At 36.9% G+C, this 144,179-nt stretch overlaps 1 pseudogene; it reads left to right on the forward strand.

The window, feature by feature from the left end:
• The first annotated feature begins 38,564 nt into the window (after window positions 1-38,564).
• LOC125095650 (glutaredoxin-1-like) lies at window positions 38,565-117,054 on the forward strand (annotated as a pseudogene).
• The last annotated feature ends 27,125 nt before the right edge of the window (window positions 117,055-144,179 follow it).

Raw genomic sequence — 144,179 nt, forward strand, 5'->3', positions numbered from 1 at the left:
CTCCTGTAACAAAAATACCATAGACTAGTGGTTTAAACAACAAACCTTTATTTCTCACAATTTTGGAAGCTAGCAAGTCCAAGATCAAGGTGCCAAAAGATCTCACTTCTGGTGAAAGTGTACTTCCTGGCTTGTACACAGTCAACTTTTCCCTGAACCTTCACATGGCCAAGAAAGGAATCATCTTCCCCATGTCCCTTTTCTACAAGGGCACTAATCCCATTCTTAAGGTTTCTATTCCCATTCTTAAGGTTTCTATTCTCATTATCTAATTATTTCCCAAAGTCTCCACCTTCCAAATACCATCATCACATTGGAAACTAGGCTTCAGCATATGAATTTGGAGGTAGGGGAGGAGACACAAATATTCACTTCAAAGCATCTTCAGACAGAAGGGAGAGAAATGTGACTACTGAAGGGCACATAGGCTGGGTTTTAGCTCAAAAGTAAGGTGTTGATAGAGTTATGCTTAATATATGATATCTACCTAAATAATCACAGCATTCACCTCAATTTTTACCAGAACATCCGCTCAAAATAGATACAAATGAGAAAGGACACAGATTTTTTTTTTAAAGATTTTATTTATTTATTTGACACAGAGAGAGAGATCACAAGTAGGCAGAGAGGCAGGCAGAAACAGAGGGGGAAGCAGGCTCCCCGGGATCATGACCTGAGCTGAAGGCAGAGGCTCAATCCACTGAGCCATCCAGGCGCCCCAAAAGGACACAAAATTTTATAAGACTTAGTAACAAGTTATTTCAAAGATACTTAAAAAAAAAAAACAACTAAGGTATATTAGTTATGGACTGCATTCAACAGCAAGTAACAGAAAATAAGACTAGCAGTGGTTCATCATATATACTAAATCTTGGGTTAGCAGTCAGGGGTGATACAACAGCTCTGTGTCATTAAGAGCCAGCTTCATTTTTCCCTGCTTTGCTGTTCTCTATAAGGCTTTTGTCTTCATGATAGCATAATGCCTGCTATATCTTAATACATCACGTCTAACATGTAAGCAGTGAACTCATGGCAACAAACAACTTGAGTCCTTTCAACTTATACCTGGCATTGCAGCAGCTATCTTGTTACCACAAAGACACAAATCACATGCTGAAGACAGTAGAGGATAAAAATAACAAGACGAGATCTTTGCATTTTTCTTCCTTTAGATGTGTTCAGAAAAAGGTATGAATATGAAAATAAAATATTTTGCTTTTTATGAGTATTAGGACAAATATGAAAATCACTATGCAGATTTAAAGAAATTAGGGCCTATAATTACTTTTCTCTCTGTTTTCACATTTCCAACTTTTTTTTCTTCATGTATCCAGGGAATCTATACTCCCTTATAACCATTGAAAGTGCTGCAAGGAGCTGAAAGGGTAAGTAAAATCAGTTTCAGAAAGATCTCCCTTTCTCCTTCTCTCTTTTTTAAAGCACTTCTATTAATCCTGGTTCCACAAATAATTTTTGTTGGAAGTAGGAGAACTCATCTTCCATGTGGAAATCCAGAGTCTGGGATGCGACACCATTTGGACCTATTCTTGTTCCCAATAAATCATTCTATCTAAGTTCCTATAACGTGATTTTTTTTAAAGACTTTTTTTTTTTAAGATTTTATTTATTTATTTGAGAGAGAGAGAATAAGTGAGAGAGAGCACAAGCAGGGGGTACGGCAGAGGGAGAGAGAGAAGCAGGCTCCCTGCTCAGTGGGGCTCAATCCTAGGACCCTGAGATCATGACCTGAGCCAAAGGCAGATGTTTAACCAACATCTGGGCCACCCAGGTGCCCCACCCTAGAACGTGATTAATATCATGGGAGCACAAATGTTTCATCTACATAGTGGTCTTCTAGACTTCTCCTAAACCTGACTTAAGGATAACTGTGATCTTCAGATGCCTAATTCCTTCTTGAAAGAATAAGAATTTGCATTTCCACACTCCTCACATCTTCTCCAGGATGAAAACAGAAACAAACAAACAAAAGTACACTGAAAATGTATAGAACCCTAGAAATATTGAGGTGAATACTTCAGAATGGTCTGAACTCTTTCTATTTCCATAAAGACTTCAAAACATTGTGATAAGGTAAGACATATGGTAAGACATATGTCTTACCATATGACATATGGTAAGAACAATAATGGCCGTGGAGACAAACCCAGTTTTAAGTTCTAATGCTGTTATTTACCAGTTGTGTAAGTTTCTGAAGCTTCTTATTCCTCATCTGCTATATCAGAAGAATAAACCTATTTCCTAGGGTGATTATGAGTATTATCTGAAAACAACATATCCCTTGCTTCTCAAAATTCCTCAAAGTACTTTGCTTTGAGTAAGGAAAAATCATGGTGCAGCCTCCTAGAACACAAATTTTATTGTAAGATTGAGGAATAAGAGAAGTTAAAGTAATTTGACTCATAATGTAAAATATTGATTAGATATTAAGACAGGCACATATCATAGAATTCAAGATTCACATGAATACATAAGCTAAAACAAAAAAAACTTCAAAGAAATATGACTTTCAGTGTGCTGTCACAAATATACACAAGGCATGCATACATTTCTTCTAAAACTTATCACCAAAGTATACATAGTGGAGAAGCATGAAATTTGTGGCAGCTCATCTTTGTGGATATATTAATAGATTCTCAATAGCAATAAAGAAAATTTCCTTATCTGGGCAAAATTTCTTTATTAATGGAAATTCCTTATGAAGTTAGCATTATACATCACACCAAGTATAATATACCCACAAAGATGAGTGAAGAAATTATAATATATCAGATAAATGATAAAAAGCATAACATGTGTGACAATCAGTAACCCCTTGAACCTGGCAGACCAGGAAAGGAATGGGATTTGGGGGGAATCAAGAATTTGAGGAAGGGTTGCTAGACTGAGGCAAAGCCAGAGGCTCTTTGTCCCATATAATCATTTGCTTCCTAAAATGACTTCTTTTTTTTTTTTTTTAAGATTTTTATTTATTTATTTGACAGAGAGAGATCACAAGCAGGCAGAGAGGCAGGCAGAGAGACAGGAGGAAGCAGGTTCTCCGCTGAGCAGAGAACCCGATGCGGGGCTCGATCCCAGGACCCTGAGATCATGACCTGAGCCGAAGGCAGCGGCTTAACCCTCTGAGCCACCCAGGTGCCCCCTAAAATGACTTCTTTACCAAAATATGTACAGACATTGGTTGGTGACAACAGAGAGATACACTGACTTGCTAATAAATTCTTAAGTTGGCAACTTGATGTCTAAACGAATAGGAGCAATGTGCACCTCTCTCTTTTCATCCTTTGTATCATCTTACAGATATAACGAATAACACTAGATTAGCTTTTACAGTTTTGTAAGTAGGTATAGAAATCAAGATTTTTCAAACGGGACTGCAATTTATTAGACCATACTACAGAATTCAGCTAGTCAACTAAATTTTTTGTTAAATATAACTAAGTATTTTAGTGAATTTGAATAGAATATTTTTTAAAAAGGTAGCAGAGAGCTTTTATGTAGTAAAAGTAAGTACTGTATTTAGAAAATACTGTATTTAGAAAAATAGAAAAATTTAGAAATACTGTATTTAGAAAAGTAAATGTTTCTAGAAACTTTTGCTTCAGTTATCTGTGAACTGGGTTAGTGTGTGTATCCAAGGCTGGCCCCTATGTAAAATGAATTGTGTATTGTGGGTGGTAGGAAAAGCTTGAGAGCCCCTGATGGAAAGTACCCATCAATTTTATAGATAATGAAACTGACGCTCAAGAGTTTAGAGGTTTTGCTCAAGCCAACTGTGAATATTTTGTTAATGTTAGGCTTAAAGTAACACTCAGTTCTCCTGATTCATCCCAAATTTATTTTTTTGTTTTCTGCCAAATTTTTCTATCTTGCCACCTAATCAAAAGCCTTGAAATCTTATTTCTTATTTTTTCTTTAGGAAATACTCCAGTTATATTTAAATAACTACCCAAAATTTTCTTGTTAAAGTACTTTCATTTGGAAAAATATGAGAAACTAGGTTTATCCTCAAAGACTTTGCCTCTTTTCATAAAAAGTTTGTGGTAGGCAATCTCTGAGATGGCCCCCAATGATCCAACTTCTGGTATTCATCCCCTTGTGTAACCCCCTGCCCTTGAGGCTGGGCTAGACCGTCACTCACTTCTAATGAGTAGAATGCAATAAAGTGATGTTACATCCAAGGTTGGATTCAAGGAGATTGAAACTTCCATCTTGCTTACTCTTTCTGTTAACTGCCCAATAGCGTGGCCTCTATGGGAATGAGCTAAGGGAACCTCTAGCAACACCATTAGGAAACTAAGGCCCTCAGTCCAACAAGTGGTAAAGAACTGAATCCTGCTGACAACCACATGAGTGAGCTGGGAGCCTCCTGCTCCAGTAACCAGGAGTGAAGACCACAGCTCCAGCCTATACCTTGATAAGACTCTTATGGCAGACCCTGAGCTAAAGGACCCATCTCAGCTACCTATCAATTCTTGACCACAGAAGTTATAGAAAATAAACTGTCTGTAGTTTCAAGCTGCTAGGTTTGCAATAATTTGTTATGAAGCAATAGAAAAGTAATATACCATTTTCCCCCATTGGCATATGAAAAAAAAATCAATAAAATAGTGATTTTTCCCATCAGAAAAAGAAATGGCTTTTAACACAAATAATATCAGAGGGCTGACAAGATGGAAAATGAGGAAAAGTGAAGCAAAGGCATAGGAGACTATAATGTGAAATATAGGGTTGATAATAAAAATCACATTACCTTTTGTAACTTAAGTTTTTAAAAAATATATAGATAAGTATTGATAAGTATAGAGAAATTAGAAAACCTCATACATTGCTGATAAGGATACAAAATGGTACCATCACTGTGGAAAAGAGTTTGGGGTTTCCTCAAAGAATTACACATAGAATTCCCGTTTAATCTCAACAATTCTACTCCTGGGTACACACCCAAGAAAATTAAAAACACATGTCCATACAAATACTTACATATGAATAATGGTGCTATGAGCATTCCAACAGTCAAAAGGTAGAAACAACCCAAGTACCCATTAACAAATGAAGGGATGAACAAAATGTGGCCTATCTATACTGTGGGTTATTATTCAGGCGTAAAAAAGAATGAGGTACAAATGATACCTGCTTACAACATGGGTGAACCTGGAAAACGCTAAGCTAAGTGAAAGAAGCCAACACTGAAGGCCTCACATTATATGATCCAAAGTATATGAAGTGCCCCAAACAGGCAAATCCACAGAGAGAGAAAGTAGACTACTAGTTGCTAGGGCTGGAGCAGGTAAGGAAGGTGGTGTGACTGCTTAATGAGTATGGGGGAAATTATTCTGGAATTAGTGAATGTTTGCACAACACCAAATATACTAAAGACTACCAGAATTGCATACTTAAAAGTTAAAAATGTGAGTATGATGTCATGTGAATTTTATCTCAATTCCTTTAAAAAAGCAACAGGAGATGTATCAATATGGATGGGACTGGAAGAGATTATACTGAGTGAAATAAGTTAAGCAGAGAGTCAAGTATCATATGGTTTCACTTACTTGTGGAGCATAAGGAATAACACAGAGGATATTGGGAGATGGAGAGAAGTGAGTTGGGGGAAAATGGAGGCAGAGATGAACCATGAGACATTGTGGACTCTGAGAGACAAACTGAGGGTTTGGGGCAGTGGGGGGAATGGGGGGTGAGGTGAGCCTGGTGGTGGGTATTGTTGAGGGCACGTATTGCATGAGCACTGGGTGTGGTGCATAAATAATGAATTTTGGAACACTGAAAAAAATTAAATTAAATTTAATTTAAAAAATAAATATTAAAAACAGAGAACAAAACAAAAATGAAAAAAAAAAGCAATAGGAGATGATGGAACGATATAAGGGGTAAGGGAATGAAGCAAAACTGAGGGAAAGAATTCTATATTATTGATTCTTCTCCTCCCAAAGCACTGGTATTGGCTTGGAGCAGTCACTAATCCACTGAGGACCAGCAATGCCACATAAGCCGATTCCATGGGAATAACCCATCTGCTTCATCACACTACCACTCAGTAATTGCTTCCAGGCAAGCATGCATCCTATCCTATGTTCTCATTAAACAGCAAACCCACTTCTTCCCTAAGCCAGCCAAACTTTTCTCCCCCATCTTTACAGTACATTAAGGCCAGAGCTCATTTCTTCCCATGTAAAATTTTATAGGGGTCAGACATTTTATTCTTTCCAAATTATTCTCTAATGGAATTTTGTAGATAACCTACTAGATAGGAAATTCTTTGAAGTGCTTGAGGAAAAATTAAAAGCCTGTCATTAGGTCATAAAAGGAGAAAGGAACATTCCTTCAAGCAGAAGCAGATAGAAGAAAACCTGATGTGTAAAGGATGAATCATTTTGTTATATTTCAGGAAGGAGTGCTTTGAAGCTGAAACAATTTATTAGGTTTTTACAAACCAAGTATATATAGATTATAAACTCTCCCATGGCTAACTCTGGATTCCTTCTTCCCATCCACACCCCATACCTAAGCTCTGAGTCTAAGGCTGTTTCTCTTTTAATTACAATGGCAGGCTTATTAAATTTTTTTTTAAAGGTTTATTTATTTGAGAGAATGTGCCCAAGGGACACATAAGTGGGGGGAGGGGCAGAGGAAGAGAAGCAGACTCCAGACTGAGTACAGAGCCCAGGATGACATGGGATTCTATATCCTCAATGCATGATGCCAGGCTTGATCCCAGGACCCATGAGATAATGACCTGAGCTGAAATCAAGAGTCAGATGCTTAACCAACTAAGCCACCCAGGTACCCCACAGCAATTCTTCTAATTTCTCAATCTAAGCCCTCACCATTTCTTGGCTAGTTGTTTTTTGTTTGTTTGTTTGTTTGTTTGTTTTTAAATAATTCCTAACTGGCTCTGGACTTTAAATCTGTCTACCAGATTAGGATCTTGCTCTAATCCCTACTCTGAAGTCAAATAATTTTTCTAAAAGATAAGTATGATAGGTCATTTCAAGTATTCTTTTGCACTAGAGGCAGTAAACTCTTGGCGGGTCAAACGACTGAGTGGATCTTGAACCACTTTTCCCCCTAAGGAAGTATAGAAAACACTAGAAGACAGAAAAAGGAAAGGTAATAGGAAAAAGGAAGGAGAAAAATGAAGGACGTACTTTATTAATTGTAAGTCTTGTTTCAGGTGACGTTTTTTGTTTTTTTTTTAATTAATTAATTTATTTTTTAATAAACAAATAACGTATTTTTATCCCCAGGGGTACAGGTCTGTGAATCGCCAGGTTTACACATTTCACAGCACTCATCATAGCACATACCCTCCCCAATGTCCATATCCCCACCACCCTCTCCCGTCCCCCCTCCCCCCAGCAACCCTCAGTCTGTTTTTTGAGATTGAGTCCTTTATGGTTTGTCTCCCTCCCAATCCCATCTTCTTTCATTTCAGGTGACTTGTTTTAATTATAATTTTTAAAAAAATGTTTAATTACAGTTTATTTAGAATTTCCTACTGTCAGGGTCAGAAAAGTTTGAAAGCTACTGATCAAGAAAAATCAAGGTTTAGGCTGATCTACAAAACCGGTTTCATCAGGCTTTTGGTCCCTTCAGGTTCTCCCACCCCTGTGCCTTTGGTATTCAAAGGCAGTCTTCCCCTACCTTAGCTGGCAAATGAGTACTTATCCTTCAAGAAGCAATCCAAATGTCTTCTCCATATAGACAGCAGCTCAACTTCTAGGCAGGAAGCAACACTTCCTGTTCCAAGCTGCCATCAACCCTATTATAAGATCCCTTATCACACTGTAATCATTTGCTGATATACTTGCTTTTCTAAGGCTTGTGAAAGGCAGAATTCTGAGCAAACACATTATCTGGCTTGTACTAAGTGTTCAATAAACGAATATAAAATGTATGAATAAGTAGAGCTTAAATAGTCTTATGTTTTACATACTATTATACTGCCTCTTGATTAAGGTATGCCTTCAGAATCTGTCATTTATGCCACAAGATTAGCAAGGGCTTGAGAACCTTCCCATCCATCACTAATTACACAGGTTGCTGCTGCTTCTCTCCCCACGGTTTACCAAACAGGGTTTAGCACCAGTGTAGGAAACGTTCAGCACGAGTTCTGCATCCAAGTGCCCATGTGTGCAGCCTAGTTCCATAACTTCCTAGCTGCGACTTCAGGGAAATTACACAGCAGCTCTTTGCTTCAGGCTCCTCATCTGATGATAATAGTAAGGCTTAAATTATTTAATACTTATAAAGACCATAGAACCGTCCCCAGCCCATAGGAAGGGGTCAATAAATATTAGCTATAGTTATTGCCCAAGTAAGAAGCAGAAAGTCAATACATATAATTCAGAGCTTCTACGCTAATGACTTTCAATTTGAGAAGCACTATTTAATTTGTCTGAAAACCTATTTGTTCTCTCTGTCCTCAGCTCTTTGATATGTATGGCATACTTTCCTATCATAGTCACATGGGCCTCTTGTTTTTGCTCAGGTTCAGCTACCGTGGATATTAACGACTTATCTCTGAGTTGCCTTCCAGGCTGTATATCATAAAGTCTACATTTAATTTAAATCAGGTCAAACATAGTTTTCAAATATCGAGAGTGAAAAAAAAAACAAAACACCTAGTTGTTTCATGGGATGAAATAATAACAAACTCAATTCTTTTTCCTTTGGTCAAGATTTCATCTTTTTGTTTTAGGACTGATAAGGATGTTGACTGCCAGTTTGTCATAGCTTATTTATTAATTTGCAGGTGCTATTTGTGTTCTATTCCTTACCTGGGTAATGGTCTATGTAAGTGACATTTGTGAGTATTCCGTGCTTTGAGCCCTTATGACTTGTGGATGTTATACTTCAACTAAAATTTATTTAAAAAAAAAAAAAACAAGCTTATTCAACCCTATTCATGCCCTGTGTATGTCTGTCTTATTTGTCAGAGTATTCTTCCTGTTATAGTATTTCCAGTAAGAGAGAGCTCATCTCAAACCTCTCCCAAAAGAAATTTTCCCTTCACTAGTTAACCAGAATACTATCCACTCAATTCTCTACCAAAAACCACAGAGTAAAAACTGATTCCCCATCTCCATTATTACCATAAATACCCAAATAAATCAAGTCTCATTAATTCTACTTCTAAAACATCTGTCAATGCCCATAAAATGCCTTGGCACTCTCAAGGTCAGAACCCTAACCCCGGCTCTCAGCATTTTTCATTTGGATTACTGCAAATGCCTGTTGACTTAACCCCTGACTCATGGTTATGTCCAAGCAATACTCTTCAATACTGCCAATGTCTCCTTTCTATGAATCCTAAGTGATCATGCAAGTTTATACACTTAAATGTAATTAATGTCTTTCTATTACCTGTAACATAAGGTGTAAGCCTTTTAAAAGGATATAATTCAAGACTTCCCCAAATTATCCCATCCTACTTTTCCAAGGTCATCTCTAACTATCACCCAACCCAATAACTATCCACCATAGGTTTATTTCTTTTTTTTTTAAGATTTTATTTATTTATTTGACAGAGGAGAGAGAGAGATCACAAGCAGGCAGAGAGAGAGAAGGGAAACAGGCTCCCTGCTGAGCAGAGAGCCTGACTCGGGGCTCGATCCCAGGACCCTGAGATCATGACCCGAGCAAAGGCAGAGGCTTAACCCATTGAGCCACCCAGGCGCTCCCACCATAGGTTTCTGTTACATGTATATTTCTCATTATTTCCCAAGACTCTAATATAAGTTCATGCCTTTATGCATTTCTCCACTTAGAAAAAATCCTGCTCATTCCTCAAGTTTCAATTCAAACACCACTCCTTCTGAGCCTTTCTCCCTTACCTGCACTTCATTTCCACAGAGAGCATAATTAATCTTTCAAGTATCCTCACTTGCCTAACTCTCCCTTCACATTTTTAGTATAGCATTACCATACAATATTTGTTAGTTGTCTATATATTCATTTGTACATAAAAGGGTTTTGAGCATCATTTACATGCCAGGATCTCTGCTGGTTCCTTGGAATTCAATTATAAGTAGACTAGGTAAAGAGTCTGTTCTATTTTGCCTTCTAGACTGAACTGCTTGACGTTAGAGAACATATGTTATTCATCTTTGTATCTTCAGGTTCATCTAGAGCCTAGCATCTAATTAGTAAATTTTCAATTGAATGCCTGCTCTCTCAGAATAGAGACTTGTACCATGGGTACCTGAAAAAGATCTGGCACTTTTTTTTAGTTAAACGTTAATATTTAATAATTCAACCAATTAATTTTATTTTCTATCCCAGTATCAGTGCCCTAATCCAGATATTGGATAATCGTCTAAAGAATATCAAACAGTGCTTTGCTAAATGAACCTACTTTTCAATAATTTGCTGTGACTGAATTGAATTACTGTTCAAGAAAATTAGAATAAAGCCTTGAAATATTTCTGAATAATATAAACCTTCCAGAATTAAAAAGTCCATTGTTCAGTCACTTATGTTTAGGATGGCAAATAATCCTTGAGACCAGACTTTTCAGTGGGAGTGCCTGCCTTTTTCTTCCCACAAGCATCATTGATGTCCTGTGTCTGTACATTCAGACCTGCTCAGTTTTCAAACCAATGCATATTAGACTGAAGCAATCCATTAGCAGCCTCTCCTAATTGCCCTGGGCCTTCCATGTGTTGGAAAGACATGTAGTTCCCTGTTTGACCACTGGGTCATTCTTTCCATTTTTCTAGGCTATCCTACTATCCGGGTAACCCAGTTATTAGTGGTAACTGAAACCCTGACTTGAGACATTGACCATCAGGCCTAAAACCCAGTTGCTTTCTCATAAGCATAATTTTATAGCTTAGGGAAGAATTCTGCAGCTGAATCATTTATCTCTGCATTGTATCCTGCTTAGTCCTAATATCTATCCTAACTCTACCAGTTTATATTACAAAGATCAGATCAGGATTTATGATAAAAATAAGTAACACACTAAGTTAGTCTAGTATGGCCTAATCATTACCACTACTTCCTTCCAAATGAAATATGATATTGTTCAGAAATTCAATATCTATGTGCTCTATGAGATCCTTCTCAAACCACAGAAGTGAGTGTTAATTATGCCAAGACAATTATAGCAATTCCATTCCTGCTGGCAGCAAGCTCACATGTGACACAACCCTACAATGAAACAGAAGAGACAACCCATTTGAGGGCGTCAAGTTAAGTATCCCTTCAAAGACAGAAAACAGGCACCTATGACATCCTAACTTTAGAGCTGGTCATAGAGGATAAAATGCTTGAGGCTGCAATAAACAACCTGTTAACAAAAACCCAAGAAAACCTCTGAGATTCTAAACTGGAGTCCCAATGATCAGCCAAATCTGTAATCTCTGACCTCTAAAATATAAGCCTTCTTATATTTTCCTCATTGTTTAAGTCTCTTTTAGTTGTGAATTCTTTATGTATAGGTAAAGGCATTCCAACTAGATTTATATTCAAGTTCCAATAGAAGCCTGAGAACCAGGATGGTTACAAAATTTCCTTCAAAAATTACAAACATATAAGAGGTAAATATGAGAATGCCTAGAACACGAGAGAGTAAGTGTACAACTGGAGGGCCAGTAGATACGTAGGAAAATGTGAACTGCCACTTGGACTTCTGCTCTGGAAAAGATGAAGTAGACCCATTTCTCCCTGTTCCCCCCCACCCAGTGCAACAATAAAACCTAGAAATAAGGCAAAAGGCAACCAAAAGAAAGGTCTGCAGTCTCTGAGGAGAACTCAAACTGGTTTAGGTGATCAGGTATGTGATTTCTTCCACCCACAGAAGAAAGCCACCCAAACTCAGTGTTTCTAACCCTCATTCCATCACCAGAAGGTAGCCCAAGAAGGCCCGTTCCTCTCCTGGATCCACCAGGATCCTGGAAAAAACAACAGTCCAACCCACAATAAGGATCCATCAAAGCCGTTCTAATGATTAGTGGTTAAGGCAACAACTGGATGAATCTCCGGAGAGGTATGATGAAAGGAGGAAAAGAAACAATCCCCAAAAGTAACATACTGTATATTTTCACTTACATAACATTTTTGAAGCAACACAGTTTTAGAAGTGATTGAATAGCTAAGAGGTTGTCAGGAGTTTAAAGGGGACGGAGTATTGAGAGACGGGGGTGTAGGGATCCTTGGGGTGGTAGATACATGAACTTATACATGTGATAAAATTATACAGAAATATATACACTCACACACGAGTACAAGCTAAATTGAAGAAATATGAATAAGAGCAATAGGTTGTATCGATTCCATTATCCTGGTTGTGATACTATTCTATATCACCATTGGGGAGAACCTGGTAAAAGATACAAGAGATCTCTCTGCATCATTCTTTACAACTCCTCTTAAGTATACAGTAATCTCAATAAAAGTTTCAATTAAACACACACACAGGACCAAATAGAACACCGTACTATACTTCAGTTTCTGATTCCTACTTATGCGCATCTCTGGATGGTCAGACTAGTTCTAGAAATACCCAAGAAATACAAGACCTCTCTTCAGGTCTTGGTGGCTTCGATAAACCTCTCAACCCAACTCTTCACAAAAATATCTAGAAAGGTCCAATAAACTCTGAGAAACCTGTTCTGTCAAACCTCCCCCTACCTTTTGCCCTTTCTGTATTTGTACTTCCACTTTCAACATACAGACAAATCCTGCCTCCTGAAGACAGCAAGGTTGCATGTGTATCATCTACTAAACCCTAGGTATTTCAGTAAACATAATTTACTCCTTGGGGAAAACAGGGGGATAAAGGAATAATGAAGGAAGTTTACAGTGAACATTATGGAAGTGAATAAAACCGTGAAGTGCTGTGCTAATTAGGTGAAAGAGTTGCCAAGAAGTCCTTACAAGGAGGACGCTATGGCTCCCATACCAGCCATATGCAGCCTGCTCAATGTATACTAACGTATACCTTCATCAGTTTTCATATGCAGACACAGTCATACCTCACGTAAACCAAAACGAACACCGAAAATCATCCATGCGTGGAGTTACACAGTAAGACATTAAGTACCTCACTTTTCTAAATATTTTCCATCCTGAGACTCTTCCGTCTTTCTCTGACATACCTTCTTCATGCCTCATCGAGCAGAAGAGAATGGAGGAGAACACACACCGAGGTGTTCAGTGCCAGCTACTTCTTGTATGAAGTCATTTCTCCCTCATTCCTGGAAGGTCTCATGGGGAGACATTCCTCCCACTGCAGAAGAACTGAGCAGATAGGATTTGGTCCTTCCTGAAGTTCACATATTAAATCGCAGCTTTAAGAAATTTATTTGAGTCTCTGATACTCTGGATCAACTTTATCACTAATGGTTTTCCTTATGAAAAAATATATAAGACCTAATTTGTAATTCTTTAGCCAAAATATCTGATTTCATTTTTTTTCATTATATGATTAATTTTGTTTTTTTAAAGATTTTGTTTATCTCAGAGTGTGTGTGTGTGTGTGTGTGTGTGTGCGCGCGCGCGCGCATATGCACATGTGCATGCAGGAACAGAGGAGAGGGGCAGAGGGAGAGGGAAAAGCAGACTCCCCACTGAGCAGGGAGACCCATGTGGGTCTCAGTCCCAGGACCCCAGGATCATGACCTGACCCAAAGTCAGATGCTTAACTGACTGAGCCACCCAGGTGCTCCTTCATTCATTTATTTTCTTAAAGAAAGTTTGCTTATGCAAGTTGTAATAGGAAATAAAATAAGGCAGGGGCACCTGGGTGATTCAGTTGGTTAAGCATCTGACTCTTGATTTCAGCTCAGGTCATGATCTCAGGATCATGAGATCGAGCCCCACTTTGTGCTCCACATTCAACAGGGAATCTGTTTGATATTCTCTCTCTCTCTCTCAAATAATCTTTAAAAAAATAAGTAAATATAACATAAGACTCTGAGCTAGATAAAGCTAAAACATTAAGCTTTTGTTACCATTCAGCTTAATATTATACTTTTTTTGTTACCACACAGTACATGGGCCTAATGGTGTTTAAAAGATGAGGGAACAATCACTCTGGAAGCAAAGACAACCATTTTACTCTAGGCCGCGGTGTGAACTACTGGACATGATTTTGACAGGAAGGAAAATACAAAAGAAGGAACCATTGAATTCTCCTTAAGATTGTAATTCAGTAAGTCACAATGCCTCCTGAGGCCCCTAAACCCAAGTCCCTACAATCATTCAATTTATGACTCTTTGTCAATCTTTCTCTTAATTTATTTCTAAACCACTATGGACATTAGATCTAAAAATTGGATTCATGAAAAAACCCAAAGGGCATGTTGATACCTGTTTTAGGCTGTTGATGAAAACTACCTTTATGAATATATTAAACCTATGGCAAAACCTCATTTAGAAAGGTTAATATGGAAACAAAAAAAATCTGAAAATGATGTAATCTATTTATGAATTCAGCTAAAATATCCATAAAACTAAACTGCTATACCTAGTAATTTTCTGTCATTGTACTGTTTATTATAACTTTCTGGTTCACTAGTACTGCAATACGCCACAATTACTTAAGCTATATCTTTAATTAAGCATTAATAAAATATGAGTTAGATAATTATTCCAGCAGTTTTATTATATAATTAGTGAGTAAGTTAACATGAGATTGCATAATGAGATTTCATATAAAATTTAGTATGTGCACATGAGCTTAACTTCATGACAAACCATCCTCAAAACAAAAATAAGGATTTTTCTGAGTAAATGTTCTCTGAGTTCTAGAAATAATTCCCAAAGAGAAGGAAACTTTCCAAATAGTTGTCTTATGACATTGTAGAAGCAAAAATAAGTATGTACCATCTGTAGTTTTCAATTTTCATCTTTGTTCCAGGGTTCCCAACCCCCCCTCTATAAAAATTGTCACATATAGCAGGACAGGTCATGGTATAACTTGGTTACAGCATAGGAACCAAATGCAACGCCACAGAGCATTTAAATTGTTTGCCCCATCATCCCATCTTTCAAAGGTGAGGCCAGATCCCAAACCTCGGCTTAGTTCAGTTCTCTCTTTCCCAATTGCCTCAGCCTCTCTGTAGTAGAAAACATTAACAATTTAATGTTGTGATAAAATAAAAAGTATATACATTAAGTTTATTGCTAAGGGAATTTAAATCCGTGTTAGAGCATTAGTTTTAAAAACAGTAACCATGGGGCGCCTGGGTGGCTCAGTGGGTTAAGCCGCTGCCTTCGGCTCAGGTCATGATCTCAGAGTCCTGGGATCGAGCCCCGCATCGGGCTCTCTGCTCGGCAGGGAGCCTGCTTCCTCCTCTCTCTCTCTGCCTGCCTCTCTGCCTACTTGTGATCTCTCTGTCAAATAAATAAATTAAAAAAAAAAATCTTAAAAAAAATATATAAAAAAATAAATAAATAAAAACAGTAACCATGACATATGACAAAGTGGGTAAATGAAAAAAAAAAAAAAAAAACCCTAAGTGAAGCATAATATGAATGAGCACAGAGTAAATCAGGTGGGGTGGAGGGGGTGAGTAATCTTTCCTTCACTGGTTTGACTTTATCATAAATTATATTTGGTTCTATTTCTAGAATACCAAAATCTGGTCTCAGTACATGTTTATCATTTCTGCAGTATAAAAACTTTTAACTTAGCATTATAATTATTTCAGTTGGTACTTCATTATTTTTCTTAAATAAAGGTTCTCTTTATTTAGAACTTAAACTTTTCTTGTTCAGTTTTTTCCTTAGGTGTTTTTGTGGCAATTTTGTTTATATGATGTGTGTGTGTAACTAGCCTATAATTACGTTCTCTTGTTTCTAAGTGATTCAGATGATGCTCTTCAATTATTCAAGCATATTACTCACATATGATGTTTTTAACTTTTTTTTTTTCCCAGTAGGATCCATGTGCAGCATGGAGCCTAAGTGGGCCTTGAACTCATGACCCTGAGAGATCAAGACCTGAGCTGAGATCAAGAGTCAGATGCTTAACTGACTGAGTCACCCAGGCTTCCCAGTGTTTTTAACTTCCTAAGAACTTTCTAACAATTTTTATTTCTATCATCTAGTTGTATAATCCTAGAGAGATAAAGAATTACAGAAGTCATGAAAACATTCTTTGTCATTCTTTCATAGGAACATCACCTATTTGCCACTATAATGGCTTTTGTTTGATCTATGCATACATTCACACACTTATGTGGGTATGCAAATGTGTATTTGTTATATGTATACATTTATGTATAATGGTCACTTTAAAATATACACATTGGGGAGGTATAGAAAACGATTTTACTCGGGTTTTAAGCAGGATAGAAATTGTTCCATCAAATGCTTTTGGGAGACTGCGTTGAAGTGATAGGATTTTTACCCAATTTATATGGTGAATGATATTAGCATAACTTCTAACATTAAACTCTGTTGTACTCCTGGTGTAAATCCCATTTTTGGTGTCACATTATTCTTTTAAAGTATAATGAATTCCATACCTAAGATTATTCTGTAGTACAGCTACTATGGAAGACAGAATGGAGGTTCCTCAAAAAATTAAAATTAGAACTACCATGTAATGCCAGAAGGGATCCTCCTTCTGGGTATTTATGTGAAAGAAATGAAGTCACTATCTCAAAGAGCTATATACACTCCAATGTTCACTGCAGCATTATTTACAATAACCAAGATACAGAAACCACCTAAGTGTCAATCAAATGGCAAAGGGTTAAGGAACATGTTATTATACTGCTTTTTTTTTTCAATATCAAAAATAAAAAAGAAGGAAATCCTGCCATCTGCAACAACATAGAAGGACCTTAAGGGCATTATGCCAAGTAAAGTAAGGGAAAGGCGAATACTGTATGAACTGACTTATTTGTGGAGTTAAAGTACACACACACACACACACACACACACACAGAGAACACATTGGTAGTTACTGGGGAGGGGGATGGGTGAAGGTGGTCTAAAGTTATAAACTTCCAGTTACCAACCAAATAAGTCCTGGGGATGTAATGTACAGTGTGGTGACTGAGGTTAACAATATTGTAATACATATTTAAAACTTGTTAGGAGAATAGATCTTAAATTATCACAAGAAAAATTTATAGTGATGTTTGGTAATGTTAATTTATTATAATCATTTCACAATATAACCATATGTCAAATGATTACACTGTACATATAAAACTAATGCAATGTTATTTGTCAATTTCATCTCAAAAATTATTCTGAAATTAAAAGAATTTTTTTGTGGTAGTAGTGATGGTAGAGAAGTTGCTATCATAACTGCTGTGTGTGTGTGTGTGTGTGTGTGTGTGATTTTCAGATTCAGGTATCAAAGTGATACTGGCCTTGTTAAAAAAGATGATTCTTTTCTTCTCTGTGCCATTAAAAAGTAGAAGAATAATGGAATAACCTGTTCCTGAGAGTTACAAATTTTTACCTGTGAAACCATTTGGGGCCTGATCTTACCAACTTCTTCCATCATTATTTTGTCTCTTTGGGTTTCCTCTCTCTTTCAGCTCTGATTTAGATAAGATATCATAGATAATTCTACATTCCATAGATTGCAAAATTCTATGCAAGCACATTGGAAACAAAGTATACTTTATGAGTCTTCAGTTCATTTTACCTTTGACTATTTCCTAGTATTCTATTTTTACTTTTGCTCACATTTCTCCTAAATTAGTCCACTTAATGATTTATCTACTGTATTAAGGAGGAGTATGTACTTTTTTCTAAAGAGCCAGCTGTTCAGTTGGAAAGCAAAAACACTCATTAGAAAAATGTTGCCATTAAGCAGATAAAATTTGGACCAAATACCTGTATGAATTAAAAAAGTAAAAATTGGGGGCACCTGGGTGGCTCAGTGGGTTGGGCCTCTGCCTTCAGCTCTGGTCACGATTCCAGGTCCTGGGATCGAGCCCCGAATCGGGCTCCCTGCTCAGTGGAGAGCCTGCTTTTCCTTTTCCCTCTGCCTGACAGCTCTGTATACTTGTGCTATCTCTCTGTCAAATAAATAAATGAAATATTTTTTTTTAAAAAGTAAAAATTGAAGGAGCTGCCTCTATAAAATAAAACCACAAATATAATTACAAGCACTTATAAAAGTACTTAACAGTATATAAGTCTATGAATAAATTAACTCATTTAATCCTCACTACCTTCCTATCAAGTAAATGATTATTACCTCGATTTTAAGCTAAAGAATTGAAGGCCCTGAAAAATTCCAAGTTTACATAGACAGTAAGAGGCAGTAGTGCAAATAGGGACATAAAAGCTTGGGAAATCTGTGACACAGGGAGATGCACTAGCTTTCAGAGAAAAATACAACCTTCTCAGTTATGGTAACTGAAAACTGGTACATTGAAAAGAGAGCAGAAAGGAAACTAGACCCTGTGGAAGCACAATAAATATCATGATGTTAAAGGCAGAGAGAAGCAAGTAAAATGAAAGAAATTTAAAAAGGAGTTGCAAATCACATAGGAAAAAATAAAAGGCAGATTAAAACATCCAATATAGGTATTGAGTATCCCAAAGAATAGAACTGAAATATATTATAAAAATATTTACAGATACAATTCAAGAAACCTTGTCAAAAAAAGAGACTTATCTATAGACACAAAAGGAGATTTTCTCATAGACTGACACAGAAGGCTCAATACCATGGCATACCTTAATAAAGTTATTGAAATGAGAAGAGAACCAAAATGAGGCATTTAAACTAAAAGAGCAAGCTACCTTTAAGGTAAAGATTAAAAAACAAAACAAAACAAACAAACAAACAAAAAACAAAAACAGCCTAACCTTGGACTTCATGGCAATATTCAGTGCCAGAAAACAATGTGCAAATACCCACAGAGTTCTCAAGGGGGAAAATAAAATGACCCAATATTTTAATTTCTCTCATTTGAAAGTTTCCATAAGTTCTTAAATAAAGAAATAAAGGACAAATTTCATTTAACCAGGGGGCAAAAAACCTATTGCAAATGAACCAGCCATGGGTGTTGATTATTTTAAACGGTAGACTAAAACTAAATCTCAGGGTTAGAATTACAGTACAGATTATAAATGGGATAAACTCAGCAAATGTTGGAAGCAAAGGTGAGAGAAGTAGAAGTTTGCAGGCTTCCTTTTTATGTAATAGCTGGTACAAACGTAAGTCTTTAGGATTTTATAAGCCAAGTAAAGATCTAAGTATATTTAAAGGTATAAAATTCAAAAGAAATATAATTAACTAAAAATCAAGTGATGGAGAAGGACGGGGAGTTAGGAAAAAATAATTGTGTCACGTCTGAAAACAAAAAGTCAGCTGGTGACTTGAGTAGAAATGGAGAATTAAGTATATTACGTGTTATGGATTGAATGTTTATGTCCCCCGAAAAGTTTCCATGTTGAAATCCTAACCTCTCGATGTGATATTAGGAGTTGCAACCTTTGGGAAGTGCTTAGGTCCCTCCTAAATAGGACTGGTGCCCCTATAGGAAGGGGCAGGGGAGCCTGCTCTGTCTCTGTGCTCTCCACCATATGAGAACATGGAAGTTGGCGGATAGCAAGCAGGAAGAAAGCCCTTATTAGAACTCAACCACACTGGCGCCCTCATCTTCCAGCCTCCATAATTAGGAGAAATCTCTGGTGTTGATAAGCCATCCAGGGTACGGTACTACTCCATAGCAGCCCGAGCAAAGATTTTACATAAACTTTAATTTTATCTTGACTAAGCCTCTGTGGAGGGCATTTAGACAATAACCAACAAAACTAAAATGTGTACCCTTTCACCCTGAGCTTCGGCTTTTAGGAATTTATCACAGATATACCTAAACACGTAATATAAATATTTATGGGATATTTTTTGTATTACTGTTAGATTGTTACAAAGTCTTTTACTAAGTATCCACGTATATAAAATTCACTAAATTCTGGTAACTTCAGATAATGAAATGCTCTGTAGTACAATGTCCAAGATGTGTAAGTGAAAAATGAAGCTTACAACAATGTGTATAGTATGCCATCAGGTAGTTCAAAATACTTAAAAAGGAAACCGTATATATGTGCATGCTTCCATTTGCATAAAATTCCAAACAACAGAATTAGCATGATAGACATGTTTGTCAAGCAGCCCCCCAGTGTGTGCTTATAAATAAACACTTTTTGGTGCTAAGTGGCTCCATAAGAACACAATTGCAATCTCTAAGATTTTTGCTTTAGTTTGAGCAAAGCAGAATTTATGAGGCATACAGGTATTTAAATGAAATCACAGCTCTAATTAATTGAATGCATAAAAGCAAAATGATGCTATGTAAATATACTTAAAGTATAATGACATGTGAATTAACATAAAATAGGAAAGACTACATCATACACGCCTAAACTCTGAAACATGCCCAGAGAAAAGTTAAGATCTCTATACAGATTCTCCAGTACAGGCACAATCTGGCTTGATGTTTCCATTGTTATTCAAAATTGGTTATCAGGAACAGTTGAACCTCCAAATGAAGCTCACAGCAAGTACAAGCTATAAAAAGCATTCGCTTGTCACTAAGAGAATATGAACAGGTTTAGCACATCTACTTTTCCACACTTCAAGTTTTCAAATGAGACTGTAAGGCGATTATCAAGGGATTTTGCAAGAAGATAACTTCCCCTCTAAATCTTTTCATCCAGGCGTGATATACAAATGTGCAATATATCTTTCCCGTAATTAAGTAAACTGTTTCCTTGCTTCATAGTTACTCAGCAACAAATGACACCTACGCAGTCTTTCTGGAGAGGAAAAAATTAAGGCTTATTGCCAAGTAAACTCTTAGGAAATGGACATTTTAATTGATTATTCTGGTAGAAAATAATTGAGAAAATACTTTATCATATTTCTTCTTTATAAACCTCTTTTATCATTCTTTTGAATTCTAGTCATACTGTCAAAAAACTGCATTTTGTTACTTTGTTGTCTTGCCTCAAATAAAAAATGTCTTTCTGGGGAAAACTGTTTAGTCAAAAGGGAACAGGAGGTGTCTAAAGGGAAAAATACATATACATTGAGAAAATATATAGAAAAAGAGACACTCCTTTAGTGATGCTATCACTAATAAACACCAGTTCTGACAAGGTTTTCAAATTTAATAAAAACCCAAATGAGGGTTTAAGACTGTGCAAGATTGTTATATATATGCAATCTTTTGAGTTCCTTTTGGCATCTGTTTGAGAACTTTTCTTTCAGAGTCTGAGTTTAAAAATGGGACACATATTATTTCTGCCTTCAGTGAGATCCTAATGTAAATATTGGTGTATAAATTTAAAATAAAATTAAACTATCAGAAATGCAAAAAATAGTCCAGGTATGTCAAAAGATTAAGAAATGTGTTACAATTGGTAGATAGTAAGTGAAATCAGAATTTTATCTGAGAGGATCTCACGGAGTTCACCAGGATAAAAGAAGAGGAAAGTAAGTCCAGGCAGCAGGAAAGGCATACACATAATCATGACATGTGACACATCATTGTGTTTTCAAGGAACTGTATAAATAATTGAGTATTGCCAGGAGGTAAACTGTTGAAAATGAGGACTGATAAAGAGATCAGGGATAGAGAATTAGACTTAGGCCAAGTTAAGACAAACCTAGATAAGAAAAACTTTAGGAACTGGGGGTTCCATCTTGAGAGAAATACAAAGTTCTAAAGACCTTTTAGCAGAGGAATAACATCAACTTAGCTACCGAAAAAAGGCAAAGCAGTTGCAATTAATAAGGGCCTAATTGTAGGCAAGGAAGCCATAAAAATCACATTATAGCTTTTGAACCAGCCTAACCAACATTTTTCTAATCTTATGTCTGTATTATTTTCACTTTTTGAACAAGGAAAATTATTTTAAATATAAAATAATTATTTTGTAATAATTATTTTATAATAATTGTTCTAAATGTAAAATGGTAAACTATAAAAGGCTCTATGCCAAAATTTTTCAGCCACCCTTGTCCACAAGTGATCCAGACTCGCTCCTTGTAGGTAGCTAATAGGACTAGTTTCTACCCACCTTTCCAGAGATATTTACACACAAATCCTTACATATGCCCCTGCCCTATTTTTTACACAAATAGTTGCATATTAAACATACTGTTTTTCATTTTGCTTCTTCACTAAATGTATTTCAGAGATATTTCTGTATTAGTGCAGCAACATCTTCAGTCTTTAACTACTACCTACCTACCTACATGCATATATACATATATACTGTAACTTAACTGTCACCTATTGAGTATTAAGTAGTTTCAGTGCGGCAATAAGTACACTTACATCGGTTTTATATTGTACATGAACAGTTGTATCTATAGGATTCTCTGCCATAACCTAGTGCTGGACAACAAGATACTGTAAAACCTAGTAGCCTAAACCAGTAATTACTGCTGTATCTCACTATTTTGTGGGTCAGGAATTGGAAACCCTTGGAGCAGAAGAACATCACAGCCGTGATGCATCAAAAGGGGGTCCCTTTTTTCCAGTTAACTCATGGGTGGGTGGGTTGGAATTGGAATGAGATGAAGAGCTTGTACCAGAATATAAACAAACAATACTTCATTGAGGAAATCTGGAAACAGCAACTTGGCTGAATTAAAGGGTGGGATTGTAATGACAGTTTGAGTGCAAGTTCCGTATTTCATTCTAGATTGGGTTTTTCAATAGCACGGACCTAAAACATCTGTGTTTGATACTCATTAGTGGACCATGAAATAAGTTTCTAAAGTTACCTGGGACCCACTATATAGTTGTATACAACACACACACACACAGTTACACAGATACACACACAGTTGTAATCAAGAACTTTCTTCTGTAGGTTCCTGCTAAAAATTTTTGAAAATATTCCTAAATAAATCTTATGTTCTAGAAGACATATAGAAAGATTAAAATTATATAAAGTATCTCCTCCAATCACAACAGAAAGTAATTAGAAATAAAAGATATTTTAGAAATTCACAGATGTGGAACTTAAACCATTATACCCTAATTGCCCAATAGATCAAAAAAGAAATCACAGGGAAGTCTGATAATACTTTGAGATAAATGAAGATACAACATATCAAAACTTACGGAATACTGTGAAAACAGTGCTCAGAAGGAAATTCACAGTTATAAGTGCCCAAATTAAAAAAGAATATAAATATTCAATCAATCATCAAATCATCTCACCTTAAGAAACTAAGGGGAAAAATGTGCAATCTAAATGCAAAACAAGCAGAAGGAAAGAATTAGTAGAGATGAAATAAATATATGGAATATAAAAAGAAAAATGTTGGTTCTTTACAATTATTGAAAAAATTGTTAAGTATTTAGCTAGACTGAATAAGCAAAAAACAAGAAGTCTCAAATTACTAAAACAGGAGGGAAAAAAGGTGACATTACAGACACACTGAACTTATAAAAGATTTTAAGTGAATAGGAAAAGAGAAATGCCAACAAATTAGATATCCTAGATTAACAGACAAATTTTAAGAAAGATACAAGTTTCTGATATTGACAGAAAACTTTTCTGATATAACAGAAAATTGGCATAGACTTATAACAAGAAAAGTGTGAAGGGTGAAAGTGTCAAACCCAGATGAATTCACTGGCAATATCGATCAAACATTTAAATGAGAATTATGACCAAGTGTTTTTGTGTCAAAAATACCAACTGTAGAAGACAAGGGAATACTTTAACACTGAAACCATCATTACCCAGATGCCAGACCAAATCAAAACATCACAAGAAAATAAAACTACATACTAGTATTTCCACTGAATAAAGGCAAAATCCTGAACAAAATACTAGAAACCAAATGCAGCAGCATATAAGAAAGAATATTCACCATGACCAAGTGGGATTTATCCCAGGAATGCTAGATTGGTTTAAAATTAATATAATAAACCACATTAACAAAATAAAGATTTGAAAATATGATTTACAAAGATACAGAAAAAAGACACCTGACAAAATATAACATCCTTTAATGTCAAAAAGACTCAAACTAGTAACAGAGAGGAACTTGTCCCACCTGATAAAGATTAAAAAAAAAAAAAAAAGATACAGAACACAACACTAAAAGACTGAAAGCTGTACTCTTAATATCAGGAATGAAACAATGATGCCTATGCTAGCCACTTCTATTCAATGTTGCACTAGAGGTTCTGGTCAGGGCAATTAGGGAAAAATAAAATAATATATTTTAATAAAAATATATTATAAATAAAAATAAAATAATGTATTTTAAAAAATAAATAAGTAAAAAATAAAGACATCCTCATTGGAAAGGAAGAAAACTATAGAAAATCAGTTGATGTGATTTATAAATAGATAACCCCAAGGAATCTACAAAAACACTAATACATTAGAGCAAACAAATAAGTTCAGTAAAGTTGAGGGGTAAGGATTATTATACAAACATCAATATATCTCTACTTATTAGCAATGGATAATCTAAAAGAAATGTTTAGCATTTATAACAGTATCAAAAAATACTTAAAGATTGACTTAATGAAAGTAGTATAAGACATACATATTGAAAACTATCAAACATTGTTGAAAAGAATTAAAACCATATATACAGAAAGACATCTCATGTTCATGAATGGGAAGATTAATATTGTAGTGATGGCAGCATTCTACAAATTGATCTACAGATTCAGGGTGATCTCTTTCAAAGTTATACTGCCTTTTTATATGAACTGATCCTAAAATTCATGTAAAATTTCAGGGGAATAAGAATAGAGAACAAGAATAGTCATAATAATCTTTAAAAAAGAAGAACAAAGATGAATGATTCATATTCTTTATACTGTAGCTACTATAAAACTATAGCAGTCAAGATAATGTGGGACCTCCATAAAAATAGATTAATAAATCAAAAGATAAGAATTGAGAATCCAGAAATAAATCCATCCAGCTATGATCAGTTGATTTTTTGATGAGAGTCCTAAGACCATTTGTATTTGTTTCCCATTGCTGCTGTAACAAATTACCACAAACTGGGTAATTTCTAAAGTAAAAGATTTATTTTTTTACAGTTTTAGAGGCCAGAAATTCAAAATCAATGTGTCAGCAGGGTCTTACTCCCTCTGGATTCTCTAAAGTAAAATATATTCTTTGAGCCTTCCAGTTTCCAGTGGTTGATACTCTTACTGGCTTGTGGCCATACCACTCCAATCTCTGCCATTATCTTCACATTGCCTCCTTTTCTGTCTGTCTTTCCCTCTGTTTCCTAAGAAGGCATGTGTCAACAGGACCTACCTTGATAATATAGGATAATTTCATATCAAGATTTAATTTAATAGCATACACAAAGATCCTTTTCCCCCAAAATATCACATTCACAGGTTCTGGGGATTAGGACACGGACCTATCTTTTGAGGGGTCACCATCCAACCCACTATGTTATTCAATGGGGGAAAGAATGTCTTTTCAACAACTGGTGCTGGGACAACTTCATGTAAAAGAACTAACTGGGCCCCCCACCCCATACCATATATAAATTACTAAATCAAAATAGATTAAAGCCAGAAGTTTAAGAGATGAAACTATAAAACTCTAGAAGGAAACCCAGGCATATAGCTTTACAATGTTGAACAATTTCTTAGATATGATGTCAAAAGCAACCAAAGGGGGGAAAAAAAAAAAAAAGTAGACTTCTTCAAAGCTAAAAATGTTTGTGTGTCAAAGTACAAACACACACAAGAAAGTGTGTGTTTCATACACTTTGAAAGTGAAAAGACAACACACATAATACAATGATTGTATTTACAAATGATGTATCTGACAAGGGACTAGTATCCATCATACATAATGAGCATTTATAATCCACCACCAAAAAGACAAATACTTTAAAATGGGCCAGTATTTGAGTAGACATTTCTCCAAAGCAGATGCACAGATGGCCAAAAGCACATCAACAGATGGTCACCATCACATGTCATTAGGCAAGTGCAAATCAGAACCACAATGTAACACTACTTCACATGCTCTAAGTTGGCTGTAATTTTTTAAAAATTAAAAGCAAGCATTGGCACAGATTTCAAAAAAATGGAACCTTCATACATTGCTGATGGTATAGAAAATCATGCAGTCATCTTGTAAAATGGTTTCCCCGTTCCTCAAAAAGTTAGAGAACTGTCATATAACCTATCAATTCTATTCCTAGATATATATCTAGGAGATGAAGAGCATATGGTCACACAAAAAACTTACTCAAGAATGTTTACAGAAGCATTGTTCATCATAGCTAAAAACTGTGTGTCAAACTGATGAAGAGCCCAAGAAATGTATTGGTATCCATTGTATGAATAATATTTCACAAAACAGAATACTACCTAGCCATAGGAAATGAAGTACTGATCCATGCTACAACAGGGGTGAATTTTGAAAAAATTTTGTTTGTTTGTTTGTTTGCTTTTAAGATGGCAGCAGAGTAGGGAGACCTTAGGCTCATCTCATCCTATTAATATAACTACATAACCATCAAATCATCCTAAACACCCCAGAAATCGATCTGAAGGCTGGCAAAACAAACTCCACAACCAAAAGTAGAGAAGAGGTCACAAAGAAAGTAGAAAGTGTGGAGACAGGACTTGGAAGAGAAATGGATGGTGGCCACTATAGTAGGGAGGGAGCCATAGTTACAAAGAAGGGTGAGAGACAGATTACCACACAGGGGAGCCCACACGGGAAGATGAATCCCCATAACAATTGGCTTGGAAAGAGAGCCCGTTTTTTGAGTTCTTGCAACCAACAGCTCTTCAAGCCTGGAGTATTAAAGGTCAGAGTGCTTGGCTCTGGGAGAGCTCATAGGACATTGGAGCTGCTTTTGGAGAAAAGACAGGGCAAATAGCCCATGGATATACAGTATGGAAACAGCAATCTGAAGAACAACTAGGGCACACAGTGGAAAGGTTAGTTGCTCATCTCAGAGTGCATACCAGAGAGGCAGCACTAATGGAGAGTCCCCTCTGGGTACAAAGGAACTGGCAGATGCCATTTCCCTCCTCCACCCTTTAGCATAAACACATGGTCACCTGCATGAACCAGCATAGCATGCACACTCCCCACCTAACTTGCTTACATTAAAGCCTCATATCCTCCCCCAACCCTATTCTGGGAAAACTGCCCTTCCTAAGTGATGTTTGCCTCAGTCCTGACACAACAGGCTCCCTCCCCCAGAAGACCAGCCCAAACTCCCCTGACTCAGGAGTTGTCTAGGCTCAGTTCTGGTGGTGGTGGCAACAGGTCTCATTTCACAACTACATTTCACAACTACAACTAGTTGAAACTCACTACATTCAGGCCAGGGACCAAACACTGCCCACAACAGACAAAGAGAGGCTCTGCAGATGACTGGTCTGAAGGATAAAGTAGCCAGAACACAACAGCAGAGCATATGCAGCACACAATAGAGATATTCCCAGAAGTACCAAGCTCTTTGGAATGGGGGACACTACATTGCAGGGCACTACAGGAAATCATCTTTATAAGGTCATTACCTTCAAGAGCAGGAGACACAGCTGACTTTCATAACACAGAGAAACAGGCAAAGAAACTTAGACAAAATGAGAAGACAGAGGAATTTGTCCCAAATGAAAGAAATGGACAAGGCCATGATCTAATCTAAACTGATATAATTAACATGCCTGATGACAAATTTAAAGCAATGGTCATAAGGATCCTCAATGAACTTGAGAAAATAATGGAGGACATCAGTGAGACCATTAACACAGAGATAAAGAGTAACACAGCAGAGATATAGTTCTCATGAGAAACATGTTTGATGGGATGAACAGCTGGTTTGAAAAAGCAAAGGAATAAATTAATGACCTAGAAGAGGGAGTAATGAAAAGTAATCAAGCTGAACAAAAGAAGAGGGGGGAAGAACTAATCAAAACAAGAATAGAGTTAGGGAACTTAATGACTCCTTCAAATGTAATAACATTCACATTATAGGAGTCTCAGAGGAAAAAGAGAGAAGGTGGGGGAGAGAAAGTATTTGAAGAAATAATAGCTGAAAACTTCCCTAATCTGGAGAAGGAAATAGATATTGAGATCCAGGAGGCACAGACAACCCCCAACAGAAATCAACAAAAGCAGATCCACATCAAGACATACTGTAAATTGCAAAATATAAAATGATAAAGAAAAATATTAAAAGAAATAAGGCAAAGGAAGATAGTTACATACAAAGGAAGCCCCATAGGGGTATCAGCAAATTTTTCACCAGACACTTTCCAGGCCAGAAAGGAGTAGCATGATATATTCAAAATGATGAACTGGAAAAACCTGCAGCCAAGAAAACTCTATCCAGCAAGGCTATAATTCAGAATAGAAGGAGAGATAAACCATTCCCAAACAAAACTAAAAGAGTTCATGACCACAAAACCAGCCCTCTAAAAAATATTAAGAGGTATTCTTTGAGTGGAAAGGAAATATTAGAAATGACAGTATGAAGGTAGAAACACAAAAGCTGTAAAAATTAACATTTCTGTGAAACAAAATAAATGAAAATAAATAAAAAATCAATTAAGAAACTTACAAAATAAAAGGACCTAATATATGACACCATATACCTAAAACATGGGAACAAAGTATGAAAGAATGGGTTCAAACTTAAATGATCTTCAACTTAACACAGCTGTTATATGCAGAAGATGTTATATACAAACCTAATGACAAGCACAAATCCAATACCATTAATAAATATGCAAAAAATAAAGAGAAAGAAATCCAAATATATCACTAAAGAAAACCAGCAAACTATGAAAAAGAGAAAGACAAGAAAGGATCAGAGAAAAATCTTCAGAAATAATGATCACAAAACAAATAACAAAATGTCAATAAATCCTATTACATACCAATTATTACTTTAAATGCAAGTGGACTAAATGCTCCAATCAAAAGACATAGGTTGACAGAGTGGATAAAAAAACACCAAAACATGCGGAGAAAGGGGAACCCTCCTACACTGTTGGTGGGAATGCAAGCTGGTGCAACCACTCTGGAAAACAGCATGGACGTTCCTCAAAATGTTGAAAATAGAACTACCCTATGATCCAGCAATTGCACTACTGGGTATTTACCCTAAAGATACAAAGGTAGTGATCCGAAGGGGCACGTGCACCCGAATGTTTATAGCAGCAATGTCTACAATAGCCAAACTATGGAAAGAACCTAGATGTCCATCAACAGATGAATGGATAAAGAAGAAGTGGTATATATACACAATGGAATACTATGCAGCCATCAAAAGAAATGAAATCTTGCCATTTGCGACGATGTGGATGGAACTAGAGGGTATCATGCTTAGCGAAATAAGTCAATCGGAGAAAGACAACTATCATATGATCTCCCTGATATGAGGAAGTGGAGATGCAACATGGGGGGTTAAGGGGGTAGGAGAAGAATAAATGAAACAAGATGGGATTGGGAGGGAGAAAAACCACAAGTGACTCTTAATCTCACAAAACAAACTGAGGATTGCTGGGGGGAGGGGTGTTGGGAGAAGGGGGGTGGGGTTATGGACATTGGGGAGGGTATATGCTACGGTGAGTGCTGTGAAGTGTGTAAACCTGGCGATTCACAGACCTGTACCCCTGGGGATAAAAATATATTATATGTTTATAAAAAATAAAAAAAAATAGGTTAAAAAAAAACCAAAATACTCATCTATATACTGCCTATAAGAGACATATTTTAGACCTAAATACACCTGCAGATTTTAAAGTGAGGGGATGGAGAAACATTAACCATGCAAACAGATAATAAGTATTGCTACTCCAGTTTATAGCAGGACAAAAAAACTTTCTTATAGCAGACAAAACAACTTTAAAAAAAAGACTTTAACAAGACAAAGAAGGACACTCTATAATAATAAAGGGTACAATCCAACAAGAAGATATAACAATTATAAATATTTTTATACCCAAATACATATAATCATCAAGAAAAAAGATTAGTTTCTAAATGATAATCATAATAGTAAGGGACTTTAAAACCCCCTTATATCAATGGATAGATCATCTAAACAGAAAAATCATTAAGAAACAATGGCTTTAAATGATACACTGGACCAGACGGATTTAACATATATTCAGAACATTACATCCTAAGATAGCAGAATACACGGTCTTTTCAAGTGCATGTGGAACATTCTGCAGAATGCTGGGCCACAAAACAAGCCTCAACAAGTTTAAGATCAAAGTCAAACCATGAATGTTTTGTGACACAATGCTATGAATCCATAGATCAGCCACAAGAAATAATTTGGAAAGAGTACAAATACATGGAGATTAAATAACATGCTACTAAACAATGAATGTGTCACCAGGAAATCAAAGAATAAATAAAAAAGTATATGGAAACAAATGAAAATGAAAACAATGGTTCAAAACCTTTGGGACATGGCAACAGAGGTTCTGAGAGGGAAGTACACAGCAATATAGGCCTGGCTGAAGAAGAAGAAAAAAAAAATCTCAAACAACATAATCTTTCACTTAAAAGGAGCTAGAAAAAGAACATACAAAACCTAAAACCAGCTGAGGTAGGAAATAAAGAATGGAACAGAAATAAATGACATAGAAACTAAAATTACACACACCACACACACACACACACACACACACACAAAACAAAGTGATGAAACAAGGAACTGTTTCTTTGAAAAAGAAATCAATAAAATTGATCAACTTCTAGCCATATTTACCAAGGGAGGAAAAAAAAGAAAAAGAAAAAGGACTCAAAATCACAAATGAGGAGAAATAACAACCAATACCACAGAAATACAAACAATTTTAACAGAATATTATGAATAACTATATGCCAATAAATTGGTCAACCTGGAAGAAATGGATAAATTCCTAGAAACATTTAAGCTACCAAGTGATACAGGAAGAAGCAGAAAATGTGAAAAGATCAATAACCAGCAAAAAAATGAATCTGTAATCAAAAGACTCCCAACAAAAAAGTCTAGGACCAGATGACTTCAGAGGTGCATTCTACCAAACAAAAAAATTAATAAGTATTCTTCTCAAACTATTAAAAAAAAATAGAAGGAAAACTTGCAAATTTCTTCTATGAGGCTAGCATTACCCTGATACCAAAACCAGATAAAGATACCACATAAAGAAACAACTATAGGCCAGTATCTCTGAGGAACACAGATGAAAAATCCTCAATAAAACACCGGTAAACCAAGTCAAACAATACATTAAAAATTCATTCACCACAATCTAGTAGGATTTATTCCTGGTTTGCAAGGGTGGTTCAATATTCACAAAATCAATATGATATATCACATTAATAAGAGAAAGGCTAAGAATCATATGATCATTTCAATAGATGCAGAAAAAGCATCTGACAAAGCATAACATTTATTCATGATAAAGAACCCTCAACAAAGTAGGTTTAGAGGGAACATACCTCAACGTAATAAAGACCATATATGAAAAACCAAAAACTAACATCATTATGGGGAAAAACAGAGGTTTTCCCCTAACGTCGGGAACAAGACAAGGATGTCCATTCTCACTACTTTTATTCAACATAGTACTGGAAGTCCTGGCTGAAGCATTCAGACAACAAAAAGAAATAAAATGCATCTATACTGGTAAAGAAGAAGTAAAACACTCACTATTCATAGATGACATAATGCTCTATATAAAAAACCTGAAAGACTCCACCAAAAAAAAAAAAAAAAATACTAGAACTGATAAACTAAGTCACAGGAGAGAAAATTAACACACAGAAATGTGTTGCATTTCTACACATTAATAATGAAGTAACAGAAGGAGAAATTAATAATCCCACTTACAACTATACCTGAAGTAGTAAAATACCCAGGAATAAACCTAGATATAGATGAAAGACTTGTAGTCTGAAAGCCATAAAACACTGTTAAAAGAAACTGAAGATGAGACAAAGAAATGGAAAGACATTCCAATGCTCATGGATTTGAAGAATATTGTTAAAATGTTTATACTACCCAAAGCAATGCATATATTTAATCAATGTCCATCAAAATCCCAACATCATTTTTCACAAAACTAGAACATACAATCCTAAAATTTGTATGGAACCACTAAGGACCCTGAAGAGCCAAAGCCAAAGCATCTTGAAAAAGAAAAGCAAAGCTGGAGGCATCACAATTCCAGAGTTCAAGTTATATTACCAAAGCTAAAGTAATCAAAACAATATGGTACTGGCACAAAAACAGACATATAGATCCATAGAACAGAATAGAAATTCCAGAAATAAACCTATAATTATATGGTCAATTAATCTTTTGACTAAGTGGGAAAGAATATCCAATGGCAAAAGGACAGTCTCCTCAACCAATAGTACTGGGGAAACGGAGCAGCAACATGTAAGAAATGAAACTGTACCACTTTCTTATACCATACATAAGAATAAATTTGAAATGGATAAAAGACCTAAATGTAAGATCTGAAACCATAAAAATCTTAAAAGAGAGCACAGGCAGTCAGTGGCCATAGCAACTTTTTTCTAGGTAGTTCCTCTGAGAAATGGAAACAAAAGTAAAATACTGGGACTACATCAAAATAAAAAGCTTCTGCACAGCAAGGGAAATAACTGAAAAAAACTAAAAGATAAACTATGGAATGGGAGGAGATATTTGCAAATGACATATCTGATAAAGAGTTAGTATCCAAAATATATAAAGAAAATATAAATCTCAACACACAAAAACAGTCCAATTAAAAACAGGCAGAAGTCATGAACAGAGATTTCTTCAAAGACAACATCCAGACGGCCAACAGACACATGAAAAGATCCTTATCATCTGTTATCAGGAAAATGCATATCAAAACTACAATCAGATATCACCTCACATCTGTCAGAATGACTAAAGTCAGTAACACAAGAAACAATAGGTATTGGTGAGGATGTGGAGAAAAAGGAATCCTCTTGCACTGTTGGTGGGAATGCAAATTGGTATAGCTGCTGTGGAACACAGTAAGGAGGTTCCTTAAGAAGTTAAAGAAAATCTTATAAAAAAAAAACATTAAAAAAAACCTTAGGAATCAGCAATCACACTATTAGATATTTACCCAAAGAACACAAGAATGCTAAATCAAAGGAATACATGCACCCCTACCCTATTTTTTTTTAAGATTTATTTATTTATTTGACAGACAGAGATCACAAGTAGGCAGAGAGAGAGGTAGAAGCAGACTCCCCGCTGAGCAGAAAGCGTGATGCAGGGCTCGATCCCAGGACCCTGGGATCGTAACCTGAGCCAAAGGTAGAGGCTTTAACCCACTGAGCCACCCAGGAACCCCCATACTCTATGTTTTTAGCATTGTTTACAATAGCCAAGATACGGAAGCAGTGCAAATGTCCATTAATTGATGAATGGATAAAGAGGTGGTATATACAGACAATGGAATATTATTCAGCCATAAAAATAAAGTAATCTTGCTACTCGCAAGGACATGGATCAAACTAAAGAGTATAACGCTAAGTGAAATAAATCAGCCAGGGAAAGACAAACACCATATGATTTCACTTACATGTGGAATTTGAGAAACAAAACAAGCAAGCAAAGGGAAAAAAGAGAGACACAAATCAAGAAGCAGATTCTCAACTGTAGAGAACAGACTGATGGTTATCAGAGGGGAGGTCGATGGGAGGATGGGTGAAATTGGTGATGCGTATTAAGGAGTGCACTTGTCATGATGAGCACCAGGAGATTATAATAAAAAACAAACAAAAGAGCTTTCCTTCAGTTAAACAAAGAAAAACAAACAAAAAAACAAACAAACAAAACGACATCATGGTTAAGTAAAACAAGCCAGACACAGTTGGAAATGTTTCAAATAGGAAAATCCAAAAATACTGTTGGTTGCCAGGAGCTGCAAGAAGGAAACAATTACTGATTGTTAACAGGCAGGAGTTTCTTTTTGTGGTGATAAAACCATTCTGGAATTAGATAGTGCTGCTGGATGCACAAATTTGGGAATTTACTAATGAGTGAATTATATATTTTTAACAAATGATTTTTATATTATGTGCATTTTAGCTAAAAAACTAAAATAACTTTTAAAAAATAAATGAAGTACAGCTACCTACAATATGGATGAAAATTATAAAATTTTAACTAAATTTTAGTTTTAAGTCCTAGAGAAACCAGATGTAAGAAGTTTCCATTTTTGTACAACTTAAACATGAGAAATTCTAAAAGGGAAATGAATAATAAAAATAAAATACAGGAATTTCTTTAATTGTGGGAGTAACCCAAAAACATATGCAGAACTAATAGGGACACCTGGGTGGAGCAGTCAGTTAAGCAGCCAACTCAGTTTCTGCTCAGGTCGTGATCTCAGGGTACTTGGATAAAGCCCTAGATGCGGCTCTGTGCCCAGCAGGGAGTCTGCTTGAGACTCTCTCCCTCTTGCTCTGCCCTTCCCACCCTGGAAACGCGATCTCTCTCTCTCTCTCTCAAATAAACAAATAAAATCTTAAAAAAAAAAAACCCTACTGGTAATATTTTTATTAAAAATTGTTTATGTTTGAATGTGTTAAGTTTGTTTAAGAATGCTTTTTACTGAATATATAATTTTAGTATCCTTTAAAATATTATATAATGAAAACATTTAAGTGACTTGCAGCTTTAGGTGGCTGAGAAAATGCTAGGGTTGCTAGTAAAAACAGTGGTGTTAAAAGCAGATGACCTGTCATTTCATGACATGGGTCAGCCTTCCTTCTTTTAGTCAATCTGTATCACCAGCCTCCACTACTGATTGCTTCTTAGTCACCAATTTGTTGATGCCCAGCCAGCTGAGTCAGGAGCTGTGCTTTTTATAGATCTGGAGCATCAAAAGTGAGTCATCTATTCCCTTCTGTCACAGTTCATTTCAAAATTCTTCCACTCCCCATCAGCTAAAATTAATCTGCCTTATATCTAAGCATTTATCAGTTATTTAAACATATGCTATGTTTAATATTTTAAATTCTTAATTCCCCTTAAATTATGATGCCCTGTGACTCCCGATTTGTTACATGAAAGTATTTCACTGCTTCATGAGAAGGTTATACACCGGATGAGAGCAAAAACATCCTTGCCAAGAGTATGTCGATTTGGACTTTCTAAGTTCAGGTTATGGAAGTCACCTTGAAAAACAAATTTATTGTAAGAAGGGTTTTTTTTTTTAATTATTATTTTGGTTTTTTAAAGGGTTTTGTTTTTAATTCTAAAAGCTTTATGACTTTATCATAAAGGACAGCTCATGGGGGAAGAGGCTACAGTAACTCTTCAGGTTTTGGGACACGGTTTGGTAAGGGAAGAGGCAAGCTGGTTCAAGAAGAGAGGTTAGAAATGAAGTCTCAATTCCCAGCCTTGGGATCAAGCATCAGGTGGAGAAAATTACACAAAGGAGAGGAGACATAGGCTGTGTGAGTTTGCAGACTCTTCAGCAAAATAATCATTAAACTGATGAAAATTACCAAACTACAAGTATTTAAAAATCTCAGGAAATTGACCTTAGATTACGTAATTAATTGAGAAGCATTTATTTAAGTAAGTTTACAGAGTGTTAGCACAAGTAGTGTTAATCTGTGGCACTTAAGTTAGGAAATGCGCCCATCACCCATACCCCACTTCCTACTCAACTTTCCAAAAGGTTTCTTCTGGTTGCACAGGCCAAGAAGAGACTGGCTCCCTTTTCCCTTCTCCTCTCCCACCCTCTATCCCAATTAGAAGGCAATGGCTTCACTCTGCAAGAGTTCCCTCAAAGCCAAACCTAAGATCTAGGTTTCAGAAGATGCATACCTAGAGGGTACAGCCAAGGAGAGAGGGTCTCCCGCCTACTCTACTTCACTTATGGGCCAAACACTCTATCCTGGTCAGACGATGGCACACCAGGACAAGAAGACTTAAGGCTTCCATTGCCTCTGCCTCACCCCCCAAACCCAGCATCTGTTCATAGGACAGAAGTTCCAAGTCAGGTAGGATAACTTTAAAAAAAAAAAATAGAGACAACCATTCTCCCAAGCTCCCTCTTAGGGCAAAATAAATAAATAAATAAATAAAAATAAAATAAAATAAATCACTCTGGGAGAAGCAGACCCTATTCTATTCCCCTTCTCAGCACTGTAAACAAAATTTCTTCTTGGAGGAAGGAGGGTGGGGAGCAAGATTTGAGGCCTGGCAGTTCCATAGCACTGCCTTAGGGGGCTGACTTGATCTGGAACAGAGAATACAGGAACTCCTTAATACAAGCTTACTCTGTCCAATAGAGTCTTAATAATATACAATTACAGAAGCAATTAGATACTGGTAGCATCAAATAAATAGTAGACCCATCAGAAATTTCACAAGGAAGGGCATAAGGGAAAAAAGACAGCCAAAAAAGACCCTGATAGGATCACACTTATCCCTAGTAGTCTGAAAGGCTGTACATATAAACTAGGGTATATCTACTCTGAAGCAATTGAACTGTTAATCCCTGGCTAAAAGCAGTGCAGATTTGAATGCACTGAAATGGGTGGATTCTTTTTTTTTTTTTCTTTTTGAAATAAAGCTTCGTAGTTTATTAGAATTTTTTCCAAATATAACTTTTAGTTACATTATTTTTAAAGATTTTATTTATGTATTTGACAGACAGAGATCACAAAAATGGGTGGATTCTTACTGGTTCAGAAGGCTTACTCACAATCCTTAATCCATCACTGCCTGAAAACTAACCTACACTGACCCAGGAGCAACTTCTAGTTCTAGCAAACTAGAAGAGATAAAAATTCTAGGCACGGACATAAGAGATTGAACACTTGAGAAATGAACTTCACAAAATTAATCCAAGCAATGTGCTAAACAAATAGAACCAAGCAACAGTAAGTCCCAGAAACTACAAACATTGTATAAAATGTCAGTTATGAAAAAAAAGAGACATGCAAAAAACAGAAGGTGTGATCCATACATAAGACAATCAGGCAATATGTTAATACTTTTGAGGAATCTGTATGTTGGGCTTAACAAAGATTTCAAGTGAACAACTACAAGTATGTGCGAAGAACAAAGGGGAAAGAAAAGGAAAAGAAAAAAGAAAAGGAGGAAAGAGAAGAAGGAAAATAAAAAAATTAGGATATCAAAAGACAACAAGAAGATCTTGAAAGCAGGAGAAAATGGACTCACCATACAGTGGAACTAAAGTTCAAAGAGCAAAGTTGCTAATTTTAGAAAATAAGGCTTCTCAATAGGTGGTCAAAGTAGGGATTGTTAAGACACTTTGCATCTGTAGTGTTTTTGAGAGAAATTGACTCAGTAATTCAATTTTTTTTCCTCAAAGTAAGCATCAAGTCTTGAAGATTTCTACCAAAAATAGTTCTAACCAAACCCAAGGAACATGGTGAGGCAACCCCAAATATAACTCTTCCAGAGAGATGAAAAAGGCCTTTCCCTTATTCACTTTGTGAAACTGGTATAACTTTAATACCTTTTCTACTTGGAAAGGTCCCCTATTTCTCATGAGTTTAAAGAGGTTTTCAGAAGATGTTTCAAGTCACCCAGGATGGGAAATTCCTTGCCATTGGTCATCAATAGTTTATCAACAGACACTAATGCACAGAGATCTAGATCACATCACTAATAGTGTCAAAGTTTGGAATTGAGGTCTAATTATCTGGTTCCAGAATTCGTGGTCACATTTCTCGCTAAATACTTAGCACCCAACCTGACATTGAGCAGATTCTAACTGGTGAGTTAAACTACTGATATGACATTCATATTTGGGTATGATAGAATATCCTATCAATAGCAAAATATCTTGAATACACAGATCTACAAAAACAAAAACCTCTTTTATTTTTCTAGTATTTTATACTAAATTTATATTATATATGAAATTATAATGACTTGGCACATATAGTTTTAAAGAACTCTTAAAAACACTTTTCCTAGTATTATGTATTAGATTTATATTATATACAAAATTATGACTGCACATATATTTTTAAAAGACTGTTTAAAAAGACTTAATAAAAACAGCTATGATAGAATAGAAATGCCTTAAGAATTATAACTGCAGAAGTTTGGGGAGGAGCAAGATGTTGGAGGAGTAGGAGACTGAAATATCATCAGACCCCAGAAGTTCAGCTAGATAATCATCAAACCATTCTGAACACCTACAAACTCGACAGGAGAGAGAAGAGAAGAAGAGCAGCCATTCTAGGATCAGAAAATCGACCACTTTCTGGAAGGTAGAACATGTGGAGAAGTGAATCTGAGGCTGTAGGAAGATAGACCCTAGGGGGAGGGGCTGGCTTCTGGCAAGCATTAGAGCAGAAGAGCACAAAATCAGAACTTTTATAAGTCTGCTCCACTGAGGGACTTTACACCAGAGGCTAAGTAGGGGAAGCGGGGGGAGCCCTCGTGGGGACAGTGTGGTCTCAGCATCCGCAGGGTCACATAAAGACCAGGAATGTCTGAGGGTGGCAGAGCTCCCAGGTGTTGGAGTGGGGAAGCTGGTTGCAGAGATGGAGCTAAGAAGTGAGCTCTCAGCTCGGAATAACCTTAAACCATGATCCAAAACACAGGCAGGCCACTGCTCTTTGAGCAGGGACCCCGCAAGTGGCAGATACGGAGAGACCCGCTCCTTCCTCCTTTGGGAGGAGCAGGGTGGGAGCAGCTGCAGGAATCTGCTGGATTTGGAGACTCCAAAGGGAGCCGTGTACCAGAGATAGAAACACTTGGTCACAGGCCAGGTGAGTTCAGAGCATGGCCAGAAACCAGGGAGACGAGAGTGACTGACTGCTTTTCTCTGAGGGAGCACAGAGGAGTGGGGCCCAGAGCTCTTGGATCCTACAGGCTGGAGATTGGGAGGCCGCCATCTTCATTCCCATCCTCCAAAGCTGTATGGAAAGCATTCAGGAAACAAAAGCTCTGAGAGTGAACCGGAACAGATTACTTAGCCCGGCCTCTGGCAAGGGCAGTGCAATTCCACCTTAGGCAAACATTTGAGAATCACAGCACAGGCCCCTCCCCCAGAAATTAGCAAGAACATCTAGCCAAGAGAAAGTTCACCTATCAATGAGAGCTGTGGAACTCCAGAAGCTACGGGACGCAACACATAGAATTCATGGCTTTTCCCCCATGATTCCTAAGTCAAGTATTTTTTAATTCATTTTTTTCTTATTCTATTTTTTAAAATTTTTTCTCTTTCCTATTTTAATGTTTTTTTAAACTATTTTATCTTATAAAGACCTTTTTGAAACTCTTGTTTAATTTTCAATATTATAGTCATATTTTATTGCTTCATTGTATTTAACCTTATTATGTGTATACATAAAGGTTTTTTTTTTTTCCTTTAAAATTTTGGGATACAATTTCTTCTAATCAAAATATACCCTAAATCTAGCACATGGCTTTGTTCTAGTCTCCAGCCTGATCGCATTATTTTCTTTTTTTTTCCAACCAACTTCTTATCAGTTCCTTTTTTAGAATCTTTTAGAATTTTCATCTTTACAGTCATATTCAATTCCTTCATTGTGTTTACCACTATATTGAATATTTATAAGTTTTTCATTCTTTAAAATTTTGGGAGGTAGTTTCTTCTAACAGACCAAAATACACCCAAAATAAGTGTGTGGCTTTGATCTATTCACCAGAGTGTATGTGTGCATATTTTTTATATATATTCCCCCCGCTTTCTTCTCCCCACAGTTTTGACTCTCTTCTGATTTGGTTAGTGTATATTTTTCTGGGGTCATTGTTCCCCTTTTACTATTTTATTCACTCACTCCTCTGTTATTATCTGGATAAAATGATGAGGCAGAAAACATCACCACAAAAACAAAACAAAACAAAACAAAACAAAACAAAAAAGAGGCAGCACCAATGGCTAGGGACCTAATTAATACTGACATTAGTAATATGTCAGAACTAGAGTTCAGAAAGATGATTATCAAGGTGCTAACTAGGCTCAAAAAAAAAAGCATAGAAGATATTAGAAAATCCCTTTATGGAGAAATAAAATCTCTTTATTCGAGAAAAAAAAAAGAACTAACATACAAACAAGTAGAAATTGAAATGCTATTAATGAGGTGCAATCAAATATAGAGGCTCTTGCTGCTAGGCTAAATGAGGCAAAGAGAATTAATGATATAGAAGACCAAATAAGAGAATTAATGATATAGAAGACCAAATGACAGAGAATAAAGAGGCTGAGCAAAAGAGAGACAAACAACTACTATACCACAAGGGGAGAATTCTAGAGTTAAGTGATACCATAAGATCAAACAATATTAGAATAAGTGGGATCCCAGAAAAAGAAGAAAGAGAAAGAGGAGAAACTATATTGGAGCAAATTACACTAGATAATTTCTTTAATTTGACAAAGGGAAAAACATCAAAATCCAGGAGGCACCCAGAACCCCCTCAAAATCAATAAAAATAGGTCAACACCCTGTCATCTAATAGTAAAACTTACAAGTCTCAGTGACAAAGAGAAAATCCTGAAAGTAGCTCAGGACAAGAGGTCTATAACATACAAGAACAGAAACATTAGATTGGCAGTAGACCTATCCACAGAGACCTGGCAGGCCAGAAAGGACTGACATGACATATTCAGACCACTAAATGAGAAAAATATGCAGCCAAGAATACTATATCCAGCTAGGCTGTTATTAAAAATAGAAGGAGAGATAAAAAGTTTCCAAGACAAACAAAAACTAAAAGAATATGCAAACACCAAACCAGTTCTACAGGAAATATTGAAAGGGATCCTCTAAGCAAAGAGGGAATCTATAAGTAACATAGACCAGAAAGGAATAGAGACAATATACAGTAACAGTCACCTTACAGGCAATACAGTAGCACTAAATTCATATCTTTCAATAGTTACCATGAATGTAAATGAGCTAAATGCCCCCAAACAAAAGACACAGAGTATCAGAATGGATAAAAGAACAAGAACCATCGATATGTTGTCTGCAAGAGATTCATTTTAGACCCAAAGACGACTCCAGGTTTAAAGTGAGAGAGTGGAAAACAATTTGCTGTGGAAAACAATTTGCCATGCAAATGGACACCAAAAGAAAGCTGGGGAGGCAATCCTTATACCAGATAAATTAGATTTTAAGCCAAAGACTATAATAAGAGATGAGGAAGGACACTGTAACATACTTAAAGTGTCTGTCCAACAAAAAGATCTAACAATTTTAAATATCTATACCCCTAACATGGGAGCAGCTAATTATATAAACCAATTAATAGCAAAATCAAAGAAACACATCAACGACAATACAATAATAGCAGAAAACTTTAACACCCACCTCACTGAAATGGACAGATCACCTAAGCAAAAGACCAACAAGGAAATGCAGGCTTTAAATGACACACTGAACCAGATGGACATCACAGATATATTCAGAACATTCCATCCCAAAGCAACAGTATACACATTCTTTTCAAGTGCACTTGGAACAGTCTCCAGAATAGATCACATCCTGGGTCACAGATCAGGTCTCAACTGGTACCAAAAGATTGGTATCACTTCCTGCATATTTTCAGACACAATGCCTTGAAACCAGAACTCAACCACAAGAGGAAAGTTAGAAAGAACTCAAATAGATGGAAGCTAAAGAGCATCCTACTAAAGAATGAATGGGTCAAAAAGGAAATTAAAGAAGAATTTTTAAAAATTATGGAAACAAATGAACATGAAAACACAACACAATCTTAAAGAAAATTTAAGAAAATTATATCAACTTCTAATCAAATTACTGAAAGCCAGCAATAAAGAAAATCTTAAAAGAAACTAGAGGAACAAAGGTAAATAACAGTAGACTACATTTCAGAAACTGAGAAAAGCAGAGACATATCTTAAAGTATATACATGAAAATAACTAGGTGTTAGTAAGGATGTAGAGAAATTGAAACCCCTACACACTGTTGACAGGAATGCAAAATGGTATAGCCACTATGGTTACAGAGGTATAGAAATTCCTCAAAATATTAAAACTAGCACTATAGTTATGGTCTGGCAATTCTACTTCTGGGTATTTAGCCAAAGGAACTGAAATAAGGATTTTGAAAACCTATTAGTATTCCCAGGTTCATTGTAGCATGATGCACAATAGCCAAGATATGGAAACAAACTAAGTGTCCACACACAAGTGAGTGGATTAAAAAACATATATATATATAGTGGAATACTCTTCAGCCTTTAAAAAGACAACTGCAGTAAGTAACTCCACAGATGAACTTGAGGACATTATATAAAGTGGAGTAAGCCAGACATAAATAAATACTGCATGGTTCCACTTGTGATTTACCTAAAACCATCAAATTCATAGAATCAAGAATGGAATAGTGAGTATCTGGGGCTGGAATGAGGGAGAAATGGTGAGGTACTAATCATCGGGCATAAAATTTCTGTTAAGAAAGATGAATAAGCTCTTGAGACCTGCTATACAAAATTGTCCCTATAGTCGACAATAAATATATTACACATTTAAAAATTTGTCAAGAGGGTAGAACTCATGTTCAGTGTTCTTTCTGCAATAAAGATTAAAAAAAAAGAAAAGGGAAATCATCTAGAATTCTGTACTAAGAAAAAACTGGTTCAAAATTAAAGTGAAAGAAACTCACCTCAGACCTAAAGACACATGCAGACTGAAAGTGAAAGGATAAAAAACACATTTACCATGAAAATGGAATCAGAAAGAAAGCTGGCATAGCGATACCTATAACGGACAAAATACACTTTAAATAAAAAACTGTAACAAGAGACAAGGAACCAGGTGGTGGGTACAAAGAGGATACAGATTGCATGGAGCATTGGGTGTGGTGCAAAAACAATGAATACTATTACGCTGAAAAGAAATTAAAAAAAAAAAAAAAGAGACAAGGAGACTACATAATGTTAAAGGGAACAATTCAACAACAGAACATAACAATTGTAAATATCTATGAACCCCATATGGGAGTACTGAAATACATAAAGTGACTACTAACAGAAATAAAGGAAGAAATTGACAGTAAAACAATAATAGTATAGGACTTTAACTCTACACTTACATCAATGGATAGATCAACCAAACCAAAAGAAAGAAGGAAAGGGAGGAAGGGATGGAGGGAAGAGGGAAGGAGGGAAGGAGGGGAAGGAGGAAGGGAAAGAGAAAGAAGGAAAGAAAACTTTGAAATCAGCTAGTGGCTTTGAATGGCACACTGTATCAGATGGACTTAACAGATAAACTTAGAACATTCCATTGAAAAACAGCAGAATGTGCATTCATTTCAAGTGTACACAGAACACCCTCCAGAACAGATAACATATTAGGCCATAAAATCAGTCTCAATGAATTCAAAAAGAATGAAATCACATCATGTATCTTCAATATAGAACTGCAACAATATAGAACTAGAAGTCACAAGAAAAAAAATCTGAAAAAACCACAAATACATCGAGGGTAAATAATATACTAACAACAACAACAACAATGAATGGGTCAACAAGAAGTCAAAGAGGAAAGTCAAAAAATACATGCAGACAAATAATGAAAACACCAGTCTGAAATCCTTGGAATGCAGCAAGACTATTCTAAGAGGGAAGATTATAGAAATACAAATTTACTTCAATAAGTAAGAAAAAACTCAAGTAACCTACCTTACATCTAAAGGAGCTAGAAGAACAACAAATAAAGCCCAAAGCCAGTAGAAGGAGGGAAATAAACATTAAAGCAGAAAAAAAAATTAAATAGAAGGAAAAAACTCCAATGGAACAGATCAATAAAACCAGGAGCTGGTTTTCTTTCTTTCTTTTTCTTTTCTTTTCTTTCTTTTCTCTTCTTTCTCTTCTCTTCTTTCTCTTCTCTTCTTTCCTCTTTCTTTTCTTTCTCTCTTTCTTTTCTTTCTCTCTTTCCTTTCTTTCCTGCCCTTCCTTCCTTCCCTTCCTTCCTTTCTTTTCTTTTCTTTCTCTTTCTTTCTTTCAGATTTATTTTTCTATTTGAGGGGGCAGGGGCAGAGGGAGAAGAGAAATCCTCAAGCAGATTCCCCTAAGAACAGATGGAGCCTGACACAGCGCTCAAACCCAGGAACCCAAGGTCACGACCTGAGGCAAAACTCAAGACTCAGCAGCCTAATCAAGAGCCACCTGGGTGCCTTGGGAGCTGGTTCTTTTAAACATCAACAAAACTGATAAACCTTTAGGCAGACTCATCAAAAGAAGAGTAAAGACAGACGAAATCAGAAAGGAGAAATAACAACTAACAACCCAGAAGTGCAAAGGATTATACGAAAATAATATGAAAAATTATATACCAACCAATTGGACAACCCAAAAGAAATGGATGAATTCCAAGAAACATAACCTTTTAAAGCTGAATCAGGAATAAATAGAAAATATGAACAAATAACCAACAAAAAATTGAGTCATAATCAAAAAACAATCAAAAGTCCTGGACAGATGGCTTCACAGGTGAATTCTACCAAACATTTAAAGAAGAGTTAATATTTATTCTTCTCAAACTATACCAGAAACTAGAAAAGGAAGGAAAGCTTCCAAATTCATTCTATGAAGCTAGCATTACCCTTTACATCAAAACCAGATAAAGACAATTAAAAAATGAATTATAAGCCAATATCTCTGATAAACATAGATGCAAAAATTCTCAGCAAAATATTAGCAAGCCAAATCCAACAATACATTTTAAAAAAAAAATCACTTACCACAATCAAGTGGGATTTATTTCTGTGATATTGAATCAAGGTTGATTCAATATTCACAAGTCAACATGATATATTACATTAACAAAAGAAGGGATTAAAACCATATGATCATCTCAATGGATGCAGAAAAAAACCTTTGACAAAATTCAATATCCATTCATGATAAAAATCCTCAACTAAGTAGATTGGGGGAACATACCTCAACATTATATGTATACATATATGCATACATATATGTATATGTATATGTATATGTATACATATATGCATTTTTTATACACACACACACACACACATATATATATGTGTATATATATATAAAATCTGGCAGCCAACATCCTACTCTATGGTGAAAAACTAAAAGCTAGTCCCCTATGAATAGGAACAAGACAAGGATGTCCACTCTCACCACTTCTACTCAACATATACTAGAAGTCCTTGCCACAGCAATCAGACACATATAAGGTACCCAAATTGGTAAGGAAAAGTAAAACTTTCACTGTTTGCAGACAACATCATGTCATATAGAGAAAACCTGAAAGACTCCACCTAAAAACTACTAGAATAAATGAATTCAGCGAAGTCACAGGATACAAAAGACAATGCACAGAAATCTGTTGCATTCTATACACTAATAATAAAGTAGCAGAAATAGAAATCAAGAAAACAATTCCATTTACAACTGTACCAAAAAGAATAAAATACCTAAGAGTGAACTTAATGAAGGAGGTAAAAGACCTGTACTCTGAAACTATAAAACATTGATGAATGAAATCGAAGATGACACAAATGAAAAGATATTCTATGCTCACGGATTGGGAGAACCAATATTGTTAAAATGTCCATTCACCCAAAGCAATCTGATTTAATACAATCCCAAATTACTGACAACATTTTTCATAGAATTAGAAAAAAAATTCTAAAATTTGTATGGAAATACAAAAAACCCCAAATAGCCTAAGCAATCGTGTAAGAGAAGAACACAACTAAAGGTGTCACAATCCCAGATTTCAAGATATATTATAAAGCTGCAGTAATCAAAACAGTATGGTACTGGCACAAAAACAGATCAACAGAACAGAGAGTCCAGAAATAAATTGATGATAATAAAGTCAATTAATCTTCTGAAAAGGAGACAAGAATATACAACAGGAAAAATGTCAATCTCTTCAACAAATGGTAATAAGAAAACTAGACAGCTATATTCAGAAGAATGAAAGTGGACCACTTTCTTACACCATACATAAAACAAACTCAAAATGGATTAAAGACCTGAATATAAGAGCTGAAGCCATAAAAATCCTTGTAATAATTTCCTTGAAATCAGTTGTAGTAACATTATCTAAATAGGTCTCCCAAGGCAAGGGAAATTAAAGTGAAAATAAACTATTGGGATTACATCAAAATAAAAAGCTTCTGCACAGCAAAGAAAACAATCAACAGAACTGAAAGACAACCTAATGGGAGAAGATATTTACAAATGACATATCTGTATAAAGAACTTACACAACTCAACACCAAAGAAACAAATAATCAAATTTAAAAAAGGACAGAAGACAAACAGATTTTTCTCCAAAAAAGACACACAGATGGCCAACAGACACAGGTAAACATATTCAACATTACTCATTATCAGGGAAACACAAATTTCAATGCTTACCTCACACTGTAACAAATTGATCTGAGTCATAATATAAGAACTAAAAGTATAAAACTTCCACAAAAAAAAAAAAAAGTAGAAAATATTTGCAAGCTAGGGTAGAGAAGGATTTCTTCGATAGGACACAAAAGGAACAAACCACCAAAAGACCAAAAAAAAAAAAAAAAAGTTGAAATTCAAGGTCATTAAAATTGAAAAGCTATTTTCTTTAAAAGACATGATTATAAAAGTGAGGAGCCAAGTCAGAAAGAGAAAACACTTAGAGAAAACATTTACAATACTTAACAGATAATAAAAAAAACTTGTATCTAGAGTATGTGATGAACTCTTACAACTTTTGAAAATCCATTAAACAAAATATTTGAAGAGATACTTCATCAAATATTGTCTATTAATGCAAACAGGCAATTATGGGTTGGGATGTGTGCTGCCTGACCCCCATTCTACATTGAAATCCTAATTTCCAATACCTCATATTGTCACTGTTTAGAGATAAGGTATTTAAAGAGATAATTAAATTAAAATGAGGTTATTAGGGTCATTAGGTATGTCCTCATCAAATTTGACTAGTCTCCTTGTAAAAAGAAGAGATTACGACACAAGCATACATAGAGGGAAGACCATGTGAAGACACAGAAAGGAGATGTCCATCTACAAGCAAAGGAGAGAGGCCTCAGAAGAAACTAACCCTTAAGATATCTTGGTCTTGCATTTCTAGTCTCCAGAATTTTGAGAAATAAATTATGTTGTTTGAGCCAGCCAGTGGTACCTTGTTACGGTAACCTTAGCAAACTAAATACAGACATGAATACGTTCATTATCATTGGTTATATGAAAAATGCAAATTAAAACATAGGAGAAGAGTAAATGAAACAAGGTGGGATTGGGAGGGAGACAAACCATAAGTGACTCTTAATCTCACAAAACAAACTGAGGGTTGATGGGGCAAGGGGGGTTGGGGGGGTGGGGTTATGGACATTGGGGAGGGTATGTGCTATGGTGAGTGCTGTGAAGTGTGTAAACCTGGCGATTCACAGACCTGTACCTCTGGGGATAAAAATATATGTTTATAAAAAATAAAATTTTAAAAAAAATGTTATTAAAAAAAAAATCCTAGAATGGCCAAATTAAAATAGACTGTTAATATCAAATGTTGGGATGAATTTGGGCAACTGGGATTTTCATACATTGTTCCCGAGAATGAAAAATGGTACAGCCACTTTGGAGAATATTTGTTTTAAAGTTTTTTGGGTTTGGGGTTTCTTTTTTCTTCTTTCTTTCTTTTCTTTTTTTTTTTTTTTTTGAAGTTAAATATATGCTCAACATAAACCCCAGCAATTCTATTCTCAGATACTTATGTAAGGGAAATGAAAACATACATTTAACGGAAGAGTCATATTCAACTATTCACAGATTAATTGATAATAATCCCAAAACGAAAATAACCAAAGTGTCCAACTGTTGAATAAACAAATTGTGCTTTATCTATATAATGGATTACTAATCAGCAATTTATTTTTTTTTAAGATTTATTTATTTATTTATTTGACAGATCACAAGCAGGCAGAGAGAGAGAGAGAGAGAGAGAGAGAAGCAGGCTCCCTGCTGAGCAGAGAGCCCGATGTGGGGCTCGATCCCAGGACCCTGAGACCATGACCTGAGCCGAAAGCAGAGGCTTTAACCCACTGAGCCACCCAGGCACCCCTAATCAGCAATTTAAAAGGAAAATAATACTGACTCTCGCAACACCATGGATGAATCCCAAAACTATTATGCAAAGTGAAGGAAGACAGATCAAAGACTACATGTATAGGTTTCCATTTATAGGAAATTCTAGAAAAAGCAAAACTATAATGACAAAAAGATCAGTGGTTGCCAGCCCACCACCTCCCCATTTCTACTATATATGTTTTTTATCTCAAGGCTTTTGTTAACCCTTAGCTTCTAGGTCTTGGTATCTTCAAGTGGTCATCTCTGTGTGCTTCCCATATCTCAAGATCAAGTTCTCCAGAGCAGCAATCAATCCCAGCTAATTATCATATGTGGAGATGCTAAACTGTAACCTAAAATTTAGAGATACTTCTCTCTTTAAGAGATAGATGTTAATTCCTTCCTCTCCCTTTGAATGTGGCAGACAGTGACGATGTAGGTTTTTGAGACCAGGTTTTAAGAGGCATTATGGCTTTCTTCTTGTTGCCCTTGGCTTGGTTCACTTGGTTTCAGGGAAGGAAGCCAGTCACCATGTCATGGTAACCCTCAGGCATCCCTGTGGAGAGGAACTAAAGCTTCCTGCCAGTTGCCAGTAAGGAACAGAATCTTCCTGTCATCAGCCATGTGAGTGACCCATCTCTGAACGGCTGACCCAGGCCAAGTCGAGCCTCAGATTAGACAGCTCTACATACTCTCCTGACTGCAACAGCAAGCTGGCTAAGCTACCTCTGAATTCCCAACCTCCAAAAAATGAAGGTAATAAACATATATTGCTGTCACATAGTAGGTTCGGGGTGCTTTGTCTTATAGCAATCCTGCCCCTATATAAGTCCTAAACTTCCTCGTGGAGGGACAATTTTAGGGCATCCAGGCATAAAAATAACTCAAGAGCATTCTCTCAGCAAGTAGTCTGGATTTGGAAATGAACTTCCAAGTGAAGAGATAGGCAAGAAAGATACTTTTATTGGTATCTCTATTTTATCTAGTAAAAAACAACAAATAACAAAACAACAAATAATAATAAGTAACACTAACTGAATAGAATAATAGGACAATCATCTACCTATCACTTAGGATAATAATCTACCTCCTTAGCATAATAATCTACCTACTACTATCTTTAAAAATCAGAAATAATTTTCTTCCATACAAACAGGACACCAAATTAAGATAAATTAGTGTAATAAGCAGTTTCAGAGAAGCCTAGCATTCCTGAGAGCTGGTTTCTAAGACACATTGCTTTGGGTTTTTAGATTTGCCACTGTTAGCAGTGTAAACCTAAGTCAATTAGCCTTTTAGGGTCTCTTGTGTACAGTAGTTTTTAATCTAATTTTGGTCAAAGACACCTTCCTGAATCTAGAATTTTTCTCCTGATAAAGACATACTGCTATAGTGAGTTTTACACATTCTCAGCTTCTTCTGGAAAGTATTTCTAACCTGGCAACTGTGCCTAGTTAAACTTGAGTTATTCTGACAGAGTCCAAGTAACTCTTGGTTTTCTGGCATTTTATAAATCTGAAGACTTCTAATTATATGGTTTACTACATACGTACTACTTCACTGCATACACTAACTACTGCTTTATAAACAAAGTTGGTGTTTTTTTCACCAAGTGTTTTCTGTTCCCAAGGAAGCAGAGATTCCAAATGCTAATACAAGTGTAGAGAGTTACCCATTCTTATTACAGCTGATTTACATAACCTGCTACAACAAACCTATCTGGTAAAATGTATGCTAAGTGTTAACAGTGGTAACTTATACTGGTATTCACCTAGGGAGACTAGATTTAAAGTAAACCCTCAGGATCAGTTCACTACTATGTATTCAACTTTCTGTTTAATTAACCTTTTTTACTGAAGTCTCCGAAAAGTAACTCAGAATAAAAGGGTACATTGATCAGCATAATTTTCTCAAAAAACCCCATTTTGTCACACACAGGGTAGCATATAGAGATCATAGCACTGTGCACACAATCTCTGATTTTACTGTATTTAACTGATTTGCATTACCCCTCCCAACATTCATAGCAGAGTATAACTACAAATACCCACAAATACTTTTTCTATAGGTTAACCTCTTTATAGACCAAAAGATCAGAACAGAGTGCAGTTGAAATGAATCTATTAGATGCTTAAGATGGATCAATACCTCTTTTATGAAGGAAAGAAAAGAAGGTACTAAAGCATCTCATTTGATTACTGTTTGGGACAAGGCAGCAGGAAATCACCTGAGTGGGCTCATTCCTCCCTTATGGGTCCAGGGCAGAATATTCCTCAGAATCCATAACTTGCTCTCCAAAGAAAGTGCAAACAGTGCTTCCCTACTTACTAAATGTTTATGCTAGCTTAAGAGATACACTCCCATGGAGCTATCCTGATTGGAACCTTCCTCATTGTTTGGTTGCATAGATTTTTCATAATTTCACCTTCAAAATACATAATGATAGGGAGAATGGGGGATATTTAAATAATTCCTGACTGCAGCAAGAGGGGCAAAATAAACCCTTTCATACAATTCCTATTGTTTAAAAGATCCAAGTTTTTAAAATTTCTATTCCAAAGAAAGATACCTTTTTCTCTTTTGCATTAGAACACAGAACAAAAGAGAAACATTACATAGACAATTGGCTAGACTACTGAAGTTTAAGGAGTGTTAAGTCACTGAAGGCCACCTCCAACCCTCTCTGTGACCACAATTCCATGTTCTCCTCTTCGGGTGGAAAAAGAAAGAAAGAAAGAAAAGATGAATCCAGCTAACATAATTCAAGTTAAAAAAATAACAGTCTAAAGCAATTTAGAAGATCTTTAGCAATTTATGATAATGTACAATCATATTCTTTTCTCCTAAAAGACTTTTGCCTACAATTGTCGTTATTTCTTATTAAGGTGAAATATCAATCATCTTGAAACAGATGTGAAATTATCCTTATTAGATACTTTTCCTTGATGTTGGTATTTTAACACTGTGATTACACCAGATGGAAAACAACTTTCTCCCCACCTTTCTTGAAAAAGGGGAGGGAGGAAAATAAAACACACACACACACAAAACCAGGTACTTTCAGATTCTAGTTGCCATAACAACTTGAGTCACCTTCCATCATTAAAGCATCTTTTGATCACCCTTATGGATTTTTTTTGTGTAACAAGTAAAAGATTCATTATTTCACTTATTTTCTATTGAGAAAATTCTCCTCCTCTTTGAAAACAGCTCATTGTCTGTTTTATTAAACAAAAGCAGACAAGTACTATAAACTCCCCCTCAAACCTATAAACCACAAAGGCTCCCCAAAGAAAGCTTTGAACTATTATATTACACTTGCAGACTTCTAATGATATTTTTAAAGGGTATTTTGTTTCCATGAAAATTAAATACTTCTGGTAATTTTGCAATGTGAGAATTATCCATATATTTTTCTCTCTTTCAATAGGCCTATTCAAAAATTGTTTATGGTAAAACCACCAAAACATTTTGCAGTAAAACACCTTCCTTCTGGCCTCTTTCGTCTATTGTTTAATCTCTAGGTCTGAACACATCTGGAAAACAGTGAAGTCAGTGGGAAGTGTGAGAAGCCGGTATCAAATCAAGTTGCTTCCTAGCAACAGCACTCAGGAAAAATAGGCTTCATTTGTCAAGTGGCCCCAAAGCGGGAAATCAGGGGGCCGTAGGGACTGATAATGGCATATCTAAGGTGCAAAACATAAGTTAACATTTACCTTCCCAAGGTGGAATAGTTAATGTCCTCTATAAACAGGACATACAAACTAAACAAAGTCAAAAGATCCCCAGTGGGTCAGTGTGGGAAGCTTCTCACACTTCTGTGATGAAGGACCAGCTTGTATGTGTGACCAATTCATAAGATTGTTACTTTTGTAAAATATCATTTTAAAAGAGTCTTTAGAAAACTGAAATTAAAAGGGGCATTACAAAATACAAACCCAAATTTTAAATAAGAGCCAGCCAAAAAAAAAAAAAAAAAATCTTTCAGATTGATTCCTTAAATGCTTTTAGCCACTTACATTCAATTTCTGTCCAGACCTCCTCACAAACCAGACACAGTGCCTACACAGCAGAAAAGAATGGGTCACCAGACCACCACGCAGTCAATAGCTCTGGTTTAGCTCTGAGCTTCTCAAACTTACTGAGTGTCAAGTTCACCTGGAGAGTTCATTAAATGCAGACCCCTGGGCCTCAACCTCAGGGAGTCAGGTTTAGAAAATCTGGGCTAGGGGTGGATACTCAGCATTTCTAACAAGCTCACAGCTATTGCCAATGTAGGAATAGCAGTCTGGAGAAGATCTGATGTACTTACTATATGGCACCACTGTCTAACGCCATCCCTGTGGACGTCCCATTATACGTATGCATTAAAATCTTGAGAGCTGGGTGATGGTAGGATTACCCAGGAGGAAAGGCAGGAAACTAAGGTTTTAATTCCTCCAGTGGTTCCTCCTTATTTTCAACCAAAAGCTAAATGCCATGGCTGAGATCACAAAATGCCTCAAGATCTGCCTCATTCCCTCCCTTTTTGCCAGTCTGTCTTTATTGTACACTCCTTATCAGTATGGAATGTATGCATCAGTCACAAGGAATTATGGGTAGATGGAATCTGACACTGCCAGAGTTCTGTTCTTGTGCCTTCCCCCTTTCATTCCCTCGCCTCCCCCACCCAACTCCTCTTCTTTCCTCTTATTTATTGTTTCAACAGATGTTTGTGGGCTACCTAACTGATGGGGTTTTATACGAGGTTTAAATGAGAATATATTTAGAGGACTTAGTATGGAATGTAGCACATGTCAAGTACTTGAGAATCATGGCAATGTTGACAAGGATGATGGCAAAGATAATGAGGTTATATGCTGATTAGAGTGTTTAGCACTTTGTTTTGTAACTACTGAGTCTTAAGTCACCTCAGTTAGACTGAGACTCATTGTCAGAATTGTGTTTTCCACATCAACATTTCCATTTCCTACTGAGGTCTCTAGGACACAGTAAGGTCTTAATAAACATTTGCTGATAGAATGGTAAAAACCCGAAGGGGTCACAACACGTAACTATCCTTAATCTTATTCAACTGTGCCATGTTGTATCTTTAAAAATTACCCCTTTTCCAGGCTATCACAGGGTTTAAAAACACAAGGTGGGGGAAACCAAACCTTCCTTTCTGACATTTTTTTTTTTAAATTTATTTGACAGATCACAAGTAGGCAGAGAGGCAGGCAGAGAGACAGGAGGAGGAGGCAGGCTCCCTGCTGAGCAGAGAGCCCGACGCGGGACTCGATCCCAGGACCCTGAGATCATGACCTGAGCCAAAGGCAGAGGCTTTAACCACTGAGCCACCCAGGCGCCCCTTTTCTGACATTTTAAATAATCCTTGGGAAAGGCAAGTAAATGTTTTGTTAGTGAACTTGTTGCATTATTTCAGAGTTCTTAGAAATGGCTTAGTTCAGAGTTCTTAGAAATGGCTAAACATTGCTCATTCATGTAATGGAAGGGGGTTGGGACAGATTTGCAGGTGTGTCCCTCAGATTCCCCCTCCAGAGAGAATTTGCCCTTTGGGATTTCCAGATTGTCTCAGCTTTCGACTCAAGGCCAGGATCCTCTCAGGCACCCCCAGTTCTGTGACTGAGGGTAACAGGAGAGTAGGACTTAGCTATTTTTGCCCAGTTTAGGCTTTACTCTCGAGCTTCCGTTCAGCTGGCTTGGGCTTTCTGGTCTGCATCATGGTATGAGGCTCTTCTTCCCAAGCTGTTTTCTTTCCCCTCTTTTCTTTCACAGGTGTCCAATCAGCGATGCTGTGGGAAGGCTTTCCCTGCCTGTATCCCTCGTGGTTCACCTTTCACAGGTGTTACTTACCCCCTTCCTGTGTAATTCCAGCTTCATCGGAGCATCTCCTTCCAATGGCACAGGAGAATGAAAATGCAAAACCATGCTTTTGACTTTCTCAATGGGAAATCAAGCATTGAATCAAACTGGGGTCTAGCTAAGAAAAACAACTTGAATAAGATATAAGCGAGACCTGCCAAGCACTTCCCCCATTTATCTGCGATTAGGCAGAGAGAAGTGTAATTGTGTCTCCCACCTGCTGCCATATTTCATTTTTTAACCCCTCAATGTGTTCCTGTCACTACTGCCATTTGGACTTCACTACGTCTATCTTTCTTTTTCTCTATTGTGTATGTTCCTGATGCCTTCAGACTGCAGGACCAATATTCAACAAGTCACTCTTCATCTTGTTTGTATTCAAAGGGGCAGCACAGCCTCTGTGGGTGAGTGAAAACAATTTTCGGTTTCAACTATTTAACAACTAAGAGCAAGAGTATGTAGCCAAATTTTCTTTCTTTTTTACAGACAAAAGCTATAGCTATGTCAACATAGGAAAAGATAAATTTATTCAAACACCTAGTAATAAATTATTAAAAAAAAAAGTCTGTACTGAATCAGGGGTTCTTAGTCTCTTTTGGAGTTTCAAATACCTTTGAATATAACACAAAAAGCATACACTCAATCCCTAGATTAAAAAGTACTACTATTATTAGAATGAAGAACTTAGGGTATCTGTTCTACTATCATCCTTTCATTTTATTTATTTTTTTTTTAAGATTTTTTTTTTTTTTTTGTCAGAGAGAGAGGGAGAGAGAGCGAGCACAGGCGGACAGAATGGCAGGCAGAGGCAGAGGGAGAAGCAGGCTCCCCGCCAAGCAAGGAGCCCGATGTGGGACTCAATCCCAGGACGCTGGGATCATGACTTGAGCCGAAGGCAGCTGCTTAACCAACTGAGCCACCCAGGCGTCCCCATCCTTTCATTTTAATCAGTGTTTTACTACTAACAATTGTGAGTACAGATGAGGATAACACTTTGCTATATGAATATTTTCCACTTACCATCATTAGTTTTACTTAATTGCTCTTCTACAAATAAAACGACTTTGAATTCTGCCTCAGGGAGGGGAAATTTCAGTGAAATAAGCATACTAATACATAAAAGATACATATTTTCAGTATTTGGCTTTTCAAAGTCAGCTTCTTGGTCTAAGCAATACATTTGTTGACCCAATTTCTTTTATCCTAGAGCAGATAAAAATTTCTAGTGCACAGGGCCAGGGATGGGGAGCAAAATCAGAGAATTCAGTGGATTTTGCTAACAGTGACACTACTCATTCACAGAAGGGAAAGGGAGAGCAATAGAAGGATAAAAAAAGATAACGTGCATATTTGAATGCAAGGTATAGAAACAAACAAGTTTAGGAAAAATGTCAGAGATTCAGAGGTATTGAAATATCTTTCCAATATAAGAATGTGAATCTCTAAGAAGTATTCCTACTGTTTGCTATATAACAAATGTCTTCCCACCCCAGCACCCCCCAAAATGCAGTAGCTTAAAATAATAACCATCTATATAGCTCATAAAACTGAGGGTCAGAAACTTGGGCTGGAGCAACTAGGTCCAGGGTTTCAGCTCTGCTCTCCAAAGCATGTTCAGTCAGCTGGTGTGGGAAAGCCAGGATAAGTGGGTTTGCTGATCTTGGCTGGGCTACTTCGAATATGTGGGGGATCAGCTAGGACAACAGGGCTGACACAGCTCTGAAGCACATAGTGTGCCACCTCCAGCAAAGTCAGCACTGTGAGCAAATGGAGGTGGGGTCCTGAGAGAGAGAGAGAACAAAAGTGTGGTATACAAGGTCTCTATGGGATTCCAGTTGGAACTGAAAACCTATTATTTCCACTGCATTTATTGGCCAAAGCAAATCACAAATCCAGTATAGATTTAAGGAGATGGTTTAAAAAAAAAAGAAAAAAGATTACCTTTTGACTGGGGACTTTGCAAAGTCATATTATAAAGGTTATGGACTAGAGAGCAGGGAAGGATGATGGCCATTTTTGCAGTCTACACCATTTAATATGATAATCAGATTTAAATTACCTTGAGTAACTCTGAATAAAAACTCAAAACCATCCATCTCCATTTTACAGTGTCCCAGATCACCATATCTATCTTTTATATATAAACAAAAACAAATGCCTTTAGGACCCTAGTGAGCATTATGGTCCTTGGAAGCACTAACTAGTTCATCATGGCATCTAAGTGGCCTATTACAGTCTGTGTCCTATAAAGCTGGGAACCTTGGCAGTTTATGTAAGAGTCTCTCAAGTGCCACCTATTACCCCTCACTTCCCTGATACCTACAAGGCATTTTCCAGATAGAAACCAAAATTCTGTCCCCTCTCTGACATATGCAGGCCTTTGGCTTCATATTCTTCTGTTTGGGTCATAATGACATTCATGGACTCATTCACTCATTCACTCATGAACTAATATGACTTTCTGAGCATAGGTTCAAAGATCAGTGGTGCAATTTTAATATTTTGGTGGATTCACATGCCCCTTTGAGAAGGTGGTGAAAGCTACTGGCCTTCTAAAAAGGTACACCACACATCACACAAAATTTTGTACATAATTTCAGGAGGTCCATGACCTCCTGAAACTTATCCATGGACCTTCTAAGAGACATTTAGAGGATCTTGTTCTAGATTATGGAATCACTGCTCTTACAACTATGGCATTTAGCTAAGAGAATCAAAGACAGCAGAAGAGCACATGGGAGCAGTCAAAACTACCCTGAAGGCACAGCCCCTGAGTTATGACTTCCTGAATGATGAACGTTCAGACATTATTCCAGGAAGAGACAAGCCTCCAATTTTCTTCTCAAATGTTAAAGAACAGAGGCAGACTCACTAAGTATGGATCCCAGTATCAGTTACAGAATCACTACTTGTGATCAGGGCAGCAAAACATTCCCTCAGGCCACACCTTCCCTCAACTGAGAAGGTAGAACTTGATGCACTTTGAGCAATGGCCATTTCAAGGATGACACTGTTTCTATTCCGAGGCTTCCCTATTGTACTTACAGATAAAATAAAGTGATGTCAACGATCTGCTTCAAAATTATCCAGGGTGGAGATGCATAAAGATGAAACAAAAATTGGGCATAGGATATAAAATTCCTGAAGTTGGGTGTTGAGTACATGAGGGACTTTACATTATCCTCTCTACTTTTGCATATGTTTGAATGTTCCTTGTAATAGAAAATTTAAAAGAGAAAGAGGCTTCAATATTTATTTCAAAGAGAAAGGCAATCCAGGCAAAATAGAGAAGCATATATATATATATAGTCTTCTTTCCAACCACTCTGGAGTGAAGGAATTTCTTTTTTTTTTTTTTTTTTTTTTTTTTTTTTTTTTTTTTTTAATTTTAATAAATTTTTTTTATTTTTTTATAAACATATAATGTATTATTAGTCCCAGGGGTACAGGTCTGTGAATTGCCAGGTTTACACACTTCACAGCACTCACCATAGAACATACCCTCCCCAATGTGAGTGAAGGAATTTCTAATTCTTACTTTATTCTTTCCTATACAACCACAATCTCTTTACTACGCCTATTCATTTTAAAAGACTCCCTTTCTGATTTTTTTACTTTTGTCACTACAAAAAATGATTTCAGAATGGTCAAGACATTTGCTAATTCTTAAACCATAACGTATGTCACCATCAATCCACAGACTCTCCCACCCTCCGCTTTAGGGCTACTTGACAAATGAGAATGGACTCCCAAGAAGCATTGCTAGGAAGCAACTTGCTCTCTGCTCTCAGCTTCTCACACTGCCCACTGTCTTTTCTGTCTTCCAAAACCAATCAATGGGGCAATAAAGAACACAAATGACAGTTGACCAACGGTGATCGGCACCTGATTAACTGGAGGCTCCATTTCTATAACTTTAAAATAAGAGAAATTCTACACCGATATACCCAACAGGATTATTTTTTTTCCCCAACAGGATTATTATTATTATTTCCCAACAGCATTATTTTAAACCACAAATTAAATAATTAAATGAGACAGTGAATATGGTGGATATTTGTGAATTCTAAGGTCATTTGTTTCAAATTGTGTTTAACGGAGTGGACCCTGGGGTCTCTGAGAGCATAGTACTCCACGTGTCCCGTCCAGGCCTCCTCCAGAGCAGTGCCCCTTCAATATGCTCATCTATGGGATTCTGGAGGGAATTTCCATGGAGAAGACGGTGCTGTTGCTAATGAAAATGTTAAAAACTATGACTTCCAATTTGTTTATTAAAGATAAGTTTAAAAGTTGGGGACTCCTGCCAAATGGTTATCAGTTATAAGATAGAACATCCCTGGAATCATGAATCTTGACAATGAAAAGTATGATTTGATTTGCAATATATATTTATATCTACATATCTATACATACATATAAACATGTGTGTGAATGTATATATACATATACACTCATATATGTGAGATTGATTTTAGAAAGAATTTTTAGGAATGCATCCATTAAATAAAACAGGATGAGGGGCGCCTGGGTTCTTCAGTTGGTTGAGATTCTAACTCTTGATATGGGCCCAGGTCTCAGTGTCATGAGATCGAACCTCATGTCAGGCTCCATGCTGAGCGTGGAACCTGCTTAAGATTCTCTTTCTCTCCTCTCCCTTTGCCTCTCCCCCCACTCACTTGTTCTATTGCTCTCTCTCACTCTCAAAAAAACAAAAACAAAAAAACAAGGTGAGCTAGAGTTTCTCAGGAAAGGGCAAACTACGAAAACAACTGTGACATTCTGAAACCAGAATAAGAATCAGATGACCTAGGTTCGAGTCCTGATACCAACATCTAACAGTATGACTTCAAACAAACTGTGTTTCTGTTCAGTGTCCTCAACTTGTGAGCTATTTGCAATAATACTTGCCTTGTTATGAGGACTAAATGAAAACTTTAAATGTTTGGTATTCCCATAAGAAACAAACAAACAAAAATCACGCTAGGAAAACTCTGTTTTCCCTGAGAAACTGCTCTACTTCCTTTTTTTAATAACAGGAATTATGTAGCCACTCATGTCTTCCATCTTGTTTCATCTTCCCAAAAATCCACATCCCATTTTGAAGTTCAACTCTTTAACAATTAGGCTGACCCTTCGAGTCTGTGAATGTGTATTTTTCCTTTCCTTGGTACTGAATTTTTACTTTTGTGTAAATTTTCCTCCATCTCAGTTTTCAATTTCATTACCTTTTTAACATGCACTTTCTCATCTCACCTATTCCCAGTCCTGTGTGGAGCTAAGTGGTAGAGGTCAAGAGGAAGAAGTGAAGGAAGAGGTGAAGGAGAAAGGGGGACGCTGGGGAGAATGAATCTAAGTTTTTTTTTTTTTTTCAACAAATGCTCAATAAGCATTTGTGAAAAGGAAAATATAATGTGATGAATCTAGTTGTTGAAAGCTTTTGAAACTATTGAATTGAGGTGTTTAATTGACTGCACTTTCTATCTGTAGAGCACCTTTATTTCCCCACAATGCTGTGCCCATGATGTTAGTGTCACAGGTAATACAATCCCATTCTGGCATCTTTTCTGGCACTGTGAGGATGGGACCAGTGTGAACTCATAAGAATACAACCTTTCTCTTGCTGCTCTCTCTCTTTTTTAAATCACAGTTTGGGTTATTAAATATAATACACTGGAGCCTTGCTATAACAACGAATCTTTGCCACCAGCCACATAATTTATTTATGTACCTAGAAATATTCCTGTAAAACATCTATATACTATAGATGGATAGATAAATGGTAAGTGATAGCTGAAAGAAAAATAGTCTAGACCTCAGAGGAATCTAATAATTCAAACTTACACAGACAGCCTGAAGATAGTTAACATATATAGTATTGATTATATCAAGATTTAGTACTCTAGAGAAAAACCTCATAAAAAACATTTTGCTATCACAGGAGTTTGAGAAAAAGACAATTAAAATGCAAGAAACACCAGTCTTGTTTATATGAAATTTTACAAACATTTCCAGGAATAAAACCATTGTCTCCCAAGAATAGGTGTTTGGTTACAAATCTAGATTCTGAAAAGCCAAAGAATACTTTTTCTTCATTAAAAAAAATAAAATAAAAAATAAAAAAGGCTATGTGTCCCCTGACAGCAATATGCTCCAGGCTTATCCCCCATCGTTTTTATGTTATAGCCCCATCTGGGTTCCCACTGAATAAGGTGTCAGCTATCATTCCATGTGACAACTCTAACCAAAAGGGGGCTTTGGCATTTCTGCAGAAAACTGTTCCTACACAGAAAGCCTAGATACTACTTTGGGAGCATAGTGTTTAAAACTAGACACAACACATTTCCGTCCATCCACACCCCCCACCCCAGTTATTTCTTCTCTGATTCTATTCTTTACAAAGGCAATATCACTTCTCCCCAGTTTCAAGTATTGCTTTTATGATATGGTTTCAAAATTTATGGCTTTATTCCTGATTGTTTTTCTCTTGAACCTCACACATAGGATCTCCAGCTATCCAGAGAGTACTCCACTTGGGTGTCCTGACAAGCATACCCAATTTAATTTGGTAGAAAACAAACAACTCCTCCTCCATTCCCCCTTCCCTAACTGCTTCATTAGCTAATTCATGTTCAGAAATGACTTTTCCATCCCCTGCCTGTTTGTTCCTCAGAAAATCAGTGTGGCTGCCCTGCAGATTTGAATGCTGGGAAGAAGTTGATGGGATGTGTAGGACAGACTCACGCCATGGGTCCATAACCTGTACCTCCCAGATGGACGTTCTTAGTCTTTTCTCTGTCCTCTCAGAGACATCTATTCTTGCCTTTATCACAGAATTTAGCTCACTACTATGTGACTATTTGATTTATGTTTTTTCCCTCTTTGGGGTTTGAGCTCCCATGGTAGAATAAATGTCCCACTTTCTTAATGTAACCAGTTCCCTAGAGTATGTTTCTGAATGAACTTCTCATAATTCATTTGGAAAATTGTATTAAACACCTACTGTGTGCTCAAGTGCCAGAGATATTATGAAGATGATAGACTTTGTCCCCCATCTCAAGCAGCTAAGAACAGAGACCAGGAGGACAAAATGTTGTTATACTCTAAGTTAAGATGCTGTAAAGGTACCTGGAGATAGGTAGAGGTTGATGAAATTGTACAAACTTTTGGTTACAGATGAATAAAATCTGACTAATATATAACATGGTAACTACAGTCCATAACACACATTTATATAATTGAAATTTGCTATGAGTGTAGAACTTAAATGTTCTCATCCCAAAAGCTGGGGGTGAATATGTGAAGTAATGGATATGTTAATTATCTCAAAGGAGGGAATCCTTTCACAATGTATACATATATCTAATCATCCCATTGTATACTTTATTATAATTTTATTTGGCAATTACACCTAAATAGAGCTGGGGGAGGAAAGTACATGGAGAAGGTGCTTAAGCTCCAGGGAAAAAAAGAGTAGAAAACATAACTGAGATGTGGGTGAGGCAAGGTAGGAGGTTGGGGCCGAAAATGTTAGGAGGCACCAGCTATCATGCACCTGTAAAGTTAGGACTTGAGAGGGAGGGTGTCCACACATTTTGTTTCCCAAGGACCTCATTCTAGTCCTGGCCCTGGTGGAAAACTTCTGACCTGATTATATGTCTAAGAGTCATTTGTAAAAGTATCCCCAGGCAGGTTGTTAGAGCCTTAAACATCAGGATCCCCTCTAATAGGAAGTTAAATATTTTATAAAGAGGGGCAGACTCCCTTCTACTAGCGGTGTTCTTGAGAGGTTAAACATAATTGCTCTAGATAGGCTGGCAAGTAGAAACATTACAAATACAGGCATAATAAAAATTACAGCAGGCACAGGAGAACGTGTAAAGATGCTGAATCACTATGGTATACACCTGAAACTAATGTGACATTGTGTGTCAACTATATTGAAATTAAAATTTTTAAATACAATAAAAATTTAAAATCAGAGTGCAAGCATGCATATATATGGTACACGTGATGATACATGTATTCAGTAGTAATTATATAGTACAGTATTCAGGGCAATAGCATCTAATGCTCCATCCTTTAGGAGCTATGAAGCCACAATCACTTATCCTCATAATACCTCAACTTCCTCATCTTGAAGTGGAAATAATAATAACACTCTACCTCATAGGGTTGTTGTGAACATTAAATGAGTTAATACACTAGAATACACTAGAACAGTGCCAGGCACACTGTGAGCAAATCACAGCAATGTCATTTTACATGCCCACCCAAGTCTCCTGTTTCTGTTTTGAGCAGAGCAGTTAGAGTGCTCTGACTAAAATGGAAATCAATCATATTGCTCCATTGCTTACAATATGTTGAAGCAATTCTAAAACAGGTTACATGGGATATGATTCTATTCCTTTATCATCCTCAAAATTACAAGACTGAAGAGAATGAGTGCATGCAAAAACTAGTGAAAACAGAATAAAGACTGTCGTCTACATAACACCATCCTATCAATGTCATTTCCTGGTTTCCATATTGTGCTACAGTGAAATGAGATGCCACCACTGGAGGAAGATGAGTGAAGGGTTCAGGGGTTTTTGCACTGTTCTTGAGACTTCCTATAGTATCTTCAAAATAAAAAATATGCCCAAAAAACATGTTATAGGGTCACAATAGCCCTCAAGAAAAACAAACAAATGACCCAACCACCCTATCATGAGTCATAAGATTCTGAAGGATCCAGCCACAGATTGTATATCTAGCTTTACTGCTTGTCACTCAGGTGATATGGTATCAAGTGAACCAATGAACCCTAATTCATTTTATCCTGTTGTTTCATTAGTTTAAAGTTCTACAAATATTATCTTTATTAATGTATATATGGAAACAGAAATAAATAATATGACATATTCTTGGTTTCTGTATCAGTTAGCTGTCACTGCATAACAAACCACCCCAAACTCAGAATCTTAAAACAAAAAATTCTTATTGTAATGAGTCATTGTGTCAACTGGGATCACCTAGGCATCTGTGGCCAGCCTTGGGTCAGTTTTGGGAGTTCAAGTGGCTATAGGATTGTTTCAGGTGGTCTTAACTACAAGAACTAAGCTCTTCCACATGATATTTCATCCTCCAGCAGGCTATTCTCACAGCTGTGGCAGGGTTTCAAGAGAGGAAGGAGATGCTCAAGGCTTAGACTTAGACTTGGCATGTCACAAGTCCAACCCATATTCAAGAGGTGAGAAAACTGGAGCGTTTCTTAATGGGAAGAGTCACAGTATCGCATTGCAAAAGGTATGCACACAGTGTAAAAAATTGGGGCAACAAAATAATCTGCTAAAATCCCCAAATATAAACCACCCAAATGTGAATAATGCCTTTCCTATTACAGTATAAAATGCTAAAGTTCTGGGTGAAATGGCAAACATATTTCTAACATAAATTCAGTATTTAAAAAGACATCATTAGCTTTCTGCCCGTGGACGCCGCCGAGTAAGCATCGTTAAAGTCTCCCCTCCCACCGCCGTCACGTCTAAGTCAGAGTCTCCCAAAGAGCCTGAACAGCTGCGGAAGCTCTTCATCGGAGGTCTGAGCTTTGAAACTACCGATGAGAGTCTGAGGAGCCATTTTGAGCAATGGGGAACACTTACGGACTGTGTGGTAATGAGAGACCCAAACACCAAGCGCTCCAGAGGCTTTGGGTTTGTCACATATGCCACTGTGGAGGAGGTGGATGCAGCCATGAATGCAAGGCCACACAAGGTGGATGGAAGAGTTGTGGAACCAAAGAGGGCTGTCTCAAGAGAAGATTCTCAAAGACCTGGTGCCCACTTAACTGTGAAAAAGATTTTTGTTGGTGGCATTAAAGAAGACACTGAAGAACATCATCTAAGAGATTATTTCGAACAGTATGGGAAAATCGAAGTGATTGAGATCATGACTGACCGAGGCAGTGGCAAAAAGAGGGGTTTTGCTTTTGTAACATTTGATGACCATGATTCTGTAGACAAGATTGTCATTCAAAAATACCATACTGTGAATGGCCACAACTGTGAAGTAAGGAAAGCGCTCTCTAAGCAAGAGATGGCTAGTGCTTCATCCAGCCAAAGAGGTCGAAGTGGTTCTGGAAACTTTGGTGGTGGTCGTGGAGGTGGTTTTGGTGGGAATGACAACTTTGGTCACGGAGGAAACTTCAGTGGTCGAGGTGGCTTTGGTGGCAGTCGAGGTGGTGGTGGATATGGTGGCAGTGGGGATGGCTATAACGGATTTGGTAATGATGGAAGCAACTTTGGAGGTGGCGGAAGCTATAATGATTTTGGCAATTACAACAATCAATCCTCAAATTTTGGACCCATGAAAGGAGGCAATTTTGGAGGCAGAAGCTCTGGCCCTTATGGTGGTGGAGGCCAATACTTCGCCAAACCACGAAACCAAGGTGGCTATGGTGGTTCCAGCAGCAGCAGCAGCTACGGCAGTGGCAGAAGATTTTAATTACTGCCAGGAAACAAAGCTTAGCAGGAGAGGAGAGCCAGAGAAGTGACAGGGAAGCTACAGGTTACAACAGATTTGTGAACTCAGCCAAGCACAGTGGTGGCAGGGCCTAGCTGCTACAAAGAAGACATGTTTTAGACAATACTCATGTGTATGGGCAAAAAAACTCGAGGACTGTATTTGTGACTAATTGTATAACAGGTTATTTTAGTTTCTGTTCTGTGGAAAGTGTAAAGCATTCCAACAAAGGGTTTTAATGTAGATTTTTTTTTTGCACCCATGCTGTTGATTGCTAAATGTAATAGTCTGATCATGACGCTGAATAAATGTGTCTTTAAAAAAAAAAAAAAAAAAAGACATCATTATATGGAGCAATGGAAAATCAGCATCTTTTGCAGACAAATAATTATTCTCCTTAATTCCTCTTAGGTTATACATTTGACGAGCTTTTAAAAATCTGCTGCTTTCTCCTTTCAGCCCCTTTTCTAGGTTTAATTTCCTTTTTTATTTTTTTTTCAGTTTCAGTCTTAATGAAGTAGCTTGTAATTCAAGCAACAGCAGCAGCTCACTCCCAGGGAGATCTATTGTTTCATATTAATGTTTACCTAAAATGAAGCAATGCCCTGCTGCCTTCACCATATTTATTCCATGAGAAATTCTAATCCTTGGAGAGAGATAAGTAGGGGTGACAGTGCTGCCCTCAGTTTTGTCCTTAGGGTGCAGGAGACCAAAGCAGTGAGCTGCCAGATGGGGGTGGGGAATCTGATCCTGCTGCCCAAGTCAGTTCCAGTTGCGAAACTCTAATCATCCAAGTGGGCAGGAAGTCACCTAGGCAATTCAGCTGGTGGGCGCCAATGTGAAAGGGAGAGATAATCATTAATGTCACTCCCAAGACAGGAAGGTCTTTACGGACAGAAATAGATTCCACCAGCACATTGCATGGAACCTATTGAAGTGCAGACAGTGATTTGTAAAATATTATGAGAGCAGTAGAGCGGGCTTAAATCAAATTCAGCAGTATGTGATTAGTTGATAAAATAACTATTTTGTTGTGCTTTGGACTCTATTAAGTAACATGACTTCAAATTCTGGATGGCGAGTCTTTTCTGCCTATTAAAATGAAAAGCTTTTCCTAAGTGGCATTTACTCCACGAAATTCTTCATATAAATGTTACAGATAAAGAAAGAATAAAGTCTGCCTACCATCTTACCTACCTGACACAATGGCCTGGAAAATAAAATAATGTCCTTTTCCCAAAAAAGTCTCTTTTGAGAATCAACTTCAACTTCAAAGAAAGTAAAAAATGTGTGGATTATATGAAATAAAGTCTAACAGGACCAAAGTTTTTCTTAGTGTCCATTCATTGCTTTCAATAGCAATTCTCTTATTTTCTTTTTTCATTGACTGAAGATGTAACTGTGGTTAATGAGTGCAGTTTTCATTACCTAAAGAGTCCTCAAAGCTCTAAGTATTGCTATGTTTATGCATATGGAAAATTTGCATACCTGGAAAGCAGAAGCCATAACTTACCCTGGTACCCGGATCTCTTGAAGCAGAGAGAGAATGTGTATTTTTTCATAGTTTAATAAGAAGGCAATACTCAAATATTGGTAAAACTTCAACTGCTTCTCTTACACTTCCATCTTTTAGTACATGTTTATGATAAAATATGCCAAGAATTCAGTAAATGGGGATATTGTACAAGTAAAGAGATGAAGGATTATATACTGCTTCTTAGTGTTTGGTAGGCTAAACTCATGACAGACACCAGATTTTTCAGAGGAGGGCAGAGTGTGATTTATAGGTCAGCCTATGTGCTGGCTTATGGACTACTTTTTCTTATTAATGAGTCATATGAAATGACAAAAATATCTTGTAAATATGGATGGTGGTACCAGCTTATAATCACACAAAAATGGCTCTACAAACTATACTAAATACCAGTAGACTACATTATAATTTACAAGGCACTTTCTTCTTTATTTAAACTTAAAATTCTGGGGCACCTTGGTGGCCCAGTTGTTTGAGCATCTGACTCTTGAGCATCTGACTGCATTGGGCTCTGTGCTCGGCATGGGGTCTGCTTAAGACTCTCTCTCTCTCCCTCTCCCTATACCCCTCCTCACCCCCATGAGTGCACACTCTCTCTAAAAAAAAAAAAACCAAAACCAAAAAACATAAAATCCTTATAATAGCCCCATGAGGTAGATGGTGAGTGAATTGCAGATCCCTAAGGTTTAAAAGATCAAGAGGGTCACCCAGACCTGTCAGTTAGTAAATGGCCAAGCCAGGATCCCAAACTTGGGTGTTTTATCTCCCCATTTAGTTTTATTTCTACTGTTATTATTCTAGTCAAAAAGAAAAAAATAATCAGCCCCTCCCTCCCATTCACAAACCTCTGAAAAGTGATTGAAATTTTAAATTGTGTTAAAATTAAATACAATGTCTTAGATGGAATTGTCCAGAATAAAAAGCAAAGCTTCATTGTCTTAAATGTTACTAACATCCTTTGCAGTAGGTGGGATGAGTAGGGTCTCCCACAGGAGAGGTGAGGAAATAGCCCTATTAAAAAAACATTATAATGGTTTGCTGCCCTAACATCACTTTACTCTTCTTGCCGATTCAGGGCAAGGATGGCACCCTATCCTGCCCTTTACTGTAAAGCAAATCCCAGAGGGTGCTAGGATGAATTGCTCTAAAAATTAGATAGCAGAGTTGTGCTGTGTAGGTTGTGACTGAAAGTGACATGTGCTGCATAATAAAACCAGCTTTCAACTTTCCACTACTAAAAATACTTCCCTGGATGCAGAACTTCCTTTAACTGAAGCCCAAGCCTTCCATTCCACAATCAGAGATGAAAATCTGGAGCTGATACCTCTCTGGAGTTAATTTACACAATGAATTTGAGTTCTGACCCTTTCCAGAGCCCTGTGTGTATTGGCAGGCCTCCAAAACCCCTTCACGTATTCTTGGGTGAAAAATAAGTAAAGTAGTATCTAGAATGCCTGGCTTGGTACACCATAATTAGGTGTTCCTTCAGCGTTTTCTCCCTTCTCTTCCCATCCCATTCAAACCTTCCTTGCTATGCCTGTCTAAACTCTGTACTCAAACACCTTACAATTTTTCTTGTGCTGGTCCTGAAATGTCTTTCTCTCTACCCCTGTTTGGAAAATCCACATTCATCACTGACATTCTCACTCAAGGATTTTGTGTACCTTCTTCCAAGAAAAACCCTGCTCCACGGCCCCCAGTATCCCTCCACCAATAACACCCGGAGAGCGACACTGTGTAATACAGTCTGCTGATAACATATATGCTCATAAAGAAATTCAATAAATATTTGCTAGATTAAATTTAGGGGAAGGTATCAAGTAGACTGTGTCACTTGAAGAGAAAAAAGGACAAAAGAAGAAGTGATCGAAAAAAAGATATATTTGACCTACTTACACTACTGTCTTGAGCGATGCCTAGAGGCATAGTTGGCCGTGTTTTCATAAATTTCTCTAAAGTCCTTGTTTTCTTAACAAAGTAGTGGTTGCAGCATAATAAGAAATATGACCTCTAATGAGTTCTTTGCATATACTAGGATCCTTTATGCTCTCTGGTGTTAAATAAATTTTCATATTATTTTGAGAAAATATTTTTAGGATTAGCAATTTGTTTTGTTTCATTTGTTTAGTGTTGGGTTTTGCTGTTTGATTTTTTTTTTTAAACAAAGGGTGACAAACATGAATACTTGGATCACTCTAGATTAAATTATCTCTGCTGTTTTCTGTGAACTGTCCTACTACTGGTGTCAGGGATTGTTTGCTTCCTCTTTTCTTCCAGAACTCCATTCAAGCATCTCCTTATCAGATAGACTTTCTCTGACCCATTATTCTCAAAGCAGAACAACTCAATAACTAGTATTTTTAGCTCCAATACTAAATTCCAAAAGGAAAGAATCTGACCAGCTTACCATAGCTTCATTGTATACCACAGTCCCACCATCAGTTCCATCTTGGATGGGAGTGGCAAGGTCGTCATGAAGTAAAACAATAGAGTTGCTAAGACTCATTCCTACACTGGGTGCCGTTTTCAAGAATAGGGAGCATTAGGACCTGTTAAGTTATCTCAACAAGTCTAGTGGGCTAAGAAGGAGATGATCACAGCTTTGCTAGTAACCACTTGGGTGATTTTAGACAAGTTGAAGTACAGGCCTCAGCTTCCTTCACTATCAAGTACTTGCAGTGAGATTGGTAAAATAGAAAATGAAATTAAAACACAATGGAAACTTTAAAATCCTCAGATGAGATTTTAGATATGCTTTAAAATATTTTAGTTTAAAATAAGAGATGGATAAAGCAAGTAAGAAATCTCAGTCATCCATTCAGGTGGTAGATAGGGGTTCGTTATACCATTTTCTATACTTTTGTGAACAGTAATCTCCCCTTGTCCCCAGGAAATACATTCTAAGAACCCAATGGACACCTGAAACCACAGATAGTACCAATTCTTGTGTGTACTTTTTTCCCATGTATACATACTTATAATAAACTTTAATTTAGAACTTAGAATAGTAAAAAACTAATAATAACTAATAATAAAATAGAACAATTATAATATGCTATAATAAAAGTTACGTGAATGTGGTCTTTTTCCCAAAATATCTTATTGTACCATGCTCACCATTCTTGTGATGATGATGATGTGAGATGGAGAAATACCTGCATGAGATGAAATGAGGGGAATGACATAGGCTCTGTGACATAGCACTAGGCTACTACTGACCTGATGATACATCAGAGGAAGAATCCTCTGCTTCTGGACCATGGTTGACCACAAGTAACTGAAACTGTACAAAGTGAAAACATGGATTGGGGCTTGGGCAACTATGGTAGGCTTGAAAATTTGCATAATAAAAAGTGTGAGCTTCATAAAGGTAGGAAATAAAAGCCACAATTAGAAGTGGAATCCATATACCTATAGTCCCGTGATCTGGCCTTCTATCTGTTATTGTTTTGAGGGATGACATCACAATTGTCTTCTTTTGTATATAAAATAACCCAGATTTAAAAGTTCTAACACTATCGGTGACACCACTAACATGGTAATAATGGTGTTTAGAAATACACAAGGACATTTTTAAAGATTTTAGATGATTAGAAATTTTAACACAATGTTCTAAAAATGTCTTTAGGTGAAATCTACAGTAATAGGGACAAAGCTCAAGGGCACTTCAATAAAGGAGGTTCAGGCACTGCTTAGGCCCGATTTCTGCTGTCTCATTCTTTTTGGTGACCGTCATACTATTCATTCTATCCACGGGAGTAAATGGCTCTGAGTAAAAAGCAAATAACTGCTTTCATCACTGTTCCCAATATTAACACATTCAGACCTTACATTTCAGTGATTTTACTGCTGATCACCATAGCAAATATATAAGATGACAAACATAACCAGAAAAATTACAAACCTAGGGAATCTTAACTAATTCAGAGTCCATTGATTACTGTGCTAAGACAAGTAAGACCTCCATTGGATTTCTGCCCTCAGCTTCCATGCCTGAGAATGAAATTCATAAAATGCATTCTTACTTCTCCTCCCAATTTCCAGGCCAGGGCTTCTGCAGAACCCACACCCCTGGGAGACCTGAAAGAACCCTATGTCCTTACTATCAATGTTTCTTTGCATCTCTTAGGACCTCCCAAACCTAGTTAGAGCAATTTCTCTGGGTTTTTGCCCTTCAGAGCAATGTCCTCAAGGAATTTTTCAAAACAGATATTATAGTTATTGAAATTCTTATAGCACAGCTGGTTATTTAGCACATCTTATGGTCAAAACCCTTGATTCTGTCCAATTTCATTTGCTCAGTTGATTTAAATTTAAAGTGTCTAAACTTAAATTTTAAATACTGGAGTGTCTAAAAGTTACAGTATTTTTAGTTTTCAACCAGTAGGTGCTATCCAAAATCGAGAATTCAGGATCTCATTAAATATAAATATAAAACAAGCTTGCACATGAGTGATAGTCAGCAAACCTAGAGCAGATCTGATGGGGGATGGAGGAGGGATTATGCTGTCAGCTTTCCAGAACTGGCTAACAAATCATCAGAAATAACTGACTGTAAACAATACGCCTGTTCCCTGGTTATTATCAAATACTTGTTGCACTTCAAAAAACTGAAAATATGGAGCTAATTTAGTGAAAATTTCTCAAAGGATAACATCATTTAAAACCATGATGTGTTTCCAATTCGAGTTTTACACATTGTCCACTAAAGTTTTTTCAAACCCACTAACCCATTAAACCTTGGAAGTCAACAAGCCACTTGGAACTAGTTTAGTTACATAGTAACAGATTGTAAAAGCAAGCATTCTAGCACTTTTCCACTTTTTCTAGATGAATTCCTGAGGGGAAGAAAACAAAGACATATAAATAGAAGGGAAGTGAAGGATTTTTTTTTTTTTAAGATTTTATTTACTTATTTGACAGACAAGTAGGCAGAGAGGCAGGCAGAGACAGAGAGAGGAGGAAGCAGGCTCCCCGCAGAGCAGAGAGCCTGATGTGGGGCTCGATCCCAGGACCCTGGGATCATGACCTGCGCCAAAGGCAGGGGCTTTAACCCACTGAGCCACCCAGGCGCCACAGGAAGTGAAGGATTTTTAAAGCCATTTTATAGCCTGAGAGAATACCAACTCTAACGACCCCCAGGAGCATTCAGTTATAGTAGACATTTATTAAAAAGCAAAGGACAGGGGCACCTGAGTGGCTCAGTGGGTTAAGCCTCTGCCTTTGGCTCAGGTCATGATCTCAGGGTCCTGGGATTGAGCTCCATATCAGGCTCTCTGCTCAGCGAAGAGCCTGCTCTCCTCTTCCCCCTCCCCCTCTGCCTGCTGCTCTGACTACTTGTGAGCTCCCTCTGTCAAATAAATGGATAAAATCTTTAAAAAAAAAAAAAAGCAAAGGATAGAATTCTGTATCTCTTCTCACCTGATCAAATCTACCTTTCTAGAAAACAGAGAGTAATTAATTTAGTTCTTCTGATAAGAAGAATGTGGATTTTGCTCAATTCTTTTTCTGCTTTGCATCCACTAAAGTGAGGGTCCTTTGCTTACAATTTCAAGATACTGAGCACTGGGCACCATTGGCAAAAGTAAGTGGCTACAATAGAAATTCTGAGTGTTGACTTTTCAAACAGCATAATAATGACCTTCCACTTGATAATCTGATTTTAAAACTCTCGAATCCAGAAATGGTGTTTTCCGCACTTGCTCAAGTCTGTACTTGGGCATTGGCTGACATCATGATGTCCCGTTATTCAGGAGAGATGATCTGCACTGCCACCTGGCTGTTCCTGGACCAGTCGCTGTCACACCAGACAGGTCACAATTTCACTGTCCTTATAACTAGAAATAAATGTCATTAGCATCCTAACAGAACAAATGTAAGACCTTTAGTGTAAGTGTATGTTTAGCCTATAAATTACCCTTCAAAACTTAAAGAAAAAGATTCGGGAGATATCTAGCTGGTTCCTATTGAACACACTTAAATTGTTTCTCTTAAAAATATGTATATTTGATATTTTTTGAAATCTCCATATTCCCAGTATATTATTTTCCTATAAAATATAATTCATTTCACTCCATAGAAAATATATATTCTGAGCCCCCATCTAAAAAAACAAGAGCAGAAGGTAGTTGTTTCAGGCTTTTTCACTTCATGGAGTTTATAAGAAGAGATGAGGAAGACATAATAGTATATAAGGAATGCCTCAGGGAGGTTCTGCAATTATACTGAGATTTCAGCTGAGGAGTTTAAAAGTCCATAGTCAGCATCAGATACTCAAGATGAGATTAAATAAAGAATATTTTATCACCTTTCATCCGATCAAATGTATTACATATCTAATATGTGCCAGGCACTCTGCTAGGCTCTGTCACTCAAAATGGATTATTTAACGCCCACAATATAATACAATAGCATACACACTGTGGATGGTATTATTAGGTCCATCTTACAAGAGGAACAAAGAGATCCTTTTTAAAAATAAAAGTTATTTATTTATTTGAGAGAGAGTGTGCAGTGGGGTAGGGACGGGCAGAGGGAGAGGGAAAGAATGTCAAGCAGAAGGTCACACCCAGAGCAAAGCCAGAGGCAGGGCTCAACCCCACAACTGTGAGATCATGACAGGAGCTGAAACCAAGGGTCCAATGCCCAACTAACTGAGCCACCCAGGTGCCCCTTGCAAGTTTACAAATATATATATATATATATATATATATATATATATTTATATATATATAAAATATATATTATATTTTATATATATATAAATATATACACACACACACACATAGCTATTTAATTCTATTACATAGAATTGCTATATACATATAGCAATTATGTAATAGAATTAAACAGTATATAAACAGATAATGTGAGTGTGTGTAAAGAAAATAATTGTTTCTACAACTAAGTAGAACAATCTGGAGAGAATTGGTAAAAGTGAGCCTCAGCAAAAATTGCTTTTGAATTAGCTGCAGCAACAGAACTGTAAAATAGGTTTTAAAATCTAAAAATACTCTGTACTTGGGGCGCCTGGGTGGCTCAGTGGGTTTAAGCCTCTGCCTTCGGCTCAGGTCATGGTCTCAGGGTCCTGGGATCGAGACCCACATCGGGCTCTCTGCTCGGCCGGGAGCCTCCTTCCCTCTCTCTCTCTGCCTGCCTCTCTGCCTACTTGTGATCTCTCTCTCTCTGTCAAATAAATAAAAATCTTAAAAAAAAAATACTCTGTACTCAGCCTTGAATGTTTATTTAGGTTCTTACTACTTTTAAAAGGCTGAAATTGAACTTGCAGGTGATGCATAAGTATACAATTAATGCTTAAAAATGGTAGGATTCTGCTAAGCAGAACAGTAATCAAGGAAAAGACATTTTTCCAATATCAAAAGGCAGGAGAAACAATGATACTATTTGTATTAAGTTAAAATAAAAGTTGAAAGTGTATGTTGTAGGTCAGGTTCTCTGGAAACAGACTCAGGCATTTTTATGCATGGAGTTTCTTAGTGACTGCCCCAGGGAGCTATAGCTATAAAGCAGTGAGGGAAGAATGAATCTATACAGTGGGAGAAGTTAAAATCTCAAGGTGGCCCCAAATGAGGGGGAGGGGGAGAAACTTGTAACTCCCCTCCCTTCCACATCCATCAGTGATGAGATGAGGACTGTCCCTTGGGATAGAGGTGTAACCAGCTTCAGCTCCCTTGGGGTAAGGGTGGATGCCCAGGAGGGACTTAACTGTGAGCCAGTAGCGGCCAACACTTCCTGAAGGTATTTGATCCCAAAGTGGGAGTTCATTAATATTGACATATTAACAATTGAAAGACTATCTGAAAATAGCTTAGATAAAATTAAAATGAACTCAATGAGATATACTATGAAAAACTTAAACCTCATATATATATAAATATTCCTGAGGATTCTTTAATTGGGAAGTGACACTGATTAATTTCTTTTAATCCCTTCAAATATAATTATGTATAAATAAGTGGCTTTTAAACAGGGTAATTGTGTTCCTTCCCAAGAAACCTGTGGAAATATCTGGGGACACTTTTGGTTGTGCTACCGGCATCTAGTAGGTAGAAACCAGGATATAGCTAAATGTCGTACAATGCAAATGGAAGCACCCACAACAAAAAAGTTATTTGGCCCAAAATGTCAATAGTGACAAGACTGAGAAACCTTGGTCTAAATCAATGCTTTGGTTAGTAGTTGCAGATAGAAAATATTTAAATCTTATATGTCTTTGGAATTTCAACTTGTTGGTTGCAAAGTCATCTTTTTTCTATTTTATTCTAACCATTTGACACAATTATGCTCAAAAAGATCCTGTGCTAAGGATTAAGAATGTGGCAGAGACTATTCTTTGTTCACCAAAATCTTTCCCTCTTTTTATCTTGGGCAAGGAGCTAGACCACATTTCCCAGTCACAGGTTGGATGGCTGAGTGACTGAGTTCTAATTAGCAGAAGAGAAGCAAAAGTGGAATGTGCCACTTTCACACATGGACCAGACCAACCTCTGGTTCTCGTTTTCCATCCTTCAACTGGAAAACCGTGATCCCAGCGTTCATGAGCTGCAGTTGCTCAACAGTATATTGGACACCCCTAGGAACCGTAGTGAAGTCACAGGGTTTCCTGGCATATTATGAATTTTCAAGGGAAACACAGCAACATCTATCAAATATTGCACAAACTGCTAACTTGAGGTAGCCTACAGTTTCAACATTGGATCCACACTACATTTCTTTCCAGAATTTCTTATCTCTGTGGTTGCTGTCATAAAAAGCAAGTGCTGCATAAAGACCAACACATACCAGGAAATGAGAGTGGGTGGTTTCCAATCTGATCTCAAAATTTAAGTTGTGCAATACCCAATGAGCATACATACTCCAATTGGTACATAACTGTGGTATGTAAGAATAAAAACATTTTCTTCTTTCAACTTATGTGTATGAGTTTTTTTCAAATGGCTCCTAGGTTGTTAGGACATAAATACTTAGTAAGTTGTTGGGGATACCTGCTTAATCAACAGAACTGCTAGGTGTTTCTTTGGCTTAGAAGCACTAAAAAAGTTATGAGGACAGTGAGGATGCTGTGCACTGAGAATTGAAAGCCTCTGCCCTACAGCATGGCATAGGCACAAGGCAGAAAGAACCTGTCTAAGATCTGTATTGTTGCAGGTTTTATCTGCTGTAGCAACTCAGTGCCACCTCATCTAACACAATGAATTAAATTAATTAATACAATACCATACAAAATACCATGAAGTTCTGTTAAAATGCAGTCCTTGGGTTGAAGCCGTGAATCAGTTCTGGATTGGGAAGCAGATCGCCAAGGATGTGACATCAAGTCCCAGGCCCATCTCTCATGAGCTGTGTAATCCGTACACATCACTTGGCACTGCTGGGAACTGTTTAAACATCTGTAGAATTAGGCACTAGTCTATTTCTAGTGTTTTCTCAACTCTACCATCTTAGGCATCCCCCGGCTCCCTGCCTCCCAAGGCTCTCATCTGGTCTCTTCCCACACTGGCCCCCATTTCTTCCTTCTCACTGCTTCAGAAGAGTCAGATCGGTTTTCTTTTCTTACAGCTGGAACACCTACTGTATTACTCAAGTTCTTACCCAGTCAACACAATGGTTAGAGTAGATAGCAATATCTAGGGCTCCTCTTCCATATGATTCAAGAAAGTAAATATGTTATTTCACTAACGACTATAGTAACTGTATTACTCTAGTTAGTAACAACACTGGAATTCAGATCAGGGATAACAGAAGCAATAAACTTTATATCACAGTGTTCTCAGATTATGTGTTAGAAATTTAGAACACTATGTCATTTATTACGCTGCCTTAAATCTCATTCCCTAGGGGTCATTCCTCTATAGCCTCAGGGAGGGGAAAAGTACAAAAGGGCAGATGCCACATCCAGGGAAAAGAAGAGATGATATAGATAAGCATAAGAGGAAAGAAATCAGAGGAAGAAAGGCTAGCCCCTGTGCCCCCCCACCCAGTGCACTGTAGATGGGGGAGAAAAGACAGAAGATAGAGACAAAAGCAAGTATACCTGTGTGTGCTGACCTTCCCTCTCTGCACCAAAGGCTGAGAAGAGAGAAAACGATTAGACAGGATACAGGCCAAAACAGAAGTAGAACAGGCTTTGGCTCTACCTCCCAGAGGGGGCTGTAACAGGAGATTTGCACTATAGACTGGCATCATGCCCAAGGTGGCTGTTGCAGAGGAATAATGGCGAAGTGGCCAGTGTGGGCAAGGGAGGATCCCAGAGCCTCCTTGGGTGCTCATGGATCCTGAAAGGATTCCAAAACCTCCTGTGTGCTCTCTCACACCACACACAAAGGCATTCATAGGGTTAGCTTTCCAGATACTGTGGCAATAAGACCCTGAAATCTCAAGGTGTTGGGAGGAGTCAAAGCCGAACCTCAATGCTGAAGTGGAGCATTGCCAGGGGGGCTGAAGCCCTAGCTCTGATAACTAAAACAACAACAAAGAGTTCCCTATTCAGACCTTAGCATCAAACAAAGGTCAACTCTGCCAACTCTGTGGGGCCAATAAAGCCAAAGACACTACAAGAGGACGGCTCTCTTCCCTCCATTTGGGAGTTTCATAAACCTCCCTTTAGCAGACAGATGTCCTCTTGGAAAGATATGAAGGAACAAAGAGAAAATCCTGAAGATGGGTTCTATTTTCTAAAAATGAAATAGTTAGGGATATCTTTAAATTAACAAACCAGATTGGGTTAATTGGATTTGACCAAATACTTTTTCTCTATTAAGATTAGATCAGTTATGAACAATCTGAGGGTTTTGAAGGGTTGGGGGGTGGGAGGCTCGGGGAGCCAGGTGGTGGGTATTATGGAGGGCACGTATTGCATGGAGCACTGGGTGTGGTGCATAAACAATGAATTCTGTTACACTGAAAAGAAATTTAAAAAATCAATAAATAAAGGGCTTTTCTTTGTATATCTGACAGTGGCACACAAAATTTTGATTTTTCTCTACTATGCCAGATATCATGCTAGGCACTTTGATTAGGGTCCTTGGTTTAATCAATGGAAGTCCAATAGCCTTATAATCTCCTCTTCCTTGCCATCAAACCTCTTCTTTCCCCATCCTCCAAGTCTACACTTTATTACACAGGATCCCTCATCCTTGGAGGCTCCTCTCCTTAGTACAGTGTTTTCCCAATTGCCCTGATGATTAAAAAAAAAAAAAAAAAAAAAAAAAAAACCACACAAAAAAAAACAAAAAAAACCTGTCATGGTGCTTTTCAAAATGAAAACTTCCTAGGCCTGTCACTGAGAGATTCTGTTTCAGTGAGACTAAGATGGGGCCAAATATTTTTAACAAGTACTGCCAAGTGACTCTTATCACCAGAGCAAATTTAGAAAAGTTGTTCTCTTTTAATTCATATATTGCAATCTGCCCCTATAGTCAGCTGCAGTTCAGTAAAACATCACCATTTACCTGATGCATAAGCCGAAGTCTTAGTTCTTAATTCTGTACTTTCTCTCAACTCCCACATACAATTTATTACCCATAATGAATTTGATGCTGTTATCAAATTATATCTCAAATGAGCCCACTTCTCTCCATATTCTCTGCTAATATCACTACCACACCCTACTTGAAACTTCTACAACTCTTAACAATGTTTCTTCTTCCACTCTTTCTCACTTTCACTATATATTCAGTAGCCAGAATCATCTTCTTAAAACATAGTTTGGATTTTTGTCAAGATCATGTCACAGTTCTGAGTAAATATTTTAAAGGATTAAATTTAGGATAAAATTTCAACTTTTTTCTCCTGGCTCACAGATCCTGTGTGTTCTGGCCCTGACTCTCACCAGCTCACTCGAGTCCTTTCTCGTAACCATGCACTGTCTATCCCATTCTGTGTTCCCTGAAATCTGTGAACACGACAGGCTTGCACCTGCCTCATGGCCCTTTTTCTACGTGGGCCACTCTTTATCCACTCTTTGGAGGACCAGGATCTACACATCCTTCATCCTTGCAACTTAAATTTCACTTCCTTGGAGGAAGACTTCCTTCACTGCCTTATAAAATGTAGAATGTCCCCTCTTATCTTAATTGCAGGCATTGTTCTTTTCCTTCCTATCACTTATCATGAGTTATAAATGTTTTGTGTCATTTGGTTTAGTCTTGCATGCATTCTTTTATTTATTTTTAGCTTTCCAACTAAAATGGGAGCTCCATGAGTGTAAGGTATGTATCTTCTCTGTTTAACAGAGCACACAGCACTCAGTAAATACCTGTTGAATGAATAAACGAAAGTTAGATTATTAGACCTTCAAGCAACCCTTAAGTTCATGCAAAAAGAATCCCTCTCAATCTTCCCTCTGGAAAACATAACTTGTTTCCTCAAGATCATGACAGGAAAAAAGTACAAATATACAAGATCTCCAAAGTAATTCTCTAAAATCAGAGTAAAGTTTGGGGCTCCTGGGTGGCTCAGTCAATTAAGCATCTGCCTTCAGCTCAAGTCATGATCCCCAGATCCTGGGATGGAGCCCCACTTCAGGCCCTCTGCTCAGTGGGGAGCCTACTTCTACCTTTCCTTCTGCCTGTTGCTCTACCTGTTTGTGCCCTCTCTCTCTCTCTCTGTCCAACAAATAAAATCTTTGAAAAAATAAACTAAAATAAAATCAGAATAAGGGAGAGGTGGGCAGAAAGAAAAGGAAGCAAGGTAACTTTCTAGAAAGAAATACTCTGGTAAGCTGGTAGCTTACACAAACTTACAAGATAATCCATACTCTGTCCTTACATTCTAATTACCACTGTGTGTGAAAAGTGTGCTCCACAGAATCATGTCTATCAGCCTATTTATAAAAGCAGAGTTGAAAACCACACAAACAACTAATTAATGTATAGACAGTTGAGGGAAGAGCAGAAAATTGGTAGACTATTTCTAACACTGCTATTCTTTTTCTCTGTTCCTTGGAAGAAACACCATAGAAGGGAAAACTTTTATGTTTGTATTAGTCAAGCTTCTCCAGAGAAACTGACCCAATAGAATATATATATATATATATATATATATATATATATATACACACACACACACACACACACACACACAAATATGTGTGTGTATATATATACACACACATATATTTTAATATATATTTTATATATTTATATATAATATATGAATATATTTATATATCTTAAAGTATTTTAAATATGTTTATATTTTTATATACATATATGAGGATATTTACTATCTGAATTAGCTTACACAATTATGGAGGCTGGAAATCCCATGATCTGCTCTATATAAGCTAGAGATCCAGAAAAGCTGGTGGTATAATTCAGTCCAAGTCTGAAGATCTGAGAACTGGAGGGCTGAAGGTATAAATCCCTGTCTGAATCTGAAAGCCTGAAAACCAGGAGCACCAATGTTTGAGGGCAGGAGAAGACAGATGTCCCAGCTCAAGCAGAGAAAGCAAATTCACCCTTCCTCACTTTTTTGTTCTGTTCAGGCCAGAGCAGATTTGATGATGCACATCCACGTTGTGGAGGACGATCCTTACTCAGTCTACCAAATCAAACACTGATCTCTTCTGGAGACAACACAGGAAAAAATGGTTCATGATATCTGGGCATCCCTTAACCTAGTCAAGTTGGCACATAAAATTAACCTTTACAATGTTCATATCCAGGTATCAATAATCTCATAGTAAGCTGCTTCTTCAGGCATTTTGGAAAGTCACCTCTCCTTATGTATACTGGATATCACTCTCAGGGGGTTGTGAACATGATCTCTGTTGTGAGAATTTCTTCATACTATTCCTGATATATATTATGGTTGTCGTTCTCAGTTTCACAAAATTTAGGGGGTAAGGGGAATACTGTTTAAATTCACTATCATAAGACTTTTTATTACATTTTTGTGGCTTTGTCTTTTTTATGCTTTTTAAAATTAAGTTCTTCAGTACCATTTTATATCCAAGTTGACAGCTCAAGTGAATTACTTTCAAGGAGCTCATGGACTTTTTGAAATGTTCGGACTATATAAGGAGCACTCTTTTATTTCACACATTTTAAGAGTCATATCCAAGAGGATGAATTATATCCTTTTGGTGTCAAAAGTAATTGGAAAATCTCTTCATTGCCATTTCTTGATCATGTATTTTCTCTTTCTCTGCTAATGAAGAATTCTGAGATGTTACTAGCACCACAATTGCTGGTTGATGGCTATTTTATTTCCAAATTCCTTCTTTGACACTAATGAATGTTCAGTAGCTCTTCAAAATGATACTGTTTATTTATAGTTTATCCTGAGGTGTTAAATCCTTTCTAACCTGACACCTCTGGGACATACATCAGTGCTCCAGCTGTATTTACTTCTAAAATGAAATCTAGGATGAGTTACTGATCTGTACAATCCAATGAAATGCCTTCATTTCCTGTAATTTCACTCACTCTCACTTATAAAAAAGTTGTACTTTCACTGCCAAAAGAACAGTCTTTAAATGACACTGGGTACTATTGATTACTGACATTCAAAAGAGGCTCATTACAACAACTATTGTTAATCTTTAAATTTGGCAATTTAATTCATTTCATAGTATGTCTTCTTGAGAAAAATAAAACCTTATTAAGGAATAGATGCTAGTCACTTAACCTTACCCACTAGCTAGGTTTTTCTCCATACTTGTCCTCAAAGACCTGCAAGTTACAAAGGTGTGGGGGATTGTCATTTATACATTTACATGTGCCAAAGTAAAATATTTAAATATGTTTGGTGACTTTTTGATAATAGATATAATTTTTAAAAATTTTTATTTTGCACTCAAAATTCCAAAGAAGTCAAAATGGACTCTAAGAAAAAATTTTGCTATAGTAATATTTATTCCCACTTATAACAGTGAAAAAAATCAGTAACATTGAAGGGACTTGGTTAAACAAATTATAATACACCTATGGAATGGAATACTATGCAGTCATTAAAAAGAAATTCTAGAATGTGTAATGAAATGAAAAAATCTTAATAACAAATTATTTATTCAGTAATTGATGACTGAGTGCTTAGCATGTTTCTGACACTGTTGGGTGCTAAGACCTCAACAGTGACTAAGACAGACATAGTTCTTGACCTTTGATAAGAAAAAAAAATGCAAAACAAAAACAACAAGGCATATCTTCGGCAAAATCTACTTTTTTTCTTATTTCAGATATATACAGACATAAAAACACTGGGGAACATATCGCTTATTCTGATGATAGAACTGTAAAAACTTTAATTTTCTTCCTTTTGCTACACTTACTAAAATAATGACACTTTATTTTTACTAGAGGAAAACCAATTTTAAGAACAATTTTTGGCAAAGTGTTACCAATGTGCATATCACAGCTACGAGTACCACATGAGAATACTGAAACTGTAAATGCTAAATAAGTCGACACCAAGATGTCCACAACAGGTATGATGTGATTAAAAACAAGAAAAGTGTTCTCTCCCTTCAGCCAGAAAACTACCTTCATTGAATGCTTATATGCAAAGCATCACAGCAAATACCGCAGTCTACTTTATGGGCTGATTATTTTCCTTTTTATAAAATGCTTTGAAAACAAACCAAAATACTGTGTGATGTTTATTATCATAACCTGAGCTGAAGGGCATATGCAGACAGTAATTTTAATTATGCTCTTCTAATGGTGAATACACTTGCTCTCACCCCATAAAGTATTTGGCCACCAACTGATGTGACTTCAGGATGAGTTGATTTTGCCTTCACCCCACCTGGATTTTAAGATCCATTAAAGTATCTTGTTAACTAAACCTCCTTTATTGTGTTGTTGTTTTTTTTTTTCCTCCAGTAAATCCAAGGTGAATTCAAATGAATAAAATAATGTAATTTAAAGAGCTTGGATGTTTAGTAAAACCTAAGGGAGATTATATTCATTGTGTTGCATAACAGTTAATATAATGAAGACAAGACTTTCTCCCCAGTGCTCACTTTGTGTGTTAAATGCTTTAATCATTTTGAGCATAAGGGCTTTCCTTCATTATTATTGTTATGCTAGGAAGGTCTAAGGTTATGTTTCTTATACAATCAATAATAAGAGAAACTCGTGTTTAGAAAGTGATTTGCACTCAGATGTTTCCAAAGCTCTTGGTACACAATTTTTTATTGCTCTTGTTGTTTGTTTATTATAAGCTTCTTTTATCTGATAAATGAGGTCAAAGCTTTATGAACCCCATTGACTAACTGTATTAGACTCTACAGTATTAGTACTTGATGCGTGTGTTGGGATGTGGCAGGGAGGTTGGGAAAAATGTGGTTAGGGTATAGTTTAATGTTTGAATTTTTATATTTTTATTCTTTTTATGTTCTTGGAAGTATTTACAAAATCTTCCTTTCAGTAAGGATTACTGGTGAAAGCTTTTTTCCAAATTTATTTTTTATTTATTTTTATTTTTTTAATTTTTAAAAAAGATTTTATTTATTTATTTAGTTAGAAAGCTCATGCAGGGGAGGGGCAGAAGGGGAAGGAGAGAGAGAATCTCTCTCTGCTAAGTCTCTCTGCTAAGCACGGGGCCCAACTCAATCCTAGGACCCTGCGATCACTACCTGAGCCAAAATCAAGAGTCAGATGTTTAAACAACTAAGCCATTCAGACACCCCTGTTCTTTTTTTAAAATTTGTTTAAATCCACTCACTTTGGGGGACACAATAGCTTAAAAAATCTTGAAGTCACTGAGTTTGGTTTTAATCCTGGTGATCTTGGGCAAGTTATTTAATCTGGAGCTCCTTTTTTCATAGCTAAAAAAGAAAACTAACATCTATTTCACAGGGTTACTGTTTGAAAAAATGAGATGATGCATGGAAAGTGCCTGATGCTTACTAAATAGTAACTATTAGCACCATCGCCTGTTGCTTAGTGTGGACTCATGCTAGAGATAAGGGCAGTGGCAGACAGTATATATCTGCACTACAGGATTACAATATTATATCACTGAATCTGCTATGGCTGCTCATATGTGAAGCCCAAATATAAACCACACAAAATAATTGCCATGGCTCTAGTTTTACCTAGTACAGAGACAATTAATAGTTTTGTATGATTCAGAGTTTATATCCCCAGTGCATTATTAGTCACTGCTCAGATTTAAAATGTCACTGAAATCCAACAGCTTCTGGGCATAGAGGCACAGCTGTGCCACTCAGTTTTTATGTTTTGTGAGCTTGTTTACATGACATGCTGCACAACCACACCGTAGGTAAAGTCTCAACAGAGCTGTCTATGGGTCACTTCTAAAAAATACCAAAGTTGACATCCATAATGACATCAGGGGTGGCATTCTAGAGATAACCAGAAAACAAGGGTCTGATGCATCCAAGGGATGGAACGCAGCCAGGTAGAGGTTTAGGATCCTAGTGGAGCAGAGGGACATGTGAGAGGAGATCTCTGTAGGCAAGCTGACTAGAGCTGGCAGAGCAGACTGCTGCTCCCTGATCACAGAGCTCCTGCTCAGAGTCAGGTCTGCCATCCCTGGCAATCTTGGAGAAATTGGAAGGCAAAGTGAGATGTTGGCCACAAGCATGGGCAGAATCCCAGCACTAAGTTTGGAGTACAGGATCAGGCCATTTGATCTCAGTCATTTAGACTAATGAACTAAGTGGGGCTCCCTAAATTCTACTTGTACGATTAGTCCAGAAGCTAGTACAAGGCTTGACTTTGATGTGCTTACTTTGGGTTCAGTCATCTTACTTACATCTCTGGCTTCTCAGTCGATTCTCACAGGTTTTCCAGATAGAGTATGGCATCATTTGCAAATGAAGATCCTGCTGTCTCCACATTCCCAATCATTATAGCGCCTAGTCTCATCTTCTTTGCATCAGGTAGGACTCTGAGAACACTCCAGGCCCACATTCCCTCACCCAAAACTCTTGGGCTCAGATAGGTTTTGGAATTCAGACTGTTTCAAATTTTAAAAAGGTAGTAATACGGTTTCCCTTAGCAAGACATAAAGCAGCACTCCTTAACCAAATGAATATTTCTTCAACAAATAACATTAATGTTCTGAGGACAAATAAAGGCTACATAGCACCTCCCATCAGTTCAGGGCAGGTTTAGCCATCATATGACTAGTAGATAAAAAATTTTTTAAAAACTAAATACCTCCTGGTTTCAGAGCTTTTGAATTTCATAATTGCAGGTAAGAGACTGTGAATATGCAGTAAGAAACAGTGTCTATAATGAAAAATCATTTTTGAGAAGGGACACATTGGTTGAAACTTGTTTATTTTGGGACAAAATGGATAAGACTTGCAATCATTTATTTATGGAAGAGGGAAGAAGTAAAATGGACAAGAAAGAAGAGTGCAGCAGTGTTCCCCAAAGAAGTGGAAGCACATGGACCCCAGAGCTCATATATCTCAGACAAGAAGAGAGTCCCATCCTTAGCTGTACCCCTCAGCCTTTAGAGCTTAGAACCAGAGCACCCTGTGATACATCCTTTTTACCAGTTACCACACTTATCTTATTTCCATCCTGCCCATAAGGTCCATGAGGGTCTAGATCATGCCTTCCATGTTTGCATTCCTGAAAACATCTCTCATGCGGCTTGTATTTGCAGCTGTTTAATAAGTAAACTTCTGTGGGATTGATTTCTTTGGATATGCAAAAGATTTTGAGTAGAAAAAAGAGAAAATATTTTCAGAAGGCCTAGTCTTGGCCATGCCATACACTGCATGGATCAACAGTTTCCATGACAGCATTAGCTAAAGAAGATGTCTGAGGAGTCATGGTGAACTCAGAAGAATCTGGAAAAGATGGAGTGTGCTTCAGTTACTCAGCCTAACTGCAGAAAGTGAACAAACACTTGACCTCACTGATTTATGAGGTCATTGCAGAGGAGGAAGTGCTCCTTAAGCAAGCAGACTTTCCCATAAAATAGCTCCAGGTCCTTGAATTCCACCTTTAAACACCATTGTAAAAATTCCTCTGTGGAACCTGTTCAGCAAAAATGCTTTAACAAGTCCCTGCCCATTATTCTCCTCCATGCTTCTCTCTCCAGTTCAATGACAGACTCACAATCGCACCCCTCCTCCTCCCTTCATCTTGCCAATCCTCAATCCCGCTCAACTTCCACTCACCACTACCTTATATTTGCACAGGAACTTCTTTTCTGAGCAACTGCCTACTGGGTAGACACATCTGTCTTATTAATCCTCAAGTATGTACAAAATCAAGCTCATCACATTCCCACAAGACCACTCCTCTTCCTGACTTCCAAGCGTTTATCTACTATATCACCACTAACAAACTTAAGGATGACAGTACCTCCAAAGAAAGTAAGATTCTAAATTCCTCTTCACTTTCATTATGGTCTTCCAGTCTCCCATCCAAACTATTTCAATAGTTTCCATACAGATCACTTTTCCTCCAATTCATCCATCACATCAATAATAATCTTAATCACTCAATCACTGAATTGTATTCAGCTGTGAATAATAGATTTCTGAAAAATAGTGGCTTGAACAAGAGTGGGGTATATCCTTCTCTCTCTGATTTAGGTTCCTTCTAGTTTGGGCTCCACCATGTTTAAGGAGTGCCTCATCTCAGACCTTAAAAGATGGCTTCTGGAATTCAAACCATCTTGCTCATTCCCAGGAAAGAAGAAAGATCTAAGGGAAAAAGGACATGCCATCTGAGTCAGCTTCCTTCTTAAGGAGCTTTCCTAGAAATTTCTGAAATAACTTCTGCTTAGAATGTACTCTCATAATCCCCTCAACTACAAAGGAGACTAGAAAATGTAGCTTTTCTCTCTATTTGTCATCCCCCTTAAAATTGAGATAGAGGTAGTAAGAAGGGTGAGAAGAATGTTAAGTAGGCAAAATCAGACTATTATTTTTAAATACTGTGATAAAAAGAAAAAATTCAGTATAGCCTCATTGACTACCAAGTTAAATCTAAAATAGCAAAATGTTTAAGTCCTTTCATGACCATCCTTGTTCACCCCCAACCAATCTTGCCAGCTCTTTCTTTTACTTCTCAGAGTAGTTCTCATATTTTATTTTTATTTAAGTTTTTTAAAGATTTTATTTATTTATTTGACAGAGAGAGAGAGAGATCACAAGTAGGCAGAGAGGCAGGCAGAGAGAGAGGGGGAAGCAGGCTTCCTGCTGAGCAGAGAGCCCGATGCGGGGCTCGATCCCAGGACCCTGGGATCATGACCTGAGCTGAAGGCAGAGGCTTTAACCCACTGAGCTACCCAGGTGCCCCTGAGGTTCTGCATTTCTAGTAAGTTCCCAGGTGATGCTGATGCTACCCATCCCTGGAGTGGTAAGTTTTAGCACAGTGATTCTCACCTAAAGGTCATATTGCCTCCCAGGAGGCATTTGGGAATGTCTGGGGGAAACTGCCTGACACAACATGGACGGATGGGATGAGGAGGATACTACTGGCATCTAATGAGTAGAGGCCAGAGATGCAGCTAAATATCCTGTAATACACAGGATAGCCCACTGTTTCAAAGAATTATCTGATCTGAACTGCCAATACCACTGAGGTTGGGGAAAAAAACCAAAAAACAAAAAACCCTGTTCAAGAAGTAGCCTATGCTCCCGAAAGATGAGATTATATATTATTCCAATATGTCCCACATTTTCCTATCTTTATCACTATGTTTCCTTCCATTAGTTCTTATCTTTCCTATAGTCAACTCTCTCAATTGATTTCTTCATCATGTGTCAAGCCCTGTTAATGTACCACCTGTTTCATGAATGCATCTTAGCTCCCCTTACCATATGCTCTCTCCCTCCTCTGAATTGCTTTCTATGCATTTGCTATAGACTAAATGGCTGTATCCCTCAAAATTCATATATTAATACCTAATCTCCAATGCAATAGTATTTGGAAGTGGGGCTTTGGGGAGATGATTAAGACACAGGGTAGAGCCATAGTAAATTGGATTAGTGCCCTTATAAAAGAGTTCCCTCAACCCCTTTCCCTTGTGAGACCACATTCAGAAGATGGCTATCTATGAACCAAGAAGCAGTCTCTTACCAGACATCACATTTGCTGGTGCCTTGACCTTAGACTTCCTGGTCTCCAGAACTGCGAGAAATAAACTTTTTTTATTTTAAATAAACCATCCAGTCTATGGTATTTTGTTACAACAGCCCTAAGGATGAAGAGAGTATTTCTTTGTCACATATACCCCACCTCCATTATGTTACTTAATCTTCTCACTAGAAATACATTATAAATGGTTCAACTTGGATACTATACTTTCGCAACCTTGGTAAACCTTCCATGGTAGCTAGCATAGTGCCCTACACACAGTTGAATGGGCTCTCTTTTATTTATACAGCATAAATAGACTTTAAAAATAATTGTTTAAACACACACACACACACACACACATATATATATATATATATAGAGAGAGAGAGAGAGAGATATTACGTTGCACCTTTAAGAAGTTACCCTAATACAGTTAACTCACCATGGCTTTCTCTTTCCTAGTCTCTTCCTTATGCCAACCACCAATGCAAATTGTAACACCTTCTGGTCCTCATAAAATCCAAATGTGATTCCCACAGACAGCTTTAAAAGGCAGAAAAAAGGAAAGCTTAAACCCTTCTTTTAGGACCACTGCATGGTTTTCATTAAGCCTTCCCTGTTTCTTTCAGGCCAGGGTTCATGGACCAGTGCCTGTTTACCTGGTTGGCTGAGATTCAAATGACTAATAGACCCTCTGAGCCATCAGTACCATTCCTAATGCATTTTTCATTAAATCGAACTCCCACCTGGGTCCTCTTTCTGAGGTTCAGACAGAGGTAAGCGAGGTACATGGCACTTGTTTACTAGCATTTAAACAAGATTGCTCTTTTCTCACAAACAATAACAATTTTGTGCTTAAGATGATTTCTGGGAAGGTAGAAACGTTGTGTTTATTTGACCATCTGTTAAGAGGATACTGATTCATTAGAAAAACTTGCAACTGATTCACATTTCAGAACTTTAATAAAATATTTTAAGCAAAGGTCAGATGGATAGCCTGCTTTCTATAAAAAATACTGAAACACATATACATATACATGTATATCCATCACATACATTTCACCAGTGTCACTTACTATTTTATTTCAAGCCATAGTACCTGTGCACATGCTGGAATCAAGACTAATTGGGTCATCTTAACTGAAATCAGAGTTCTGTCTGGTAAGGGACTTTACCCTTACCAGGGCTATGTTCCTGCCAGCACCACCCTCCCCACATACATACATGGCATGAGACCTTCTGCCACTGGAGATAGGACATGTCATGTGCACTGTGCAAACAAAGGCATGAGCCCACACCAGTAGCATCTTGACTGAGCTTTCCAGGCACCTGAAATTCTGCTCCCTCCGTTAGGCCAACTGGAGCCATAAAGGACCTCTTTCTTAGGGTGATTTTGGAAATATTGTTATCTTCTTTGTTCCTGACATATAGCTTATACATTCTGATGCACAAATCAAAATCATGCTATAATAAATGCATATTTATTTGAAGGAACAGAATATTACAAATTGAGTCTTCTTGAAAACCAAGGCTTATCATTATATTTACACCCCACCTCATAGTGCAACCATGAGTAGCAAATTATTTTCAGGCTAGATATTCTGATTATTGCAAAAACTGCTTCACCAGAGGTATGAGGGAAATAGTATACTGTTCATACCAAAATTGGCCATTCTAGGAGATTAATTAAGATACAATTTTGCTCAGGGATTCCTTCTTTTAGAGTACTATAGACAATCTTCTCTGTTTCTAATTCAGCCCTCTAAGTATCCAAACCATCAATCCTAGCCAAACTCATGACAATCACAGTATCATTTGTCCACATTCCTAGAACCACCTACTCTCAAGCAAAACTGCTTACCTCTTTGCCTAAATAACCCTGTGAACAGTTAGTTTGTCCTGGTTTCCAAGTATCTACTTTTGATTGTGTGTGTGTGTAGGTAGGCAGTGAAGTAGGTAAGTAGGAAAACAGATAAATAGTTATTCAAAGGCAGCCTTTAACACTCACCAAAATACCTGAATCCTGCCTCTTACCACCTGTCTTTCTTGAAATCTGGTTCCTTCCTTGATGCCTGTGATTCTAATTTCACCAAGAAGACAATTGCTATAAGCGTGCCTCTTCCCGCCAGATACAAGACAGCATCCTTCTCTAACTTCCCTGACAAGAGAAGAAAGGGCTACTGTGCTTCAGGTGACTTGCGATGGGCCAGGGGTAGTAAAACAGAGGGAAAGTCCTGAGAGGAAGCAGAAGCCCATCACTTGAGTGAGTAAGGAAGGCGAAGAAAGCCCAGCCTGTCTGCATCTCAGAGAAGGGACTCAGGCAATCTTGCAATGAACTGATTTCCTTTGTGCTTTCTGGGTACTGACAAATTAATTAAACAAGGAGGACATTAGCCTGAGGTGGCTCTAATGCCCTGGCAGTCTGTGTAAACAAAGCTAAATCCAAACTTATAAGTGCCTCAAGGTCATGAAATAAAAACACTGAGGACGACCTATCACGAATAACCAACCAGGCTTTAAGCGGTAGCCAATCAATAACTCTCTTTTTCTTCCACCTTTTCTTTATAAAACCCTCTCCCAGAGCTCCTGTCTGTGGATGTTTCTGACAACTTCTGGGTTTGATGCTGCCCCATTCGAATTGATTTTTGTTCAAATAAACTCTTGAAATTTTTAATATGCCTCAATTTATCCTTTAGTAGCATAAAGGGGCCAACCAAGACAAAGGCCATGTTCAAATGCTGTTAAATAACTCTGGCCATGGGGCTTTCGGACAGTTATATCAGTGAATACAACAGAGGATTTATTTCTTGGATTTGTTTTATTAATAAAAGAAAACTAGGGACGCCTGGGTGGCTCAGTGGGTTAAGCCGCTGACTTCGGCTCAGGTCATGATCCCAGGGTCCTGGGATAGAGTCCCGCATTGGGCTCCTTGCTCAGCAGGGAGCCTACCTCTCTCTCTGCCTCTGCCTGCCTCTCTGCCTGCTTGTGTGCTTTCTCTCTCTCTCTTTCTGACAAATAAATAAATAAATAAAATCTAAAAAAAAAAAAGAAAAAGAAAACTAAAAATACATGAGGAATCTGGCCTTGCCCTCAAGCACCTCCCTGGTCTCCCTCCATTACTTTCTCTCATTTGTTCTGGGAAGGACGCTCAAGTGAAGGTGACAACCCTCATCAGGGACAGGGTGACGATCACATGAGCAATATGAATTATCACATTCAGCCAGACCTTGGAGAAAAATCTAACTGCTGTTTCTTACAGTGGGACATCAGACAGGAAATGGCAGTTCCCTGAGATGAGCCACAAATCTCTCGTATCTTAGGATCCCTGTGAATCCTCCTGATGTGTCCCAGAGAGTGGTAGAGTGTCTATAAAACTAAAGGAAGAATAAATGGAGAAGAAAATTGGCAGTGTCCTACATGGGAAGGAGGGTTGGCTATTATCTACATGGGATCACAATAATATCAAAGTGTCACTCATGTCCATACATGAACAATGGAAAAATCGGGGAATTGTCCTGTAGTCACAATCCTTGCATGTGTTTTTATACAGTCCCCCCCCCCCCCGTTCTAAAGTAGAATGAGCTACACCACCTGCACAAAACCTGCCCCTAGAGATAAAATGACACCCAGTTGGTACTGTTGTGATATGGTCTGCTATGTCTTAGGGTTTAAAACTGATTTATCTGCTTTTCATGTTTTCTGCTTCTCCTGTTTTAAAATAGTTACAGTGCTAGCTGCAGGTGTTCGCTCTTATGACACTTTGAAATCTATGGATGTTTCTTGAATTTGAAGGAAAAAAAAAAAAAAACCCCACACAATGTTTATGTGACCTGTAAAATTAGAACTGAAAAAAATTAACTTGAGGAGGATCCCAGTAAAGAGAGACTTCCTTTATTTTTATCCTTCCTTCCTCCTTCCCTTCCTTTCTTCATTCCTTCTCTTCATCCTTCCATCTTTCCCTTATTTCTTCCTTTTTTGTATTATTTGAAGAACAACTATTTGTGACTGGAGTTCTCCCCTGTGTATTGGGAAAGTCAGCAGGATGAATCCTTTAGGAACACAAATGAACAGCAAATTCTCACTCTTTGTATTCAGAGGAAATGGAACGCATCTGCAGTGGACTGGGATATGAGAGTGAATCTCTTTGTCTTTTGCCAGACTGTTACCTAGAAGAAGGAGAAACAGTTTTCCCCAAATGTGGAATAGACTGTGATACTGATGGGAGTGATCTAGTGCTGGATAACTCAAACTACAGCACATGGACCCCTGACCGTTAGCACCGTGTTAGCTGGACCACTGTGATAAGCCTTGTCTATACCTTGAGGAAACTGACAGGAAGCAGCTGTGTTCAGTTTGGACCTTATAGAAGATTTGAACTTAAAAAAAACAAGTTATAAAACAAAACAACAACAAGATGATCTAAAAGGCCCCTCATATTCTCTGGACCAAACAATATGTAGGCATATGAGACAAACGGGAAAACCGGTTACAGAAAATATAAGCATTCCTTGGGGAATCCCAAGAAATTACTTGGTGAGAAAGCATCAGGAATAAATTCACTCTCTGGCACATATTTGCATGTGGGTCACTGTTCAATCATTTTTTTTTTAAGATTTTATTTATTTATTTGGCAGACAGAGATCACAAATAGGCAAGGAGGCAGGCAGAGAGAGAGAGAGAGGAGGAAACAGACTCCCTGCTGAGCAGACAGCCCAATGCGGGGCTTGATCCCAGGACCCTGGGATCATGACCTGAGCCAAAGGCAGAGGCCTTAACCCACTGAGCCACCCAGGCGCCCCACTGTTCAATCATTTTTAACAGTGACCTTAATTTGTACACATAAGCACTGCAGCGAAACATGGTGATTACAGCTTATTTCTACTCATTCTTAACTAAGATTTTTTTTCTTAATTTACAGATTCTGTAGAGAAAAGCACACAAATCTTAAATGTAAAACTTCTCAAATATGTACACATCCATATAATGACCACCCAGGTTAAGATATAGAGTATTTCTGGCCAATACTCCTTCCTCTCCCAAAGGTAACCACTATATCAACTTCCATCACTACTGAGTAGCTCGACCTCGTATTGAATTTCATATAAATCAAATCATACAATATGTATTCTTTTTGTGTCTGGCTCTTTTTGCTCCACAATATGTCTGTGATATTCATTAGGTTATTCTGTTCTTTTTATTGCTTGTGAGGCATTGCATTCATGAATATATCAAAATGTATTCATCTATTCTAACACTGATGGACATTTGAGTTGTTCTTGTTTAGAAGCTATTATAAATAATAGCACTATTCTTGTACATGCAGTTTGGTGGATATTAACACTCAGCTTCTGTTGGGTATATGCTCAGGACTGCTACAAAGGATTAGAAGGAATGGAAATGTTGAGCTTTGAAACTTTCTCAGGACAGTTTTACAAAGTTGTCTAACTATTTGCACTTCTACCACCCCCTGTATGGTTGCCAGTACATCACCAGTTCTTCTCATTTTAGCCATTCTGCTTGGTATGTGGTAGTTCAGACTGTATATATAATTAAATTTGTTCAAATTTATGACGTTGAGAATCTTTTGGTAATACTGCATTCAAATATCCTTTTTTGAGAAGTTGCTGTTTTGGTTTTTTGCTCATTTTTTCTTATTGAGTTGTTAACAGTGATGTAGGATGGGTGGATGGATGGATAGATATTATTAAAAGGCATTTAACTACAGATATATCTAACATTGTGTATTACTAATGTCTTCTCCTAGTGTTTGACTTGCCCTTTCATTCCTGATTGTGTTTTGATTAGCCAACGGGTTTAATTTTAGTGAAGTCCAATTTATCAATATATTCTTTTGTGATTAGGATATTTTGATGTAGATACCTCGATTTAAGTTCCGGAATATACTCTTTATGTATTTTCTAGAAGTTTTATTGCTTTGTGTTTCACATTTAGGTCTATCATCTCACATGAATCTTTCCATATGATGTGAGATAGGGGTCACTGTTAACTTTTTCTCCATATGGTTATCCAGCTGACCTAGCACCATTTATCGAAAAAACTATACTCCCACACTGCCTTCCTCCCACAAACTGCAGTGGTTTCTCTGTCATAAAACAGATGACCATATACATGTGGATCTATTTCTGAACTAATACTGTCTTCATTTCTGTGGCTATATAATAAATAAATCTTATATTTTCTAGTGTAAGTTGTTCACTTTTATTCTTCAAGTTTGCCTTGGCTATCTCAGGTATTTGAATATCCGTATGCATTTTAGAATTAGATTGTCAATATGATACCTATAAAACATTTAAGGAAGAGTTAATACTTATTCTCCTCAAGCTATACAAAAAAATAGAAACAGAAGGAAAATTTCCAAATTCATTCTATGAGGCCAACATTACCCTGATACCAAAACCACATAAAGACATCACATAAAAAAGAGAACTACAGGCCAATATCTCTGATATACATAGATGAAAAAATTCCTCAACAAAACATTAGTAAACCAAGTCCAACGATACATTAAAAATTCATTCACCACAATCAAGTGGGATTTATTTCTGGTTTGCAAGGGTGGCTCACTATTCACAAATCAATCAGTGTGGTACATCACATCAATAAGAGAAAGGATAAAAATCATATGATCATTTCAATAGATGCAGAAAAAGCATTTGACAAAGCACAACATCTGTTCATGATTTAAAAAAAAAAAAAAACCCTCAACAAAGTAGGTTGAGAGGGAACATACCTCAACATAATAAAGGCCATATATGAAAAACCCACAGCTAAATTCATCCTCTATGGAAAAAAAACTGAGAGCTTTCTCCCCCTAAGGTCAGGAACAAGACAAGGATGTCCATTTTCACTATTTTTATTCAACATAGTACTGGAAGCCCTGGCTACAGCAATCAGACAACAAAAAGAATTAAAAGGCATGCAGATTGGTAAGGAAGAAGTAAAACTTTCACTATTTTCAGATGGCATGATACTCTATATAGAAAACCTGAAAGACCCCATCAAAGAAGCTGCTGGAACTAATAAATGAATTCAGTAAAGTTGTAGGATACAAAATCAATGCACAGAAATCTGTTGCATTTCTGCATACCAATAATGAAGAAGCAGAAAGAGAAATTAAGGAAATAATCCCACTTACAATTGCATTCAATATAATAAAATACACAGGAATAAACCTAACCAAAGAGGTGAAAGACCTATACTCCAAAAAACATAAAACACTGATGAAAGAAACTGAAGATGACATAAAGAAATGGAAAGATATTCCATGCTCATGGATTGGAAGAACAAATATTGGTACAATGTCTATACTACCCAAAGCAACATACACATTTAATGCAATCCCTATGAAAATTCCAACAGCAGTTTTCACAGAACTGGAACAAACAATCCTAAAATTTGTAGGAAACTCCAAAAGATTCCAAATAGCCAACGCAATCTTGAAAAAGAAAAGCAAAGCTGGAGGCATCAGAAATCTGGACTTCAAGTTATATTACAAAGCTATAGTAATCAAAACAGTATGGAACTGACACAAAAACAGACATATATACTCATGAAACAGAATAAAAAATCCAGAAATAAACCCACAATTATATGGTCAATTAATCTTTGACAAAAGCAGGAAAGAATATCCAATGGCAAAAAGACAGTCTCTTCAATAAACAGTATTGGGAAAACTGGACAACAACAGGCAAAAGAATGAAACTGGACCACTTTCTTACACCATACACAAAAATAAATTTGAAATGAAAGACTAGACCTAAAACCATAAAAATCCTGGAAGAGAACATAGGCAGAACCTCTCTGACATTAGCCATAGTGACTTCTTTCTAGATATGTTTCCTGAGGCAGGGAAACAAAAGCAAAAATAAACTATCAGGACTATGTCAAAATTAAAAGCTCTGCACAGCAAAGGAAAAAAATCAAGAAAACTAAAAGCAACCCACAGAATAAGAGGAGATATTTGCAAATGACAATCTGATAAAGGTTTAATGTCCAAAAATATATAAAGAAATTATAAAACCCAACACACACAAAAAAACAAATAGTTCAGTCGAAAATGGGCAGAAGACATGAACAGGCATTTCTCTAAAGAAGAAATACAGATGGCCAATAGACACATGAAAAGATGCACATCATCACCTATCGTCAGGGAAATGCAAATCAAAACTACAGTGAGATATCACCTCACACCTGTCAGAATGGCTACAATTAACAACACAAGAAACAACAGGTGCTCATGAGGATCCGGAGAAAAAGGAACCCTTTTACACTGTTGGTGGGAATGCAAACTGGTACAGCCACTATGGAAAACAGTGGTGAGGTTCCTCAAAAAGTTAAAACTATTTTAACTGCCTTATTTTTTTTTAAGACTTTATTTATTTGAGAGAGAGAGCACCAGAGAGCATGAGCAGGAGGGAGGGACAAAGGGAGAGGGAGAAGAAAAGGCTCCCAGCTGAGCAGAGAGCCCCACATTGGGCTGGTGACCTGGGGTGAAGGCAGATGCTTAACCAACTGAGCCACCCAGGCATCCCTATTTTAACTACCTTATGATCCAGTAATCACACTGCTGGATATTTACACAAAGAATACAAGAGCACTAATTCAAAGGAATACATGCACCCCTATATGTATAGCAGCATTGCTTACAATAGCCAAGATATGGAAGCAGTGCAAGTGCCTATCCATTGATGAATGGATAAAGAAAGGGTGTTATATAAATACAAAGGAATAGTATTCGGCCATAAAGAAGGAAACCTTGCTATTTGCAAAGACACAAATGGAACTAGCAAGTGTAATGTTAAGTGAAATAAATCAGAAAAAATAGTACCATATGATTTCATTCATATGTGGAATTTAAGAAACAGAACAAACAAGCAAAGCAGAAAAAAGAGAAATCAAGAAACAGATTCTTAACTATAGAAAACAAACTGATGGTTACCACAGAGCAGGTGCATGGGGAGATAGATTTAATAGGTGATGGGGATTATGGAGTGCACTTGTTGTGATGAGCACAGGGTGATATATAGAATTTGTTGAATCACTGTATTGCACACCTAAAACTAATATAATACCATATGTAAACGAGCTGGAATTAAAATAAAACCTTAAAAAAAAGCAATAATCTCTCTGGTCTGAAGACTCATAGAACAGAATTCCTTAATGGAAAATGAAAAGGAAAATCCTAGAAAGGTGGCTTCAGAAAGAGAGAGTCCCAGATTCTGGCTATACCCAAATATCTGGCTGAACCATAAACAATGCATGTGCAGGGAAGACTCACGGAAGCCCAGCTAGAGAAAAGAACTGAAATGAGACTTGAGCCATTGTCAAAGACACAGTATTTCAGTATGAATCCAGTGAAGGATAATGTCTAATTTTTTAAAAATCTGTACTCTTTAAAAGTATGTGACAGAATTTAAAGTGTCTACTCTGTAACTTTCACAATGTATAGTGTACAACCCTAAGTAACTTAACACACAAAGAACCAATAAAGTAAGACCCATTCTTCAAGAAAAGACATTCAACAGAAATAAACCATACGATGACCAAGAAGCTGTATCTGGCAGATAGCAATATTAAAGCAGCTATTACAAGTATGTATTATGACATAAAGGAAAATATGCACGAGAGGAACCTGCTTAACATTCTCTCTCTCCCACTTCCCTTACTTTCTCTCTAAATAAATAAATAAATGGATAGAAGAAATATATATCATGCAAAGTGTATTAGTTTCTTTACTTTTTAAAATTTCTGCTTTGCATATTACCACAATCTTAGCAGCTTGAAACAACTCACACTTCCTATCTCCTAGTGTCTTTAAGTCAGAAGTCCAGGCAGGCTCAACTGGAATCTTTGTTCAGGGTCTCACAAAATCAAAGTACTGTCCAGGGTAGGCTCTTATTTAGAGGCTCTGAGGAGAATCTGCTATGAAGCTCATGCAGGTGGTTGCCAAATTCAGTTTTTTTGCAGTTGTATGACAGATGTACCATGTTCTTTCTCGTTGTCAACTAGAGATCACTTTCAGCAATGTGAGGCCTCTCTCAGATCTTTCTATATGACTTTCTCTGTCTCAGCAATGGAGAACCTTCCTTTTGTCAAAACCCCTTATACTTACAATCTCTCTGATTTCTGTGATCAGCCAGTTGTCTCTATCAATCAGCTCATACAATTAGAGCAGGCCTACCCCAATAATCTCCTTTTTTCCCATATAATATAGCATAATTATAGGAATTATATATGATCATATTCATAATTCTGGGGACTAGGACAATAAATCTTAGGGACCCTCTTGGGAATCTTCTGCCACAAAGTAAGTATAAGAAGGCTGGGGTGGTTACATTAAGATCAGATACAGTATATTGTACAGACAAAAAGGAAATTTCAACAATAATGAAATGGTTAATTTAAAAAGGGAAATACATATATTTATTTATTTATTTAAATATATAAATGAATATATTCCTAAAACAGAGCTTCAAAACATAAAGAAAAAATTGACAGAATTAAAGGGAGAAATAGGCAAGACCAAAAGCACAACTGGTGATTTTAATGCCTCTCTCTCATAAATCAAGAGAACAATCTGATAAAATTTAATAAGATAAAGAAAACTGAACATTGATCTAATGGACACTTAGCACTACTCCTAATAACTTCAAAATGTACACAATGTTAAAGGGTACATAGTATATTGACCAAGCTAGACCATATGTGAGGCCATAAAATGAGTTTGCACATAAGAGGATTATAATCATATGTACATATGTTCTCGTTACAAGAGAATTAAATTAAAAATCAAGAGGAAGATATATCACATTAACAAGATAAAGGATAAAAACCATATGACCATTTCAATAGATGCAGAAGAAGCACGTGGCAAAGTACAACAGACATCCATTTATAACAAAATTCTCAACAAAGTAGTTTTAGAGGGAACATATTCAACATAGTAACGGCCATACATGAAAATCTACACCTAAAGTCATATGCAATGGTAAAAACCTGAGAGCTTGTCCTCTGAGATCAGAAGCAAGACAAGGATGTCCATTCTTGCTACTTTCATTCAACATAGTACTAGAAGTCCTAGACATAAAAATTAGACAAGGAAAAGGAATAAAAGGCATTCAAAATGGTAAAGAAGAAATAAAATTTTCACTATTTGCAGATAACACGATATTATATAGAGAAAATGCTAAAGATCACCAAAACTACTAGAATGACAAATTAATTCAGTAAAATCACAGGATAGAAGGTTGATATATAGAAATCTGTTGCATCTCTATACACTAATAATGAAGCAGCAGAAAGAGAAATTAAGAAAACAACCCCTTACTAAAAAAATCAACGACCTGTACAGTTATGGTGGGTGCATTTTGTAGTATGTAAATTCTACTTCAATAAAACTTTGTGTACCATAAAAAAAAATCCCACTTACAACTGCACCAAAGAGATAAACTTAACCAAAAAGGTGAAAGACCTGTACTCTGAAAACTATAAAACACTGATGAAAGGAACTGAAGATGACACAAACAAATGGAAGATATTCCATGCTCAGGGATTGAAAGACCAATATTGTTAAAATGTCCTTACTAACTCAAAGCAATCTATAGCAGCAGTGCAATTCCTATCAAAATACCAACAGTAATTTTCATAGAACTAGAACAAATAATCCTAATATTTGTATGGAATTACAAAAGACTCCGAATAGCCAAAGCAAAATTGAAAAAGAACAAAAAAGCTGGAGGTATCACAATCCCAGATTTCAAGGTAAACTACAAAGCTCTAAAAATCGAAACAGTTTGGTACTGGCACAAAAATAGATAACACAGATCATTAGAACAGAACAGAGAGCCCAGAAATGAACCCGTGATTATATGGTCAATTAATTTACAACAAAGGAGGCAAGAATCATATGGTTTCACTTACTTGTGGAGCATGAGGAATAACACAGAGGACATTGGGAGGAGAGGAGAAGTGAGTTGGGAGAAATCAGAGGGAGAGACAAACCATGAGAGACTGTGAACACTGAAAAACAAACTGAGGGTTTCAAGAGGGGAGGGGAGTGGGGGGTTGGAGGAGCCTGGTGGTGGGTATTAAGGAGGGCTGTATTGCACGGAGCACTGGGTGTGGTGCATAAACAAAGAATCTTGCAACACTGAAAAAAAATAAAAAAAAAAAAAAAAGAAATCATAGAGGTGGGGAAAAAAAAAGAATATATAATGGGGAAAGGCAGTATCTCCAACAAATGGTACCAGGAAAACTAGATAGCTACATGCGAAAGACTGAAATTGGACCATATACAAAAATAAACTCAAATGGATTAACGACCTAAAATGTGAGACCTGAAATCATAAAATTCCTTAAAAAAAACATAGGCAGTAATCTCTTTGACATCAGCCATAGAATCATTTTTCTAGTTATGTCTCTTCAGGCAAAGGAATCAAAAGCAAAATTAAACTACTGGGATTATATAAAAATAAAAAGCTTTTACAGAGTGAAGGAAAACATCAACAAAACAAAAAGGCAACCTACCAAATGGAACAAGATATTTGTGAATGATATATCTCATATGGGGTTAATGTCCGAAATATGTAAAGAACTTACATAACTCAACACCAAAACAAAATAAAGAACCCACAATCTGATTAAAAGTAGGAGAACCTGGGGGTGCCTGGGTGGCTCAGTGGGTTAAGCCTCTGCCTTCTGCTCAGCTCATGATCCAGGGTCCTGGGATCGAGCCCCACATCGGGCTCTCTGCTCAGCAGGGAGCCTGTTTCCTCCTCTCTCTCTGCCTCCCTTTCCACCTACTTGTGATCTCCGTCTGTCACATAAATAAATAAAAATTTTTTAAAAAGAAAAAAAAATAGGAGAACCTGAATAGACATTTTTTCCAAAGAAGACATACACATGACCAACAGACACATGAGAAGATGTTTCACATCACTAATCATCAGGAAAATGCAAAGTAAAATCACAATGAGGGATGCCTGGCTTGATCTTGAGGTTATGAGTTCACTTAAAAAAACAAAATCACGATGAGATATAATTTTATACCTGCCAGTATGGCTACAAGTAAAACACGAGAAATAAGTTTTGATGAGGATGTAGAGAAAAAGGAACCCTCATGCACTGTTGCTGGGAATATAGATTAGTGCAGCCTCTGTGGAAAACAATATGCAAGATCCTCAAAAAATTAAAAATAGAATTACCATATACTCCACTAATCTCTCTACTGGGTATTTACCCAAAGAAAATGAAATACTCATTAGAAAGGATATATGTACTCCTATGTTTATTGAAGTGTTATTTGAAACAGCCAAGATATGGAAGCAATCCAAGTGTCCATCAATGGATCAATGGATAAAGAAGATGTGGTGTGTGTGCGTATACATATATGCATTATATATACACATATATGTGTACACACACACACACACAATGGAATAATATTCTGCCATAAAAAAGAATGAAATCTTGCCATTTTCAACAATATAGATGGACCTAGAGGGCATAATGGTATGTGAAATAAGTCAGTCAGGGAAAGACAAATACCATATGATTGCACTCATATGTGGAATTTAAGAAACAAGAAAGAAGGAAGGAAGGACGCGAGGGAGGGAGAAAGGGAGAAATTTATAAAGAACTCTCAAATGAGAGAACAAACATGATTTCCAGAGGGAAGATGGGTGGGGGAATGGGTACAATAGATAATAGGGGCTAAGAGTACATTTCTTTTGATAAGCACTGAGAAATGTATAGAACTATTGTAGTATATTGTATACCTGATACTAATATAACACAGTATGTTCATTATATTTGAATTTAAAAAATAGGAAGAAAATAAAGAGAAAAACACAAGTTAGAAATTACACAGTACACGTCTAAATCATCCATGTGTTAAAGAAATCACAATAGAAATCATAAAAAATTTTGACAGAATGATAATGAAAATATAACATATCAGAATATATGTATTTCAAAGAAAATATATAGCTTTAAATGTTTATATTAGAAAATAAGAAAGGTCAAAAAAAAAAACCCCATGACCTAAAATTCTATCTGAAGAAGATGGAAAAATAACAAAGAAAACCCAAAATAAAAATATAGAAAAATATTTCTGTTCAAGATAAGAGCAGAAATCAATGAAATGAATAGACAAATGATAGTGACAAAATATTTTTTAAAAGCCTTAGTTACATTGATCACAAAAAAAGGAACACAAATCACCAACATTATGAATGAAAAAAGAAACTATCATTGTAGATTATACAATTATTAAAAAAATATGAGAATCTGGGGCACCTGGGTGGCATGGTCAGTTGAGCATCTGACCCTTGGTTTTGGTTCAGGTCGTGATCTCAGGTTTATGAGATAGAGACTCATGTTGGGCTCCTTGCTCAGTGCAGAGTCTGCTTAGGATTCTCTCACTACTTCTGCTCCTCCCCCCACCTGCATGCTCTCTCTCTCTCTCAAATAAATAAGTAAATATTAAAAAATATGAGGGTCTTACGAATAATTTTGTGCTAACAAATCCAACAGATATTTTGAAAAATGCAAATTAAGTAAATTGACAAAAAATGAGACAAAATTTGAATACCCCCTATTGATTTAAAAAATTGTGTTTTTTTTAAACAAAAAGCTTCCCATAAAGATAGATCAAGACCTACATGATTTCACTGATGAAATCTAATATTTAAGAAAGATATAGCATTGATATTATGAAAACTTTTTCAAGAGGAGAAGGAAAGATTGCTTAACCTGTTTTCTTAGATCAGTATAACCCTAATAACAAAACCCTGAAAAAGATATAACAAACAAACAAAATTACAGGCCAATGTCTCTTATAAATATAGACACAATATCCTTAATGCTAGCAAATTCAATGCAGTGATATATAATATTGATAAACCATACTGACCAAGTCATATTCCAGTAATGCAATGTTGAATTAACATTAAAAATCAATCAGTGCCTTTCAACATTTTAACAGAATGGAGAATACCCATACAATAATTCTCATAATTGTAAGGAAGCATTTGACAAGAGGAAACATATATTCATGATTTTTAAACAAACCTAGAAAACTAATAATATAAATGATCTCTTAAAATTTGTTAAGGCAGGGGCACCTGGGTGGCTCAGTGGGTTAAAGCCTCTGCCTTCGGCTCAGGTCATGATCCCAGGGTCCTGGGATCGAGCCCCACATCTGGCTCTCTGCTCAGCGAGGAGCCTGCTTCCCTTCCTCTCTCTGCCTGCCTCTCTGCCTGCTTGTGATCCCTGTCTATCAAATTAAAAAAAAAAAAAAAAAAGAATCCTCTTTAAAAAAAAATTCGTAAAGGCATTACCCGCCAAATATCATATTTATAGTGAAATATTGAATGTTTTATTTGAAATAGGAACAAAACAAGGATGACCAAGTCACCACAGGGAGTTCCAGTCTAAGATAAAAGGCAACCTAGGAGGACCGTGAACACTCCTCCTCCCAAGGACCCACCAAATCTATAGGTTCACTCAAAGTAATTCCCTCTGAAAGAAATCCAGAAACTAAGTAACTCTCATACATCTGGCAAATGAGGAAAAACCCACATTTAAACAGGCAGAAAAGGCTCAGACACACTCTCCATAAACCTTACCCCTGGCACAGCAACATATAATCAGGAGGGAACTCACAACTCCCATCTTCTCCTTGGGGAGAGAAGAGTTTAGACCAAATATCTAGTGTCCCAACCTTTACAACTCCCACTGAGGGAGTTTTGATATGTTGTACTTTCATGATGTATTTCCAAGATCATGCATTAATTTCTAATTTCCATTGTGATTTCTTCATTTACTAATAATCACATTCTAAAGCTTTTGGAGATTTTCTAATGTTAATTTCTAGTTTCATTATATTTCGGTCAGAGAATATGCTCTGTATATTTCAGTCCTTTGAACGTCGTTGTCTTAAGTTATGGTCCAGCATAGAGTCTATTTTTGACAATGTTCCATTTGCAATTGAAAAGAATGTGCATTCTGAATTAGTTAAATCTCGAGTTACACTTACATTGCATATTTTTCAGTTTGGTCAAGTTTCTTAGTTGTAATACGAAAATCTTCTGTATTTTTAATGATTTTTCTGGCTTCTTCTTTAGTCCATAACTGAAATGGTATGGTAAAACTCCACTTCTGATTATAAAGATGTTAATTAATCCTTCTAGTTTTGTCACCTTTTGCTTTTTATATTTTGAATTTTGCTACTAGGTACATACAAATTTAGGACTTTTGTATATTCTGACAGAAAGGAAATTAAAGATTATAAAATCCTTTTCTTACCTCAAAATGTATCCTATCTTATATTAATGTAGGTACATTAGCTTTTTGGTGTTAGTGCTAAATTATATTTTTTCCCGGATGGCTCAGTTGGTTAAGCATCTGCCTTTGGCTCAGTTGATGATCCTAGGGTCCCAAAACTGAGTTCCACATTGGGCTCCCTGCCCAGCAGGGAATCTGTTTCTCCCTCTGCCCCTCCCCCCTGCTCATGCTTGTTCTCTCTCTCTCTCGCAAAAATACATAAAATCTTTTTTAAAAATTAAAAAAATAAATAAAAGAAAATTATCTGTCTTTTCCATCCTTTACTTTGAATCCAATTTTTTTGTCAGCCTATTTTTAGTGTTTCTTACAAAGAACATACATTTGGATTTTGAGGTTTGTTCATTTTTTATTTAGGTTGATAATCTTACCTCTTAATTGAATTGCTTATTTTATTTACACTTAATGTAATTAAAATAGTTACGTTTATGCCTAAGAACTTCCTGTTTACTACTTTTTCCATTTGTTCTTTATTCCTTTATTCTTCCTTTCTTACATTCTTTTTGATGAATCAATTAGCTTTTATTATTCTCTTTTTCTTCTCGAAGTTATACATTCTTGTATTATTTTGTGGTTACTCTAGAGCTTACAATGCCCATCCTTCATTTGCTACATTTCACCTTAACTAAGTGCTTCTACTACTTCTCAAGTAAGGAACTCACAAGCATTTAACTTTGCTTACATACTTTGCCCCTTTTCTTTATTGTTTTCATATATCTTACTTCTAACATATATTATAAACCCTACAAGACATTATTGTTTTTATTTTGAAAAGTCAATATTGTGTTATCTTTACCCACGCATGTACCTTTCCACTGTATTTTATTGTTTTATTACTTTATTTCTTCCTACAATTTCTGTCAAGGATCACTTTTCTTCAGACTGAACTTCTGTTAATATTTTTGTACTGCAGGTGTGCTCCTGTCAAATTGTCTAACATTCTCCTCATCTTAAACAGTCTTTATTTAGCTTTCAATTTTGAAGGGTATTTCCACAATTTATATGATTCCAGGATGGCAGTTCTGTCCTTTCAGCTCTTTAAGATGACAGTCCATTGTCCTATGGTTTCCATATTGTGTGCTGCAGAGCTGGTCATCAAGTTTATTATTGCCACTTTATACAGTAACATGTCTTTTTTTCCCTGCCTACTTTTCATCTCTGCCTTTGATCTCCAGGAGTCTGACAAATTTAGCTTTTTTAATAGCTTGTTATATGAAGATATTTAAAACTATTTCATAAAGCTTCATCTAATGATAATACCTGTAATCCCCAATGATCCCAAGAGATAAGGAAAGAAAAAAATGTAGACTTTAAACCCAGTTAATCTCATTAATACTTCTCAGCAAGAGAAGTCTTAACCATTTCGAATAATAATTCTGACTCTCCTTTTTAAAAGATGATCTAAAAACACTGTGATACTTGGAGAAATAATTTCCTTGAGAAAAAAATACTAGAGATTTCTGAATCCTTTCAGTCATGATGCCTTAACTGTGTTTTAATAAAATACAAAGGGAAGTTGATCCCCATTATTCAGATTCTATATTTTTTAATTTGCCTACTTGGTAAAGTTTACTTATCACTCCAAATTCAATACCAAGGATGTTTTCATTGTCATTTGTGGAAATGTGAAGGTAGTAAGAAATTTGAGTCACCGAGCATGCGCATTCCCAATTGAGATCAAAAGTCTCAATTTAACTTTTGCCTTGTTTCAGCCCTGATACTGTACATAAGTATCCTTTTTTGGGTTTATTCAGTGCTAGATTTTTGCATTTTTGTGTTTATGTTGCCGATTGTTCTGTTTAAAATGTTTTTCAAGCATAGTGCCTAAGTCCTTAATGCAAGAAGGCTATGCTGTGTGTGTCTTATAAAGAAAATACATGTGTTAGATAAGCTTCATTCAGGCATGAGTTTAGTGCTGTTGTGAGTTTGGTGTTAATGCATCAACAGTACATATTAAAAAAGGTTTCTTTAAACAGAAACACACATAAACAAGGTTACATATTGATTGGTTGACAAAAATACTGTACCCAGAAGCTCACAGGAATCCAATTCTATATTTCTTAGGACCGTGGGTCAATATTCACTAATACAGTGTTTGTACTAACTTTATACAACAAAACTACCGTGAAGAACAAGAATTGACTATAAATGGAAAGGTTTGGGGGCAAGTACTAAAATTGAACCTCAAGAGAATATGGATTTTTTTTTAGATTTAGAACACTCTTGGGGTACCTGGGTGGCTCAGCCATTAAGCATCTGCCTTTGGCTCATGTCACGATCCCAGAATCCTGGGATTGAGGCCTACATTGGGCTCCCTGCTCAGTGGGAAGCCTGCTTCTCTCTCTTCCACTCCCCCTGGTTGTGTTCCTTCTCTTGCTGTCTCTCTCTGTCAAATCAATAAATAAAATCTTTAATATAAAACAAAACCCCCTCTAATTATGAACTAGTGATTATATTCAATTCAGTGTAAACTGGAATTTTAAAAAGTAATTTAACTATTAATAATATATCTGCAAGAAAAACTGGATGGTTTTCCAAAAAAGAAAATGAAATTAAACCTCACGTATAACTTATTTTTGGTAGAAGGGGACTTCCTTTACCTATTTAATGAACCCATTTCTCAACTGAAATATATTTACTCTCAAAAATGGCAAGAAACACACGGTCTTACTATTCCTGTCTTCCAGTCCTTATTCCCACAGATTGAGTTTTCTTGGAGTGGTATAAACATCTCTCTCAAGAACCAACGAAATGAGGTTTTTTCTGTATGGTCACATTAGGTGATATTCATTCTACATTGTCTTGGCTCCTTTGAGGTAGTGTAGTGAAAAGGTTCAGGGAATGTACTCAAGCCAAAACTCTGACTTGGAATATAGCTCTGCCACTTACCAGCTGTGGGATGCTGTACATACTACTTAAATTATGGGTCCAAGTATCCTCATTTATAAACCATGATGAAAATTACACTACCTCATAGAGTTAGGAAGAAAATTTAAGTAAGTTAATATTAAAAGCACTTAGAGCAGTGTCTGTATCCCATAAGTGATAAAAATGGTTCAATCATCATTATTTTTATTAGCACCTGGTGTCCAAGATAAAACTGCACTGGATGGAGATGTAAGTGGCTGAATGATCATACTGAAGAAAGTGTAAGTGATTTGGAAGGAGGAACTTGTTTGATCCTGTGGGACTGTATCTTCCTCACCTTCCTGCCCAGGGTGTGTATCACGATGTCTTAGATATAGACATTGATTGCTTATTAATCAAATCTATAGATGATGTGAAAATAGAGTGAATTCAATCATAAATTGTTATTTTCCCTTATAGTACCTATACTTTACTGCTACCAAAGTTACTTATATAAAACTTGAACCTAGCTGTACAATTTCCCCCTTAAAACCTCTCATGGTTCCCGATACATACGGAAACTTTCAAACTGTATTTCAATTTGTGTCGAAACAAAGATTTCCTGATTCATCCTACTCCTTATTAAGAGAAACAGCTCCTAAAAATATGAGAATAAAGTGTTCTATAATATTTCAAGGAAGGAGCACACCTTGGATATTGGTCTCAGTTCTGGATAATACACCACCAAAACATTATCAACAAATTTAAGTTTGAACAAAAAAAGCAGGAAAAAGGGATCCAGCACCATGTTCTTATGAACAATTTAAGGATCAGCCTAAAAACAGATAATTTAATGGGAAAGGAGTGATGAGAGTATTGTATGTCTCTGCCTGTTTTCCCAGGAAAAAATAAACAGAAGTGTTCTGACCTGCCCTTGTGTAAAGATGGAGGAGAATGAGTAAGAACTTCATGAAAGAGAATTTCCATTCAACAGTATTGAAAATACAGTAGGCTACTCAAAACAAAGATTTTTAAAATGAGCTGACAAAGTTACCTAGCTTCTTAGAACTATATTAATCTCTGGGTAGTTTTGATGAGTAAAGTGGGAGCTGGAAAAATATGTAAACTAAGAGCAATAGTTTTAAACCAAATTCTGAATAATACCGTTTCTATACAATCATGAATATGCAAAGTTCATGGGTATCATTTTCAAGCGCTTTCCAGACAGTAAGGAGGAAATGAAAATTCATAAATAATTTTATACATCATAATATACCTTCCTTTTGCAAACTAAAAACGTTTCCAAGCTCTCCAAATAACAGAAGTGAGTTGTTACTTCTAAATTTGAAACTCATGCAAACACAGCAATAGTCTGTCATAGAAAATCAAAGGTCAATTTTAATCTAATTCTTTATCAAAGACCAAGTTTAAAAAATTCAAATTGGTGGAATATTTTGGACTTCACAATTCAGTTTCTTCATGTAACCTCCCCAAATGATTTTTAATCCAGTGCTCTTTAGAGGTCAATTACAAATGGCTAATTATCAAAGTAAATCAAGAATTTGCAATAGAGAACCATGGCTATGATCATATAGCCCCTATTCCTAGGTGCCCACAACCAATACTTCGCCAAGCATTCAAGACAAAGACCCAACATGGAACCCCAAGGAAATACATATGTGTTCATTAGAAATAGTGTGTTCCTCAAGATATAAAGATGATTATTCAAACACTTAATGTTTCTTCGTAGTGACTCTGACCACAGCTACTTGCCCAACAGTAATTCATTATTGTGTTTTACTTAGCCTTTTGGTTGAGATCGTATTTGTAGCAGACGTTGTTCTACTTACACTTTCTCACCACTGACTTTCTAGTTGCAAGTTCTGCTGGCAAACTACCTGCAATTCTCTGACAGCTCTCTTCAACTGTGAGAACATATTCTGCCTATGTGCAGAGTAGACTGGAATTACCACAGAGTCTACACCATAGAGAGCAGTCTCCAACTAAAGTGAAAGGTGTGAATAACTATCCCAGCTTCTTTGTCCCTTGGCTGGGATCATTATTGGTGATTTCTACATCATCTCCCAGAGGTGTCCAATGGAATTGTGCCTCAGTTGTCAAAAGCAGCAGCAATCTCTTTACTCACCCTCTTTAGTTCTTCTGTTCTTCATCTCTTCTCCACACTCTCCTGTTGGTGTTTCTTGGGATCATCTGCCTAAGAAGCTACCTGTTCTCACATAGTTTCAGCAGTGAACTCTGAGGAAATCGGTCTGAGGTTTAGGCTTTTCAAAATCACTATTATACCCATATTTGAATATTAATAAGGAGCAGTCTTTTACATTTATTTTCCCAATTTTTAATAACATGGGTCGTTTTTCTTTCAAATATGAAAATAATTCACAGCCATGAACTACCACTATATTCAACAATATGGATGAATCTCATGAACATAATGATGAGCAAAAGAAGGCACACAAAAGAACACACACTGTATGATGGATTTAAATATATTTTTAAAAGCAGGCAGAACTAATTTGTGATGTTAGATTTCAGGACAGCTGTTGCTTTTGAGAAGGAGTATGAGGAAAGTAACAAGGAGAATATCTGGGTACTGTTTCTATCCTAATTCTCGTTCTAGGGGGTGCTTATACAGATGTATTCCCTTTGTACTAATTCATCGAGCTCTATTCTTAGTGTTTATGTTCATTTAATTTCTATATTATTTTTTAACAAAATTTATTTTTAAAAATTGGGTTAAAATTAGGTACTTCTAAACACTTACTAACCCCCAAAGTATTATTTATTTCTCAAACTTGATTTTATCTTGGGTAGCAAAAACAAGTATATGAACATATTTTTTAACCCATTGTAATATGCTCTCATTGATTACCCCCCCCTTAGATTCTTAAGCTGAATATGTCAACCACAATTATTCCTGAAGATACTGGCTTTATTGCTCACAAACTGGTGATTGTTTAACATTTTTAAAAAGGCAAACCTGATTGATGATCAATTAAATCTTCAGACTCAAGTGTTTCCCTTTCCACATATTGCCTTGCACAGGATTAATACACCAACTACCATTACCCTCTAATTTCAGAAAAGCCTTAAGGAGGCGCAACTGTACTAACGACAGAGAGCACTACTCCCCTACGATTTACAAAAGGAATCTCTAAAAACAAAGTAAAATCAATAAAGACTCTTCTGCACCACATTGTTGAGTAATAATTTGATTAAGGAAAATAAGAGAAAGAAGGTTTTATAAATATTCTCCCATTAATGACATTCACAAGTTATTTTCTTTAACTATATTATAACAAAATAAATTTAAACTCCACAGTTGATATAATTTAATGTTTTCCTCACTCTTAAGGTTGAAAGAAGGCATTTTCATGGCAGAAACATTCTCTCATATTCCTTCTCACAAAGTGTCCTCCCAATTGACTCTCATGAATTCATCCTCTTTGATGAATTCATGAGAGGGGTTGCTCTGGAACCCCATCTGCCTTTGCACACAAACCTCTAGGAAAACCTTTTCTTTGGGGGCTCTTTTGCCAACTCTCCTAGGAAGCAGTACTGTACAAGATGCTTTCTCCCCCTGCCATTCTTTCTCTTAAATAATTCAGCTACATTTTGTTCAATATTACTTTTAAAAGTTATGATTCCCGAGACTTGCTCTCTCTTCCTGCCACGCCCCCGTTCTGTTGTATAGAATGGTATCTTCCATTCAGACACAGGGTTTTGTCAGGAACTAGCCCAATGTCTCCATGAGCATAATGACCAATCACAGGCTTGTAATCTCATCTGTACCTTTACTCTTCCTCAAGGCCATACACCATGTCATATACTCATATTTCTTCCTTTGCCTTTTCAGTCTCATATCCATAATTGTATGCCAAGGCAACAATCTCTTTTGTAAAATTGCGACAACTTCCTGCCCTATGATGTTTATTCATATTCAGCACCTTTTGCTCAGCTGAGAAATGATTTAGAACTGCTTCTTAAACATCTATGAATAGACATCATCACAATTGTCTACCACTTTTCTCACTTTCACTGTTACCTTTCAAACACACCTCTTTCTCTACCCCAAGCTTTTATCCTCCTCTTCAAAGTGACCCTCTCTTTGTCTTGACTTAAGATGAAAGTTCTTAATATGACTTAATATTGATCTCTCTCACAGTCTTTCCAGATAAACTCATTCAAAATCCTATAATAACTTTAGTAATTCCTTAGTAGTGGACACAATGCAAGCATATGTGCATGTACATTTTTCCAGTGATATATATGTGTTGTCCACTTCAATTAGAAAAATTGCTCCAAATAAGGGACTTCTTCCTTATTTCCTTTGGTATTGGCAGCATGTACAGTGTTTTGATCACACAGCTGAGTCATGTAATTGGCAATATCTTCTTTTAAGATTTTATTTATTTATTTGAGAAAGAGAAAGTGAGCAAGAGAGAGAGAAGAAGCAGGAGAGGAGAGGCAGAGGGAGAATGAGAAGCAGACTCCCTGCTCAACAGGGAGCTTGATGACCTGGGGCTTGAACCCAGGACTCTGGGATCATGACCTGAAACCAAGGCAGACACTTAACCGACTGAGTCACCCAGGTACCCTAGGTATCTTCTTTTAAGAGATGCAATAATGTGACACAAATCCTTTACACAAGCGGATTCCACAGTTCATCTGACTCCCTGAACCACAGTGGCCTCTGTGATCCTAGTCACAAACTCTATTCCTACAGTTATGAGTAACATCATCTTAAAGAAAATTTGCCATACCTGCATCTATGGTACAAATTATCTTGCACTGACAACCATCAGAGCATTATCAAGTCAACTTATAGAAACTTAGTATAAGATTCAGAATTTAACAAACATAGAAAAATGGATAATCAGATGATAGATATATCTGGCAGGCAATTAAGGAGGTAGATACACAAACAGACACAAACAGAAAGACAGACCATCCCAGTAAATGCTAAGGGAAAGGAATTACAATATAGAATAACTGCTAGAAAAAGTTATATTGGATTTCTATTACTCCAAAAGCCAAAGAAATATGAATTCATTTTATGTATGCTTAAGTGAAGAATGGATAAACATTCCGTGAACATCATACCATGTTTGTTGAATGAATTTGTTTTCTTGACTACACATTTGGCGTCAATGCTATAGATACCAAGACCATCCTTCCTGACTCTAAGGCACATACAGTCTAGAAGAAGATAAAATATAATACAATGTGTCAAGTGTTTTATGTTGTGATAGCGGATGCTTGATTGCAGGATGTGCATGGTTGATTGGAAGGTGAGAAGTGAGTCTGGATTATTTTTTTTCAAGGGGTTTGATGAGGAAAGGCGTGAATAAAGAAAAATAAGATTTAAGTGGGGGTAAAGAAGATGGTTTGTAGGCTGCATGGGAGAAGCTAACAAAAGGAATGATGGAGAAATCATTGTAAGGGAGAAGTTGATGGAGAGTGATGCAGATACTGTTTTACTTATCAAGTCCTAGTATAGTATTTTTAATCATTAGAAGAATCATTCCTAATAAAAATGCTGATAGATTTTTATTGCTGCCATCACATTATGGAAATAGATAAACTGTTCCAAAAGTGCTTATGAAAAGATACACTTTAAATTAAAAATTTTTAATTACTGAGAAAATATCTCAAAATGCAGAAAAACTCAATGTAAGCATATTTATCACAGCATATTATATAACAATGCATTCGAAACAAGGGTCCTTTAGAGGCATGGTTAATTATAATAAATCCACAAGATAAAATGTTAGGCAACCACTGAAACTTTTTTTTTTTAAAGATTTTATTTATTTATTTGACAGAGAGAGATCACAAGTAGGCAGAGAGGCAGGCAGAGAGAGAGAGGGAAGCAGGCTTCCTGCTGAGCAGAGAGCCCGATGCGGGACTCGATCCCAGGACCCTGAGATCATGACCTGAGCCGAAGGCAGCGGCTTAACCCACTGAGCCACCCAGGCGCCCCAACCACTGAAACTTTTAATGAAAATTTTTATAATACTATAACAAGCATATTTAGCATTTTTAGTGTGGGAAGAGTATGTACATTGTGATTATAGTTGCTTAAGATAGAGAGGAAATCAGAAGGGAGAGAGAGAAGAAGGGAAAAAGAAGGAAGAAGAAAGCAGGAGACAAAGGAGTGAAATAGGAGGGGGAAGAGAAAGGAGAAAGAGAAGGAGAGTAAAGAAAATAGTACTATGGTATCAGCTACAAAATACACCAAAAATTTTAAGCAGTAATTTTTAGTCAGTTATCTTTGTAGTGGCAGTATAGATGGACCCTACAAGCAATCTGAAATGATTTTCTTTTGGACCAATGATTTCATATCTGATCCTACCTCAGCTGTGAGATAATAAACAGGAGTTAGTTTCCATCTTTTCCTAGATTTGTTCTTTCTAATAATCATTCTAGAGGAATATTAATAGCTATTGAACGTTAAAAGGAAAGTTTTATGGTAGGGGAATTTTGAGAAATGCCAGGTTAAACTGGTTTCTTAATGCAGAAGGTTTTCTTGAAACTTTTATGTTAATGGCCATCATGAATCTCCAATGGTATAAACTAGACAGCATTTAACAAATGGATTTAGCCACCAAATACTTCAGTGTGTGTGAACTATTTCATGGAGCTGTTTTTCTGCCAAATGTATCTGGAGGAATTTTTCACTTACCATCATGGTATTTACTTAAAAGTAACAAAACAAAAATTATCTGAAACATTAAGAGCATATATCTCCATGATATCCAAGGTGATGCTAGGTTAATGAAGAATTTGAGAGACTTTCTCTGATACAAACTCTTTAGCTCTGACTACATCCTACATGTCATCCCTGCCAAGTCCCTTCCTGTCCTCTTCCTGGGGATGAGCTGAATATACTTAGCAATGCCTTCAATTCCCTTCACCCTCAACTGGACCAATCTACATCATGACTTTAGCTTAGAATCCTTTCCTGAACATCACACTCAGGTATCCAGCTTAACCCTAGACAGCACCTTCTCAATATCTCCCTGAGGTATCACAGGCACCACAATATAATAAATTCAACCAACCTTCTGTCTTTTTTGTGTCAGTGATACAACACCTATCTACCCAGTTACTTGGGCCACAGATCTAGTGTCAATTTGAGCTCTCAATCAAGAAACAAACTTTCTCCTCAGTTTCCCTATTGGCTCTACTCTATGGGGACTCTATCAACTCTCACTAACAAATGTGTGATAGCTTCTAACTATTGTCCATGCCCTTTAAATCCATCAACACAAAGTTGTATTTAAAATACAAATTTGTGGTGTCACTCTCCTTAAAATTTTTCATTATCTCTTCACTGACTGTTGAGTAAAGACAAAACTCTTTAACATATGTGGCAGGAATAAAGATTTTCACACTCAGATCAAGAAACATAACATTAATTTTTGAATCAAACATATAGTATTCTGAGGATAATAAAATATTCACTGTTTCTTTCTTTGAGTTTGTCAAACCTCCGTGGACTTGCAAAAGAAACTGGAGTCTTCTCTGGTATACAGGAAATAAAAATAGAAGTAATGGCCTTTAGTTTATGGAGATCACCACTTTCACTGTGACTCTGCTTATTCATAAGGCTGCCTTCCAACTGCTCCCTCACCCTCCCATGGACACTAATCTCATGCTGCTCAGGTTATGTCCTTTATAACTATGCCCCCCTCTCCTTTAACTGCAACTTGCTCATAAGACACTCATGACAGCCACAGGCCAGAGTGGCAATACTCCGAAGCACATGTGTAGGTCTGTGCCACTAATGGAAATCCTCTCAAAACCTTTCCCACATCCAGCTCCCATCATTTTGGGAAGACCATTTCCTCCTCTTCCATCCAGAACTCCAGCCTCACTCAAGAGAAATAAGGCCCCAAAGAAAAACCTAGGTAAGGGGATATCCTCCAGGAGCCTCACAGCATCTTTTATCAGTCCTGAAACAAAATGTTATTCAGACCCTTTTTTCTGCCCAATGAAAACCACAACAGAAGTAGTTGGCTTTCTCCATGAGATGACGAAGGCAAAAATGCCGTCTCATTTCTTTGAATACTCTCTACGCCCTACAGGTATCTCAATTCCCCTAGACTACTTAATCTAGTATTTTTTTCCATAGCACTTTTCACTTTTTAATATGCTGAAAGATTTATTTACCTATTTTTTTCATTGCTGATGATCTCTCCCCCAAGCCTTAGGATGGCAGGCCTTTTTGTCTCTTCTGTCAAATGCATATATCTTGATTGCCTGTAACAGGGCCTGGCACATATTAAGTTACTGAACAAACAGTTGCTGGATGGATATATAGATTCATAAATGAATGAATGAGCAGGATAAGGGGAGAAAATTCCTCTCATTTGCATCTCTTAAGATCAGCATAAACAAAACAAAAATCCATACTTTAATCAGTACTGTACTACTTCTTGTTTTCTTGCCTTTCACTCCTTATACTGTTCTCCCTGCCTGAATATTCTCCCTTCCTTTTTTTGTTAAAGATTTTATTTGTTTTGAGAGAGAGAGAGAGAGAAAATGCACAAGTTGGGGGGAGGGGGGGGCAAGAGGAAAGGGAAGAGCAGAGGGAAAAGAAGGGGCAAATGGAGAGGGAGAAGCAGACTCCCAGCTAAGTGGGGAACTCAATACAGGGCTTGATCCCAAGTCCATGAGATCATGAACTAAGCCAAAGGCAGATGCTTAACCACCTGAGCCACCCAGGTGCCCCTGAATGTTCTCCCTTCTATCATACATACTACACACACAAACACACATCCCTCAGGTAACTTTCAAGAAAAAGGGAGACATGAGCAAAGGTATCTAATCACCATTTCTTCCCAAATAGAACCAAACAAAATATAAAATTAGTGAAAACTTCTATCAAGCCTTCAGACAAGACTCTTTTAATTAACTAATCTCAAGAAGTTATCCCCAGAAAATAAATAATATACACATTGACTATGTACAGTTTTTTGTGCTAATCATACCTCAATAAAGTGGTTTAAAAATAAATACTAAAGGGGCGCCTGGGTGGCTCAGTGGGTTAAGCCACTGCCTTCGGCTCAGGTCATGATCTCAGGGTCCTGGGATCGAGTCCCGCATCGGGCTCTCTGCTCGACAGGGAGCCTGCTTCCCTCTCTCTCTCTCTCTCTGCCTGCCTGCCTCTCTGTCTACTTGTGATCTCTCTCTGTCAAATAAATAACAAATAAAATCTTTAAAAAAAATTTAAAAAAAAATAAATAAATACTAAATTATATAAATTTAAATAAATGGCTATTGTTAGCATTTTTATACTTTGGGACTGTAATGACATCAGAAACCGAGGCAACTTTATTAACTGCACTTGTTTCACCTGGTAGAAGTGAGGCAGTAGGCTCTCACTTCCACAGTAGGTTCTGTAGCAACCAGTTAGCTCCCTCTGTTTACTCTTAGTTTCTGGTCCCTCATCAGTCTGTGAGTTACTACAATAAAACTGATATGGTTCTGATTCTTCCTAACGGATTCTTGACCAACTACTGCAAGGCTCCCTGAATCATTTACTTAGATTTTCTTAGATCAGACTTGGAAAAGAAATAAATTGGCTCAACTCATTTTTTAATGCCACCACATAGATTGCTGCTCAGTCTATGCATTTGTAAGTCAGATTCAGACACCTATGATCCAAGCAGTTATGGCAAAGGGGTCAAGGTCATATGAAACAAAATACAATGACCTAGACAGCTAGGAGAATGTAGCATCAGCACGACAGATATTCAGATGGCTGGCTTATTCAATACAACATGGTTACTGAGGCAGCAGGAGCTATGGATTCCTGAACTGGAAAGCTAGAAATTCTAAATCAAAATAAGAAAGCAACAACTAAAATTCTACTACCTTAACTGTGACAGTAGTTAACATGGGAAGTGAGTCAAAGAAGAGCTCCTGTTAGAAACTCATTAACTTCCCATATTTGAGAGGATGAGAGCAAATAGGGGAATAGACGAGAACCACTCTATTTCTGCTGTTATAGATCACTTAAGACATGTTGTGCCAACTGAGTAATCCAAGACATACAGGATTACTAGATATGGTGGGTCCCTTCCCTGATGCAATCGTTAGTAGCACCAAGAAGAAAGCTGGTCACAGTCACACCATGTCCCTGGACATGAATCTAGGCTGAAGAGAAGCCTGAATAAAGAACTTTACCTGCATACTTTGACATCAGCACGCATTAAAAAGAAAATAAGAAAAATAAAGGGCTCCCTCATAGGAATATCTATGATCTATTTTCTCCCTACTTATTTCTGGCCTTAAAGTTTCATTGTCCAATACCCATTACCCAGTATCCATTACCATATGTGGCTATTTAAATGTAAATATAATTAAATTATGTTAAATTTAAAATTCAAGGGTTTATACCCTAAGCAATACCTACAATTGAGGACTCCTCCCCAGGAGGCAGCTGCCTGTCAGCATGGGCTCAAGAGTTTGTGGACAGCAAAATCCAACCTGAGAAGGTGGTTTGTGTTCATCAAGCCCACCTGCCTCTACTGCAGAAGGATCTACAAACTCCTCAGCCATTGCCCTCCAAACAAGGGTTTTTGGAATTTGACAATATCATAGCCACCAGTGACACAATCAAGATTCAAGATTATTTGCAACAGCTCACGGGAGCCAGAATAGTACCTTGGGTCTTTAAAGATTGTATAGGTGGATGCACTAATCTGATCGAAATGCATCAGAGTGGAGAACTGTTGAAGCAGCTAAAGCCAATTGGAGCTCTACACTAATTACAGAGCAGACCCCAGGTTGATATCCCCCTTGAGAGCTGGATGGCATTGCAAATGACCAAATTTCCTGGCGGATGTTTCTGGGGCTAACAACTTTTTACTTAAAATTCTGAAATATGTTCACCAAAAGAGAGAGAGAGAGAGAGCGAAAGAGGCAGGGCACATTTTTTGGCAAAAACAGCTTTTCCTCCTTTTGACTTAATTTTAAAAGTGGATCAACTTGCCCCAAATCACAGGTCTGAGGTTGATGGACATCTTGAGTACCTCTCAACTGGCCCTTTGGGTTTGAAAAAACTGTGACAAGTTATGGCTTAAGATTCACTCAGTGACTCAAAGGATGTTCTTTCTCTTTGACACATGCTTCTTACTGACTATTCTCTATATGCTAGGACTCCTCTACCTCTAAGCCAGAGTTTTTCAACCAAGTTTATCCCACACCCTCTAGGATGAATCTATAACTGGTTTTCTGCTGATGCCTATTTTATTGAGTCTGACCTTAGAGAATCTGCATTACAAAAACAATAGGTGTTTTGAATGTACTTTTCCAAGCTACATCTGTCTCCCCTGTCATCATCCCATCCCACCCCATCCCATCTTGAGAATTCTGCTCTGAACCAGTTCTTAACCTTGACAACTCACAGATCTCATAGGAAATGTTCAACAACTCCATGAAGAGTCTTGAGGACCCAATCTGAGAAACACCATATGAAAAGTTAAGCACAGTTGGTCTTCATTTAGTGGATGCCACCAGGATCAGAGGTACAAATACAGCTGCTGAAGCACCTCTGTTATGTAAGATGATTGTTCACATAATCCTGAATGAGTATTAACTTGTTTATATTATAAAGAGAAATAAAATATAAAATTTAAAATATTATCAGAGAAAATTTGCAAACCCCTCTCCTAAGAATATGTCTGTGAAAGTGGCTGAATTTGAGAAACACAGTCCTAAGTAATTTTCTCTCTCTTTTTTCTTTCTACTTTATGAAAACTTGAGTCCCTTATTGTAAAGTTTGTTCTAGAATTTCCATATTAAGTTAATTTCCTTCTGTAGTCTCTAGTGTGAATGGTTAATTTCCTTTCTAATAAAGAAATACTCAGAAATGAAAAAAAAAATAAGTTCCTCAGTTGCATTAGCCAAATCTCAAGTGCTCAATTGTCACATGTGGCTGGTGACTATCATATTGGACAATGCAATGTAGAACATTTCTTTCCTAGAGTACTGATTGGTAGTAATATACAAGTAATAAGCATCAAAATTATTAGATGAATTTCAAAAGTCCATTTGGAAAACATACATATGAAAATCTGAAAAACACCAAAAGGGGGGGAAAAGGGTAGGCAATGTGCCTTGAAATAGTATGAAAATACATGTAAAGCTTCTATAATTAAAACAGCACTGGAGATATCAAAAGAAATAGAAAAATAGATCAATGCACAATATGCTAGCACAGAAGTATTTCTAAACATATGTGGGAATTTTAAAATCATAAAATGTGTCATTTTAAATCACTGCTATTTGAACTACATATAAATTCTGAAAGAAAATTAAATAATTAGAAGCTACTCACTTTACATTAATAAAAAAAATCACTCCAGATAAGACTAAAGATCTAACTGCATTCAAAATAGCTTAATAATCTTGAGATTTAAAAAAAGATGGAAAAGCCTTTTTTTTTTTTAAAGATTTTATTTATTTATTTGACAGAGAGAGATCACAAGCAGGCAGAGAGGCAGGCAGAGAGACAGGAGGAAGCAGGCTCCCTGCTGAGCAGAGAGCCCGATGCGGGACTCGATCCCAGGACTCTGAGATCATGACCTGAGCCGAAGGCAGTGGCTTAACCCACTGAGCCACCCAGGCGCCCTGGAAAAGCCCTTTTAAGGAAGCTATGAAACCCCAGGAATAATTATAGATACAATATAGGAAAAAATCCTGAGGTATATGTAAACCTGAACTTGCAAATTAAAATGGTTTGCTTTGCAACATCATAATAATGAAAAGAGGCCATCATCTGGAAATGGCTTGAACATTTTCTGAATTTCAAAGATAAAAAGAGAATTCTAAAAGGAATCCAAGAAAGAAAAAAAAAAAAAAAGCTTCCCCCTTCCCCCCAAAATAATACTTTTTCTTCAAGATTCCTTTAAGCAGTAATAAAAAATGGATATTTAACTTCAAATTCCAAAAAAGTAGAAATAGTGTAAGTCACTTTGACCATGATGCAATAAAGATGGAAAATTTTTTAAAGAATAAATTTAAAACCCCAATCAAACAGAAATGTAAGGAAACAAAACCACACTGTTCTAAATAGTTCCTAGGGCAAAGAAGAAATCAAGGCTTTAATTATAGACTACTAGGTAAAGAAGGATATTTTAAAACACTTCGGCTCCTGACAGATGATAAACTAGCTTGAGTTACTGAATTCCTCTAAAAAAGTTAAGACATATATAGGAATGAAAGGGGAGAGCTCAGGTACAAACAAGTAACCTGTGAGAACCTCTCACAGAAAAATAAAGAAGTATTTCTGGAATCCTCTCTCTGGACGAGAAAGAGAAGCCTATCTTAGATTCTTGGTCTACAAAGGTAGTGTTCTGGCTCATCACACCTTCTTGCAAATTATAAATAGTATAGTTATAGCCCCAAGTGAAACTGAGCTCATGGACAAGAACAACTAGATGATAAAGAGTATATGAGAAATTATACTTTACAAAGATGCCCACACCTATAAGTTCATTCATTCTAACATGCTCTTCTTACAGTGTAACTTACACTCCCTTCACCAAGATTTATGGTCTATATTCTTTCCTCTTGAATTTGGACAGAGATTCATGCCTGCTTCAAAGAGTGGAATAAGAAAAAAGTGATCTGACTTCCAAGGCTAGACCAAAAAAATATTACAACTCTGCCTGATTCTTCTTTTTCCTTCTCTCTCTTTCTCTTTTGGAATCCAGACACCATGTTGTGAGGAAACTTAAGCCAAATAGAGAAGTCACATCTGGGTTTTCTTGTAGACAGCCCCAGCCAGCCTCCAGCCAACACCTGCATCCACTACTAGAAATGTGAGAAAATGCAATTCATATTATTCCAGTCCCCATGCTTGAAGTCTTCCAGCTGAGGCCCCAGAGACTGTGGAACAGAAACAAACTACCCCTACTGTACACTGTCTGAATTTCAGAACCACAGAAACCATGAATGGCAAAAAAAAAATGATTACTGTTTTCTAAAGTCATTAAGTTTTAAGATAATTTGTCATAAATTTGTTGTGTGGCAATAGATAAATAATACAAAGGACATTTGTTACAAAGAAAAGCTTTATTACATGAAGTAGGACAAAAAACAAGAATAAAATTCTCAAAGAAATAGTTCAGGTTATAGATGGTATGAAACTGGCACCAGAAGTCAAAAAGAATAATCAAATAGAAATACTGGATACTGAAAATATAACAGTCAAAAAACAAAATAAAATAGATGAAATAAACTGCAGAATCTCTAAAAACAAAAAAGGTATAAAGAGGTGAAATTAAGAGGGAGAACAGAATAAAATACCGACATATACACAACAAAATTCCAGAAAATGACAAAGGATGAGAGAAAAATTCAAAGGTAATGATGATATATTTCCCTGTATTTCAGAATTGATTAAAGACCTTAAATCCAAAAATCTAGAATATGCAAAACTGAATAGTTAAGAAAAAAAAAACCTACTCTCTACACGTTATAGCAAAATTTAAGACCATCAAAGTCAGATATTAAAGGGTAATTTTTTTTGTTTTTTTATGTGTGTGCTCTTCATTGGTTCCCTACATTAAGTTTATAATTAGAAAAATATCACAAAATATTTGAGATTAGATATCACCTTCTCCAGAAATACTTCCCTATCCAACCCCCTCTGAGAACAGATTCAGTGTCCCTATTTTGTGATTCCATAATATCCTGTTCACGACTCAGAAATTGTTCTTACCTTGCTGTGTCTGTCCCCACCTATTAGCATGTTGAGTAGTGGTTATTAACAAGAGTGACACATCAAAACCCCAGGGGAGTTGTTTTTGTTACTGATGATGGTGTTTCTTAATCTACCTCTTCAGATCCCACTACAGGGTTTCTAAATCTGAATCTTTAGGACTGGAGTACAGGTTTTTAAAAATACTCCAAGATTTAACCGTGGTTTAATCCATCAATACAGAGGAAAGGGCCTACATATTCACCTTTGTATCCTATGACTTACACAGTGCCTGACATATAACATATGAGAAAAATATCTATTGAATGAACACATGATACCGTAGATGTACATTATTTCCAACATGTGTTAACTAATGACATTTATGTCTCTAAAACCACATTAAAGTGTTCTGCAATATGAAAATTCAATGTCATTTACTAATCCTAATGTTGTCACCCATGTTATCTAATATGCTATGCTATTCTCTTGTCAGAGATCAAGTTTTGTATCCTACTGACATACTGTCAAGGTTCTTGATTTCAAGTGAACATTTTCCTTCCAATGTTAGATACTGGGCAGCTTAAACTGAAATCTGTCATGTACCTTTGCATTCCAGATTTAGTTATGATTACAAAACAGTTTTAGTCCATGGAGAGATATCTCACTTTCCCCCAGAGTAATAGGATTCAGGTTTCTGGGTAAAAAAAAGAAAGGGGCACCTGGGTGGCTCAGTGGGTTAAGCCACTGCCTTCAGCTCAGGTCATGATCTCAGGATCCTGGGATGGAGCCCGGGAGCGAGCCCTGCATCGGGCTCTCTGCTCAGCGGGGAGCCTGCTTCCCCTTCTCTCTCTGCCTGCCTCTCTGCCTGCTTGTGATATCTCTCTGTCAAATAAATAAATAACATATTTAAGAAGGAACACTGGATGTAGTGCATAAACAATGAATTCTGGAACACTGAAAAGAAATTTAAAAAAATAATAATAAGTCGTTAAAGGCACTGAATAAGGAATCTCATACATAGAAAAGATTAAAATTACTAAATGTGTGAAGAAACCAATAACTTATCTTTTCTTAGAATTTCAAATGATAGTAGTAACTATTGTCATTAAATGTGGAAAATTCCAGAAAACAATTGCTTATTTTCCACTATTCTTTTTAGGAAGAATCCATGCATGGGTCTCTACCCACAGTGATTATTTTAGTTTTGAAATGGTTAGAAAAATCTCAACAGTCCCTTGGCAATTTTAATACCTTATACTTGTGTAATGCCTTCCAATTTCCAGAGAATTTTCACTGACATTATCTCATTCGGGCATTATAGCCACCCTATGGGGTTTACACAGTAAGTGTTTTGTTGTTTCCCCTTTACAGATGAAGAACTTGAGATTCCAGTCTGATAAGTGACTGACTCAGAGACTCAGAGCAGAGCTGGGATGAAGACAAGACCACCTGTCTTCCTGCATGGTGCTCATAGTGCTTCCAGAAAATCCTGCCCTGAAACAATAGAACTTGGGTATTTATATATTTTATTGTTCTGTCCTCTCAAAGTCCACTATTGACTTACTTCAGTTGGAATTCTGGGAAGTAGCACATCCTCAATCATGTAAAATGAAGAAAGAATAAATAAGGATACAATGTAATATCAAGAAAAGAGAATCTTTAAGGCACCTCGGTGGCTCAGTTAGTTAAGCGTCCAACTCTTGGTTTTGGCTCAGGTCATGAGCTCTGGGTTGTGAGATTAAGCCCTGCCTTGGGCTCCATGCTCAGCTCAGAGTCTGATTGTGATTCTTTCCCCTCCCTCCCTCTCCCTCTTTTGTTCCTCCCTGGGCTTACGATCTCTCTCACTAATAAATAAGTAAAATCTTTAAAAAAAAAAAAAAAAGAAGAAGAAGAAGAAGAAGAGAATCTTCATATTCTGTTGTGATGTGCTTTCTATGTATTATATGAAGAATTTTCTCTTTTTCATAATGTAAAAATATATTTACAATTAAAAGCCAATTAACATATTTAAAATCACAGCCAACTCTAGGCAGTTAGCATCAGTTTTTGGTCAATCTTTATAGGAAACAGTTATTGTTTTCTCTAATTCCTATTTAACCTTCCCTTCAGTCTTACAAGTGTAAGGCATCTTTAGATTATTCCAGCTTTCATAAGAGGTAAACGCACAGTTCTATACTATGTGCCAGCAATAATCATAAAAATATGTTAAACGTGACCTGATGCCAAAACTAAGTTTCATGAAAAGTGATCTGTCCATGATGCAGTTGGCAGGCAGGGTGCACAGCTGACTGATATTTAAACTTTTAGGAAGTTAATGCCCAGAGGAAGCATATAAGGCAGATGTGGAAATTCACAGAGGAGTTCATCATAGGACATTGTGTTATGGAAACGGGAGAAAATTTTTTCCACTTCCCTAATTCACAGGAATGTTGCAGGAATGAATGTCAACAAAACATCAAACCACCTAGATAAGAACAGTTGAGTCTCTCAAAAAAGACAAAATGTGGGGCACCTGGGTGGCTCAGTGGGTTAAGCCGCTGCCTTCGGCTCAGGTCATGATCTCAGGGTCCTGGGATCGAGCCCCGCATCGGGCTCTCTGCTCAGCAGGGAGCCTGCTTCCCTCTCTCTCTCTCTCTCTCTCTCTACCTGCCTCTCCATGTACTTGTGATCTCTCTCTGTCAAATAAATAAATAAAATCTTTAAAAAAAAAAAAGACAAAATGTAAGTTAAAGATTCATCCAAATTCCAATTTCTTTGTATAATCTATGTAGCTGACTAGATATGCAAGAGGGACAAATTAATGTCCCTTAGGGAGTTTTCCCACTTAATGACTCAGGGTTTTAAAATTTTATAAATTAAGGCTAAATTTTCATTTTAAAAATAAATTCCAATACAGAAGGAATAAATAGCTGATTCATTCTGGTTCTGTGTACTACTTTTCATTAGATTTTATATTTTTTGAGCAACCAGGAGTTCAACTGTGATTTCAGATAACATATGCCACCCAGGTCATGCACCACACCAGTGGCCAGCAGTTCAGCTCCTCACCCCCATGCAGCTGAGCACAAAACAGAATTCCTGACCTCCTCAAAACTTCCCACTACCTCATTCTGAGATTTTCTCTATGAGACAATAGGGTAGAACAAAAAAATGCCTGAGGCTCAGAAATGTGCACACTCATTTCAGACTAGCTCATATACTTCGGTCTCTATCAGGTCTCTAGACTGGGTCTAGGAACAGAAGAGAATCAGCAGAACTCCCACAGTAAACAATTTCCTTCTCTTCTTGTATTCAAGATGAATCCAATAGTAATATCTAGAGTTTCTACCTTAGCCAGCTGCTTTAGCTGCACATAAAGCTCTTTGACAAATATACCACGGAGCTCCAGATTGAAAATGCCTTCCCCTTCCAATCTTATGAGCAATGGTTTTCCACAGAATTTACATGGTATTTCAATATTGGAAATGGAATTAAAGTAGCAAGGACATATTCATTCAATATTCATTTACTGAGTATATACCATGAGCCAGGCACTTTGCTTATATTATTTTATAGATTTACATCAATAACTTGAATTACTTCAACCACATAATATATGTTAAATGTATGCATGCAGTTGAGGTACAATAAAAAAGAGTCATCATACTTAAAACATTGCCATTCAGAAAATGACCATCTAACTGTAAATGGTATAGCTCTTAATATCATGCACTGGAAGGAAGAAAGCCAGAAGATGCCTGTTCTTTGCTGCTAGTGTTCATCCAGTCATACTTTCTCTCGACAAAGGATTAGTTACATTTGACATTCTAAATAAGTTTAAAACTTTGTAAGACAATAGATCATCTCTAAATGTTATAACTTTAAATTTATCATTCCAAGATTTACCCGACCCTTTTCTTTTTTTTTAATCATTTTTTTAATTTATTTTCAGCATAACAGTATTCATGTTTTTTGTACCACACCCAGTGCTCCATGCAGTCCGTGCCCTCTCTAATACCCACCACCTGGTTCCACCAACCTCCCACCCCCCCACCTCTTCAAACCCTTCAGATTGTTTTTCAGAGTCCATAGTCTCTCATTGTTCACCTCCCCTTCCAATTTCCCCCAACTCCCTTCTCCTAACTCCCCATGTCCTCCATGCTATTTGTTATGCTCCACAAATAAGTGAAACCATATGATAATTGACTCTCTCTGCTTGACTTATTTCACTCAGCATAATCTCTTCCAGTCCCGTCCATGTTGCTACAAAAGTTGGGTATTCATCCTTTCTGATGGAGGCATAATACTCCATAATGTATATGGACCACATCTTCCTTATCCATTCGTCTGTTGAAGGGCATCTTGGTTCTTTCCACAGTCTGGCAACCGTGGCCATTGCTGCTATGAACATTGGGGTACAGATGGCCCTTCTTTTCACTACATCTGTATCTTTGGGGTAAATACCCAGTAGTGCAATTGCAGGGTCATAGGGAAGTTCTATTTTTAATTTCTTGAGGAATCTCCACACTGTTCTCCAAAGAGGCTGCACCAACTTGCATTCCCACCAACAGTGTAAGAGGGTTCCCCTTTCTCCACATCCCCTCCAACACATGTTGTTTCCTGTCTTGCTAATTTTGGCCATTCTAACTGGTGTAAGGTAATATCTCAATGTGGTTTTAATTTGAATCTCCCTGATGGCTAGTGATGATGAACATTTTTTCATGTTACCCGACCCTTTTCTTACAACACATTTCTAGATGGCAAATTAACAGAACCCATGTCTCCTATCCATGAAGGAGTTAAAACGATATATTTTATTATAACCAGACTGACTTAAAGGATGGTCTTCCCCAGGTAAACCAAATAAAGATAAACTTGAAAAGATAGTGATAAATAAATATATAGGTTAATAAGAAGAGAGCAAGTCTAAGATCTTGATCTAGCATACATCTTCCCTCAGTATGAATGATTTCATTTGCCTTTTAAATAGATAAATACAAAAACAGCATTTTCCCTTGGCAAGAAAGTAACTGTTTTGTATTATTTACCTAGACTGCATCTGTGTTTCTAAAAGAACAGTAAATACATTTCTGGAGCAAGACATGTTTCTGTGATAATGTGAGTAATGCTTCTTAAACACTTTGGAGATTATTAGAACGCTTTCCAGAGCTGCTATTGAACACAGTCAGTTTAGCAAGAACACAAGATAAAGAGGAGAAGATGCTCTCAGCATTTTTCACTAAACTATTAGTAGAGAGCTGCAATTGGAAGGCCTCCAGGAGGGTAACTGCCAGAAGGTGAGGGCCTGGATTCTGCCCAGGCATTCAGAAAGCAATCTGAGTCCAAGCCAGTTTGAAAGCTACATAGGCCCAGGATGCCTTCCTCAGGAGGGTTCTCTGAATGATCCACCCAAGTTGGGTGATAACCCCTACCTCCATCCCAAATACTGGAATAACTTTGAGCCTGCCATGAGAAGTTAGATTCACAATATGGCTATTGAAGAATCCTCTAATAGGTGTTCAGAACTTAATTAAGTAACTATGTCACAACAATGAGAACACAACAATGAGAACACAATGAAAACAACAACAAAGAGGAAAAAAAGACCTGATAAGATTAAGTCTTATATATGTTCCCTCCCAAGCCAGGCCAGACCTGGAGAATTAAGACTTAATGTAATAGCCTTCTCATGTCTCTCACATACCCTAGAAATGGGTGGTGGTGACAGCATATGCATACTCGTCCTTTTAAACCATGATGGATTAATTCAATATCTACTGAATTTCTATGGTGTAACCTCATGGAGCTTATATGCTAACATGGAGAGATGGGGAGACAGACAAATAAGTGATAGACTAATAAATACCTAACTATATAATAATATATTATATATATAATATGTTTTTATATATATATAATATAATATAACGACTGGTTGATTTCATATATTTTATAAGTGTTACAAAGAGAGTGAAAAAGTGACACTAATATGAATGCAGGTGGTCAGAGATCTTGCTGAGAATGAGCTACTTAAGAGGGAAATTATATGAAGAATGGGAAACAGACTTTGCAAGTTCTAGTCATTCAGTTCCTCAAAGAAATTTTTGAAAGTCATCACATCATATGACATTTTTTAAAACTTTTTTTGACATTATACACTTGGAATTTCATTAACTTTTTTTTTCAGTTCTTCTAACATTAGATGGAAAAGAGTCCTCCTCCCAGATCGTCTACTTACAAGATTTTTCTAAGAACCCATATGTATTTGACAAAGTTTGCCTGTCTTGCCTCAGTGTATTTAAATACTTCTTGTAATTCCAGACTTCAGGATATATTCCAAAGCTGTAGTGATCAAGACAGCATGGTACTGGCACAAAAAGAGATACAGATCAATGGAATCAGATAAAAAACCCAGGAGTAAACCCACAACAATATGGTCAGTTAATCTTTGACAAATCAAGAAAGAATATCCAATGGAAAAAGTCTCTTCAATAAATGTGTTGGGAAAACTCCAAAAGAATGAAACTGTGTCACTTTGTTATACCATACACAAAAATAAATTCAAAGTGGATTAAAGACCTAAATGTGAGACATGAAAATGTAAAAATTCTAGAGGAGAACATAGGCAGTAACCTGTTTAACATTGGCCATAGTAATTTCTTATTAGATACGTCTCCTATGGCAAGGGAAACAAAAGCAAAATTAAACTATTGGGATTTCATCAAAATAAAAAGCTTCTACACAACAAAGAAAATAATCAAAAAAATTGAAAGACAACCTAAGGAATGGGAAAACATATTTGAAAGTGACATATTTGATAAAGGATTAGTTTTCAAGATATATAAAGAACTTATATAACTCAACACCCTAAAACCAAATAATTCAGTTAAAAATGGGCAGAAGACTTGAAAAGGTATTTCTCCAAAGAAGACATACAGATGGACAATAGGCACATGAAGAGATGCTCAACATTACTTATTATCAGGGAAATACAAATCAAAACTGCAATGAGATACCACCTCACCCCAGCCAGAATAGCTAAAATTAACAACACAGGAAACAAAAAGTATTGGTAAGGATGCAGAGAAAGAGCAAGACTCTTAACACCAATGGTGTGAATGCAAACTGGGTGCGACCACTCTGGAAAATAGTATGGAAGTTCCTTAAAAATTAAAAATAGAACTACCATATGATCCAGCAGTTTTACTACTAGGTATTTACCCAAAGAATACAAAAGTACTAATTCAAAGGGATAAATGCACCCTGATGTTTACAGCAGCATTATCAACAATAGTCAAATTATGGAAAGAACCCAAATATCCATCTACTGATGAATGGGTGAAGAGGATGTACATACACATACAGACACACACACACACAATGGAAGAAGATGGTGGAAGGTGGTGGTATATACACATACACACACATACACGCCCTCAAACACACAATGGAATATTACTTGGCTATAAAAAAGAATGAAATCTTGCCATTTGAAATGACATGGAGGAACTAAAGAGTGTTATGCTAAGCAAAATAAGAGTCAGTCAGAGAAAGCAAATACCATATGATTTCACTCATATGTGGAATTTTTTTAAAGATTTTATTTATTTATTTGACAGAGATAGATCACAAGTAGACAAAGAGGCAGGCAGAGAGAGAGAGGGAAGCAGGCTCCCTGCTGAGCAGAGAGCCTGATGCAGGACTCGCTCCCAGGACCCTGAGATCATGACCTGAGCCAAATTCAGCGGCTTAACCCACTGAGCCACCCAGGCGTCCTCAAATGTGGAATTTAAGAAACAAAACAAATGAACATGGGGGAAAATAAGAGAGAAAAACCAAGAAACAGACTCTTAACTGCATAAAACAAACTGACGGTTACCAGAAGGGAGGTGGCTGAGGGAATGGGAGAAATAGGTATTGTGGATTAAGGAGGACACTTGTGATGAGCACCAGATGTTGATGTAAGTATTGAATCACTAAATTGTACACCTGGAACTAATAGTATACTATATGTTAACTAGCTGGAATTTAAATAAAAACTTGGGATGGATGGATGGATGGATAGATATTCTTCTAATGATACCTCCACAGATCCTCTCTGACCCTTTTTTTTTTTTAAGATTTTATTTATTTATTTGTCAGAGAGAGAGAGTACACACAAGCAGGCAGAGAGGCAGGCAGAAAGAGAGGAGGAAGCAGGCTCCCTGCCAAGCAAGGAGTCTGATGCGGGACTCGATCCCAGGACCCCAGGATCATGACCTGAGCTGAAGGCAGCAGCTTAACCCACTGAGCCACCCAGGCGTCCCCTCTCTGACCCTTTTACCTGGTACTTACTGATACATTTCCAGAATTGACTATAATAAATATAAGTTTTGCTCTTCCCCCCCCCCCAGACTTTTTCCCAGAGCTTTGACTCCCAGACCTGTGACATTAGAATGTTATCTTTCAAGTTCAATTTACCCTCAAACTCAACATTTCTAAAACTAAGTGTATTATTCCATTCCCTCACCTTTCTTCCAACCAGATATTGCTGCTTTATTTCACCCTTTCTCTTAAGAGCATCATGATCATTTCATTGCTGTTTAGAATATCAGTGTTGGTTTTGGTGGTTTTTTTCTTGTTTGTTTGTTTTGTTTTTTTTTAAGAAAGAATGGTGTTTGTATCATTTAATTTTGTTTTGGAAGTTTCTGAAGCTCAATTAGAAATACATTTAATATTTACTTACATAGACTTATACTTAGAGGAATGCTTTTAAATAACATTACAGAATTTTCAGATCTCATTTATCAGTTAACTAATTGTAATTGGATCAGTAAAATTATATTTAGCAGGTTAACTTCAAAAGTGGTTGAACAGATTCAACCTCCTATGGCAAACACAGCTTATACTTCTAAGAAAACAAACACAATTCTCTAGAGTAAACATCCTAAAAAATATAGTTGTTTGGATTTTTTTTAACAATCAATCTGAAGTTTATAAAACATCAGGTCTTGGATCTAGTAAAACAAACCTTTGACTATTACAGAAAAACCTTATGTTCTTTTTAGTAAACAGGTTGACAGAAATTCAACATTGTATGGCAAGATACAGAAATATATTTAGCTTAAATTTTGGGGTACCATATTTAGCTTCTAATTCCATATGGGTATATATGGCTATTATCTACTCAGTTTCTGTCAAAAAATGTATTTTTTTGTATTTTTTTGATTCTTGTTCAAATGGCTAAGTACTATATTGACCATGGGTCTTTCTCCTCATAGATTCACTAATGAAAAAGCTGTGTTCAAGTTATTTAAACTCAAGATGCAAACATGGATGGATAAAAATAACATTATTCCTTTAACAGACATAGGTGTTCCCCACCTACCCATTCATATCTACACAGCTCTAATCAATACTTTGATTAGAGGGGAGGGGGTCCCCTGAAGTCAATGCAGGATTTAAGATGCCATTTCTTTCAACTTATTTTTTTTAACCAACTAGGAAATTCTCTGTTCTTTATATACACATGTCTCCAAAAAGAAATAAATTTCAGAGAACCTGCACGTTAAATCTTACTCTTAGAAGAATAAGATGCTCATTAGCATATCAAGTAGTCTGAAGAATGTACTTCTGGATCTGTTTAACATCATTCTAAGTTCTTGGACAGTAGCACTCTTTTTTCAAATAGCACCTTTAATATCTCAAAGAACAATAATCCTATAAAAAACCCTTTCGCTGAAGGCTAGATGACTTTACTTTTTATCCTTCCTTTCCAGAACCTCTCTTTCAATACCTTCTGACCATGACCAAGCACTCTCCTTCAACCCAGAAATACACCCCTTATCTAGTTCCCTTATTTCAAGATGTTTGGCAGCACTCTGTAATAGCTAAAATTTCAACAAAGCTAAGAAAAGGGGGAAAATAGAGTATCCTGATATGAGAGGTATGATGTTCCCAAAGAACCAAAGACATCATGGCATTCTTCATGTAACACATCTCACAGGGTATAACATTTCTGTCATCTTGAGGGCAAGATTATATTCATCTTACAAACTGAAGTGTTTAATAGTTTCAAACTCTTAAATATTTATTCAATGAGATAAGAGTATAATGTTAATTGCTAATTTGTTCCTAATTAGATGTCATACAAACTAGGTTACAAATATTTCTCTTGCCTTTTAAGAGTTTATAATCTTTTGGGGCACTTGGATGGTGCAGTAGGTTAAGTATCTGACTCTTGCTTTTGGTTCAGGTCTTGATCTTAGGGTCATGAGATCAAGCTCCGAATCAGGCTCCTTGCCCAGTGCAGAGTCTGTTTAGGACTCTCTCTCCTCTGCCCCTCCCCACCTCTCTAATATAAATAAATAAATCTTTAAAAAATAAAAATAAAATAAAAGCTTATAATCTGTGATAAAGAGAAAAACATACTTTACAGAAAAATATAAGCATCTAATGATCAACTGATTTCATAAGCTTTTTAACCCACAAATACTTTGCACTAAAGAGTGTAGGCATAATAAAGCATAAATAGGCTATCATTGAACCTATAGAGCTAAAAAAAATCTAGAAAAGAGAAACTCAGTTCTTAAAAGATAGCAGAGGCATAAAATATACCATAAGAGAAGCAGAAAATATAATGTAGACCATGGCAGACAGATTCTAAGGAGGTGCCCATGATTCTCAAGATGTTCATGCCTTTGTGTAATTCCTTCCCCTTGAGACTGGACCAGACCTGTGACTTGATTCCAACTAGTAGAAAGTTGCAAATGTGATTCAATATATACAATAACATGTACACGATTATGTAAGGCATAGAGCCCATCTTACTAGAGATCCTCTCTCTCCATTGCTCACTTGGAAAAAGCTAAAAAACCTGTAGTGGCAGAGAAATGAATTCTGCCAACAACCTGAATGAGCTTAGAAATAGATGGTCTATTGGGTGCCTGGGTGGCTCAGTGGGTTAAGCCGCTGCCTTCAGCTCAGGTCATGATCCCAGGTCCTGGGTTCGAGCCCCACATCAGGCTTTCTGCTCAGTGGGGAGCCTGCTTCCTCCTCTCTCTCTGCCTGCCTCTCTGCTTACTTGTGATTTCTGTCAAATAAATAAATAAAATCTTAAAAAAAAAAAAAGAAATAGATGGTCTAGTTAAGCTTCTACATGAAAACCCAATCCAGATGGCTGACACCTTGATTATGCCTTAGGAGACCCTAAACAGAGGACTAGCTAAGCTATGCCAGAGCTCCTTCCCCACAGAAACTGTAAGATAACACTTGCATGTTATTTTAACTACCACTAAGTTTGCAGTATTTTCTTATGCAAAAGATAACCTATACACAGAGGTTCAAATGAAAGAATATCTGATTGTAAGCAATCAGAAAATTTTCATTGAGGAAGTAGCATTTTATAGATGTTAAGAAATGGTTATGATTTGAAACCTTAGAGATTAAGGCAACAATCTCTTAATTTCATAGAGCTATTATGTCTAATTTGAAAATTAAAAATTACTAAAATAAAAGCATGGTATGTCAATAAGAAACAGTTCATATTTAATAGTGAGAAACTTGAAGCTTTCACACTAAAATCAGATACAAAGCAAGGATGTCCCCTCCCACCGTTCCTTTATAATACTGGTCTGTAAATACTTGCTACTGTAATACAACAAGAAAGAGAAATAAAAGGCACACAGATTAAGAAGGAAGACCTGTCTTTGTTCATAGATGGTATGGTCATCTATGTAGAAAAACTAAAATAATCAACAACCAAAAAAACTCTTGGAACTAATAAGCAATTATAGTAAGATTGTTTGATATATATACACACACACACACACACAAAGAATCAATATATAAAAGTCAATTTCTTTACTATATACCAACAAAGGACAAATGGAATTTGAACTTAAAGACACAATACTATTTACATCAGCACCAAAAAATTGAAATAGTTATAAATCTAGCAAAATATATACAAGATCTATACAAGAACAGCAAAATTATGAAGAATGAAATCAAAGAACTAAATAAGTGGAGAAATATTCCATGTTTCTGGATAGGAAGAGTCAATATCATCAAGAAGTCAGTTCTTCCGAACTTGGTCTACAGATTTATTGCAATCCAAATAAAAATTCCTACAAGTTATTTTGTGGATATCAACAAAGTGGGTCTTATGATTATATGAAGAGACAAAAGACCCAGGATAGCCAATAGAATATTAAAGGAAAAGAACACAGTTAAAGGATTGATGCTATCCAACATGAAGACTTACTTAAAGCTACAATAATGAGACTTAATATAAAGTTATAGTAATCAAGACAGTGTGGTACCAGTAAAGTCATAAAAAGACATGAAGGAAACTTAAATACATATTGTTAAGTGAAAGAAGCCAATATGAGAAAGCTATATACTATATGATTTCAACTATATAATTTTCTAGAAAAGATAAAACTACAGAGACAATAAAAAAGATAGGTGGTTGACCAAGGCTTGGGGAGGTGGGTGAATAAGTAAACCACAGATGATTTTCAGGCCAGTAAAAATACTCATTATTGTATTATAATGATGGTTACATGTCATCATATATTTCTCCAAAACCATAGAATGTACAACACTAAGAGTGAACCCTAAGGTATACTACACATTCGGAATAAATTTGACATGTTAATGTAGATTCAACCTTGGTAAAAATGTACCATTCTCAAGAGTGATGTTGATAATGATGGAAGCTACAGGTGTGTGTGTGGGGGGTGATGAGTAAGGGGTATATAGGAAATCTTCGTACCTCCCTCTCAATTGTACTGTAAACCTAAAAGAATTCCAAAAACAACTTGAAAAAAAAAAAAAAAAAAAAAGAAAGAGCTATAGTCCAGGCTACTTAAGAGTGTAAGCCAGGGGTTGGAGGAGGAGTCAAGATGGCGGAGAAGTAGCAGCTGAGACTACTTCGGGTAGCGGGAGATCAGCTAAATAGCTTATCTAAAGATTGCAAACACCTACAAATCCAACGGGAGATTGAAGAGAAGAAGAACAGCAATTCTAGAAACAGAAAATCAACCACTATCTGAAAGGTAGGACTGGCGGAGAAGTGAATCCAAAGCGACGGGAAGATAGACCGAGGGGGGAGGGGCCGGCTCCCGGCGAGCGGCGGAGCAATGGAGCAAAATCAGGACTTTTAAAAGTCTGTTCCGCTGAGGGACATCGCTCCAGAGGCTTAACTGGGGTGAAGCCCAGGCGGGGTCAGCGCGGCCTCAGGTCCCGCAGGGTCGCAGAAGGATCGGGGGTGTCTGCGTGTCGCAGAGCTTACCGGTATTGGAGTGGGGAAGCCGGCTACAGAGACAGAGCCGAGGAGTGACTCTCAGCTCGGGGTTGCCTTGAACCGGTCGCAGGCTCGGTCAGCTCGGAGCATGGCTGGAGGCCAGGGTGAAGGGAGTCATTGGGCGCTGTTCTCTGAGGTCGCACTGAGGAGTGGGGCCCCGGGCTCTCGGCTCCTCCGGGCCGGAGACCGGGAGGCCTCCATCTTCACTCCCGTCCTCCGGAACTCTACGGAAAGCGCTCAGGGAACAAAAGCTCCCGAAAGCAAACCCGAGCGGATTACTCAGCGCGGCCCCGGGTAAGGGCGGTGCAACTCCGCCTGGAGCAAAGACGCTTGAGAATCACTACAACAGGCCCCTCCCCCAGAAGATCAACGGGAAACCCAGCCAGGACCAAGTTCACCTACCGAGGAGTGTAGTTTCAACACCAAGGAGCGCGGCGGAATTCCAGAGGAGAAGAAAGCAAAGCACGGAACTCATGGCTTTCTCCCCATGATTTTTTAGCCTTGCAGTTAACTTAATTTTTTTTTTCAATTTTTTTTTCTTTTTCTTTTTCTCTTCTTCTGCTAAATTTTTTTAACTTTTACTGTTTTCTTTTTTAACGTTTTTTAAATAGTTTATCTAATATATATATATTTTTTTCCTCTTTTTATATTGTTTCTTTATCGGCTTTCTGTTTTTAAATAGTTTTTTTTTTTTTCTTTTTGAACCCTTTTTATCCCCTTTCTCCCCCCTCACAATTTGGGATCTCTTCTGATTTGGCTAAAGCATATTTTCCTGGGGTTGTTGCCACCCTTTTAGTATTTTAATTGCTCCTTCATAAACTCTTACCTGGACAAAATGACAAGGCGGAAAAATTCACAACAAAAAAAAGAACAAGAGGCAGTACCAAAGGCTAGGGACCTAATCAATACAGACATTGGTAATATGTCAGATATAAAGTTCAGAATGACGATTCTCAAGGTTCTAGCCGGGCTTGAAAAAGGCATGGAAGATATTAAAGCAACCCTCTCGGGAGATATAAAAGCCCTTTCTGGAGAAATAAAAGAACTAAAATCTAACCAAGTTGAAATCAAAAAAGCTATTAATGAGGTGCAATCAAAAATGGAGGCTCTCACTGCTAGGATAAATGAGGCAGAAGAAAGAATTAGCGATATAGAAGACCAAATGACAGAGAATAAAGAAGCTGAGCAGAAGAGGGACAAACAGCTACTGGACCACGAGGGGAGAATTCAAGAGATAAGTGACACCATAAGACGAAACAACATTAGAATAATTGGGATTCCAGAAGAAGAGGAAACAGAGAGGGGAGCAGAAGGTATATTGGAGAGAATTATTGGAGATAATTTCCCCAATATGGCAAAGGGAACAAGCATCAAAATTCAAGAGGTTCAGAGAACCCCCCTCAAAATTAATAAGAATAGGTCCACACCCCGTCACCTAATAATAAAATTGACAAGTCTTAGTGACAAAGAAAAGATCCTGAAAGCAGCCCGGGAAAAGAAGTCTGTAACGTACAATGGTAAAAATATTAGATTGGCAGCAGACTTATCCACAGAGACCTGGCAGGCCAGAAAGAGCTGGCATGATATATTCAGAGTACTAAATGAGAAAAACATGCAGCCAAGAATACTATATCCAACTAGGCTATCATTGAAAATAGAAGGAGAGATTAAAAGCTTCCAGGACAAACAAAAACTGAAAGAATTTGCAAACACCAAACCAGCTCTACAGGAAATATTGAAAGGGGTCCTCTAAGCAAAGAGAGACCCTAAAAGTAGTAGATCAGAAAGAAACAGAGACAATATACAATAACAATCACCTTACAGGCAATACAATGGCACTAGATTCATATCTCTCAATACTTACCCTGAATGTTAATGGGCTAAATGCCCCAATCAAAAGACACAGGGTATCAGAATGGATAAAAAAACAAAACCCATCTATATGTTGCCTACAAGAAACTCATCTTAAACCCGAAGACACCTCCAGGTTTAAAGTGAGGGGGTGGAAAAGAATTTACCATGCTAATGGACATCAGAAGAAAGCAGGAGTGGCAATCCTTATAGCAGATCAATTAGATTTTAAGCCAAAGACTATAATAAGAGATGAGGAAAGACACTATATCATACTCAAAGGAACTGTCCAACAAGAAGATCTAACAATTTTAAATATCTATGCCCCTAACGTGGGAGCAGCCAACTATATAAACCAATTAATAACAAAATCAAAGAAACACATCGACAAGAATACAATAATAGTAGGGGATTTTAACACTCCCCTCACTGAAATGGACAGATCATCCAAGCAAAAGATCAACAAGGAAATCAAGGCCTTAAATGACACACTGGACCAGATGGACATCACAGATATATTCAGAACATTTCATCCCAAAGCAACAGAATACACATTCTTCTCTAGTGCACATGGAACATTCTCCAGAATAGATCACATTCTTGGTCCTAAATCAAGTCTCAACCGGTATCAAAAGATTGGGATCATTCCCTGCATATTTTCAGACCACAATGCTCTAAAGCTAGAACTCAATCACAAGAGGAAATTTGGAAAGAACCAAAATACATGGAGACTAAACAGCATCCTTCTAAAGAATGAATGGGTCAACCAGGAAATTAAAGAAGAATTGAAAAAATTTATGGAAACAAATAATAATGAAAACACAACGGTTCAGAATCTGTGGGACACAACAAAGGCAGTCCTGAGAGGAAAATATATAGCGGTACAAGCCTTTCTCAAGAAACAAGAAAGGTCTCAGGTACACAACCTAACCCTACACCTAAAGGAGCTGGAGAAAGAACAAGAAAGAAACCCTAAACTCAGCAGGAGAAGAGAAATCATAAAGATCAGAGCAGAAATCAATGAAATAGAAACCAAAAAAACAATAGAACAAATCAACGAAACTAGGAGCTGGTTCTTTGAAAGAATTAATAAGATCGATAAACCCCTGGCCAGACTTATCAAAAAGAAAAGAGAAAGGACCCAAATAAATAAAATCATGAATGAAAGAGGAGAGATCACAACGAACACCAAAGAAATACAGACAATTATAAGAACATACTATGAGCAACTCTACGCCAACAAATTTGACAATCTGGAAGAAATGGATGCATTCCTAGAGACATATAAACTACCACAACTGAACCAGGAAGAAATAGAAAGCCTCAACAGACCCATAACCAGTAAGGAGATTGAAACAGTCATCAAAAATCTCCAAACAAACAAAAGCCCAGGGCCAGACGGCTTCCCGGGGGAATTCTACCAAACATTTAAAGAAGAACTAATTCCTATTCTCCTGAAACTGTTCCAAAAAATAGAAATGGAAGGAAAACTTCCAAACTCATTTTATGAGGCCAGCATCACCTTGATCCCAAAACCAGACAAGGATCCCAACAAAAAAGAGAACTACAGACCAATATCCTTGATGAACACAGATGCAAAAATTCTCGCCAAAATACTAGCCAATAGGATTCAACAGCACATTAAAAGGATTATTCACCACGACCAAGTGGGATTTATTCCAAGGCTGCAAGGTTGGTTCAACATCCGCAAATCAATCAATGTGATACAACACATTAATAAAAGAAAGAACAAGAACCATATGATACTCTCCATAGATGCTGAAAAAGCATTTGACAAAGTACAGCATCCCTTCCTGATCAAAACTCTTCAAAGTGTAGGGATAGACGGCACATACCTCAATATTATCAAAGCCATCTATGAAAAACCCACCGCAAATATCATTCTCAATGGAGAAAAACTGAAAGCTTTTCCGCTAAGGTCAGGAACACGGCAGGGATGTCCGTTATCACCACTGCTATTCAACATAGTACTAGAAGTCCTAGCCTCAGCAATCAGACAACAAAAGGAAATTAAAGGCATCCAAATCGGCAAAGAAGAAGTCAAACTATCACTCTTTGCAGATGATATGATACTATATGTGGAAAACCCAAAAGACTCCACTCCAAAACTGTTAGAACTTGTCCAGGAATTCAGTAAAGTGTCAGGATATAAAATCAATGCACAGAAATCAGTTGCATTTCTCTACACCAACAACAAGACAGAAGAAAGAGAAATTAAGGAGTCCATCCCATTTACAATTGCACCCAAAACTATAAGATACCTAGGAATAAACCTAACCAAAGAGACTAAGAATCTATACTCAGAAAACTATAAAGTACTCATGAAAGAAATTGAGGAAGACACAAAGAAATGGAAAAATGTTCCATGCTCCTGGATTGGAAGAATAAATATTGTGAAAATGTCTATGCTACCTAAAGCAATCTACACATTTAATGCAATTCCTATCAAAATACCATCCATTTTTTTCAAAGAAATGGAACAAATAATCCTAAAATTTATATGGAACCAGAAAAGACCTCGAATAGCCAAAGGAATATTGAAAAAGAAAGCCAAAGTTGGTGGCATCACAATTCCGGACTTCAAGCTCTATTACAAAGCTGTCATTATCAAGACAGCATGGTACTGGCACAAAAACAGACACATAGATCAATGGAACAGAATAGAGAGCCCAGAAATGGACCCTCAACTCTATGGTCAACTCATCTTCGACAAAGCAGGAAAGAATGTCCAATGGAAAAAAGACAGCCTCTTCAATAAATGGTGTTGGGAAAATTGGACAGCCACATGCAGAAAAATGAAACTGGATCATTTCCTTACACCACACACGAAAATAGACTCAAAATGGATGAAGGATCTCAATGTGAGAAAGGAATCCATCAAAATCCTCGAGGAGAACACAGGCAGCAACCTCTTCGACCTCAGCCGCAGCAACATCTTCCTAGGAACATCACCAAAGGCAAGGGAAGCAAGGGCAAAAATGAACTTTTGGGATTTTATCAAGATCAAAAGCTTTTGCACAGCAAAGGAGACAGTTAACAAAACCAAAAGACAACTGACAGAATGGGAGAAGATATTTGCAAACGACATATCAGATAAAGGGCTAGTGTCCAAAATCTATAAAGAACTTAGCAAACTCAACACCCAAAGAACAAATAATCCAATCAAGAAATGGGCAGAGGACATGAACAGACATTTCTGCAAAGAAGACATCCAGATGGCCAACAGACACATGAAAAAGTGCTCCATATCACTCGGCATCAGGGAAATACAAATCAAAACCACCATGAGATATCACCTCACACCAGTCAGAATGGCTAAAATTAACAAGTCAGGAAATGACAGATGCTGGCGAGGATGCGGAGAAAGGGGAACCCTCCTACACTGTTGGCGGGAATGCAAGCTGGTGCAACCACTCTGGAAAACAGCATGGAGGTTCCTCAAAATGTTGAAAATAGAACTACCTTATGACCCAGCAATTGCACTGCTGGGTATTTACCCTAAAGATACAAACGTAGTGATCCGAAGGGGCACGTGCACCCGAATGTTTATAGCAGCAATGTCTACAATAGCCAAACTATGGAAAGAACCTAGATGTCCATCTACAGACGAATGGATAAAGAAGAAGTGGTATATGTACACAATGGAATACTATGCAGCCATCAAAAGAAATGAAATCTTGCCATTTGCGACGACGTGGATGGAACTAGAGGGTATCATGCTTAGCGAAATAAGTCAATCGGAGAAAGACAACTATCATATGATCTCCCTGATATGAGGGAGAGGAGATGCAACATGGGGGGTTGAGGGGGTAGGAGAAGAGTAAATGAAACAAGATGGGATTGGGAGGGAGACAAACCATAAGTGACTCTTAATCTCACAAAACAAACTGAGGGTTGATGAGGGGAGGGGGTTGGGAGAGGGGGGTGGGGTTATGGATATTGGGGAGGGTATGTGCTATGGTGAGTGCTGTGAAGTGTGTAAACCTGGCGAATCGCAGACCTGTACCCCTGGGGATAAAAATATATGTTTATAAAGCTGTAAAAAAAAAAAAAAAAAGAAAGAAAGAAAAAAAAAGAGTGTAAGCCAGGTAGAAGTAACCAATATTCTTTGTAAGATGACTCAAATTAATACACTGAGGAGTTCATAATTTATTTGGGGACCAAATAGATGTTACTGAAGATTTCTGGATTGACAGTAATGTGACTGAAGATGTGTTCAGATAAGATGATTCTGGTAATACAAAGCCCAAGCACTGTATTAGAGAAAGGTAAAAGCCCATGGGAATTGAGGTAAGAAGGGGCTGATTTATAGGAGTGGGAGAGGGAAATTTTCATAGGAGACGTTTCCAGAAGCATGTACAAATGAAAGTGAAAAAGCCTGGCCATTGCTCAGCATGGAAGGGCAGAGTTGCCTCAAAGGTTTCAAACCTAAGCTTCCTTCCTCTCATGAGCAGATCAAAAGAGATCTTGTGAATGGTCAAAGGAAAGGAGCACAGGAATTATAAAATGCTGCTGCTGCCATGCATTTTTATTGATGTGTCTTGATGGAACAGACTTATCCAAATTTCCAAGTACCTCACTGAAAATGCCGCAAAACAAAGTGAAATATTTCTATGTGGCATTATTGGAAATAAGAATAAGTCAAATCCTGCTATCAGCAGGGTCCATGTAATATCCTCGAATCTTTCATATGCAAAACTTTGGATGGAATATGAGCTGCACTTAATAATTTTATCATTATACAACATTTCTCAAATGTATATGTATATGTAATATGGTTTTTTAATATAATGAGATACCAGACACCTATCTTCAGTGATAGGTAAAAAAAAAAAAAAAAAATGAAGGCTTAATATCCTCCTCAACCAAGCTAATTATAGGTCATCAGATTACAGGTAATTCTGAGAAACTACAAAATCCAACATCTCTATTTCCACCATCACATACATTGAAACCACTGTGATAATGCTGTCATTCTCCTTTGTGAGACCGAGGCAGGATGACAGGCTCTAAATAATGTATAAGCTACCAACATTCCTGCTCATATCCTTTTCAAAAAGTGGTGAAGTGTCTCTTTTATCCCCAAATTATTGAAATCATATGGCGAACCCTGATAATTGCTTTCAAGAGGAGCCCTTGGCACGAGCTGCAGGTTCTTCAGTGCACCCATGTTGGGAACACAGACTGCCACAGCATACAGATGAGGATGGCACCCAAAGGCCTCCTGGCTGCAGAGTTTCCCAACGCTGGAAGATCCATGCAAACTTAGAACCCCACCTCTACCTCTTCCTCACCAATAAGTATTTCCCTCACCTACTCCATTCCTTTCCTATGAAGTCAGATTAATATTTTACACAAGTCGGGGCGCCTGGGTGGCTCAGTGGGTTAAGCCACTGCCTTCGGCTCAGGTCATGATTTCAGGGTCCTGGGATCGAGTCCCGCATCGGGCTCTCTGCTCAGCAGGGAGGCTGCTTCCCTCTCTCTCTCTCTCTCTGCCTGCCTCTCTGTCTACTTGTGATCTCTGTCTGTCAAATAAATAAATAAAATCTTTAAAAAAAAAATATTTTACACAAGTCAATAAGGCTCTCAGAAAAATGTGACTCTTTCCTTTACTCCTGAATACAGATCCCAGATTACGCAGACTGAAAACAGAATAGAAAATATAACCATTGTGCAAGTTAATACTAGCTCTCAATTACTGGGCCACATAGGTGCATACTGACAGTTCAGTGTTTCCCTGAGAGTAGGAGCAAAGAGGTTCTAGGGAAGAGAGGGGGTGGTGGGAAGAAAGCGCACTACCCAAGAATAAAGTGCACTCTCCTTTGTTATCTTTTCTTCTTCTCTGAATACTCCCTAAGCTTTTGGCTTTCAGTATGAATTTTTTCAAGATCACTCTAACCCAAACATCTTACTCTGGTCCCTGAATGCATAGCACACTAAGAGCATGACCCTCCTCTATGACATTTCTTACCGTATTGCTTTGTTTAATAATTCGTGGTATGTATATGACTTACACTCACTATCAGGCAAAGGCCATAAGGTAGAGAATGTGTAATATCTCTGGTTACCAACTACACATTCCATCCAGTACACAATACTGGGAACATAACAGGTTACAATAAATATTAGTGAAATGAATAAGGACCAATCTGAGAAAAGCCAGTTTCCTTGGAGGAGTGGGATCAGTGACATGTACAGGGTTTATCAGACAGTAACCCACTATTGTAATCTAACATGAGGAGAAGTAATATAATTCCTTGAAGGGAAAGAGGAGCAAGATGAGAATAAGGGACTAAAAATTCACACTGTCCATGATGCATTCACGGTTAGGGCCAAATGTTTCAATTTAGCTTAAAACTATGGAAAGCTCTTAATACTATTCAATAGAGATTTACATGTTAAAGATTATAAAAATAAATAAATAAAGATAAATCAATTCATCATGTTTTTTTTTCTTGCTATTTGCATGACTATCTTTTAGAAATGAATTTTCTAGTCATTTATCCTTCTAGTCACCTCACACAGCTTAGTTTCTTGTCTCATATTTGTGGGTACTGACATATTGGTTAGCTGATTACACACATACTGAGCTGAAATGATCCCCAAGCCTACTCCAGGTATGAATAAACAAGCACAAAAGGGCCAAATATTTTGCCCATGGCCTCATAACATAACAACAGAAGTCACGAATTGAGCCTTGCTTTTCCATGGCATGAGTACATTTAGTCTTTAGTCAACATACACTATAGAGTTAATGTGGTGAGATGTAAAGTATATTACAGACCTGCTTTTGAGATCGTAGACCCATACAACTTTGAGAAAGTTACTTCAGCTCTCAATGACACTGTTTTGACATCAAAAAAGAGGGCAATTCCTAACAGGTAGGCATACTGTGATTGGAGCTGTGTCTGCAACAGTAGTTCCCAAAAGTCAAAGTCCATTAGAATCATCTGCAGAACCTGTTAAAAGATGAAGTGATCGGCTCCATCCCTTGACATTCTCATTTTATAGTACAGGAGTGGAGGCCAAGAATCTGCATTTCTAACAAGTTCTCAAGTGATACTGATGCTGAGAGTCTAGCTATCATGCTTTGAGAACCTCTGATCTAAAACAACTAACGCAGACTGGATATTCAGTAATTAGTAGCTATTATTATTTCTGAAGCATAGGAAGCATTTTAATGAAATGTTAGATTATAAGGCAGGTATTGAACATAAACAGAAAACATAACCAATAGCCAAGTCCTATCAACTCAGAACACAGATAGAAGGTCATTTCAGCCAAAGCTAATCTGAGAGATTTGAGAAGGAAGTGATGCTCCTTAATTTTTAGGAAAAAAAAAAAAAAACACTTCATTTTATAAATGTCTTTTACACATTTTTTAATGGCTCATACAATACACTATATGGAAATGATTTACTTGTCTCTCTTCTTCCTCTTCATGTGTGACCTCTTCCTCTGAATGTGGTGAAACGTTCATGGCCAAGAAGCTGGATGATTAACATTAATGGGAGTTGCCTGTGTTAATCCCTTGTGCTTACTGGGAGAATGGATTTTTATCTGCTAAACTATTCCAGATTTAGCCTTTACACACATAATATAATGTAGTGTCAGAAAAATTCAGTAAATGTGTTTTATGTAAAAATAAACACATGGAAGTTAGAATGTTGGCTCGTATATATGAGACATGGAATACTACTGAATATGTAATACTCATAATTTTAAACAATGAATGCACACATGTAAGGGCAATTTGAGAAAAAGAACTGCATACAACACAAAAATCTCTTCTGAAACTATATAGTTTTAAAAAAGGCAATTATTAAAACAGATGTAAGCTTGAGACTTGGGGCCATACTGTATTCCCTACTTTTATTAAATCTCCCAGTTATCAAAAGTTAAAAGTAAAGATAGTACAAATATTCCTATTCATCCTTTCTTCATATCTAAGATGAACTGATTCTGTCAACTCCTCTCAAATCCCTTCATTTTCATTTTCACTACTCCCTTTCAGAGCCTCATTACCTCTCACCTAGAATATTTCAATAACCAATTAATTCCTCATTGT

This window comes from Lutra lutra, chromosome 3 (genome assembly GCF_902655055.1).
Source record: "Lutra lutra chromosome 3, mLutLut1.2, whole genome shotgun sequence".
Lineage (NCBI taxonomy): Eukaryota > Metazoa > Chordata > Mammalia > Carnivora > Mustelidae > Lutra > Lutra lutra.